The following is a 144,179-nucleotide window of genomic DNA, read 5'->3' as shown; positions in this document are numbered from 1 at the left end:
GCCCTCTTGAGTGGGGAAAATGAGAGGATTTGTCCTATCAGCTGCCCTCTTGAGTGGTGAAAATGAGAGGATGTGCCCTATAGAGTGCCGAAGTCACGCCCCTTCCGGTAGATCTTATGGAACCTTAGATCGGAAAAAATATGAATGGCAGTGAATGGGGAGAGAAATATTATCTTTTGTTCCCGTTTGAGTTGCAACATGAAATCTAAATATGTTGTTAATGAATTTACAACATAAATTTTAAGGTCAAGAAAGTCATACTTTGTGGTAAAACTGTTGAGATATAAGCTTTTTAATTAGAAAGACTCAAGAGTACACAGGAGGAAGCGTATGTGACGTCTTAGCCTTCGCTCACTTCCTGCAGCTTGGCCTCCCCGCTGAAATTCCACTGTTTTATGAGTAATCGATTTATGATTGAAGACGTCTGTGTGTTTTGTGCCAGGGTGCAGTCACTCCAAGCTGCAGGAAGCGAGCGAAAGCTATGACGTCACACACGACCGCCTCCTGTGTAGTTTTTCTAATTACGTTTTTTTCAAAAGCTTATATCTCACCAGTTTTACCACAGAGTATGACTTTCCTGACCTTAAAATGTATGTTTTAAATTCATTAACGACATATTTGGATTTCATGTCACAACTCAAACGGGACCAAAAGATAATATTTCTCTCCTCATTCACTGCCATTCATATTTTTTCCGATCTAAGGTCTCATGAGCTTCAGCAGAAGGGGCGTGACTTCGGCACTCTATCAGCTGCCCTCTTGGGTGATCAAAACAAGACGATGTGCCCTATTGGATGAAAACGAGCAGATGTGCCCTTTTGGCTGCCCTCTTGTCCCCATGTCATGCAGTAGGTACCCTTTTTTCCTTTTCGCCCCTGCCCTTCAAACATCCTGAGTCCGTCACTGCTTGAAACTCAAAGTTTGGGACTTGCCTGTCTTAACTTGGAACTTAGTGCAAAGAGTTGACACTTGTGACCTGCATCACAATGACTTGGCCCCATCTCTGGTAAATGCAGTTAGTTTCCACCCCTGCCAAACACTAAACACATGAAATGCCCTTATTAGTGGTAACTAGATTCCTGCTGAGAAAACAGAATCATCCTGGAGGTGTAGTTAAGGCTCAGACCAAAACAAATGTTCACTATAAGTTTTCTTATTAAAATATATTACCCATGACTGATCCTAAACTAGTCTAAAGGTCATTAGTGAATTCCCTAACACAGCCATGTTGGTAATAACAACTAGCTCAGGGTCATAGGCAACAGGCACAACGTCACTGACTGATGGAGGAATTAGTTAAACATTAATGCGAGGACACATCACCCAGATCCCTGACTGGTCTGAGGGCAGGAGAAGAGCGCCATACCATCAGCTTGCATAATCGGGGGGAAAGTGAGTTTGGACTTGATTGTCTGGAGACCGGTGTTGGAGATGTGTGTCTGTGTGTGTGTGGAGGGGCAGTTGCTCCTGCTGGACAAGACTTTATTTAAGGTGAGAGTAAATGCCAAAGTGGGCCTAATTAAGGTGTTCGCTGGCTGTGAGGAGAGTTTAGTGGTCAAACCATTATATCTTCGCCTTTCACTTCATCTCCTCCTTGGCGAGGGCAGAGGGCCTGTAATCATTAAGGAAATGTTATGGATGAGACCTTGTTGAAATCCTCCTCTGTGTTCACACGAGCTTCAACCATCTATTGACTGAGTTGGTCTGAAGTCAGGAGGCTTCAGCATGTGAGAGAAACATCAGAAGTTTTGGGCCGAACTGGCTGCGCCCTGTCCTAACTTTATAACAAGCTGTCCGAAGGCTTTCTGTTTGAGGCTGTACCTGTCACTTTTGTCCCGCTATCAAACTGAACCAATGACAGTGAAAAGGCCTTATAATCCAAGAAAAAACTGACAATATTTGTTACAGCAGACCTACCTGTACAGCAACATGAAGGTAAAGTCATACTTAGCTGAATGACAGATGTCAAAAATATCTCCTCCTTGTCTGTCTCTCTCTAGCTCTCAGGGACGTGGATGTACAGCCAATTAGCATGAGCGTAGGTTGAGAAGGTCGATTCAGTCTCATAGTCTTTTTAAAATAATGGGTGTAGCCACCTTGATGTCACCCATTGGTTTGTGGACTCTCGTTTTGAAGCCTCAAGTTTGGCATTTTGTCATCCTGGAGCTGTGAAGTAGCGAGGGGTGGATCTGACTGAGAGCCAAGGACACTATCTGCAGACAGCCTGTCACTTAAAGCGGCCACCCCACAATTGTGCATAACTTGAAGCCTTAATAAAATGTAACGCATGAGTTTAATAAACATTCACCTACATTTAGTTGACATGAATGTGTAAATTAGCTTTAGAGACCAAAACTGTTTTTGTGCCAGCCTGTAGACATTTATATTTCTGCTGTAAAGTTGAGCATTTTAACATGGGGGTCTATGGAAATTGACCATTTTTTTGAGACAACTTAAGTGGCCATTCAAGAAAATTGAACACAACTTAGCTCACATCCCAGCTACATCAGCTGATCTCAAACAGCCCAGTCAACTGATGGAGCAGCGGACTGATGGAAGGGAGTCAGCTCATGTTGTGTTTGACTTATCAGTGTCATTTCTGTTGGTCACTGATGCTGCTCTGTTCTGTTCCCGTGGGGTCTTTGCTGCTAATCTCCCTGCATTAGGCTTTCAACGTAGGCGCATGGAAGGGCAGACAAGTGTGCTCTCTCTGTCTTATGCTTTCTACACAGACGCGTGGAAGAGGCGTTCTGCGTAGGCCTGCAGTCACGTCATTACTGACTTGAAATACAACATCGCATCAGCAGACTCATCACAAAGCAGCAAGCTAATTAGGAAGATGGAAACACTCACCTGAGGGGGAACGATGACGAGAACGCTGTTGCTGCAGGTAGTCATACTAAAACTCTTTCCACTGCGAAAAACCCGTCCTCAAACCTCCGGTCTGAAACACCTCGGCTACTACGACCGACAACACAACAACGTGAAGCTCTAGGAAATACATCACACCAAAGGTGAGCCCTCCTTGGCCACGGACATCGCCTGTAGCCTACAGTGGCTGAAACCAAAGCTGGATCCTAATCGTAGACAGCTGCAGGCTACAAAGAAGTAATGAAGCTTATGGACGGATATGTGGTGGATGAAATGTTGCTCCATTAATGACTCTCCATCTATCAGGTTAAGCCACGGGAAAATCCCCGTCACAGGCAACTGACCTCTAGGGGGAAAAAAAATCATTCACAAGTGATCTAGCCTTAGCTACACTTACCAGTGATTATTGACATAGAGGCACGCATCTGAATTTTGGGAAGATACATAATTACCAGTTTTATGGGGATGGAAAAGTAATATAACAAGTAGTGTAACGGATTACTGTTGGCAGGGAGTTATACGTAAAGTAATATTATTATTTTTAAATGGCTAATGAGTAATATATTCCATTTTAAGAGTAACGAGCCCAACACTGGCCACAAAAATTCCCTTTCTTTTGGTTCATTTTTTTGCATCCAGGTGCCTGTTCATGTGTTTTAGGTTCCAAGAAATTCATGGTAACATCAGTCAACATGTTACAAGAGTCACAGGACTCTGTTTACAGATGTTACTGCTGTGGACTTGTTCTCTGGCCGCAGTTCGCTGCTAAAAGTTAAACTATCCCCAACTTTCAGTTTGGCTGCACTTTTTGGCTGCAGAATCAAACTGCTGCAGCTTGGAGCCACAATGTTACAATGTCTTGATTACATTTCTCACTCAACGGGTTGTTGAAGACAAGAAAGAAGCGCCTGCCTACGTATTTACATCCTTATTTTACTTTATTGCATTTTTTAAGTGTATTTGTTTGTTCAGGAAATAAAACTTGCATAAGTTGATAAAATGTTACACATGGGGGTGTCTGTAAAATTACAGTTAATATTTTGCCAACTCTATGTGTTTCCAGCACATCAGATTTAAAGGTTCTCGCAGTAGATTTGGACATTTAAGGTGGAGTCTACGATTCTGGAGAAAGAATTAAACACCCTGTTGTTTCTTAGTGATGATGTGAAGGTGATGAAGAAGACTCCGATGACACCGTTGTGCTTGCATAAGAAAAGGTTTATTACAAGAAGTACAGCATCCCAAACACACACACCCCTTCTGTCAGTGGCCCTTTCAGAGGCTCCAATGACATCTCTGATGTTATTTACATTTCATTACTGTCATGGTGTAGCTCTGTTCCTCATGTGCAAGGATGGGGAAGACATAGAGTTACCAGCGCAGTGTTGTGCAGCTTGGTCTGAACCACATTGTTTGTTTCCCTTTTACAGAACCTGGATTGTGTAATAGCATATTTTTTCAGTACACACAGAACAAACAGTGAGCGGACCGTAAGGAGGTGTCCGCTGTCTTTGACAAAAAGAGCATTTGATTAGAATCACAGACTGCACCTTTAACTGATAAAATCCTCATATTTTTCCATATGATGTGGTTTCATGCAACAGGTTCTGGTTCTCACACCTTTAGAGTTGCTCCTGGCGAAGTGAATCATCACATCAAAGGAAATATAATAAGCTCTCCAAAAGTGATGGCAAGCAATTAATCCTCAGAAAACAAGAGCTGAATTCTGAATAAAAACAGTTCAAACCAAGAGACTGAACCTGTTTTCAAAATCAAACGAGGACCCACAGTGAGGAGGTGATATCTGAGGTCCAGCTGGCCTTAATGGATTAAAGAGAGATAGAGAGTGCATGCAATTGTTCAACTACTTTGCAGGTACATTGGATGCACAGAACTGCTTGGAAAATGTATATAACTCTAAATAATTATCATATAGTGTATGAAAGAGCAGTAAGCCACAGTATGTGCTTTTACAGTGAATTAAACTGCCCATTAAGAGCTTGATATGTTGTCAGGAGTTATTATCATGCTCTTTGCAGTCCAGATAGAATTTGTGAGCTTCATAAAATGAAAATGAACTTGATTATGTGATATTAAACATGTTCCGGTGTGATGAGGAGTTCTGCCACTGAGCAAATTCAGTTCCTGTTTATTCACTCAAGCCTGATCTAATTATTTCTGTAAACTGTTTAGCACAAACCAAGTCACTCATTAACGTGATCGCCACTGGCTTTGACTGTTCAGAACTCCTGATGATGGATTTGTTTTATGTAAAAATGTTCTTGTGTTTTTGAAGTTATGAAAGTAGCCTCTGTAACTATCTGGTAAATGACATTACCTTTCCAAAATTTAATTGCTTCTGGCAAATTATAAACTAGTGAAACAAAACTAAATGCAGTGTAGGTGTCTACAGTATCATATATAACTGATCTCTTTTTAATATAAATGTCAAATATTAATTAATCAGAGTGGGGTTTATATTAGGCTGGGCTCCAATTATCAGGACACCACACTGCTCAGCCTCCCTGGGAAAGTTTCGTCCAGGGTGCCGGGAGGGAGAGGACTGCAGATTCCGTCCTGTTCTGTGGACCAGTGGATCAGCTCTTTACGAGGGGCTGAAAGTGTCAAGCACAAACTGGAGATGGACTCACAAAGCAGACTCACAGACTCAGATAAAAGTTCAGGGTCTTTCATCAGGCTCAGGTTGGTACATGGGTGATCAATAACACTAATAAAGATATCTGATTCGACAGGCAAAAGGGTGGTCAAGAATCACTAGGAAAATGCTGGAACTCTCACTCAAAGGTAAAGACGATCTGGCAACAAAAGAAGTGAAGACAGGGTATGGAGATAGATTTGTTTCATAATTATGTGTGTGAACAGATCGACAATCTGTGTGTAAATGTGTAATCTCTAAACATAAAACACCTTCCACAAATACAAAAAAAGATTTGTAAACTCACAAAAATATTTTGCTAGTATAAAATGGATCTGCAAATACACAAAGACAGTCCACAAATAAAAAAAAATATCTGTGAATACATTAAATTAATTTACAAATAAATGAAAAGCATTTGTGAATATCTTCCTAACATTTACAACATTCGAACAGGCATCTCCTGCCTGTTTTCTGTCACACCTGTCTCGTTAGTCCTTCCCTGTTCCCAGAGTCTTCTCTTCTCCTCTTCTCCTCCTTCTTCCCATGCCCTCCTGCTCCAGCCGTGTCTCGTTCTTGTGATTATTTTTCTGTGTATATATACCCGTGTGTTTCCCTTTGTTCCTTGTCAGTTTGTTTGTGTTCATTCCTGTGTTGATCCCCGTGTTCTTAGTGTCGTCCCCTGCTCTGTTTCCTGCCTGGTGTCTTGGGTTCTGTTTGGATTATTTACCTGAATTTATCATATTATCCCAGTTGATGCAGGTTTCCTAACCTTATTTAGGGGACCAGGGGCCTGTATCACGAAGCAGGATTAATGTCTTAGCGAGGTAACTTCAGGGTTTACCTTGGGTTTTCGGTCTCACAAAGCCAGTTCAGTTCTTATCGGGGTAGATCACCATGGTAACTTACTCTGAACGGCTATCCTGCTCCGGTGCAGGGTAAGTTCAGGGTTGAATCTGATCCTATAAAAAGCACCACCCACTGGCCAATCAGCTGTTCGGAAAAAATGGCCTACCTGTTTGTCCCAAACCCCGTTGACAGGAGAGCGCAAATTGTGAGGAGAGCGCTACGGCGTGAAAGGATCTTCCTGGACCGGGCAGATCCCTTACAACACCCGGATCAGCACTTGACGCCAGTTGTCCATGTTAAACAGAGTGGGAATCTATGGGGTGCCGTTTGTAAAGTGGCTCACGCTGAAAATAACATCAACATTTTGCCACATTTAGCTTCAAACAATGTTTAAAAAAGTGTTGTGAATTTTTTAACGTCACCCTTTACCACATTTACAGCAATATTTGTTAACTTAGAAATATATTAAATAGTTAAATCTAAATATTAAATGTGGCACCTAAATGTTAAATCTAAATATTAAATCTAAATGCTAAATCTTAATATTAAATCTAAATCTAAATGCTAAATCTAAATCTAAATCTAAATGTTAAATCTAAATATTAAATATAATATAAATGTTAATTCTAAATGGAAATGAACACTTGAACATACATTAGCGTGATAATAACTACTTAAAATAACAAGAAACATGTTTGGAGAAATTTTATTTGACGTGTACTTTGAGTTGTTAGTGTCCCTTCGGAGGGACTAACAACCTAAGCTACGCTAACAACCGTTAGCTCTTTGCACTGTTAGCAGTGTCTGTAATGACTCATTAACTCTTAAACGGTCCGTGAAAAAAATATTTTTTTCCAGCGGATGTCTTAGTTACAACATGATTGAGCTAGCAAAGCAGTTTTGTGTTGCAATGTGTGGTATTTATTCAGTTTTGGGAAATCACGATGTCTAGAAAGCATCAGCAGCAAAGCTAACATCAGGAACGTCATCTGTTAAAAGCCTCCCGTTGTCTACTACTCTACTCCAGTTAGCTCAATCATGTTGTAATTAAGACATCCGCTGGAATTTTTTTTTTTTTCACGGACCGTTTAAGAGTTAATGAGTCATTACAGACACCGCTAACGGGGCTAACAGCTAACGGTTAGCCCCGCTAATCTACGAAAACCATGTTATTAATTTCAGAACGTGATAGTAATGTTTGTTCAATCATTGTGTTTATAGACTTTACAAACACCAGATTAGTCTAAACAGTGATATAGTGACGTGAAAAATGTGAGATATTCATATATATATGTAGCCAAACTCCGCTGGTTTTCTACCCGGAAGTACACTGCCTGGCCAAAAAAAAAGTCGCCACCTGGATTTAACTAAGCAAATAGGTACGAGCCTCCTATTGGATAATTACTGCATGGGCGATTATCTTTCAGCTGGCAACAAGTTATTTAACCCCAACTGGTGCAATGAGTTGCTTCTCATTTCCTAAACAACCATGTCGAAAGACACATCCCGTGGTCGTGGAAAAGATGTTAGTCTGTTTGAGAAGGTTCAAATCATTGGCATGCATCAAGCAGAGAAAACATCTAAGGAGATTGCAGAAACTACTAAAATTGGGTTAAGAACTGTCCAACGCATTATTAAAAACTGGAAGGATAGTGGGGACCCATCGTCTTCGAGGAAGAAATGTGGCCGGAAAAAAATCCTCAATGATCGTGATCGGCGATCACTTAAACGTTTGGTGAGATCAAATCGAAGAAAAACAACAGTAGAACTCAGGGCTATGTTTAATAGTGAAAGTAAGAGCATTTCCACACGCACAATGCGAAGGGAACTCAAGGGATTGGGACTGAACAGCTGTGTAGCCTTAAGAAAACCACTAATCAGTGAGGCTAACCGGAAAAAAAGGCTTCAATTTGCTAGGGAGCATAAAGATTGGACTCTGGAGCAATGGAAGAAGGTCATGTGGTCTGATGAGTCCAGATTTACCCTGTTCCAGAGTGATGGGCGCATCAGGGTAAGAAGAGAGGCAGATGAAGTGATGCACCCATCATGCCTAGTGCCTACTGTACAAGCCTGTGGGGGCAGTGTTATGATCTGGGGTTGCTGCAGTTGGTCAGGTCTAGGTTCAGCAACAGTATGTGCTCAAAGAATGAGGTCAGCTGACTACCTGAATATACTGAATGACCAGGTTATTCCATCAATGGATTTTTTCTTCCCTGATGGCACGGGCATATTCCAAGATGACAATGCCAGGATTCATCGGGCTCAAATTGTGAAAGACTGGTTCAGGGGGCGTGAGACATCATTTTCACACATGGATTGGCCACCACAGAGTCCAGACCTTAACCCCATTGAGAATCTTTGGGATGTGCTGGAGAAGGCTTTGCGCAGCGGTCAGACTCTACCATCATCAATGCAAGATCTTGGTGAAAAATTAATGCAACACTGGATGGAAATAAATCTTGTGACATTGCAGAAGCTTATCGAAACAATGCCACAGCGAATGCGTGCCGTAATCAAAGCTAAAGGCGGTCCAACGAAATATTAGAGTGTATGACCTTTTTTTTTGGTGGTGACTTTTTTTTTGGCCAGGCAGTGTATTTGTAAACAACAAGGTGATTCCCTCCGAAGGGACACTAACAACTCAAAGTACACATCAAATAAAATTTCTCCAAACACGTTTCTTGTTATTTTAGGTAGTTATTATCACGCTAATGTATGTTCAAGTGTCCATTTCCCCCGATAAATTGGTTTTAATTCGTTATTTGATTCTATAAACACAGTCTGACCATCTCGAGCTTTTATTTTGGTACTTCTGGTGACCGGCAGTGTGAATTTGCATATTAGCTAAATATTTAGTTTCACCCAGAACATTTAGATTTAACATTTATATTTATATTTAGCATTTAGATTTAACATTTATATTTATATTTATATTTCGCATTTAGATTTATATTTAGATTTAATATTTAGATTTAACATGTAGATTTAGATTTAGATTTAGTATTTAGATTTAGATTTAACATTTAGATTTAGATTTAGATTTAATATTTAGATTTAACATTTAACATTTAGGTGCCACATTTAATATTTAGATTTAACTATTTAATATATTTCTAAGTTAACAAATATTGCTGTAAATGTGGTAAAAGGTGACGTTAAAAAATTCACAACACTTTTTTAAACATTGTTTGAAGCTAAATGTGGCAAAATGTTGATGTTATTTTCAGCGTGAGCCACTTTACAAACGGCACCCCATAGGAATCACCATCACATGTCCATATCTAACATGTCTTATAACTCGTGTTCTTAATCTACAATTTGCAATTGCAACTGTATGTCATGGTACTTATTCATTGTATCATATTATTCATTGTATTTGTATCATTGCATTTTTATTGTATTCAGTAGGCTATATTCTTTTTTTGTATTCTAAAGCCTGACCAGGGACAAAGACTGCAAAGTTAGATGTCTTATATGCATCACATTTTCCCATTCTATGTGGCAATGTTGTATGTATTGTCCCTGTTAAATGTTAAAATTTAATATAAATAAATATACAGGGTATCAAATATACATTAATGCCGCAGTGACTGATGCTGTCGAACTGTTACCAAATCTCTCTGCAGATGACCTGCTGTGACCCCAACTGCATAATCACCAGCGTTGATGCTAGGTGGCCCGGGTCTGTACATGACTCTTGTGTGTTCAATGAGAGCACACTCTGCTGCAGACTGCAGCAAGGTATGGCAACTGTACATTGCATGCTATTGTGTGTTACAATATGTGCTTCAATCAGAATCGAGTTTATTGCCAATTACCTTTACACATACAAGGAATCTGACTTGGTCATTTTGGTGCTTATGTACAAGTTGAAAAAATTGGAACAAAAAGTACTGCAGATGTAATTTCATAAATAATAAGGTAAGATACAAACTGCAAATTGTAATACTGATCCTGCCAATTTTCCTCTCATCCACAGGAGACTTCAGTGTGGTGCTGCTTAGAGATAGGGGGTATGCTCTCCAGCCATTTTTAATGACCCCCTACCCTGAGCCTGACCCAGGACCACAGGCCCTGTACAACAGGGCCCACAATACCACAAGGGCCAGGACTGAGCAGACTTTTGGAGTCCTGAAGGCCCGCTTTGCCTGTCTGCGCTGGCTGAGAGTGGCCCCGGACAGGGCATGCAAGATAATTGCTGCCTGTTGTGTGCTGCACAACACTGTGACAATTAGGAGGGTAGTGACAACAACACTGCCCCCACGGTTCCCGGTGGTACTGCTCCGTTTGGCCCGTATCTGTAAGCTTTATGGAAACGTGCAGAAATACGGACGAAATGGACGCAGAGCACGGACAGAAGGCTCCATCCGTATCCGTATCCGATAGAGATAGAGGCTGTTTTTTGTTACCCCCTCAGACACATGTTGTCAGGGTTACAGTAGTGGTACTGGGGGTTGTAGTGAGCTAATGTACTTATCCCTGTGACTACTGACAATGTAGTTGTGATGTCTAGTTTGTTAACTAACATACACCCAACAGTGACCCCATGCACTGTGCATTTGAGAGCTGAACACAAAAGAAGTTTCACTTAATTATTTAAATTAATGTGACCTTTATTTAGCCAGTTACATTTATTTGAGGACCAACTCCCACATACAGTGCAATAAATGTCATTACTCACTTACCTTCCCTCTTTAACTTCTTGATTTTAAATTTCAAGTACTCAATCTGGAGCTCTGTTTTTTTGATTTTCAAGGCCTTGTACTTGATATCCTGCTCCAGACTCCTCTTGTAGAGGGCCCTCACAGCATCAGTTGTTCCCTGAAACAAGTAAAATATGGAGCACATGGATTTAAGCATGGAAAGTGTTTGAGCTAGGAAATCTGCTGATGCTAATGTGAAACGGCACATTATTTTATAATGTATATGAACTTCAGCCTGCAGAGCTCACATTAGGAGACTGAAACAGAAATGCAGCCCAGTCATTACAGGAAGTTTAATTATTTAACTAGTACAAGAAATTGAGGCATTTCACAATATTTTGGAGGCACTTAATAGCACCATCAATTAGTGCCGAAGGTCTGGAGGAAATTGTCCCTGTTAGAGATAATATGCCTGACTGACAGCTTTGCTGCTGGAAATGTTAAATATCATTTCTACATTTTTTAAATAAAGGGAGAGTATATTTTGCTCAGCTGTAGATTTCTAACACTCCTCAATGGCAGGATAATTTTATTCAGACTATTAACTTCGTATATTGATATGCAAGGTATGACATTGAAAAGGCCAACTTACCAGACGCAATGATGTTTTTGTGCTTATTCTTTATTTGCTCCCATGTCCGTTTGACCCCTGAGGGGTTGGATCTGGGGGAATTAGATGATAATTGTAGGACACGCAATTCATCTCTACAGAACATTGATTTCATGGGATTCACGGGTGTGATGGTGTCAGATCAGTAACTTACGCATTTATACAGTTGGCAATGCGTTGCCACGCATGCTGCCTCCTCTTCGCAGCCGCCACAGTGTTTCCTTTTTCCATTATATATTATTTTTCCTCTTCATATTTTGTGAGGATTAATCTTTGCTCCTCACAGGAGAAGTATGGCGCTCTGTCTGCAGCGGGGGTGTGTTTAGCACACATGATTACCATTGGTCAGCTGCCTTGGATCCTACCCCTTTATACGTGCACGTTCACGACTCTTGATAAGACAAACAGGTTGAGTTACTGTGTTGATAACCCGTGTCATGATACCGATTATCCTGATTGCCATTGTTAGAGTTAGTCAACCCTGGGTAGGTCTGAGTAACCCAGGAAAGGTTGATCCCGCTTCGTGATACAGGCCCCAGCATCATCACTGTTACTAATAACCACATGCTTTATGCTAGAGCACAATCATGGTAAATGGACTTACACTTATATAGCAGCTCTCTAGTCCTCCGACCACTCAAAGTGCTTTTACACTACATGTCACACTCACCCATTTCACGCACACACACTGGTGGGCGAGGCTATCATACAAGGTGCCACCTGCTACTCTTAACACACTCACACACTGATGTAACAGCCATCAGGAGTAATTTAGGATACTTCGACATGCAGACCAAAGGGGCCGGGGATTAAACTGCTGATCATCCAAGTAGTGGACGACCCGCTCTACCCACCTGATTTGGTGGTTGTAATGCTCAAGAAACCGAACATAAACAGTGGTCTCCTGTGTTAAAGTCTGGTGTCCGTCCACCCCAACCTCCCTCTGCTGTTGGCTTTGTAGCTCAGTAACACCACACTACTTCCTCCTTTGCGCTCCCAGTGGACAACAGTCATAATCACGATGGTAGCTGGAGGGCTTTGTCACTTCACTGTGAACATATGATGTTTCTGGGCTCTTGGTGAATGAACTGATTGAGCCATTTTTCTTAAGGGGACAGCCCACTTTGGTGTTCCTGTTTGGCCATGATGACACTATTTTAGTGGTGTCAGTTTCACTTTTTTTTTTCACCTTACGTCATCTTTATTTCTCTTATGAGGAGGAAAAAAAGGGAGGGGCTGGTATTTTTCTTTATCCTTTTGTCCTCTCCCTCTCTCACACTAAGCCTTGCTACTGCAGGCAGTTTCCATGTAAGTCCCTCCTCTCTAAAATAGAGCTACAGAGCCCTGGAGAGTGGATGCTGAAGTGACGGCATGTCACTGCTGTCTCATATCAGTGACTCACTGAGGCCTGTGTGCCCCGGCCTGTCAGTGGCCTGTCGCTCTCTCTTGCTGGGCCAGTTGGCGGCACGACGTCTCACCACCTTGGCGTTGTTAACACCAGCTCACAGAAAAATCCTCACCCTATAAAAAGTTTCACAAGAAGAAACACCTCTAAAATACCTGCCTCTCTCACCCAACCTTTAACTTCAGCATGAGACTAAAAGAGCAAATACACTGTGAAAGCATAACTCAAGGAAGTGTGTTCATGCTAGTCTTAGCGGCAGGCCTGAGTGATTTCGACGGCTGGTTAATTTGCTTTACAGCCACAGTCTTCCCCTGAGCCCTGAGGGGGGAGTAATTACAAATGTCTGAGAAATGGATTTCCCTAAACTGCCGGAAACACTAAGTTATATCACCAGAGGAGACGTACTTAGTGCCAGATTTGCGAGCTGTCGGGAGCATGGGGAATAAGTAGGGAAGTGATATGACTTGGAAATGTAACTTAAACTGCAACAGAAAAGCTTTATGTGGTATGGCAGGTGCTGCGGGGCATCCGGTCCCCAATACTGAGCAAAATATTTTAAATTTTAAATTGTGGGTTCATAAAAGCCACAAGTGAGGGTGTGGGTGGCTATTTTTCTTTGCTGCTGACATATAGTGAAGGAAATTTTCAAAACACAGAGGAATAATATTTTATAGAGCCTCAAGGCTTGTGTGACAAAAAAATGGAAAAGTGGAATTAGGTCTGCTGTATAGCTAAACTTTAAGACATTTATCTGCCATTTATCTGGTGGAATAATAGTTTTACTTTCCAAAATTTGTTTTTTAAGGTGCTTTTAGACCTAGAGTTGTCTTGCTTTGGACTGAATCAGGGACCAATTTTGTTACAAAGTTGCATAATTGCCTAGAGTTGGTTCATGTTCTCACGGCAGCATTTACAAGCAGACCAGATAAAATGCCTGCACGAGAAAGCTGCTTTTGATTGGTCACAATTCCCATGTGGGAAAAATCCAGGAAGTAAACAAATCGTTGGAAGAAGAGCTTTCTAATTTCACAATGGAGGGACAACTACGCAGGCTGATTTTAACGCTGGTCATCTTGTACTATATTGCTGTTACTGTTCATTTTAGGCACACCATACAGTTTGAAAACAAACTTGAGTTTGATTGAACCGAACCAAGCAGGGCAGGTGTGAAAGCACCCTTAGATAAAGGGGTTTCCTAAGGATTAACTTTGGTATTTTTTCAACCCGAAGCATATTTTCTATGTTTTTGTGTCGAGTTTAAGTGGAGCAACAATTTTTGAAATTGGTCATGTATTGAGTGAGAAACAGGCTGCAATGCCATCATTTGGGGCAATTATGCACCATAAATTTATGTCCTCTGAAAGTGCATTTTTGTCACTGACAGGCTCAGATTGCTATTATAAGTGTCCGACAACATTATGGAAAGCATTCTACAAAAGCCATACTTTTTGTTAAAGAGTAAGATCCTGTTTGTTTAACCAGAAACAGCCATGAAATCGCTATCGCCAAACCCACCAGACTCCATTTGAATAAACATTAATTTATCATCATAAAAAACCCTTCATTTAAAGCTGACAGAAAAAAATAATAAAACTCACACAAGTCATCTTGGTTCGTCTTTCCATTGTTCCAACAATTGCCAACTCTGGTTTGGCTGAAATAAACTCTTTATTCATCCAGTTAGATGTGAAACTGTGCTGGCTCTACACAAGCTAAAATTATTGTTATTTAAATGGAGTCTTGTGGGTTTGGCAATGGCGATTTTGGGGCTGCATACTTGCTCCAACATTGCAACCTTTTTTCTACCTCTGCTGGCTGCAGCAGTCTCACTCAATAAAGGACCAATTGAAAAAATGTTTGTTCCCATTAGTCACTCAGACACACACAAAAAAACAGGGAAATAGGGGCCAGGTTAAAAAATACCAAAGCTACCGTTTAAGTCTGGAGTCACTTATGTTTCTCATAAGCTGGCTGTATGAGAGGCTTTTCAGTGACTGTTGTCAAAGCTAAAACATAAAGTCAAAACAAAGACAGAAACACATTAGTGAGAGCTGACTCGTGATCGATTAAACCCCCGTAACAAATTAACATTTAGAAAAGATGCATGTGTGAACCCCTCAGTCTGCTACTGCAGGCTACCTTTATTTGACCTGAGATTCATTATACATGGGTCAGTTTTGAAGTGTCAAAGATCGGTGCCTGGAAGTGGGCCTGTAGGCTTCCGACCTTGAACCTCTTGTCTCTTATCGGGTGTCCTCAGATGTCGATTCGGTACCTTAGGCTCAGCTGGCAAATACTTAAAGAAACACTGGAAACAGGCAAAGTCCGATGCAATCAAGTTTAATGTGTCAACAGGCTTTAACACATACAACTTAGCGAGTCAGACTCCGGAGCGTGACTGAAAACCTGCTGTCAGAACCCTGGCTTATATGCTGGTGGAGATTCAACTGAGTCTCCACCTCTTTTTGCTAATCTTTCCCTCTTAAAACCAATTCTATTGGTGGAAAACCTTTCTTTGTGTCCAATTCTAATTGGGCCCATTTTTAATGGTGTAATGCAGCCTGGAATTTCCCAAGTTTTCTTCCCTTAGATCTGGTCTCACTTTCACTCTATTTTTAAAAAACATGTGTATTTTAGGGACTTTTCTATACAGTCCTCAGTGCTCTCCGTCTTATGCAAGGTGAACCTTTAGAGTGCAATCTGTGAATGTGTGTATGTATTACAACTTTTGAGTATGTGTTTCATCGTTTAACAAGACACAGTGTGTTCTTTCAGTAGGTGCATACAACATGATTACATAGTCTGGTGCTATGGTGCTATGAGTACTTTGACACATACAGCAATGTTTTATCATATTTAAATGTAGATCAAAGAGCTTTATAATGCCTTATACATGAAAACATGATTATATGAGTTTCTTAATCAATTTATACATCTTAACCTTACTGTTTGATCTGTTGGCACAAACTTTTACACTACATTCCCCCCTTTGGGGCTACAATAGTCCCATATAATACTTTAATCACAGAGGGAGAGAAAAATATATATTCCCCCCTTTGGGACTTTATAGTCCCATAACTACTGATTAAGACTAAGTATTACCATACTGGAATCATCTTCAGTGATTAGTAATAAGGTTAACACATAAATCAGATTTCATCAAGTATCATTTTGTCACACATCTCTGTATTAGTGAATAACACACGTCATATATCTCCTTATGAAAGAGCAAGCATAACCATCAGTACCTTTAGGTTTCATCATCAGTCATTATTACTTATTATCCAATCATCATGGCATTAACATGCATAAACTCCCTTTTGTCAATTCATCATGTCCATATCAGTCCTTGTGACTTAAGAAGTGTTGAACCGCCACTTTCCCTCTCAGCATAGAGACCTCCGCCATGAGGGTGTCTCGGGACTCAGTCATTTCTTTGAGCTGGGCCCGCAGTTTCAGCAGCTCCTTGGCGGTGTGCTGCTGCTGCTGTCGGCTCAGCACATGATTTTCACCCTTTCTGATTGCATAGGTGTCACGGCGAATCCTGCGCATTTTTTCACGCAGTACTGGGGGAAGACTGCGCATCAACATGCGATAAGGTCCTTGGCCAACTGCGTGAAACTGGTTACGCAGTACAGCCTCTATTTCACGATCTTGCTTAGTTTTGGCCTTCCCCTCAGGCAATAGCCACAGATTGGCCTCAACGAATTCTGGGACTATGTCATACTCATCCTGTAGCCTGTTGCGCATATAAGTGTGCAGTGGTTGTACTGGCGCGGGGCCTAGCAGTCTGCCCCGTGCACTCCTTTGTTGTTTAGCTGGCTCTGGGGGGGGTTCAGGAGTAGTAGGTGAGTAACTTAGTGACTCGGTATCCTCGTCCGTTACTGATGAGGTGTCATCCCACCCACGGTATTGGCAAGGAAGACATCCACTCTGACATGGCATTTGTGGGGAGGTGGGAGTTTGGACCTCTCTAGCACCTGCTCGTGAGGTGGAAGGCCCTTGGGCCCCCGCGACATTCTGCATGAACTCTAACTGGGAGTATGGCGGGTTTGGGTTCCCTGCAACGGGATCGACTGGGGCCTGGACCCCCCAGGTAGAGGATTCTGCTTCTGGATTGGCACCTTCTTGGGGATTGTCGGCATGACTGGGGACTATTGGTGACATCAGCAGCTGGCGAATGGTACATGCAGGTGCAGGGTCATCCAAGACTGCAGTGAAGACCTGTTGCGGCGTCATCATGTAGGGGTTGGAACTGCGTCGTCCGCCCGTCTGGACACCTTCACCGGGGTTGCAAAGGGGCACCAGGCGACTGCCCACGGGGTAGGGTGGCGGAGGTGGACGAGGAGGTCCCATCACGCCTGGCGCCTGCTGTTGATACTGGAATGCGGGCTGGTCCTCTGGGTTCTGCTGGTATGGATGTGGGGTTCTCCAAGGCTCAGCCATGGTTTATATCTATCTTAAAAGTTTGTAAAGGACATCTTTAATGTGCTATCCCTTCTTTGTTAGTACGGTGTCTGTCCCTACAGCATTTTGATATCGTGTACAAGCCATGCAAGCAAAATTACTGTGTCTAATGGTCAAGTATTAGTGGGGTTGGTGACAGCAAAACTCCTAGGTGTTCTTTACATTATCTCCTCGTACTCTCCCTCGACTGACCCCCATTTCTGATCATCAGGGCCTAGTATCTCGTCTGATGTCATCATTTCATATTGGTTTCCCTCATTCAATCCTGTGCTCTGGTGGAAATCGTTAAGCTCTTTCCCTTCAGGGCCACCCATGTCGTTATATAATTCTGTGATTGTCTTGGGATGGGAGCCTTGATCTATTATAATAAATTGTCCGGCAACACTTGCCATCGTTCTTCTGATGAGGAGTTGTACCAAGGGAAGAATACAACAGGCTAGTACAAAAAGGGCCAGTACTACAAATCCCAACAACATCCCCATCATGTGTAAAATCTTTCCAGGGGATAACTTTGATAGCCAGCCCCAAATTGAGGGGATTTTGGTGTTCCAATTTGAGTGCTGTACGTGTTGTTCTCGCAGGGTACGTATGCTATTTAGAGCTTTAGTTAAATTGCCATCCTCCCCGGTATGCATGGGGATGATGGTACAACAATGGTCTCCAACTACATCACAGATCCCTTGGTCTTGAGCAAGCATAGTCTCGATGATGAACCTGTTTTGCAGTGTCATTAGGGATGTAGCATGTAACTGCTCGCTCACCCCTTGTAAGGCTTCTATAGTCCAATTCACAAATCTTTGTTGGTTATACCATAAGTAATTTATCCAACGGCTATTACGAGCTATATACTGGGCATTAGCTATGGCTCCCCAGATCGGCCAGGAGCCTAACACTCTACCTGTCTCTATCCATTCATCTGATATAGCCTGTGTGTCCCTGGGAACCCCTTGTGGCACCTGATCCCACGTGATGTACACACTAGCATCCTCCTCCCAGGAGAGCATTTGAGTGCCAGTTGATCTACGAGTCCGTGAGTGATTATTGTTATCTTGCCTATTATTAGGCAAGATAACTCATGATTGTGATTTGTCCTGTTAACATTACTGGGGTACAGATTCCTGTCCAATTCTCTGGCAGCACAGTTTTCACCTGAAGATCATTTTCACACATCCAAAATATATCTGCCAGTGGCACTGTACCATTAGTTAGGTCAAGTGTCCAAATCCAGGTGGTATCGTTATAATTTCGTCCCATAACTACTGAATCGTTCCCACCATTGACCACCTGATGGCACTGAATTTTAGCCTCTTGAGTTGTGTTACATACTTTCTGTACCCCCGTGAGCTGCTTCGTTTCTTCTGCTGTAGTTACATTCCCTGTGACCACTTCATACCTACATTGGATCAATCTCTCTGCTTCCTGGGAAGAGTTAGTAGATGTGTCATTTTTTAACCAATGTTCTATATTATCTCCCCGTGCCACACAAAAGGGGAACACAAGATCTGGTGCCAAATGTACTACTGGGGGCACGTGAAACTCTTGCTGGAATTTGTCAGAGGCATTTTTAAGATTTCCCGGACAAATAGCAGTTGTGTTGGCCCACCTGTCTTGCCCTGCCGCCATCCACATGACACATGCAGCAAAACATGTACTATGCTCCCAGCACTTATCTATGTTTGGGAGAGGCTTAACTGTGGGTATGCCCCTCCTTCTATGGCATGCTACGCACGTGATGTTAGTTACCTGTTTTGCGGAGTATTCTAACCACTGGTAGAACATGTTAGACTTCCAAGTAGTTGTTCTGATTATCTCAACCTTTTGCATCACCACGTCTCTTGGCTTTCTTTGGGACCTTGAGTTCAATCTTAGCCATTTACGGGCCACTTTCACAGATAAGGTAAGCCCTGTTTCTATATTGGTACAACCTCTCATGTTACACCAAACTCTTGCCGTCATCATTCCCTCTGCAGTACAGTGTGGACTTATGGACTGACCATGCAACCTGATGTTTCCTGGACCCTCCACCAAGATGTCATCATAAGCATGTGATTTATAGTAGGTTAGTTGTATCATTTCCCTGTGTGGTATCTGTCCCTGTTTTGCAGCCATAGTTCCTAATGCCACTAAGCAGTCACTTGTCTGCATCTGATGTCGATTGCCCAGTTCTGCTCCTGCACTCTGCCTCACTTTCAGAATAAGTAAGAGGGTTAGTAGCACTGCGCCTATCACTCCCACCCTAGCTCCTCCTGGCCTGATTTTCAGACCCTCCTGCTTGCCGGGGGGCTGTTCCTTCTTCAGGGTCTGATTCTCTTGTGTCTGTGTCCCTCGAGTCTGAGTCTGAGCCTGAGTCTGAACCTGTGCCTGTGTCTGGTGCTGGGCCTGTGTCTGAGCCTGGTGCTGGGCCTGTGCCTGAGCCTGACGCTGGGCCTGTGCCTGAGCCTGACGCTGGGCCTGTGCTTGAGTCTGATGCTGAGCTCTCTTCTCCTTCTTCTCCCTCCGTCTCTGTTCCCTCTCTCTCCTGTCCTTCTGCCTCTGCAGCCACCTCTCTCTCTGCACTTGTCCTCTCATGATCTTCCCTATCTCTAGCAGATGATGACTCATGAGGTTGAGATTGGCTGCCAGTCCTGGAGGCTGAGGAGCTCCTCTCTGATGAGCTCCCTGCCACTGTTGATACCCTCTCTGGTAGCGACCCGCTGCTCTCACTCTGGGTTGAACTGCTGCCATCGCCCTGGGTTGCCTCTGCCCTGCGTCTCTGTGCAACGCGTGCTGACCTTCTTGTCCCCTGTTCCTGTGGGGAGGCGTCGCCATCCACTTCTGGTTGATCTGCCCTTGGGGCGGCCTCGCCGTCCCCTTGTGGATCTGGGGGAACTGCTCTCTGCCTGCGTCTGGGCCGGGGTATGGGTGGTCTCTCTGGGACTTGTGGGTTAGCTCTGCAGCAGTGGTTAAGGTGGAACCAAACGTCCTTACCTTCAACTTTCAAGGCAGTTGGTGTGGCAAGTATCACCTTGTATGGACCTTCCCTTCGTGGCTGGTCCCACTTTCTTTTGAACACCTTGACGTACACCAGCTCTCCTGGACGTATTCTTTGGAGGTCTCTTGGGATGTCGACCCCTCTGTTCTCAGTGGCACCCTTCACCTGCTGGAACACAGCCCTGTGGATACGAGTTAGACTTCGTAAGTATTCAAACATTTCGCCTTGTAGTTGTTCCAGGGACGGTCCCTCATGGGGACCTCTTAAGTATGGTAGCGGCATGGGCCGGCCCGTAAGCATTTCATGCGGTGTTAGATGCGTGACTCGGCTGGCTTGTGAACGCATAGACATTAGTGCAAGCGGTAAAGCATCCACCCAATTAAGCTTATTTCCACTGTCTGCTACTATTTTAGCTATTTTAGTTTTCAAAATACCATTCGCCCTTTCTACAGCTCCCTGTGATTGGGGATGGTATACGCAGCCAAATTTTTGTTTGATCCCTAATTGTTTCAGTGTCTCCTGTATGACGTTAGACACAAAATGGCTACCGTTGTCTGATGATATGGTATCTGGCATTCCAAATCTTGGGAATACTTCTTGACACAAAAATTTTGCAACTGTTCTGTGGTCTGATTTTGCTGTAGCTTTTGCCTCCACCCATCTACTGAATCTACATATGACCACCAAAACGTATCTCATTCCCCTAGCTCTTGACTGTGGTCCCATGTCTATGTAGTCTAACATGATGTGTCTAAAGGGACCGTCTGGGGGTGGTATGTGTGCCAATGGAGCTGAAAAAACTTTTCTGATGTTGTGTTGTGCACAGATGTCACATTCATTTAGTACCCTATCCACTGTAGCTGCCATAAATGGTGACCACCATACTGCTTGTAGTTTCCTTAGTATCTCCCCCCTTGCGCAATGGTCACTACCATGCGCCCAAATTATGGCATGTCGCAATAATAAGGTTGGTAGTACAAAGCGGCCATGGGCATCTAGCCAAACTCCGTGCAATGGCCCTGGTCTCATGTTTTTTACAGCACCCCTTTTTATCCATAAACGTTTTTCAGCCTCCTCCACTCTATCCTGAGCGGCTTTAAGCGAGGGCAAGGAAGTGAGGGATTCACAATCTTGTATGGTAAGTATAGGTGCCATTACTGCACCTATTGCTGCCTGTTTAGCCGCCTCATCTGCCAGATTATTACCTTTTGCTATCAATGTATCAGTTTTTTGGTGTGCTGGACATTTAATTACAGCTAGAGCTTTGGGAAGCAACATGGCTTCTAAAAGGTCAAGAATGGCAACTCCATGGGTTACAGGAGTGCCGTCTGCTCTACAAAACCCTCTTTGTTTCCAGATGTTAGCATGAACATGGCATACGCCATAGGCATATGCTGAGTCCGTGTAAACATTCAATGATTTCCCCTTTGCCAATTGACATGCCGCTGTTAAGGCTTTTATTTCTGCGAGTTGGGCCGAGCAAGGTTGAGCAAGGCTACAGGATTGCAGTGTGACAAAACTTTGATCAGTGTTATTGAGCTGAACAATACCATATCCTGCGTGGCTGCCAGTGCCATCTCGAAAACAAGAACCGTCAACAAACAGTGTGAGATCTGCAGGAATTGGTTGGTTATGTAAGTCTTCCCTGGCGCGCGTGAAATTGTCCGTCTCATGAATGCAATTATGTGGTGCACCTTCTGTTGGCAACATCAGTTTTGTGGCGGGATTAACGATGGTGCAACGCTGTATATTAAGTTCAGGGGCTGACAAAACAACTTCATAGCCCGTACGTCTGGCTTGCGTCAGAACGAAACGTGGACTTGTTAGCAACGCATGGATTTGATGAGAAGTGTACAGTGTCACAGGATGTCCCATGGTCAGCGATGATGCTTTCTGAAAGGCAAAAGCAGCTGCCGCCAATCCCTGGTAGCAGGGTGGCAAACCAGCCTCTATGTTATCAAGTTTGGTGCTGTAATAAGCTAGTGGTTGTTTACCTGTAGGTGTGTCTTGCATCAGGACAGCACACGCAAAACCAGATTTCTCTGCAACATAAAGGTGAAAAAGTTTAGCATAATTAGGAGTCCCTAACGCAGGGGCAGATTGCATGTCACTCTTTAAGGCTTGGAACGCCCCCTCCGCCTCATCTGTCCACTGCAACTGTGCTGCGTTGTTCGTTTGTCCTGCTGCCCTAATCAGAGCCCTGAGGGGAGCAGTTTTTATGGCATAGTCACAAATCCAAGGTCTGCTGTAACCTGTCATACCCAGAAAAGACAGCATCTGACCAACCGTTTGCGGTTGAGGAGCCTTGATTACTGCTTCCAATTGCGAGGGTGCAATAAACCTTTTATCTCCACACAATTGTCTCCCCAAATACTCTACTGACTGCTGGCAGAATTGCAGTTTGTTTTTACTGACTTTATGTCCTCCTTCTGCCAAGGCTGTAAGCACAGCAATGGAGTCTTTTTCACACTGTTCTTTGGTTGCACTACAGATAAGCAAATCATCCACATACTGTAACACAGTGCTTGGCACATTCAAACTTGCCAAGTCTTGTGTCAGCGCACTGTTGAAGAGCGAAGGTGACTCGGATAGGCCCTGCGGGAGGCGCTTATATGTAAATTGCCGACCTTCATACGTGAAGGCAAACAAATACTGAGAATCTGGGTGTAGTGGTACACTGAAAAAAGCTGAACACAGATCAATGACTGTGTACCACTGGGTGTCTGGTGGAATATTTGTGAGCAACGTATGTGGGTCTGGAACGTGTGGTATTTCCCCGTCTATTACTGCGTTTACAGCTCGTAAGTCGTGGACCAAACGGTAGTCTGTTGAATTTGGTTTTCTTATGGGGAAGATAGGTGTGTTACAGGGGCTTCTAGTCTCAACCAATACCCCTGCCTCTACCAACCCCTTAATTGTTGGTCTGATACCATCAATGGCATGTTGCTTGAGAGGATACTGTTTTTGATATGGTAAGTTAACATGTGGTTTTAGCTTAATGTGAACTGGCTGAGCTGATTGAATTAAACCCACGTCTGTTTTGTGAGCTGTCCACAGTTGCGATGGGACTTGATTTAACATCTCCTCATGTTCTGTTGCAATTGCCATTTGGGTGGATGTGGCTGCATCTACCACTACCTTGTCTGCTAGTGCCTCATCACCTACTTTAAGTGAGATTCTGATGAACTGTTTGTCTTTAGAAATATGAATGTATTTGCTTTGTGTAGGTATCCACTCTTGCACCTGCATGGCACGCTTGACCATGGGACCGAGATGATGAGACTCATAATGTTCTGCCACCAACAATGTGACATGTGGCGTGGAGTTAGGTACCTGAAACCACCCTGATAATTCATCTGGAAGGCGAACTGCAGCTGCTACACCCTCTGCTCCCAGAAATATGTCTTCACTTGTGATCAAACATGGTTTTTTGTTAACTATTGCATCCCAGCATTCTTGGTAATCTACGTGAGTCTGATCTTTGTCATACATGAGCGTGCAATGCAGTGGGAGAGTGGGGGTGTGTGCTGTGTCGTAGTGCATGCGAATCCACGCCCCCCATTCAGCCCATTTCTGTTGAAGATGTGACTCCTCAGGTGTCAACTGAAGCCAATAAACCAGGGCCTGCTGTTTGTCTGGTGTGGTTTGGGGAAGCTGGGACATCATGCCTTGTGGGGGATCATCAGGGAAATCCAAATACAACCCATCTTGGGTGCACATGATTTTAGCCTTCAAGGGACACAAAATGTCTCTGCCTAACAAATTTACTGGGGTGTAGGCTGAATATAGCAAAGGAGCACAAATGACTCTTCCTGCAATGAGCATTGGAACGGGCTCTGTCAATGGTATGACTTGTGATTTCCCAGAGAAGCCTATTGTTTTTATTGATGATGTAGAGAGGGGGAGCCTTGAGCCTTCTTTCCCAATGCATGAATATGTGGCTCCTGTGTCTACCATGAAAGGATACTCACGGTTCTGGATGACAACAGGTATGATGGGTTCGTCATGTGACTGGAGCGATATAGCTGGTAACATTGTTTCCCCCTCAGGCTCCTCTGGGCACCCCTACCAGGGGCGTGGCTGTTCTGTACAGGGCCAATTCTGTGCCGAACCTTCCCATGGATTGCTAGGGCACTGAGCTCGTATGTGACCTGGCTGTCCACACCCCCAACAGAGGTTATCAGGTGGAGCCTGATTGGTTCCTGGTTGTTGATTGAACTGCTCCTGATAACCCTGCTGGTTGCTTGGTGTGTAATTTCTGCCTCCTCTCCATCCCCGGTTTCCTCCTCGGCCCCTCCCTCTGGGGGGTCGTTGGCCGCCACCTCCTCTTGGTGTTTGTGACTGATAATAATGATGGTGATGTGTGGCATTGCCTGTAGTGTCTTTGCTTGCTGCGTTGGAATCAGCAAGAGCTGGCTGTGGAGGAGCTTGGGGTTGGCCGTCCTGTGGAACGGCTTGGGTGGCCATTACCATGGGGGCTTGAACCTTGGCTTTCTCTTTGTCTTTTTTCACCTGTTTGCTCAACTCACCCAGCTGTAGCTGAGTCAGTTTGCTGGCCAATTGTTTGTCATCTTCCTCCTTTTTCTTTTTGTCCTTCTTATAGAGTTCTACATGATGAACGATGTGCTCTGTAAACAGTGGCCATTCCATCTTCATCAATCCTACCACACCCTCTAGGCGTCGCTGTACCTCCTCAGGCATGGCCTTTTTTACCATCATCTTAAAAAGGCTCTGGGTAGTTTTGTTTGCGTTCCATGCCTCTCCCGTTTCTTCCTTCCATCTTTTCTGGAAATTGTGCAGGAATTTTGAGGGACACTCATCCTCCCCCATGGTTTCTCCTTCTAGTTTGGATGGGTCTCTTTTTGCTGGGTAATGTTTTCTTAGCTGTTCCCACACACGAGCGCGATGGCGCCCAAATTCCGCTCCGTCATTAATATTGGTCCCAAACGCTGCATTCAGTCCAGCGTCTGTAAATATCTCCTTGGTGGTCTGCTTTCCTGCCACATACATGAGGATGGCTTTGATGTCTCCTATCGCCAACCGTATGCCAGCTGTGGTCTCTTCTAGGGCCAATATCCACTTATCAGCGCCATCTGTGAGTGTTGGTAGACGTTCTGCCAGGCCTATCATGTCCATGAATGGCCAGGGTTCGTACTGTAATCTTCCACTGGTTTTTGTTATAATAGGGCACATGGGGGATTCCTCGCCGTCCTCACTCTCTTCTTCCGCCATTTTGAGTACTTTTAGGACTCTCCCATTTCTTAGTGTCATACCTGCTGGACTCAGACCGCTGCTGTGTGCTGCGCCGTTGTATGACGTCAACTCGTTGTCTGTATCCTGTATTTCCTCTGTTCGTGCCTTGTCAGTTTCCAGAGTGCCCTGAAGTCGTATAGTGACATGTTCTTTGGTGGATTTGGTGCTAGGTTCTTTGTGTCCTTGCCTGGGGCCTTGGGGCTGTCTAATTCCTTCCTCTAAGGCCTCTATTTCTTTGGACATGTGGTCCAGTTTTTCGTTAGTTTTGTCAATTAATCCTTGCATTTGTTGAACCATATCCCCATAGCCACTCTCCACATTGGGACTCTGGCTGCTCCTGTTGGCCTGCATGGTACTCACCCCGTTATTTAGGTCAGGTGGTGGGCTAAAGGCAGCCTGTCGCCTGCGCCACTCCTCTTCGAGGCGTGCCACCTCTTGTTCCATTAATATTTCTATTTCTGGGGTGCTCTGGTGTCTCAGCATCCGCTCCTGCTTTACTTTTTGTGGGTGTCTAATCTCTCCAGTAGGGAGATCATAGCAGCTTGAGTGGTGGGGCTTGGTGTCTCTCACCTTTGGTTGTCTGCGTCTCTGCTCTTCATGTCGTCTCATAGGTGGGACTTGTTCTTCACTGGGAGGAGCCTCCCCTTGACTGACAAGTCCTGTCAGTTCCATATCTGTGGTCCAGGCGCCATCACTGTTTCTCCTGTTGTGAGGTGCTTGTCGGCGCAGATCTGTCTCTGGGATCCCAGCCTCTTCATCCTCTTCATCAGCTATTGACCCATCAGTACTTTCTGTGTCTGAGAGGAGAGCTTTCTCCATTGGTAGCCGTTTTCTCGGAGCTAATGGTTTTCTCCGTTTGGGTTCTTTCTTAGCATTCTTGGTTAAAGTTACTGTAAAAGTCCCTTCCATTTGACCTCCCAGTTCTGTGGTTTCTAACAATGCATACTGTCCCATTGTTGGTTGCGTCGGCTCTTGTGGGTATGGGGGTGGTGGTGGTGTGGGTAGGGGCGGGGCTGTAGGCATTGTAGGGGTTGTGGGCGTCACCTGTCCTTTTGTCTGCTCTTTGTCTTTTTCTTCCAATTGCACCATCATTCTTGACCCTGTTTGTTTGAACCATCCCAAAACCTCTCTCCTTTGCACGCTTGTTTTTTAGTGTGTAACTTGCCTTAATGTCGCGAGCCTCAATGTGTCTTAATTCTGACTCCACCTCATCACAGCATGCCAGGTTGAAGGTACCCTCCATAGGCCAACGATGCCTGCCTGATGTTCTTTTGTGCCATTTGGCTACACACCGTCGGATTCTTTTAGCTCGAGTTGGATGTTGCCTTATTACTACCTCTATGGGGGTTAAAGCCCCTTTCTCCATTTTATCCTGTCTGGCTCCCATGAAGCCTTGTTTGGCTTCACTGTTTCTGGGGATCTCTGGTTGTTCGTCTGTTTCTGTGGTGCGTATCAGCACCACTATCTTGCCTACTGTTATAGCAGGTTTGTATCGTGTTCCCCCAACTGGGTTATATTCTAATTTATGCGACCCGTCCCCCTGTGGAACTTGTACTAGGCACCCAAATTTTCCTGTCTCCCACTCAACTTTTCTGGGCACTACAGTAATCTGCAGCCGTGGATGATATGTCTCTCCAGTTCTACTCTGTATTCTTATCTGTTGCAGAGGCAGTGAGGCTACTGGTGCACCTTCATAATTTTCACACAAGTATTGCAATAGTGTGTGTAATGAAAAAGGATTCCACAATTTGCGCAAAATCGCTTCCCACGGGGCACCTGGAAACAGTTCTTTTACTCTTTTCAAATTTACAAATTTAGTGATTTGCCAAAGCTTCTGCTTAATTTCTTGCTCGTCTTGCCAGTGCTCGACCCCCTCACTGTCGTAGTATGATCTCTCTATCCAAAAATGTGTTCGTATTCCCCTATATTCTATCGGGCCCTCGTTTAAACAGTGTTCTTCTCCCCAAATCTCGTCTTCAACAATTTCTCCCCCATCCATCTATTTTTAGCTGCTTAATGTTTTGTCCTTCAGAGCTCACCTCCCTACTGCAACAGGTTGATTTATCAGTTTAATTTCTTTTCTGTTGGCTCTACTCCATCCAGCTCTCAACAGCTTGATTTCAACCTCTCTTTTCTCTATTTACTTTATTTTGTCATAAACTAAGACTCTTTATCATCTATAATGCACAATTTTCTTATTTTAAACTATACTTGTCACTTATTTTTGTTTTTCTCACAATAACAAATATCTTTTCTCTAATCTCCCCTTAGCAGCCAACCAGTTTGTATGGAATTCACCCGAGCAACTGGTCCGATCAGTGAAACACGTTGACTTTTGTTGGCACCGTTAGGTTACCCTTATCTGGTTTTGTTTCACTGAGACACTGTTAATAACTACCTCATGTAACAAAGCTTTGATGAAACAAATCACATAAAACAAACACACATATACCCAAAATGTCTATTTTCCTTTGTGATGACTTTTTAGCCCAATAGAGGTCAGAATCAAAATATCAATTTTAACAAAGCTCTATTTGCGTAAGCCCTTTTTTGTTGGCTACATTCCTTACTCTATACTGGCTGTATTTCTCATCCCCTCCTTTTTGTGCTCTCTGTTTAGTCAGTCTCCCAATGATTTGCCAGTCTTTTTCCTTTTTTCCCGCTACATTTTATTTAACACTCTACTGTATTTACAACACTTTATACAATGCTTCATGCATTACCTTGAATAGATTTTATTGTGTTTACTCTAACTTACTGCTAAATATATGTACAGCAACTTTATAGCTTACAGTTAGATTTGTACAGTTTTTACACTTTTGATCGATCTGTTAACTGTTTTGACTTGTTTTTTGTCTTTTTTTTACTTTTCCTTTATCTCTTTGGTTGCAACTTTTTAAGCGTTCTGCCCGTGTCAGACCTGTTCTGTCTACGGTGACTCCCCTCCTTCTTGGCCGGGAGGTCACTTTCCTCAAAACAGCGGTATCCACAGAAGCTTTTTACTTTAGGCCTTTCCTTAATCTCTATTTTCTAAGCTCCCCGTCTATGCAGTCCCAGGGGTTGACTCACACACACCTGCCCCTACAGGCTTAAAGGTGTGCGTGGCAAGTCGCTAGCGGTATCCACGGGTTCGCTTTTGAGTACCCCTGACTCTCTTATTTTTGCATTCCGCCCGAGCAGCCTATTGGTTGGCTCAACGCCCCTGCCTTTACAGATTTAAAGGGTACGTTGGTCAAGTCGATAGCGGTAACCACGGATATGCTTTTACATCTCTTTACTCTTTTACCGGTTTTACTTCTTATTTTCTCAATACTTTAAATACTTTAACTATCTTTTCTACTTTTGTTACCTCTCACATTCACACACACATGCACTCTTCCCGCACCAAGATCACATATATTGCATCAAACTTAGCCGTCTCCCAGTGATGTTAGTTGTGACTCAGTAATATTCTTGATAATTCAACCAATTCAGTGACACTTTTAGCAATTCAACTAATTAAATCGTTATAACTAGGTTCTTTAGAGGAGGAACAATGTCAAATACCTTCGACCTGGGCGGCTCCAGCACTGCACCCCAGACACACCCGGTTTAGGCAGAAAAAGACTCTGCTTACCTTAGTTTGGTGGCCACCTGTGTGTCTGGCGTACAGCCCAGTGCTCCTGGTCTCCGGCCCCGACACGTCCTTCTCTCCTGGCTGGCAAATCGCCACTTGAAGTGTCAAAGATCGGTGCCTGGAAGTGGGCCTGTAGGCTCCCGACCTTGAACCTCTTGTCTCTTATCGGGTGTCCTCAGATGTCGATTCGGTACCTTAGGCTCAGCTGGCAAATACTTAAAGAAACACTGGAAACAGGCAAAGTCCGATGCAATCAAGTTTAATGTGTCAACAGGCTTTAACACATACAACTTAGCGAGTCAGACTCCGGAGCGTGACTGAAAACCTGCTCTCAGAACCCTGGCTTATATGCTGGTGGAGATTCAACTGAGTCTCCACCTCTTTTTGCTAATCTTTCCCTCTTAAAACCAATTCTATTGGTGGAAAACCTTTCTTTGTGTCCAATTCTAATTGGGCCCATTTTTAATGGTGTAATGCAGCCTGGAATTTCCCAAGTTTTCTTCCCTTAGATCTGGTCTCACTTTCACTCTATTTTTAAAAAACATGTGTATTTTAGGGACTTTTCTATACAGTCCTCAGTGCTCTCCGTCTTATGCAAGGTGAACCTTTAGAGTGCAATCTGTGAATGTGTGTATGTATTACAACTTTTGAGTATGTGTTTCATCGTTTAACAAGACACAGTGTGTTCTTTCAGTAGGTGCATACAACATGATTACATAGTCTGGTGCTATGGTGCTATGAGTACTTTGACACATACAGCAATGTTTTATCATATTTAAATGTAGATCAAAGAGCTTTATAATGCCTTATACATGAAAACATGATTATATGAGTTTCTTAATCAATTTATACATCTTAACCTTACTGTTTGATCTGTTGGCACAAACTTTTACACTACAGTTTCCATCACAACCACTCAGCGTTAAAGGTGAAACTCATTAATCTTTAGTGGGAACCTTCCCACCTTGTTGGAGACGGGTCTTGGACAGAACTGACAGCCTGGTTCTGTTAAGAAAAGAAACTTTCCAGCATTGTTAAAAGTTGAAATGGCTGTGCTTAATATTAACAGCAGATCTTATTTGTCAGATAATAATGGCAAAACTGATTTCAAGTTCATGAGATGTGCAAGACACCAATCATCCCTTAGCCCTCACTGTAGCTACACATGTTGAGCACATTGTAGCGTCAATCTTTTCAGTTTTTAAGATGTTAACAAGTCAAAAATTGAGGTGCTACTTTGATATTTTTTTTTTTTTTTTTTTTTTTTGATTTTTCACACATTTAAACATGTATTTTTGTCAGTAGGCTGTATGCATGCGAAAACAGCACAGTTTACTGGAAATGTCAAAGTTCACAAGAGAAAAAACAGGATGTGCGTTATTAAAAAAAAAAAAAAAAAGTTTTCCAAAGGCCAGAATGATTTTGAAGAATTGCTGTGTTGTTAAATCTCTTGAAGTCACCTTAAGATCTGAACCTGACACAAAAATTTTCAAGGAGCATTTTGTCATTGTGGCGAATGTTAGTCACTCATTGCTGTTCAAACTACAGACTACAGTAAATCTCACTCCACTCAGTGTGGATGATTCATCATCCCTTGGCATCATAAATGGTATTTATTACAGTTTTTTCCTCTTCGTGTCTTTTTGAAGATGTGAGCAGTGTGTCATCAGACTTTCCCAGGGTGGAGACATTTTTGTTATGACACAGCTTAAAGTGATATTTCATAAGTCTCAAACCATTTAATTTTGTAAAGTGTAACTTTAAAATGAGTTCACGCACCACCGTCCACAGTCAGTTAAGGCGCCCTGCAGCAAATGATGATTCAAGTACAAGCAGGGCTTTTTGTGCTGTATGTTTAACTGTTGTCATATTGGATTTCATAACATCAAAAGGTGTTTTGACAAAGAACTCCTTGACATTTTAGGCCAAGAATTTGCAACACATTCTCACTCCGACCTCGTCACATAACAACGTTTGGTCATGGACTTTTCACGTCCAGATACGATATGAAAGGTACCCTGGGTGTGTTGGTTGTTGACGTTCTGGGAAGCCATGTCAAGTTCTACCTGTTACATACACAACTGTCTCTTTTCGAAATACACTTCTGTTTTCACAGGAAATGTACAGTCAAAATTAACACACTATGTCTTTACAAGTCCGCGAATTGATGTTGTTTTGAAATCGCTGTATCAATGGATGAACTTTGACCGTCATGTCCTCGGTGTCATACGTCCCCATAGGATCTCAATGCTGATTGGTCGCTGAAGTTCAGATTTCACAACTCTCGCGAATAAGCGTATGATGCAAAATCGCGCTACTTGCTTCATTCAGGCAACTAAATTCGCGTCATTCACGTTGCATCCACTGCGTCCATGACACCACCCGGTAGGAATTCGCGTCCAAACATGTCTTTACATTGACTTTACATGTAATTCACTCTCGCAAACTGTTTTATTCATGCCCAGTGTGAACACAACATTATTATTTAAGGGGGCCCAGCCGCGTCATGCCAACGTGAAAGGATGGGTTTTTCCGTCTGTACCTGACACCTGAAATCACTGATTTTGATGCCTTTCAAGTGAGACTGGGTTGGAATTTGACATCAGAAGATTTTGACGACACTACGCCGTCAGTTTATTACCACAAATACAATAAATAAGACCATACCATTAAAGGTAAAGGCAAAAGTATGCTTACGGAAGCCCATTTCTGTTTATGTGATGAAAAATAAAAAAGTCATTATAATAAGAAACATTCTCAAAATAATGACTGAATATCCCAATATAATGACAGACAATACTAATTATTTTGAGAAAGTTTCTGAAAGTGTTTGAAATACTAAGTTGTTATTTTGAGATTTTAAGTAATTACTTTGGATGTCTATCATTATTTTGAGATATTAATTTTTTTTTAAGTTTCTTATTATTTTGAGATACTAAGTCATTACTTCTAATAATAATCGGATTTGGGCATGTCCCACTGGTAGGAGGCCCTGGGGCAGACCCAGAACACGCTGGAGGGATTACATATCTCGTCTGGCCTGGGAACGCCTTGGGGTCCCCAAGAAGCTGGAAAGCATCGCCAGGGAGAGACATCTGGGGTGCTTTGCTTGGCCTGCTGCCCCCATGTTTGATTGATGGATGGATGGATGGATGGATGGATGGGTCACTACTTAAGAAAGTGTGTCTATTTATTTATTTCGAGTTCCGCTTAAAAGTAACCTACAGGATCTTTTTCACATTGGCGTAAATGGGCTTCTGTACAATACTTTGTTCAAGTGAACTTTGCCTGAAATGACCAGAAAAGGACTTCCTGAAAAGCCCTCAGTGGTTTGTTTATTGTTCATACAATAGAATTTTTCACAATTTGCTTTAAAACCCTCTTTGAACAAATGAAATTCACAGAGCTCTACATTACTCCACTTTATCACTTCTCCTGCAGTCTGCTCAATATCAGAATACAAACCCAGAAAGTCTGAGTCAATACCCAACAAAGGTTATCCATCGGATTTTTTCCACAAAGCATCGATCCACACTGCTGTATGAGCAGCCTGTTTAAACAGTCGCCCTACTGCTGGCTTTGTTTACGCACGGATTTATTGAATTGAAGCTATTTTTATTACTCAAAAATGTATTCCCTCTGCTTTTGATACAAAGGCTGACTGTGATAGCTCCCCATGTGTTTGGAGGTTATAAAAGACATTTTTATATTCGTAGCATTTGTGAAAGTTATATTATCATATTTTTTTAACAACTAATGACACTCATACGTCATTCATTCCACCTCTGCTTCCCTGTGTCCATGTACCCCTTTAAGGTCAAGGTAAGGAAAAAATAGAGGTTGTTGTTGCAGTACTGCAGAGGTGGGAGTTTAGACAGGTGTAGACACACCACTGGGACTGTGATTGATGGAAACCCCTCTGAATAACTGGGTAGCTGGCTCTTACTAGCAGCAATCTGCCAGCACTGCAGCCTCATCAACCCTCATCCTACACTCATGGATTTACTCTCTTTCACATGCTCCTGTGCCTTGAGCCTCCAACAGATGGTGATATTTTATCAATCTTATAAGTTTAGTGCAGCTACACTGTGGGACATGGATCTAATTAACTTGGATAAGACATCAAGTTTGACGGATGCAGACTGACAGCACCTACTGAAATGTGGGCTACGATGTGCGATGTCACACAGTGAGATGGTCATCCCAAATTTCTGACACTATCAGAGTTTTATCCCAGGCTGTCTTTGATCACAAGATCATGACAACACCAATCCTTGAACTTCTCTCACTGTGCGATATAGGACCACTGTTTAGAGCCACAACCAAAGATATCGCCACGTTTGTTTCACGGTGGTCATCTGTCATCTGGGACAGCCCAAAATCACACAGTATATACTTGGCTTAAGTGATAGCCATTGCTTTGACTTCCTTCATGGCCGACAAGCTGACGCAATTTTTTTCCACTTGTGCTCTGTTTTAACCCTCAAGAAAGAATCAGGTGTGGCTTCGCCTGCTGTTTCCTCAGCTCCATGGCATTGCTGCATTTCAAGAAATAAACAGGGTCATTCACTAACCAGGTTTCCATCCACAATGTAGCACATTAACCAAATAGATAAGTGCATGATGAGATGACGTCAGGAAGAGCACAGGGCTTTGAAGCTGATTTTTGTTGTGGCCAAACAGTGGAATTACATCTGTCACATGATATCGCCATCGCCGCCTGGTCCATTAAGATTTTTCCCAAAGATTTACATGGTGGAGACGTCTGAGTGTCCCACCACTTGTTAAATGATTTGTGTCAGTATCAGAATTTAATCCATAAGGTCCGATACCATTTAGGAAGTCTAAATGAACGATTGATCATTCCCATTCAAGGTAGTGGAGCGCTAAACTGGAGGTAGCCTGCTCAGCTGGTGGAAGTCTCTACTTTGTTCGGCTCTATGCACCACTGACCAGCTTTCATAGGAGTGAACAAGGCCCCACTTCCAGCGCTGTATCCAGTTCTCTTTACACATCCATGGATGACTTAATTCAAAGAGTAGAAAACAATGTAGAAAAGGTGATGGATACAGTATTTATGTTTGTTTCATGTATTAATTTGAGTGATGTGTAAACCAGCTGGTTCAGCTGTTATCAGGCCATTAAATAGCTACTATCAGTACTTATAAGCATCATAGATGTGGGTTAGGAAGGGCCTGCCACACCTACTACTAGGTTCAGATGGCCATTTTCAGACCAAGGAAAACCACTAAGTTTATTGTTAGGTGTGGTTATAATAAAAGAGCAAAGGAGGAAGTCAATCAAACAAAGGACTTTCACCCAGGACAGCAGAGTCGTGTCCCCTGTGCAGTGGTGGATGATGTAAGAAAGCCACACTCAAGTAAAAGTACAGATATCTTACCAGAAAAAGACTTTGATAAAGTTACATATCATAACTTTAATTGAGTAAAAGTCTTAAAGTATCAGATATTTAATGCACTCAAGCATAAGAAGGAATTTCATGACATTAAATGTACTTAAATATTGAAAGTAAAAGTAAATGCTGTTAATAAAAAAGGAAGCAGTCAGAAGTTTTTTTCTTCATAAGATGTACACCACCTTAAAAATGGACCATACGTTACACCAGAAGAAAAACACAAATTAAAGGGTTTAAAGAACAAAATCCAGATTTTTCTTCCCTTCCGTTCCGTCATTCATCTGTCCATCCCTCCTCCCTCACTCCTTCGTCTCTCCCTTCCTTATATTGTAAGTAAGTAACTACGATGTTTAGGGGAAATGTTGGGGAGTAAAAGTGAAGTTTGACAGAAATATAAAAACTCAAGTAAAGTACAGATACCTCCTAAAAATACTAAAGTCCTACAGCAAAGTATTATTTTTTTGTTACACAACAACACTGCACCTGTGAAACCAAAAGTCTAGACAATCAGAGACGGTTATTAAACTGATGTACCATGATATCTTTTTTTAAACCTGAAGTTTTTGCACCTAAACATAATTAAAGTGAAAGTGAAACCTAATGAAAGTAGGAAACAACATTGGAGTTGCAAATGGCCATTCAGTGGCCTGATAACAGCAACTGTGTCACAACGTTTGATATGCAAACAGCTATTTAATGGGCTGACAACAACCTTTTGAACCTAATAGTGACAGGCCTCTTATCTACAGGCCATCCACAGATAACAGCCATTTAATGTCCTGATAACATCCAGACTGGGTGACCAAATCATTTTTAGTCTCGACATGTTTCGTGTATGTCATGATTAATTTGCTAAGTCTGTTTCCATTACGCTTTGTCGCACTTTGCTTTTATCAGTACACTAATGTTTCACCACCCCATTTACAAACACAAGGGGAAAGAATATTAGAAAGAGATTTGAATATAATTATTTGATCCTATTGTATTGTTTGTTGTGTTTTAGATGCATTATGTAAAGCAAGTAGAAATGCCTCAGTGCATAAATGTGCTGTACATGTAAACATTGCCTTGAAATATTCAAACACAAGACTGCATGTTTTTATTGCTGCACAGCAGCATAAAATGGAAATATTCTAAATGTCTTTTGCATCATGGTAAACCCAAAATTCAGCCTGACATGTTTGGTATTTTTAGAAAACTTTGGGGTCTCCACCAGAATTTAAAATCACGCTCTGTTTAACTGCACAGCACGAGTCTGTAGAATCATTGCACATTCAGTTCGATCAAATTATCAATTTAAATTGCACTTTAACTGTTTATTTTCTATAACCTTCTCTGAACTGTTGTGGATCATCCACTGACCTGCTCATTTAAAGTAAATCCTGCAAACACCATCAAAGGTACAAGGCTCTTTAAAGTGTTTGAGAGGAGAGAGACTGACTGTCATATAATTACCAGTGTCATACTGAGCTTTGTTTGGAACACCACTGACCTTTGCTCAGGAGCGACAGGGGGATTGGTATTCTCCAGCTGAACCTGCCTCTCTTGTTCCAGAAACCAGCGATAATTCACAAACCGAGCAGGCACAGAGCTTTAGCTGCACAAATTCTGTCCCTGAGTGTCACTACGGGACTGGGACAAATTAAAAAAATACACACTGTCAGAGATAAACAAGCAGTAGTTTTGCAACAACCTTTTGTTTTGCACAAGGACAAATCTTATATTCTATAAGTATAAAAGTGCATGCTTTATTGACCAGGTTCCTATACCTGTTTAGAATGACAACATTCATTTTTCAGTGTGAGAACTTATTCTGTTAGAAAAGCACAGTCACGCACGTCCAAAACTGTTTAAGGCAGGTGCTGGCCCAATAAAAGATTACAGTAAATTCACGAAGAATGGTTCACACACTGTAGGATTTAAAAACAAACAAACAAAAGATTTTTATGTATTTTCAAGTCTTCTGTAATAATTGTTCAATTTGTAAATTATGGTCCCATTTAGAGTACCTTGTAGAGTACTACCTTGTTATTGACAAGTTGCAGCTACAGTGGTGTCCTCTGGTTCTTAGTCAAAGCCACCCCTCACTCCTCTACAGCTCTACCCTCTCATCCAAATATGGTTACATCTGGCTGCAGAAATCCAAGATGGCTATGGGCAAAATGGCAACTTCTCACTACAGGAGCATTAGCTGCTCTGTTTCAACAATTTTCAACTAAAAAACATGCATGCAGACTGAAATTCAACCGAGCTGTACTGTTGGGAGATGCAGTGACTGAAAACCACCGGTTGGTAAGAAAAATAATAACGTTACATGTAATTTGTTGAGATTTGAGTAGAGGGAAAAGTCTGCTGGCCGCTAGGCTAATTTATGCAATGTCAACATGCTAAAGCTAATAATCGGTGACTAACAACAAAATAATTTAACATAGGTATCGAATTCAGCTCAGTAATAACTGTCAGGGTTCATAGAGACAGCAATTGTTTTTTGCTAATCTATGTTTAATGGCTGTTGGGAGAAATTTGCCTTCAGGGTTTTAAGCCAGATAGACCTGAAGTTTACTGAAAAGGATGATGGTTTGGGTTAAAATTAAAATATTTCTTATAAAAAGGGCTCTCTGACAGAAAACCCTGAAGGTTAACCTGGCCCATGTGCTGTATTATGTGTGTTAGTGGAGTCTGTTTAAAGTAAACTTAACTGCACTTAATATTTATGTTGTTTTTATCTTTGATGGCTAAAAGCAAAAAAGAAAGTGGTGGCAGCTTCTTCTATAACAGACTATGTTAAATGGGCGGATAATATCATCTCATACCGATCACAGGCCCCTGATTCGCATCAAATCAAAATCATATCGTGGCAGACTTTATAACGTATCATTGTCCAAAGAAATATGATATCGTATGTGATAAAACTGATGATTTACACCCCTATTCAAAATGGTTGTCCACAAACCAATGGGTGACATAACTGTGGCTATGTCCACTTCCTTTATACAGTCTATGTTCCTGAACTTAGACCTGGAGCAGAGCTATATTATTACCATGTTTCTCTGCAGTTTACTCTCCAGTGTGTTTCCCACCATTGGCCTGCTCAAAGACTTCAACCCCATCCAAGTTGGACCACCAGCAAGTTCTCGAACACATAATTGGGAAAGCCATTTCTTTATTGACCCGGCTTTATGCACAGGAGCTCTATCAGGACAGAGCCCTCCAAAAAATACACTGTTATCTAAAAAATCACAGTATGTTATATAAATAAGATTAAATTAAAGAGCCTAGTTCACAGCATGAAAAACATCCTCTGATCAAAAGTTAACAGGGACACACTTTTGGTTATTTTCTCAACACTGATACTTTAAATCAGTGGAGGAAATCACATGTCTAAAAACATACTGTATATCCTTAACCAGCCCCTTTCCTCCTGTTAAAGTAGCCTACCTTTTTACTGTTTTAACAACATCATTATATTGTTGCTGACACACTCGTGCCGATCACACATGAATATCATTTTATCATGTGGTTTTTATCACTCAAATGCCATTTCACAAAGGGATTCCTGGCTACAGTCTGTATCAAACAGCAGCCTTTGGCATTTTAGTCATTTGCATAGATTAATTTCCTCCCACAGAATTAAAAACTTCCACGTGTTTTGTTTACTCCTCTCTCACAGTGGAGTACCCTGCGGCAACTGTGATGCAACATGACCCGGCGCTGACAGAAATAATATTTAACAAAAGCATCCTTAGCAAAATAATGAGGCGTCTCGTATGCAAAGTGAGCAGAAAGTGGTATTCATTAAGGAGTAGTAGGGTTTTTCCTTTTTAAAGTTGCCCATTCACAAATTTACCTTTCTAGTACTTGCCACTGTGAGTCTACTCCTGTGTTGAGTTGGACGTTTATAAATCCATAAACGGATAAAAAATAGCAAGCACAGTTAGGACAGATGGGAAAAGAGAGCTGTCATGAATCCTTCTGTTTAACAAAGCCAAAAGATTTGTAAATCTGGTGCAGAGTGATTTCCTGCCTGCTGCCATCCACCTGTCAGCCATTTTGACACCTAAGCTACTAACATCCTTCAATTTATCTCCTTCAGTGACTATTTTGGATCGGCTGCTCATGTTTGGATGTTCAAACAGTCCTTTTTTCTTTCTCCCTGACACCTTTTCATTGACTCGCTGACACATGCCGCTTGCTGACAGACAGATCTTTACATGAGAGACATGAGGTATCCTGTGAATGAATATGGATGGAGCCGTCCATCTGTCCATCTGCCATTAGGCCTCACTGACACTGAATGCTGACAGGACGCCGCAAGAACGCTGAAAAGAATCTGAAAATGAGCTTGAGCTAATATTTTCCAGGAAGCCCAGGGGAGAAGCAGTCAAGGAATAGTTTCAGTCGCATTTATACTCCTCGTGAAGCCGAGCGCAGAGGTGCGACATTTGAAATATTAGCTTTGAGCTTTCTGTCAATGTGCGTAAAATGACTGTGAGAATTAACAGATATAGAGAATGAGGCTGAGATGAGAAGGAAGACATGTTCAACAGGGATACAGAAGTAAGCATATTAAGCTGGAGTCTTTCCCAGCATGCACTGGGCAGACAGCAGTATAATACGCTGGACAGCAGGTTGCTAGATACAAAATGTACTCACATTCAGACCAGTGGGCAATTAGGAGTCTCCATTTCACCTGACATGCATGTCTTTGGTTGTGTGGCGGGAGGGGAGCAGCATGAAGTCAAGCCCCACACAGTGACAGTGAGGACTAATTAACGTAAATCCAATTAAAACCAAGGATGTAAATACAACATAACAATACAGGACCTGTTATCCTGTGGAATAAAGTGACACAAATCAAACTACTTAACAAGATGTGTGTGTCTTTACGGTTCTGTCTAACACAGTGTTTGTGTGTTTCACTGTTTCTCAGCTGGTTGATTTGTTAGCTCGTTAGCTTTTGGCTGTCAGTGGCTTGCAGCAGAACGTCCGATTTGTCATTAGCACTGTTGTTCTGGCTCTCTCCCGTGGTCGCCTTCGGTCAGTTAGCAAAACATTCTTTAGACATGTAGCTTTGTGTAGAGGCTGCCACCTTAAAGGGAAACTAAGGTATTTTTCAACGTGGACCCAATTCTTCCCACGTTTTTGTGTTGAAGTGACTAATGGACACAACAGCTTTTGAAACTGATCTATTTATGAGAGAAACTGCTGCAGCTGTAGCAGCGAAACAGGTTGCAAAGTAATCCCTAGGGGCAACTGTGCACTATCAATTTATGTCCATTAAGAGTGTTTGTTTTAGCCACTGACAGGCACAGATTGTTATTCTTAGTGTATAAAACCATTACGGAAAAGACTTTACAGAGAAATGAAAAGTTTTGATCTGATCACTGATCCGATCTAAATGTTTAATGAGCTAAATATTCAGTCATGACATTGAAAATCTTGAAGATATCACTAAGTTATGCTTATCATATTCCAACAACACAATGTCTTTCCGGCAGTCATCTTTCCAACTCTTACTAATGTTTCCACAGATGTTTTTTCAGCAACAAGTCATCTCTCGCAAGATTGCAGAATAAATCTTCTCTTTGATCAAGACTTGGTCACAAAAACAAACAATCCAGCGAAAGGTAAAGAAAAACATCTCATTTCTTTGTAGGGTCTTTTCCGTAGTGTTGTCAGACACTAAGAATAACAATCTGAGCCCATCAGTGGTAGAAACTGGCACTTTTATTGGATGTAAATTGGCAGAACACAATTGCCTGTAGGATTATATTGCAGCCTGTTTTGTCGCTGTAGCTGCAGCGGTCTCTCTTCATTACTGACTATCTTTGTCTTGTAAACATTAATGTGCATATTATCACTACAAATGCGAAAGTATTAGCAGACAGTTTGGATGTGTCTTTTGATACGGCCAGTAAATATGGAGCAACATTATTTTTCATTATTTTTCATTATAAGTCATGTTTCACCTGACATATGTCTAATACTCAGTCTCTCTTTTGCTCCGTTTTGGTCTCTACCAACTCTGTAGCAGCTCAGTGCTCAAAAATGTTCACCACCTAGTTGCTAACTGTGTCTGTCTGCTGTTTGGTGCTGGAGAGGGAGCATACAGTGGGCTTATTCAAACTATGTCAGAGCTGAGGTGAACTGTAACAATGTGTACATACTACTGTGCAGGTGTCCCAATGAAAGCCACCTGGATAGTTAATGGAGTACCAGGTAAATCCACAGATATCTTGCCCAAGGCTGATCATTTTGTGCTGTTTAAATAAACAACCTGGAGTTCACTATGTTGTCTGTATTATGAAATGTAACCAAATTACATCAGTGCCCCACCTTTAAATTCCATATAAACAAATGAAATCCAGAATGCACACTTATCTTGTCCAGGCTTTGAAAAAGTCTCTCGGAGCCATACCCTAAACCCAACAGGAAGTCAGCCATTTTGGGTTTACTGTGCAATTTTTGTGTATTTTTTGCCATTAACAGGAGTTGTACTTTAATAAACTCCTTCTACAGATTTAAACCGATTGACTTAAAATTTTGTCTGTACAATGTAAAGACCTTTTAAATGAAAAGTTAATAAATATTTGATTTTCATCGAACGGTGTGGCAAGGTGTCCAATTTCCATGGTTTGCTATGAAACAGGAAGGGTTTCTAACTCCACTCTACGTGGTCATATCTGCCCTGAACTTCACGTTTGATAAGAGCCCCGCCCTTAAGACATCGATATGCCAATCTTTAGTTATACTTATAGCACCACCTACAGGACCCTGGAAATTACTCTACAATAAGTTGACCAGATACACCTCTAATTTAGGCAGAAAAGCCTAAAGACCTTGATGATACAAATTTCTCATGCTTAATCAGAGTCCCAGCCTCATGACCTCTAGATCCCAAAATTGAGTTATAGTCATAGTGCCACCTACTGGCAACAGGAAATTACATGTTTTATATTTGGATGTACTCCTCCTAGCAGGTTGACCAGATCCACCTCAAATGTGGTGTAGTAATGGTGTTGCTGTTAACCATATTAAGACAGCAATGCATTGCCAGAGACATACCAATGAGATTCAATAAACACAATTTAACCTCTTCACCCCTCGCTTTTGACTTTACACTTCTTTGCTATGGTCATGTTTGCTACCTGGCAGGAATTGTCTTCTATTAGGTAACCGCTGGTTTACTTGCTCGTCCACAAACTGTATGATAGTCATGTCATCAATAGGCAAACGGAAAAAATGCAAAGTAAACTTCCTCAATTAACCAACAATGTGTGGTTGACCACATATAGTACAATGTGAAAGACAAGCCATGGGCCATTTAAAATTGCTCTGTGGACCACAATTGGCACCCAGGCTGGGTTTAAGACATGCCTGTCCTACATCATCAATCATCTGTGTCTTCCAAATGTTACAATAAAATAATGTTTCATCATCTGACAATGCTATGGTTAAGGTGTGGTTACACTTAGGTGCACAAACAACTTGGTAAGGTTTAGTGAAAGATCATGGTTTACTTTGCTATGTCTCCGTCGCCATGGTGACAAATAGGTTTGGGTAAGGTTGGAAAGGGGAAATGAACTTTGTTACTCCTTAACAACGTTAGCAGCAACACATAAGAAGATGTACTAATGCAAAAGAGGAGCCTTGTATTTATCATTTGGAAAACATTTAGAAGCTCTTTCTGACTTGAATTTGATTCTACTTTATAAAAAAATAAACCTTCATATAATTATACTTTGATTCAAGTGATTTGTTTTTTTTTTCACTTTACTACCCATTCACTTTGATGGTACCACTGGCGATGTTCCCATTGTGTTACAGGAACATTCAGATAATGTTGCTTTTCAGCACTGATTTCTGTTCAGGATAAAAGTGTGACATCTGTGAGCTACAGTGTGTTCTTGTAAAATTATGAGCTCGACAGCGTGTCTCAATTTAGCTCTGAAACGTGCTCATCTCTCCCTCTCCTCTCTTCATATGTATATTTAATGACAGCCAGATATATCTTCTCCCTTGGGTGACTTTGAAACATTTCATAAAGTACATGGCACTACGTTAAATCAGATTATGTTACCAGAGTCTACATCCTCATGAATACATTCAAGATATTCTGCAAATCATTTGCTTTCATTCCTCTCATCTCAAATTTGGAGGTATATGAATCCTTTGAGGAGATTAAATTATCATGTGAATGGGTATCAGAAAGGAATTCAAAGCTCACTACAGTGCCGGTTTAAGGAATTGTGTCTCATATTAAATAATATTAATATTATATTCTGCAGATGAATAATGATGTCCAAGTCAGAGAGCAAAATGTTTGTCTGTGATAAACTAAATAACAATAAGAAAGTGAAGAGATTATAATTGCTTTTAATTGCTGCTTCTTTTGCTGCACTGTCTACCTTACAGAAGGGAAAAATAAGACATAAGTGAGCTAGAAATATCCTCTGGTGGTGTTTCTTTTGACCACAAAACTCATTAGAAATGTAAGAACATACTAGAGCTGCTACCCTAAACATCAGAGTTGGTGGTAATAAATTTATACCTAGGGAATCATTTCTCCGTCTGCATACTCAACTCCAGCTTTCACATTCTCTCTGATGGTGCTGACTGACGAGAGTGCTAAGTGTTCGTTCATTGTAGTTGTTGCAGAGCTGCATGCGTGTCTAGCAAAGGCAGCACAGAGGACAGGGCCGAGGGATCGAGACAGACGAGGAGAAGCAGCACCTCTCAGGAAATAATTATCCCTCTCATCCCCCCGCAGCCTCCTGTGGGAGATCTAGCCGTGATGGCTGCCAGTTTGCGGCACGGCTGTCTCCAAACCTAAGGCTTTGTTTTTCCCTCTGTGAGCGGAGTTGTTGACAAAGCTTCTGACTATTTACAGCAACATTTTCTCCAACAACTCTCATACCCAGGATTAGATGGGAAATATGTCTGGCAGTTTACCATTGGTGATATGGGATATTCTCTTGTGATGACTGACACACTGGAGGGATGGCACACAATCATTCATTATTATTACATTTAAGCACAACGAGTGAGTGTCTGATCTGATCAAAGTAACCTCTAAAGATATGAAACATTCTTTCTCTGTCATCTCTGATTCACATCTACCACTTACTACTCAACTAGAAAATAAGAACTAGTCATGGAATTTAAAGGGACACTCCACCAATTTTGCATGTCAAGGTGAATTTACTAGTCCACTACTCAGCCTATGATGGAAAGTAAGTAAATTTACTCAAGAACATAAATACACCCTAAAGTATATAAAAAAGACTTGGCTATGATTTATAGGTCTGGCTATGCAAGACTAGCTCTATAGGTTGACCAGTTAAAGAGCAGAGGCCATCAAGATGGCTAGCGTTAGCATAGGAATAAACATTGAAAAGATTCAGCCATACATGTTTGAGCCTCAGTCCGACCCAGACTCAGATGAGGAGTGTGTTCACCAAAATCAGCAACTAGCAGACATATCAGAATGTTAACTGTAGGAAGCATCTTCTATTGGTTTATTTTGTTTGGTAGTTTGTTAGCTTGTAGTCTAACTGACAGTGGCTGACATGGAGTTAGTGGCTGTGAAACATAAAATGAGGTTTTTGATAGATAGTGGACAGAAGCTCCCCAATGTTTATTTCAGTGCTCAGACTAGCCATCTCTATGGCCTCTGCTCTTTAACCGGTTAACCTAGCACTAGTCTTGCATCGCCGGACCTGTCTCCTCACTTCATTTTAGGGTTGTATCAGTGCTGGAGAAAGCAAAAGTGAAAACTACCGAATTGTTAGATGAAGGCCAGATCCATAATTTCTCAGTAAAGTAGATCTGCTCCTGGCCCCTTTTTTATGTGCGAAGACCATGTTAAACAACATATAAATCTAGGATCTGGTTATTTTCCAAATACTGCACACCACAAGGTTACTCAACATGCTTTGCCTGAGGGCCACTTCTGCAAAATAATGGCCAGGGTCGAGTTAAAAACAAACATTAAAAAGAGGTTTTCAAGATTTCCACGTTTGCTGTCCTCAATAATCTCTGCCAGGAGGGAAATCCAGTCGCAGCAGCAGGTCCACATAAGTCAGGTGTAGATGGACTTTTCTAGGAATTGAAGACATTCAAGGCTTAGTCCAGATCTCTGTTGGGGGATCCTCCCCTGGCTCTTTTCAAACATTTCTGTTTTTATGCTTTTTTAATGCACTCTAGCACCTTATTTATTCAGAATACAGAAAAATTCCCAGTGTGAATCCATTCATTTGGGCCACCTGGACCACTGTAGCAGGCCACACTTGGCCTGCAGACCTTATGTTGACTATTACTACTCTACCATGTTTGCTGTCAAACATTTATGATGCTATTGCAAACTCTGCTCTCTGTACTGACAAGCCCATTCTGCTCTATGCTGGTGGTTTCAGGTTTCTTTGCAGGTGTGGTATCAAAGTCTGTTGCACAGTTGATTTTTGTTAACCATATTAGACAGCGACTGGCTGTTATATTAGTGATGTACTAACTATCTTGCCTGGTGTATGTTTGAATTTCAGATTTTAGGGAAGTGCAATAGAAGAATGTGAAAGTACTTCTCTAGTAAGCACGAGGTAAGTCAGTATCACCAAGGCCAGTCATTTTAAGGGACATAAACATGAGAAAAACACTTTTCTGAGTGAATAAGGGCTTAAAGCAAAAATTTGTAGTCTGTAATACATTGTTTTATATTTCTACTACATAACTTTTCTGAGAGAAAATCTGTTGTAATCTATTACTACATTTATTTGACAAAGAGCGTTTCCTGTTCCAACAAAGAGACAATTCTCCTCTAAATTTCTCAGATGACTTTATTTTTTTAGATAATGTTACATCTTTGGTTGTCAAACTGTTATTTAAATAAAGTCCTGAATACAAATTTGTGTAGCAGAATTTTGAGTCTTCTTTTCCCATTAGTCATCTAGTCGTCTCAACCCAGTCAGATTTATATATTATTTATCCACTACTTATAATAATTGATTTCATTGGTTGTGCCAATTACAGGCCATCTGCCAGTAAGATCAATGAGGTTGACTTTATAATGTTCTTGGTGGTCATCATTTGAGGCTGGGAAAAATCCTACTGCGCATTAGGTGAAACTGTTGAAGGAAATCTGGCGTATCAACACTCCTTGTCCTCCATCTTCTCCCCACAAAGCCAGCAGCAATCAGCGCTCAGCTGACTGACATCTGGCAATTTGAGGTGAAGCTCCTGCTCCTGGTGTACAACCTCATTTAGCAGAGGAGGAAGGGGGGGGCTGGAGGAGGAGGGGATGACTAGGTCTTTACTGCGGTGCTTCATCTTGAGTTTGACAGGACACTCTCCATCCGCTGGCGCCTGGAAGAGAGATGATGATCACGGTGACATCACTCGGCAGTACGTTGTAGGCTTTTAGGGACTGATTGCGTCGTCAGAGATGATGGCTATTGTTCAAAGAACAAAGAGTAATGAGAAGGGGGAGGAAAATGACAGATATTTGGGACAGTGGTTGTGTGATTGGGTAGAGTTCAGGTAGGTTCTGTTATGATCTAATTCCATCTTTTTGTACTTTGTCTCAATGAATGTCTCAGAAATACTCATGAAGAATTAAAACATCCATTCAGACTTCTTTATATGAACACTGTCAGAACTAAGTCTCTAATCTTAGCAGAGGTGTAACAATAGTTGAACAATGAGCTGGACGAATGATAAATAAGGTTTGAAAGAGCAGAAAGAGAAAAAAACGTCACTGAAAAGTCACTGGAAAAAAAATGCATCATGCATGTAACTTTGTGTGCGTCATTTGCCTCTTCAGTTGATATATAGCACGTTTCATAAAGGAACTCTTTCTGAGAGAATTTCAAGGATAAGTGACGAGAATTATTTGATTTTTCTTCGGTTTCCGTGGGAACACAGACAATAACCAGAAATCCATGGCGACCTGGTTGGCACTGTAGAGTACCTCCTCACCTCCTCCACACAAAAGACATTTCATCATGACATTTGACTCTTATCTGTTATGTTGTTTCACACTTGTTAGTATTAACCTTTGACCAGTTGTATGTGTATTTTGCACCTCCTTATGTTGAGGCTTTGAAAGGGTGAAAGAAGGATATGTCCTTCATTGTACAGAATGACAACACAGCAACTGTATGGGGTGATGAATTGCTTAGATAACAAACCACAGCGTGTATATCAGTACACAAGTCAGTTAAATTATTTACGTCATTATTTGTTGAACACATTTACCCCACATACCCCACTAAGATTTCATACTTTAATTTGTATGAAGCATTCTGGCAGATTGTACTCCACATCCTACCCTTATCCACTAGTTTTCAATGTCTGGCCCTGATAAGGACCTCACTCCGCAGTTGTCGAAATCTGGCGCTTGGGCAGTGACTTGTAGCGCCAGAAGGCAACGAATAAAGGCGTCCTTTAAGGTCAGCATGATACGCGGACAGTTGCTGTTATAGTTTTACGGCCCCCAGCGGTGTCAGGGGGAAACATGGCGGAGCAAGAACGAAAGTTAAGGTAGCGAAAGTCAGAGTAGGGCGGGGGGAGTGGTGGTGGATGGATCCAAAAAAACACAACTTTCACCCGAGAAAGCGGTGTTTGTGTCCCATGAGCCTAAAGCCAAACCCTGTTCCTTTTTCCTAAACCTAACCGCATGCTTTTGTTGTGTGTTAGTTGTTGAAGGAAAAAAAAATGTCAATTTGCGGTGTTGTACCAATGTCGTGTGTTTATTCTGAAAGAGATTGTATGTAAACATTAAATTTTCTGTGAAAACCAAAAATGTATCTTGAAAGAAGAGAACTTGACACGGCGTCCCAGAACATCATCAACCAACGCAACCAGTGTACCTTGCACATCGTATGTGGACGTGGAAAGTCTGCGATCAAAACGTCAATATATGACGAGGTCGGAGTGAGAATGTGTTACATGTAAGTACATTACATTTCAGCCTTGCTATATTTTAAGCTGGACTCATACTTGTGCCTCAGCTCTATGCAGAGCCTACACCGTAGCCTACACATGTGACCTATGCCGTTGTGAGCATTTGTACTTGTGCGGTGGTGTCTGTATCACTCTGCAGTTACACCTCAAAACCACTAGTAGGGGGCGGAGGGTTCTGTGAAGTGCTGTAAAGTTTAGCTGATTCAAAACACAGATTAAACACACATTAAACATGGCTTAATAGCTTGTCTTTATCTGGACACATTTCCCCCACAAATAAAAACGCAGATCAGGATAAATAGATGTATAGACTAGTGTATTGGTGTGTGTGTGTGTGTGTGTGAGACAGAGAGCATGACAAGCTAATGTGTAAATGATCCTGCTGGAGTCACACTCCGGCTTCATTAGCTGTTATATGTACTGTGCTGCAGTAGCCATAGCTCATTCTCCTCTGCTTTAAAGACAGCCCTGCTCGTCCACACGACACCACCACGCCAGCTCTCCTCTCTCTGGAGACCACAGACTCATTAGAGCGGCCCCGCCCAATAGGAAAAGGTAGGTTAATGGCTATGCTGTCGGTTAGGAGTGTGACACAGGGAAGGGTGCGTCTTTCAGTGGAAACAAGGAACACTAATGCACATATTATGCAAGCGCAGACCAGGGCGTCCTTGACAGCATACAGCAGTGTGTTGTTCAAAAACTTAAAAGAAAAGTTCTGTTAAAGGACAGCTGCAAGCAAATTCATTCAATATGAAACTGTTTCTTTCATTAGAATTGGGAAACATTTTGAAATTCAGTTCAAAACAACATGAAATGAGTAAAAATAGAAACACTTTGATCATCCTTAAGACACATATTGTGCCAAAGATTACTCAAAAGCAAAAAAAAAAACAACTCGAGTGTTTATCTAAATGTTGCAAGTTAAAAACATAGCTGCATAAAAATGCACTTTCATCTCTCCACATGCATCATCAGCCCTGTGATTCACTTAAAAATGTACCTAGACCCCCCAAAGAGAAATCAAAGGTTCCACATGCATGAGAAGTACAGATCAAAAGGAACTGGTATAGAAGTATTCTGGCGTTGAATCTTTATTGAAAGCACAGTGAAATACCGATGTGGCTCAAAGGTCAGTCATTAGTCCGCAGTGGTGGGACAGTGATGGGGAGGAGACGATTCTTTAGGTGAGCTACACACTGGTGCCACTGTGGGTTTTTGTGTGCGGTCGTCTGCGGTCTCGTCTTTAGGGACGCCTGCTCCATCTTCTGCAGGCGTCAAAGTGAAATAGCTCGTGTGCTGAAATTTGAGCACTTCGTTGCCCCAGCTGGTCCATCCAGGCTGAAGACTTCGGGCAAACAGCTCCAAGCACTTGGCTTCTGCTCCGATGAAGGGCTTCAACACCTCTACAGAGAGAAAGAAATGAGGAGGAGGAATGATCGTGGCTGGCTTAACCCACTCCGGGGCAAAAATGAGGCCCTTATTGACCCCCTGTTGCTCTCGCTCTCTGTGTATTGTGTGTGTGTGCCCTGTTGCCTCCAGACTACAAACTACACATGATAACAGTATATCAAATTCACCTTACACCCAATAAACAACCACCTCTGCCTTAGGTTTGCTGGTTCAAGCAGTGTTTTGCTGCCCTCTCTGGTTAAAGGCTTTAAATTCGTAACACCTGTATTAACACCTGTGACAGGGATGTCACCATGCACTGACACACCCTGGAGTACACTTCTACATCACAGTAGCATGGTAAAAATGTAAACCACTGAATGTCAGCAAAAAACATAGATTTAAAGGAATACTTCACTACCTAAATAATCATTTGTATATAAGTTACCCACACATTCTGATCCCAAGTCGTCACAAATTGCTGCTTTATCAGTGAAATTTCATGTCTACATACTACACGCAAGGTATCCTCCTGTTGATGTTCCAGGACGCCGCAACCAACACAGAGATGTCGACAAAAGCACATGGGTAGATTTAGAAAAGAAACATCATGTTTTGGTTTGGTTTTTATATGGGAAACAAACACCGGGTTCCTTGGTGAAAGTCGCAGGTTTGTTGGACTCATCCACCAGACCTCCTGCTCGCCCTGTAGGGACTTTCCAGCTCATTTTATAACGTCATTACCGGCAGGGTTTCAACCTGACTCCATCCAGTGGTGCATTATACTGCCACAACAGGTGCTGTTCCATCCAGCCATATTACAAACTGACGCCACCTGGTGGTGTATCATACAAAAAAAGGTGGATTTTGGCATCTGTGTCTGAAGGCAAAATCATTGACAAAGCTGTGGTATTTGACGACTTTGAAATGAGAACAGGCTGCAATTACAGATCCAATGTTACGCTGAATTTCGGAAGGAAACGTGTACTTGCATGCCTTCACAGTGAATGAAGAATCCAAAAAAAGATTTGATATTTGATTTTTCCATATTGCCCCGCCGTAATTTGGAGAATTAAAAAGTGTATCCACAAGGTGGAGAACAAGGGCTGAATAAAGCCCAGCAGCCAACACCCGAATATCTTCACAGAGAACTTCATGAAAGATAATGACTATGTTGTCAATATTAAGATCACTGTGGACAGATCTCTATTGGTTTGTCTTTGTCTTTGCATTTTGCGATCAGTACCTCTGAGTACATGCATCAACCGATAATATGAAGGAAAGCAGGCAAAGCAGGGTGGGGCTCATGTGAACACTTAAAGCTAAGGCACTTAACGATTCAGTTGATATCGTCCTTCAGTGGTAGCCTTCACACTGTGCTACAAAATTTGGAAAACACATTAGTAATTCATTTATTTACTTCACATGAATTGACGAAGTATAAATACAGAGGCTTCCCTGGTCCCTGGGGACCGCACTGCATCCACTCCTTATGGGGGCACTTGTTACTCTGTAATAGGCAGAGGACAGCACTGGCAACCGCCCAGCTCCTTCATGCCACTGCACAGATTTTTCAGTGTGGAGGCTGCCTGTGACCTTGAGTCTATAAGAGATGATATTCTAGGAGCTGCACACCTGACAGATACGTTTCACTTCCTCTGCCCTGGTGCTACTCTGCCTGCTCTTGTGCATGCTCAAACCATCCCGACACTCGCCTCAGCCAACACTCTGGGAGTTAATGAGCTCAAAAGCCTGATCCCCAAACCGATCCAACCTGCACTATGTGGTGCCCTGCCTCCGGTTTTCTCTTCCTCTGCACGTCACAGAGACAGAGTCACAGAGAGGAAAGGCCAAACACGCAGCTCTCAGACTAATTCAACCTCAACTGGTGACTCAGCTCTCAAAGTTGAACAGAGAATTAAAGGTCCAATTATCATCTTAACTCTGAAATGGGACAATGTATGAAACTTCTGCCAGGAGAGGCCTGAGACAGAGGAAGGTGTTACTTAACTACTCTCTGGACGAGTAACATATTCAGTCAGTTAAATATTCTGCTGTACAGGCTCCTTATATTCTCTCTGGATTTGATTCGGGATTAACAAAGTCAGAGCAAACTAATTATGTTGTACAGGACGGCCCCACTACAGAACACTGAAAGTGGGAAAGCTGACAAAGAAAGCTAAATATTGTAGCTGCCAATGAAACACACTGGTGCATAGATCACTGTCAGATCCATTCCCCACTCAACAGTAATGCAACCGACACAATTGGCAGTGAAACTCTAATATTAGGAGCAGCCCTTTAACTACTAATTATAATATCGACTTGTGGAGGGACTTTCTCAATTTTTCACAATTTCTGAATTTGCAGGGGGCCCTAATTAATAAAGACCACGCGTCTTGTCGTTCAGAGGAGTGCAAACACTTTTTTTTCCCCGCAGCTTGACCATCTGGCAAAGGATGTGTTGTATCCGTAATGGTGTCCCTTATCTCTCCATAGCAACCGAAAATGTCACCGATAGGAGCCCCATCTGAGAGAGGGGGGGGCGGAGGGAAGTGGGTCAGGGTTTCTTAACGCAGCAGGCTTGAGGGTTGTGGCTTCACACCGTCGAGGCTGCCCACTGGCTCTAGCAGTCCTGATATGCTCGACAAAGTACAGCAGAATTGCAGGACTCAAGATGAAAGCTCAGGTTGATTAATGCCAAAGGTCTTGGGAGTCTTTCGAGAAAAAAAACTACTGCAAGACTGCATGAACAAAAGAAAAATCCCTCAAGACCTAATGTGTAAAACTATCATGTCAAACAGTTAAATAATTAAACTCTTTTGTTTTATTGGCAGCTCTGTGAGAGTCGGGTCAAGCCCTTTTAATATTTCATGACACGCTGCAATTTACAATTATTACACAGATTTGAGCCACACCCACTACCAACAGAGCTCTCTCACCTCTCGCAGAAAAATAAAAAGCAGCATAGTAATGGCACATATTTGAAATTTCGAGCAGTTGCATAATCTATTGCAGGAGTGAACAAAAGAAAAGCCCTTCAAGGCCTGAGGTGTTAAACTGTCATGTCAAATAGTTAAATAAATAAACTGTTCTGCGTTTATTGGTAGCTCTGCAAGAGTTGGGTCGAGCCCCTCTAATATTTCATCACACGCTGCAATTTAGTTTTATTACGCTCACAGATTTGAGCCACACCCACGACCGACAGGGGTTTATCACCTCTTGCAGAAAAACAAAAAGCAGCATAGTAGCTGGTGCTGAAACAGATGCACCGCAGTTACACATGCTACTCATTCTGGCCACTTAGTAGGACATCTTGCAAAGAAAAAGCACAAATAAAGCCTTTTTTCTACTTTTATATCATTAATTATTAGTGCTAAATCTAAATAAATATCTGCATTACAAACCACAGCAAACAAAGCAACTGGACTAAACAAAACAGTTCTGATTAAACCTGCTGAGAGACCTTGAACACAATCTGTATCACAGCCCCACAATGGCACCATTATGATTTAAAATCAGTGTGTTTTAACAATATCCAGCCACCTCCATGAGGTGGAGGCTTTTCTGTGCTTCTGAAAGGACGCCGGCAAACACTGGCTGTGTTTTGTTCTCCATACTGCACAATAAATCGCGCTCCCCTGGGAGGGAGGGACATGACGTCAAGCCTCTCTTATTCATAGTCCCTGCATATTCATTGTCAAGGTTTTACATCGATTCTAAGTAGCGGACTCCATGTTGGAGTCAAGTCTTTACACACCACAGCCAGTGCAGATGGGACAATTGTGATCAAATTTAAGCAGCAGAAGCCCCCCACTCTGAGAAGTCCTCCTGTTATTATGAAAACAACAGCATGTTGTGTTTGAACAGTTTTCTCTCCTTCAACATAAATATCTAGAGAAAATGCAAACTTTCTGTGGTGGAAAAGCAAGTTACACATTCAATGAGTGTGATAGTTCTGCTTATATTGTATCACAAATAAATTATTACTTAATTGTGCTCATTACTCACATAACAACACACTGCAGTCAATATTCTGCATGTAGCAACTGTTGTCGTCCTCTAACATGGAATAAAATTTGAAGTTTCAGCCATGCAAACATAAATAACTGACGCAGACTTTGCGTCTGTGTGTGTTAGAGCAGACTGTAGTAGAAACAGAGCTGATGATTGAAACCGTACAGCGAGGTAACAATCTCTGATGTTGCAGCATTGCCCTCTGGTGGCACAGTAAAACATAACAGTAGTGTACTGACTGAAAATACAGAGCATTCAGAAAAACTGTCGGACATATTTACCTGAGAGTGAGGGCTTCTGGGAGTGGAGGGCTGATGGGACGCTGACAATCAAACGGTGATCCTCCACAGGAACTTCTGTTGTCTCTGGAGGACTGAAAGCGGTTCAAAAACAATGTATTTTATTTTTATAGCATAAGCAGTATAGAAAGTGACACACAGAGAGGTCAAACATTTCACACCATGTGGAGTTATCTGCAGAGGAACGATATCGGCCCAGCACCAGCACTTCGTAAGGCTTCTTGTGATGTGAATCCAGAGGAAACACAAACTCTGCAGATGTGGTCACCTGAGGGAAAAAGAGCAAACCCTCAAAACATCTGGAGTCACACCAATAGGTCACATGCTCATGATTGAAAGTTGTGTCTATTCAAAGTTTCTGTACCTTGACCCAGAACCATTCAGCCACAACTTCCACCCCCCAGTGAGGATACAGCTCATCCCGGACGTAACGGAGGTGGCTGGGCCGGTTTGTGACCCAGGTGACCACTAAACAGTTCGGGGAGGCCAGTTGAGGAATAGGAAGCTGTTTCAGCTGGGATGAGGGCAAACAACTGTACCTTCATAGAGAAAATAGATTTAAAAAGCCACAACATGTAAATGCAATACCTTTATTTCAGTTTTAATCTTAAAGAGACAGTTCACCCTGAGTCAAAAATACATTTTCTTCCTCTCATCTGTAGTGCTCTTTAGAAATCTAGGTGTTTTGGTGTGAGTTGTCGAATGATGGCAGTATTAGTCGTAGAGATGTCTAACCTCTCTTGAAAATTATGAAACTAGATGGCGGTCAGCTTGTGGTGCTCAAAGCACCAAAAAAAAATACATGAGAAAAACAATGCAATGTCTCTTTCCAGAAACTATTTTGTTGCTAGCAAACTACACCCACCAACTGTATCACTGTGCAGAAGGAAGCATGCATCTACTCATGGACCTGAGGCTCGTGCTCATGACAGCATGAGATGTAACCATTAATGGCGTCCTCCTCAGCTGAGCTGTAACGTTAGCTAGCTCAGTGGTGCTAGGTGAGCTAGCAGTAGATGCACGTTTCCTTCTGCGCGGTGATATGGTTGGCAGGTGTAGTTCAGCAGACAGAAAATAGTTCCTACATGAAACTGCTCACAACAAGGTCTGTGGATTATCTTGAGTAACCAGGTCATGATTTCTGGAAAGAGACATTGCTGTTGAGGTTTTCAAATGTCTTTTTTGGCACTTTGATCACCACAAGCCGAGTACCATCTAGTTCCATGATTTTCAAGAGAAGGCATCTCTACAGCTGATATCTCCAACACTTGGCAACTCACACCAAAACAATCTAGACTGATAAATCACACTACAGGAAAGAGGAAACATATGTACTTTTGATTTTGGGGTGAACTTTTCCTTTAAAAAGGTCTCTACACTGCTTAAGCACTAATAAACGCATTACTGACCGACTAGGCTTATTATTTTTACATGCATGCGTTATGGTCTAATGCTTCCCAAAATAAATCTAAGGACTCACAAGATGACTTAAAAGATTAACTTTTGTTTAATTTAAATAAACCCAAATTGATATGCTGGTCTTTGGCTCATGTCCACATCAGGGCCATAACCTATATAAAGAGTCTCAGGCTGACATTGCTTCATTTAAAAGGGTAAAATGCCAAAAAGGTTGGGAGCTGCTGGTTAAAGGAATTCTAATATATAATGTATGATATAGCTGTTAAATTTAACGTGTTATCTTATTTTAAACTGTTTATTTTAACCCAGTTTCTTGTGCTGTTTTAACATGTAAATTTCATCGCTGGACGTAAACAATAATAATAAATCATCTTATCTTACTTTGTGTTTCACAGTGTCTAAAATGCTTGATTGACAAATTACCTGCGACTCCTTTTCACAGACTTGTTTTCCCACGGTGGATCCATAACTATTAAGTCATACCTTCTTCCATCTGTGTGAGACACAAGCAGCTTTAGTAAACAATGCCAGGCTGGGAGATAAATAGTGTGCTCTCACATGAGAACCACACTGAGCCATGCTAGGATTATTTACAATAATAAATTCATTTATGCCACAGTGACTTTAGAGCTTTCTTTTATCTTCATCAAAACAAAGTTGCCGCAACTGAACAGTGGCTGCAATTTGTTTGCATAATCCGTTTCAGATGGGCTAACAAATATTTACATCTTTCAGTTCCCAAAATTGCACTCACAGTGGACAAGGGGTTGTGTTCTTGTGAAATCAGAGAGGAGGAAGGCTGTGTGTGGGGGTACTACATATTCCTCTCCCATCAGAGTGACCACTGCAGCCCAGTCCGCCTTGTTCTCTGTAACCCGAGAGAACAAGTCCACATGAGACGTTCGGCCATCCTCAGCAACAAGTGGCTGAACGCGCTCCTGCTCCTCATCGGCCACTAGAGGGAGCTCTTTCGCCATTTCACACAGAGCGGCGAGGCTGCACTCCTGAGAGGGGAGAGGCTCTTTCACTGGTTCTGAAGCTCCTTTCAGGTATCCGAGGGATTGGGCGGAATCCACCAAAGACTTGGTTCCCTCCAGGATGACAGACCTGATCTGCATTAGCACAAATATATTATTATACACTGTTATTAAGAAGGATCTGAATTTTACCTGTGTGAAACATGTATTTCAATCATTCAGTTCAATCTGCACAGGCACAAATCTCTTTCCAAAGATGATACATGCAGCTAAGACTTCAAATTAGAGAATGAGAGTCAACCCACCTTCTCGTGGAAGGCCTGTGAGTCAACTTCCCCCTGGTTGAGTTCACTGTGTTTTCGTTTCCTCTTCTGAAAGGCAAATTGATTTTGAATTATCAATGTTAAGTACAGCCTCTCAGCATTTGGCTGCAGCTTGTCAGATTTGAGAATAAGCTGCTTTTCTTTGTCATACATGACAGTAAAGCGAATGTCTTCAGGTTTGTGACTGATTGTTGACTAAAACAAGGAATAAGAAGAGGCCACCTGGGGCTTTGGGGAATTATAATGGTGCTTTTTCCCCCCTTTTTCCCCCCTTTTTATATTCAATGGACCAAATGACGAATTAACACAATTAACATTTAATAACTGAAGGAATCAACAATGACAAATAATAATTATAGTAGTTGCGGCCCTCCTTTGTATTTTTGTGTTCATACATGGTCATTTCTATGGCTAAACAATATTTTATTATATATGTATATGTCTCCTTTGTCATTATACCTCAAAGTTAACATCAAATTTACAAATTGTTATCCTATTCAAATAACAGTAATAGATGTTGCTGAACGTAGGAGGCACAAAAACAGAGGGACTGAAGCATCTGACACTTGTTAGGTCTTTCCAGCACCCACACTTGATGTAGAAAACAGCATGTCACTCCTGTGTGCAGTGTCTGACTTTGACAGAGAAGGACAGCCAGCATCCTGCCAGCAACCCCGAGTTGCGCAGAGGTGCAAGTGCTCGTTCATCGCTGCTTGAAGCTTTAATTTTAAAATGTGTTTCTTCAGAGGAAATGACTGAGGAGATGGACCAACAAAGCAAAGCTGGAGTTACAGGTGTTTTTCAATCTGCTACTTCAAACCTGGATGAACTGGCTAACACTGTAACATCGTACACCAGTTTTTCTAAGGACATGTGAGTGCCAACTAAAAGCTCAGGCTCAGACTCAAGCAGCTTCATCAGGCCGAGGGGGAGGCCTTCAGAAGTGGGCACAAACAAGGCCAGGAGGGAACACACTGATGAAGCAGATCAGGGAAGCAAAGAGCAGGTACTCTGAATACTTAAATGACCAATGACCAGCCAATGACTCTATGTTATTGTGGAGTGGCATTCCCTAACTACAGGAAATCCTCCACTCACACTGGGGAGACCCGTCAACTGGCTGATGACCTAAATTTGTTTTACTATGGGTTTGATAAGCCCACTTTCACACCCCTTACCCACTCTGACTCAGACATCACATAACCAACTGCACCCCCTGCTGCCACCCTTACACAGATCTTGAACAGATCGCTGGAGCTGTGCTGTCCCCAAGAAACCCTCCATCAAAGGATTAAAGGACTACAGGCCTGTTGCTCTGATGTCTCTGATAATAAATTCCTTCAAGAGGCTGGTTTTGGCCCACCTGGAGGACATCACAGGCTTCCTAATGGACCCCCCTCTGTTCGCCTACCATGCAAACATGTCAGTGGACCTGAATGCATGGGACTGCATTACAGTCCTGCAGCATCTCGACTCCCCAGGGACGTATGCAAGGATCCTGTTTGTGGACATCAGCTCGGCAATCAACATCATCATCCCAGACATCCTTCACTCACCCAGCTCACAGAGCTCCAACCTGCCTCTGAATCACAAGCTTCCTTACGAACCAGAGGCAGCAGGTGGTGTTACATCCAGCACCCAGACCATTAGCACTGGCGCACCTCAGGGATATGTGCTCTCCCCACTGATCTTCTTCCTCTACACTACACTCCATCTAACATCAACACCATCAAGATAAAAGACACAGAAGATAATCCTGCGCCAGCTCAGGAAGTTCAACCTGCCTCAGGAGCTGCTGATGAAATTCCATGCAGCAATAATCCAGTCTGTCCTCTGGACATCCATCACTGTGTGGACCAGCCACCAAACAAAACTGGCTATTTATAAAACAAAACACACAATATAATTACTCATTCTTATTTCATTTATAATGCTACAACCATTTCATTGTATATTGTATATATTTCAGATTGTCTACTTTACTATTTTATTATTTATTTTATTGTCTACTTTAATATTTTATTTTATTTTAATGTCTACTTTAATATTTTATTTTATTTATTTCATTGTCTATTTTAGTATCTTATTTATATCTTCATCTTTATCTCTTGTTTCCATTCATGTTGTATTTCTATTTCTACTTTGCACGGAGCATTGGAACAAAAAACAATTTCCCCCCGGGGATTAATGAAGTATTCTGAATCTGAATCTGAATCTGAATCTGAACAGACTACAACAGTCAGAACTGCACTCACTGGTGACATCCTGCCCTCCATCCCGGACACATACACCTCCACAGTTAGGATATGGGCAGGCAACATCACTGCAAACAATCACACCCTAAACAGAACCTGTTCCAACTTCTCCACTCTGGTAGACACTACAGAACACTGTATGCCAAAACAACCACTTAGGAACAGTTTCTTCCCACAGGCTGCCACTATGATGAGCACCAGTCCCCAGTATCAGACACAGTCCCTCTGGAACAATGTAAACACCAACCATCCACTTCACCTGTATATTATATTGTATGTTTAAAGTTCAAATTAGGGCTGCCACGATTAGTCGACTAATCGATGACTAATCGACTATTAAAATAATCGGTGACTATTTTAGTAGTTGACTAATCAGTTTGAGTCATTTTTCATAGAAAAGTACTATAAAAGTAGCCCAAAATACTCTTGCTGCAGCTTCTTACATTCAGATATTGGCAGCTTTACACACTCTCCCATGACGGTGAACTAAAACCCTTTGGCGTGAGTACAAAACAAGACATCAGATGACGTAATTTTGGGGTTTGGGCGAGACAGACCGACATTTTTCAACATTTTAACACATTTTTCGATGAAATGATTAGTCGACTAATCGAAGAAGTAATCGACAGATTAGTCGACAATGAAAATAATTGTTAGTGGCAGCCCTAGTTCAAATACACACTGTAAACATTTAAATGTCTGTAAAACATAATCCAAGCATGCTGTAAACACTGTACTGTCATATCCACCTGACTGATCTATATAAGCAACCGATTAAATTCATTATTCTATATTTATTCTAGCACCTCTTGCGCTCTGGACCACTGCACTATTGTCCGACTGTTTACACATTTTATTGTGTTTAGAAAAATATATACAATTACATATACAGGGTGTCTACAGATATAACCAAGTTAAATTTAAGACCAAACCTGCAATGGAAAATACATATTATATATACGTGTGCGTGTGTGTGACACACATGTGTAAGTACTCTTTTGAAGTAAACACACTGATGTCAATTCAAAATGAACAGTAAGGGAAAATGACAACAATTGGGTGAGTTTAAGCTTAATGTGTTTAATGTAAAAAGAAAAGAAAATCTCATTGTTGTCATTTTGCTATGTATTATTGCAATTCTTCAGTCTGTCCAATGATTGTTAAACAGTCTTTGGGTTTGTCAGGCTGGAGAAATTTTCATGGTAATGTGACCATTGAATCTGAATTTAAGACAATTTAAGACTTTCTAAGGCCTTATATTAACAAAACTTAATTTACAGCAATTATATACTTTTGAAGGCCTTATATTAAGAATACTTAGTTTAAGATATTTTCAGACTTTTAGGGCCTTATATTAAGAAAATGTTAAGACTTTTTCGTAGACTTTTTAAGGCCTTATATGAGGAAAACTTATTTTAAGACATTTAAAGGCCTGGGCCCATATTCACAAAGAATCCTAAGACTAAAAGTAGCTCTTAGTGACGTCATTCTAAGAAAAATCTTATTCACAAAGCATCTTAGGCCTTAAGAGAGCTCCTAAGGTGACAAGCTGTTAAGAGGAGGGAGGAGGACTTTTAAGAAGCCTAAGAGTGTCTTAAACAGAGAAGATGGCGGAAAGACAGAGAGGACGGAGAGATATTCTCCGTATGAACGACAGTGATTTAATAAGACGCTGTCGGCTTGATCGTGCAGGGATAATGTTTGTGGTTGACCTCATCAGGGATGAGCTTACTTTTCCCACCCAGCGTAGTAACGCAATAATGCCCGCTTTGGATTGCAGCACATACCAGCGCTGCTCACACTCATCGCTTGTGCGTAAAAGGAGAGGGAACGACGCATTGATGTGTCGGGCAATGTGCTCCTAAGTCTACCTCTTCCCTTGTGCCGTGATCCCGGGACCGAATTTCCCTCTTAAAACTCCTTTGTTCTCCTCTATGAGCTGTGCCAACAGCAGGCACTGCTCTTCTGTCCAGTTCGGCTTTCTCGTTCTTTTTACAAGGAGGCCAGCAATCACAGTAATTGCTGACAGCTGAGTCTGCGTCCACCATTAATATCAAATAGATTAAGTAGTAAAATAACCAGCATGGTGAGTAAACATAACAATAAGCAAATCAATATAATAATCGGCATGTGAATGAGGTACGTTCAAACACTTTGAAGCTGTGTAACAATCAGTTTTAATTTTGCTGAGTTTCATCATCATGACATAAAATTATTTTCACGATTACACATTTCTTAATACAGTCTAAGTTTTATGATGGTTGATTTCACTGTCCATTCATTACTAGGAGCGCATTTGTTGTTATTTTTTTTCTTTTTGTAACAACCAATCACAGCTTTTAGAAGATGCGTCATACCTAGCAACGGGGTCAACCACACCTCCTCACTAAGATTAAAGTTTCTGTCCCCTCCTTGCTCAGAGTTGCTCTCAGAAACTTCCTGAATCTTAGCTTAAGTTAGGAGCTCTCTGAGAGGACTGTGAGAATCTTTGTGAATACGGGCCCTGATATTAAGAAAACTTAATATAGGATTTAAGACTTTTTAAGGCCTTTTATTAGGAAAACTTAATTCAAGACATTTTTAGACTTTTTAAGGCCTAATATGAGGAAAACTTATTTTAAGACATTTAAAGGCCTTATACTAAGAAAACTTAATATAATACATTTTAAGACTTTTTAAGGCCTTTTATCAGGAAAACTTAATTTAAGACAATTTAAGGTCTTATATTAAGAAAACTTAATTTAAGACATTTTCGGACTTTTTAGGGCCTTATATGAGTAAAACTAATTTAAGACTTTTTGAGGCATTATATTGAGAAAACCTAATTTAAGACTTTTTGAGGCATTATAGTAAGAAAACTAAATTCAAGACATTTTAAGACTTTTAAGGCCTTATATGAGGAAAACTTATTTTAAGACTTTTTGAGGCATTATATTAAGAAAACTAAATTCAAGACATTTTAAGACTTTTTAAGGACCTGCAGACATCCTGATGAAACCAAATTAACCAAAAAGTGGTCTCTGATTTTTATTATTGTAGTTTTATAGATGGTAAATACAACTCTGATTTCTGAAGACACCTATACACTCCAGCTGCCAGTTTATAATGCATTCTCAATCACTTTACTACAGTCCTGCATTAAATCCTTATTTATTAAGGTCATGATGTTCACTTTTTGTTGCAAGTGCTCTATAAAGATGTTGGTTCACCTTTTCAATTCTGGAGGTTGTAGAGTGTAGTGCTGTTGAACTGGATGTGTCATGCTGAAATGTTCTTTTTTTTAACACATCAAATTAAAATCTTTGGATATCATTGCAGATGTTTTAGTAGTTTTAGCTCAGACAGTGAAAAGGTAATTGGTGTTGCATTAAGAAGTGTACTTCACGTGTCATTACACAGCCAGCAGCAGCTATAGGAGAATGAGTACAGCCCTGGTACCAGCAGGTGTCGCTGTAAAGTCATTTGTAGGAGCCCTCTGTTTACCTTTGATGGTCTGTCTGCTCTCTGCAACGTGTCGGTGTTTCCTCCATCCACAGCAGCACTGGCTCTCTCACTGTAGTGGCTTGTTAAAATATGAAAACACTGCCTTTTAAAACGACACTTCACGTGTGTCTTGTGATTATTATCTGTCAGTCGGATGCAACGTGAATAGCCCTGATCAATGAGAGAGCGTGCATCCACAACCCAGCCCCGCGTGCACACAGCTACCACAGACATAGTCAAACCGGTTGGTTTAAACTAGCTGGCATTAAAGCGATTCAGTACTCATTGTCGGTGGCTGGGGCTCCGGTGCAGCAGCCATGTCCTGCCCTGACGACAACAACCTGTCCAAACAACCGCATTCACGGTGAAAAGATACCGAAAGTGAGGCGCGTTTAAAACTCAGCCGTGAGCTGCTTTCTTCAGTGGGCGGAAGTAGTCGGTCTGTCCCTTACCAGTTTCCATACCAGAGAAACGAAAGCGCCTGAATAACACGAAGGAAGTCGGCTGCCAACTTTAGTGGACGCGTAGCTGAGCTAGCGGAGTGACTAAGGAATGCATTAAAGTTGAACAAAATGTCTAACCGAGGGGCCCAGCGTCTCCCCGCAGCCTCCATGGAGAGAGGAAGAGTCCGCAGGAGGATACATGTTTTCGACCGCCGCTCAAAGAGGAAGGAGCAGGCTATACTTGATGCCAGTGGTCTGGATTACAATGACTTCCTTCAGCTTGTGCGAGAGGTAATGTTAGCCAACTTTTACTCGCTGCTTGGGTGGTTAAAACGTGTTGGCATCTTTAATTTTACACACTGTCAACTTGTGCTTAAATTTAAATGTATGGTCTTAATTTCATTTATAAAATTGGCTCATATTTTAAGTTTAACTCACATAAATCAGACACAGGGCTCCCACGGTCAGGGAAAACCTGGAGAAGTCATCCAACAGTCTTGTTTACCAGGCCTGGAACAGTTATTAGTAAAATTCCTTCAAAAAGTTTTTGGAAAAGTCATGAATTTTGTTGTGTGTACTGAAGTTGTTATGGTAATCTGTGGATAACCTTCCACGTTAAGGGACTGTTCGTTACTTCTGAGGGGGTGATACAAGATGGGAGATACAATGTTGTGGAGTAACCACACTGCTCAATAATAATTAAGGGCTTGCTAAAATATACCCAGACAGGAGCCCACCCGCTGGCTATGCACACATATTCCTGTCACGCCCTTGACTATGAGTTTTGGGCCGCTAAATATTTTGCATCACTACAGCAGCAGAGGGAGTGCAAACAGGAAGCATCAACAGAAAACAATACAAAGCAATATGCCAAAAACAAAGAGCAATATAATAAGGAAGCACCTATAAGAAGCAAAATATAATAAAGAGACCGACTGAATGGCTGATTTCACATTATTGACTGTTTGAAGTGTAGATATTGCGTAGTTAATCAATACTGGTATTGTACCGGAGTGATTGTATGCAATCCCGACAACGTCTGGACATGCTCCTGATAAGTCTGCGGATGGTGTCCAGGAGGATCTCCTCCCACACCTGGATCAGGGCATCAGTGAGCTCCTGGACAGTCTGTGGTGGTACTTGGTGGCATCGGATGCACCGATACATAACGTCCCATAGGTGCTCAAATGGATTTAGGTCAGAGGAACGAGTGGGCCAGTCAATGGCATCAATGCCTTTGTCATCCAGGCACTGTCTAACACTCCAGCCACATGAGGTCGGGCACTGTCCAGCACCAGGAGGAACCCAGAGCCCACTGCACCAGCATAAGCTCTGACAGTCGCTCTGAGGGTTTCATCCCAGTACCTAACAGCAGTCAGAGTACCGTTGGCTATGACATGGAGGTCTGTGCGACCCTCCAAGGATATGCCTCCCCAGACCATCACTGACCCACCACCAAATCGGTCATGCTGGAGGATGTTGCAGGCAGCATAACGTTCACCACGGTGTCTTCAGACTCTTTCACATCTGTCACATATGCTCAGTGTTAACCTGCTCATATCTGTGACGAGGACGGGGCGCCAGTGGCGGACCTGTCAATTTTGGTTTTCTCTGGCAAATGCCAAAGGCCCTCATGCCACACTCATGCCACACTCATGCCATGAGGGTGGCATGAGGGCCGGACGTTCTCTAGTCATGGAGTCGGTTTCTGACAGTTTGGTCAGAGACATGCACACCAGTAGCCTGCTGGAGGTCATTTTGTAGGCCTCTGGCAGTGTTCCTCCTTTTCCTCCTCACACAGAGGCTGTTGGGTTGATATCCTTCTGCGGCCCTGTCCAGCTCCCTTCATGTAAAGGCCAGTGGCCACCACATGCAAAACCATCTCCTCTTTGGAGGTTGTCTTGCTTTTGCCTCTCCATTGCACCTGTTGTCACTTGCATTTACAACAAAGCAGGTGAAACTGATTCACAATCACTTGTGCTTCCTAAATGGACAGATTAATATCCCTGAAGTTTAACTGACTTGGTGTTATACTGTGACTATTAAGTGTTCCCATAATTTTTTGAATAGTGTAGTTGGAAGTATCAAAGTTACGTAATTAAATTACAAAATAAATGTAGTTGCAATCAATTATTGGTTAAAAAAAAAAATGAAATTCAACCAGAGTTTATAATCAAAATGTTGGTGATTACAAAGAGGTTATATCAGAATATTTTCAATGTGGTAAAAGCTTATATGTAGAGCATTAATTCTAATGCTCTGTATGTTGTTGCAGTGCAGGAATGACTTTTTTGGCATATTTTTGGATGATGTGGCTCAGCAAAGCCCTTGGAGCGCAACATTAATGCACTTATGTTTTTAGGACCTTTCAGCTTTATTGCCCAGTTCAACACTTTTTACACTTCTGCTGGTGATAGCTGTAGCAGGAGGCATTATATTTTCGGGTTGTCTGTCTGTCCGTCCATCCCATTCTTTTGAACACAATATCTCAAGGACGCCTTGAGGGAATTTCTTCAGTTTTGGCACAAACATCCCCTTGAACTTGTGATAAACTGATTAGATTTTGGTGGTCAAAAGTCAAGGTCAGTGTGACCTTGCATCTGTCTCAATCTTGTAAACTCAATATTTATTACTTAAAAAATAATGATCCAATAATATAATAGTACATCACCGACAGTAGCTGCTCAGCATTATGAGTAGGTTTACTTCTGATACTTAAAGTACATTTTGTCGCTCATACTAATGTACTTTTATGGAAGTTAAATTTTAAATGCAGAACTTTTAATTTTAATGGAGTATTTTAATACTGTGATGTTGTTTATTTTACTTAAGTTAATAATTTGAATACTTGTTCCACCTCTGAAGACAGGCTAGGATACACAGTCATCATAAAGCAAGAAATTACTCAAGAAAATGTGAAAAATATTGTCAGTAATCTTGCTTAACAAATTGAAGCAGAGTGTTCAAGAACAGCTGTTTATAGCTAGCTGCAGTATGTGAGACTTTTAAGTTTGTCCCTCTCAATAGCTCATGGCCCCAGTGGCTCCAAAATTCAAGAAAACAAAACTGTTGAAGTTTGGTGGATCAGTACTCATACAGGATTGTTGAGGCTGACTTTAGCTGCTACTGTGCCAGTGCTCAGTGGCATGAATGCCCCTCCCTTGAGTGAGTTTGCATGTCATCATGCAGGTTGTTGTTGCACACCACTCCCTACAGAGATGGCATGTTATGACATTTCTATTTAAAATAACATGATGACTGTTTTATCAACAGGAAAAACAGTTTGTATTTGCTCCACAGACAGAACAGCAGGGCCCCAGGTGCAGTGAGAATGCTACAGCCACACATAGATTTTAATTCTTTGGGAAACACTTTAAAGGCATTGCTATCTTAAATATATAGTAAAATGTCTTTAGTTAATGCTTTTAAATAGTAGAGGGACACAGGGAACATCTGACAAGATTGTTGCTATTGTCCATTTTTGTGTCAGAAAATAGTAAAGAATTTTGATCACAGCTTCCATGATGTCATCAGATGTTTTGCTTTGTCCAACCAACAGTCTGAACCCCAAAAGAAATAAATTACAGTGACAAAAGCAGCAAATCCAAACATTGGAGAAGCTGAGAATGGCTGGAATTTTTGCTTGACAAATGACTGAAATAATAAATCAATAATCAAAATATTTGTCAGATAATTGTCTTTTGATTGACTAATAAAAGTTGTTTTAGCTCTAATAAAGACAGACACAAAATATTAATGATTGACATTTTGTCACAGAAATTTGGAATCCGTCCACATGAAACATTTGTGCTGGCCACGACGGACAGAACAGTCCTGGATTTTGACAAATTTGGTGAGTAAATCAGTCCTTGTTAATTCAAAAGTAAACATTATGCCACTGTAAATTATAGACGAGAAAAATGAGTAAATATATTTTAAACTGTGGTTCATTTGTACTGTCAATAGCGTCACCTGTAACCAAAAGTTTTTCTGACTTTGTTTTGAATTTGCTGTGTTTCTGTCTCTTGACTTGAAACCTGGGTGTTGTGGATCAGTTTACACAAGACAGCTAAAATAGTTGATTTTTTTTTATTGTAGAGGAGTTTCAGGATGGCAGCACCCTCCTCTTGTTGGAACACGAGGACCAGGCTCTGGTAGCGGCTACAGAGGAGCGCATCAAATTTGAACCTCATTATGATACATTGACTGGGAGTGGCACGTATGAGTACTATGCTAGTCAGGGCCAGAATCCATTGTGTAAGTGCTCATATAATCAGTATAGTCTGCTTGAGATGGACAGAGAAATTAAGCTGCATATCATCACTCAGAACTACTTTGTGTTTTTTGTTCCAGCGTACGCACTTGCTGAGCTGATTGACAACTCTCTTTCGGCCACAGCTAAAAACACAGGAGTGAGGACGATAGAGATACGGATGGTTGGTTCTGCAGTTGCATATGATTGTCTAACCAAATATTTCACGTTCAACCTTTGCATATGATGTTAATGAAAGGTCCACAGAGAGTTTAAACAATCTGTGCCTTTGTCTATCTAAATCTGCAATAGCAACAGACCTTTTTTGTCTGTTTTCAAGATGTTTGATGAAAGTCTCGGGAAACATGCAGTGATAGTACTAGATAACGGATGCGGGATGACCTCGAAACAGCTCAACAACTGGGCAGTGTACAGACTCTCTAAATTTTCAAGGAAAAATGGGTCACTTGGAAGGTTGGTGTGCTTTACATTTTTAAGTTTCTAGCATCAAATAAGCCTTAATTGTCCAAGGTGTGCTTACAGCCTTGTTTCTTTTTAGTTTTAAATGCCCAAAATGAAAATTTTGTCTGGTTTTTCTCTGTTACCTTCACTACAGTAATCAGGAGGATTATGTTCGGCCTGATCCTGTCCCTCGTAGTCTCAACAGTGATATATCCTACTTTGGTGTTGGAGGAAAACAGGCCACTTTCTATATCGGAACCTCAACCAGGGTATGTCCTCTGTGAAAATAGTTGAAAGGCCCCTTTTATGTTTTTTCTTTATGTATATAATGTTATGATATTTGATGTCCATATTAAAAGTGACCAAAGTTTCAAATAATGAGTTAAACAAATGTAAAAGTAATCCCTTTAAGCCAGAACCTCAGCTTCAGACCATTGTTGATACTCTAACTGTTCTTTTCTGGTTTAAGACAAGCTGACGTCAGCTCATGATAGATTTCTTTATCTGCTCTAGGCAAGCTACTGCAAGTCTTTACATTACGTACACTGTACGGGGATCAGGGAAATATGTAATATTGGTTGCAGATGTTAATTTCTCCCTGATTTCAGATCAATTCCTTGCCATAACATGAAGCTCTATTAGGAGTTTTTCATGGTAGATATTATGGTAACTATGGTAAACTTCCCTCCATCTTGCCGGTGCCCAGATCTCCCTGCTCAGTTACCAGGGAATATCAGAGGACTACTTTCAAATTTTTGTATGCACGACGCTAGAGGTGGGAATCTCCAGGCATCTCACAATTCGATTCGATTATGATTCAGAGGGCAACGATTCAATGACAAAACTATTAACGATGCACATTAGGCATTCTTTTTATTTCTATGCATGATTTATTTTTCTTACTGTGTGACTACTTGTTATTTTTAAAACATGGCTAACTGTATATGGAGAGATCCATAATTAAATAAACAGATTAGTTTACTGCAGGTCCCCTTTTCCTTTAACCTTATGGCCAAAATGCTTCCATATCATAGCTTTTAAACCAGTTGCGTGGATATTTGTGGGATATTTTTTGCCGGCATAGTGTCCAGTGTTTGCATACTGTAATATTTCACTTGATATACAGTACCAGTCAAATGTTTGGACACACTTTTTCATTGAAGTTAATGGGAAAGTGTGTCCAAACTTTTGACTGGTACTGTAGTTTGAAATTCACATACTCTTGAATAATAAATGGTTCGCAGCCTTTTTATTTTAAAAGTTAACTGCATTAATTAATGAATTAATTCATATGAAAGCATGTTACAGTGTCCTGCCTGTATGATAATAACAAAATCATGTGGAGGTGAAATGCTCTGCTGTGTTGTTTTAATGTCTCCAGCAGTAGAGAGAGGGTTATGTGCTGTGTTTTTAAGACTGACTCAGACTGAGCGTAGAGTTGTTGTTTTTTTTTGGCTGCAGAGTGGGTTGGTCAGTTGATCTTTTTTGTTTACATTACTGCTAATCGCTGCTCCACTCTGGTAACATTAGTCTCTAGATGATGGCGTAAAAAGTATTCACAATAATTCATTATTTAACTCTTTCGTGCCTGCACTGTAGACCGTCTGGGTGCTGCTCTGCTCTCGCGTTTGAGTTCCACCTCTTTAGTTCTGTCAATATCATGTTAATAATAAACAATTAAATAATTGACTATTGACATTTAGGAATCAATGCCAAATCACCCACATCTGCATCGTCATGCATCTGCATCCCTACACAACACAAAGAGTACAGAGGCGGATTGAGAGAGTGAGAGCCACCCCTCTGATCAAACAGTAAAACTAGGCAGTGCTGATCAAATATAAACCAAGTTTCTGTTACAGCATTGTCTGATTCTCACCTAAAATGTTTTTAGAAACATATTTTATTGCACTGTTCAGCTGTATTAGGAGAGTTTGTGAAGAGGCAGTGGACGCCATACTGTTTCCTGTATTGCAAAAAAACAAAGGCTGAAAAACTTGGATCAAAAGGTAAAACTAAGGCAGTGCTGAGCGGCTGTGGCTCAAAAGGTAGAGGTGCCTCCAGTCTGCATGTTTCTTTGTTGTTGTTTTTTGTTGGGACCTTTTGCACATGAGTCGCAGACTGACTACATTCGAATGAACAAGTAAAAAATAACCATCGACTGGTTTTCTTTGTTTATTAGATGATCACTAAACCAGCAGGCTCCCCAGATGTCCATGAGCTGGTTCTGTCAAAGGCGGACTTTGAGAGAAAAGAGAAGAACAAAGAGGAGATTTACAGTGAGACCATAAGGCATAGGAAGGCAAGTGTGCGCTTGTAACTTCAAAAACAAGGTCATCATGTTTTGCATTTTGGAGCTCTTTGTGTTAACATCTCTTCTGTCTATCCTCTGTGGGATGTGTCGTCGTCCTCCTGCAGCCTGGGGACTCTTCACATGTGAATAAACCTGATGAGCGCTTTCTTCATCCCCTTATCACTGAGGAACTTGAGAAGGAAAGCTTCACAGCTGTGGTCATTACGGAAATCTTGCCTGACCATATCAGATTTCTGAAGCAGAATTTTGACGTGTGGACGAGACAGCTTGCGTGAGTTTATTCACCCACACCATCCGATATGTACTCAAAAGTCTGAACAGGTCCCAAGTTGTCTGCTGCAAAAAATATGTCCATATTTCAGCAACGTGTATCACTATTACATTCATGGAGTCAATGGAAGGGACATGAGGAGCAGCTCTACAAACTCAGATCATCTCTCTAAAATTGACATTCAGGTGAGGCTGCTGCTTTAATTGTTAATGTGAGTAACGTCTGTTTTTCTGCAGACTGGTTTTGCTTTAATGCAGTCTGTCTCCGCTGATATTATTATATGACTCTTTTCATCAGATCACTTTGCGCGAGAAGCCTCCCAGAATTCCCCGTGTGATGAATATTAGGGAAGTTGACAACGACATGCAGACTCTCTACATAAATTCTGCTGCAGACAGTTTTGAGTTTAAGGCCGAACAAGACGGTGGCACTGTCGACGGAGTCATTCGGTATCATCCTTTCCTCTATGACAAGGAAACATATCCTGAAGTCCCTGATGCCATGCAAGGTATTCAAACCCTAAATTACTGAATATACTTTATGACATATGACAGTTTTGGATTAAAATTGTGGATCTACATTTTGATCTTTGTTCATCAGCCACTCCTGATGATGATGATGATACCGATAATGAGTCTGGAGTCCTGCATCAGGCAAGAGGGAAAAGGCCGATATTTAACTGTTACTGGAACGGACGGCTCATACCTTACACAACAGTGGATGAGTAAATGCTTTTTTTTTTTGTTACATAATTAGTCTCAGGTTTGACGTTTTTCTGTGGGCCGACACGGAAGTTAGCATTACACTGGTTTCCTCATCAAAGAGCCTATGAGATTTTTCCATTGGATCTTGGATTATTACCGAAAATAAGCTCTGTGGCAAACAACCGTTCATAGTACTTTATGATACGACGTTTTGTTCTGCAAGATAATCTTCACAAATCAACACCACTTTCATGATGAAGGCTTACTGCAATCGCCAGAGGTAAAAAGCTAACTTTAGGCTTTTAACAATCTACACCATGTCGCATGACCTAACGTCACCACCATAAGAAGACTGAAAAGCCGCGTTCGGCACGACTTTGTGTGAAGACGCTCTGTAGTCCCATTTAGCCTCTTGTTAGCAGCTGCCTTTTTAAGACTGCTTCAAAGTTCATGAGTGGGGTATTTACTGGCATATTTTATGTCATAGAAAAAAATGTGAAAGTCTCTTAAGCTTGTGTTAACTGCAGACCTTATTTCAGGCATCTTAACAACAACCCATTCAAAAACACTCTGAGATGAGGGAACCGTGAGTGGTAAAGTGCTAACTCATTTCTTAGGGCTCATTCCTGGAGCACTCTACAGGAGGGAACTTAATTCCTTAGACTTACAAGTTGATATGATCTGCTATTTCTGTCAGAGAGAGAAAATTTAAAGAAACCACTGTCATGTCTGTATGCCAAATATTACACTAGAGTCACCAAGTGGTTAGCTTAGCATAGCACAAGGACTGGAGACAAGGGGAAACAGATAATTGCCACAGTGGATCAACTTGCAGTGACCCCAGGACAGGGATCATCGACCAGATTTGTTCAGGCATTGAGGCCTAAGCAGACACTCTGGGTGCCGGACTTTCAATATATATTTATATGTTATATGAATGATTGGCTCTAATTAGCCTGTCATTGTTTGATTGTTTCATTATCCCATTTATAAAAGATGGGAGTTTGTTTCAGCTTCACTTATCCAATCTACACTGCTCAACCAGCAAAATGTTACGCCCAGTTTTCTGTCACACGTTCCTTTTGTAAATGAGGGCCAGTGTGAATGCAAATCCAGTTGAGAGAGAGACAAACGATGCCTGTCCTGCCAAACTAGGAAATGATGCCCACCAAGCACTGGGCAAGAGAAGCTAGTGCTGAACCATGGAAAGTAGAAAATTTGACTTTGGCAGGTTTAGGGTGTGTCTGTTTTGCTGGATGGATCTCACCTCAGGCTGATGTTGTGGTAGGACTCAAGCAGTCAAGCAAGTTATTGCCAGTCTTACTGAGCTCTTTCCCAGACTGTAATGACATCTGTTGAAGCATGTGACATACAGTGGTGGAAAAAAGTTTTTGGACACCCTTAAAATTTTACACAATCTCAAATATTATCATGAAATATTTGTGGAAAAATCTTTTTTGTGTTTCAAAAGGTGTGGCTGCATTAGACAGATACAAACAAATACAAATTATATATTTTTGTTTATTGTTTACAAGAAAAACTAACAAAACTAAATTCTTGACAGTTTCAATATGTCAGTTCTCAACATTGTCGGTATCAAAGTCAACAAATAACAGAGAATGTGTTCAAAACTGAACAAAAAATAAATAAACCATCACATCATCAAATTAATAGTCCTGCCATTGGCACGTAGTAGAGCTCTAATCCTGGCTGGCATGTTCCCCACGAGCCTTTCACACTGTTGAGGGGTAATCTTGTCCCATTCTTCTTGAATTACTGCTTTTAATTCTTCTAAATTCTTTGGTTTATGCTTTGAAACAGACCTTTTGATAATCCACCACAGATTTTCAATGGGGCTCATGTCCGGGGATTGAGCTGGCCACTCTAAGACCTGGATACTGTGCTCCTGCAGCCAAGTTCTACTGGCCTTGGATGTGTGGCAAGGGGCATTATTTTGTTGAAACATCCAGTTTTTACCTCGACAGAACAGTGCACGCACAGAAGGGAGCATGTGGGTTTCGAGAATGGTACAATACTTGGTAGAGTTCAATGTGCCATCACAGACAGTGAGATGACCAACACCAGCAGCACTCATGCATCCCCAAACCATGATACTGCCTCCACCATGCTACTGTACATGCTGGAGATAATGCTTCGCCTGGCCTTCTGCGTACCCTCACATTAGTAGGAGGAAGATAAAGCTGGAAACTGGACTCATCTGACTACAAAATCTTCTTCCAATTCCTGGCTGTCCAGTTCTTGTGTGCCTGGGCCCAACGACGCCGGGCTAACCTCTGTCTCTCATTGATCAGGGGCTTCTTGATAGCCTTGTAGGACCTTAAGCCATGATCTAAAAGTCGGCCACGTACAGTGCGGGTGGAACACTGGACACCAGTTTGGTTTGACCACTGCTGCTGAAGCTCCTGTGATGTCATTCAGAGGTTTTGCCTGCACATGTGGATCAGGATGCGGTCATTTCTTGCTGAAGAAACCCTTGGACGCCCAGATCTTGGTTTGTCTTCCAAGCTGTTGGTTCATCTGTATTTCTGCAGAGTGTATCCAACTGCTCAAGGACTGCATCTGCACTTCCTGGCTATCTGGCGGCAGCTGTACCCTTCCTGGCTGAGAATCTTTATCTTCAGGCGTGTTTCCTGCGTTAGGTTCCTTGTTTTAGCCATTTTTGTGTCTGAAGAACTTTCAAATGTGCTGGCTTTATGTAGACACGAAGCTTGGCAACAAAAATTGTGTCTTTTAATAAAAAGAACGACCTTCATCACTGGTACCAAATGACCCAATACTCAAAATTTCTTATGTATTTTTATGGAACCAATCAATTTTAAATTTTAAATGGCTTTTTTTTAGGATTTATTTAGTATTTTGGCTGTGACTGTACTAAAAGAAATTGCACTTGAAGATCTAAGAGTGATTCTTAATGCAATATTTCACAAATGCATGGGGTGTCCGAAAACTTTTTTCCACCACTGTATATAGCAATGAGCTAATTAAAACTAATATTTGCTGATGATTAATGTTGGACATCTGAATGTGTATTTGTATCTGACACAACCATGGTGATCTGGCACACATCTGGCTTAGTCAGAACACCTTGCACCACCGAGGGAGCCAAACGATGTCTCAGCAAGGTCATGAACACCTGGTTGCCATTAAGGAAGGGCGTATATGAAGAAACAGGGTGATTATGAGATTATTATCCAACAAGGTTGTCTTTGTTATCGATTAAACAAATTCAACGGCCTAGCCTGTCTAGGGAGCAGCCAAGAATGTGTGCTGTTGCCTCAATTTCTGTATAAGCCTGAGAACCCTGTCTTTCTTGGGTTAGCTGCTTCCTGGGACAGCTCTTTATTTCTTTTGACATTCATTTGTGGCAAATAAACCTGCACTGAGTGAACTCAGATTCATCTTTGGGTTCTCATCAGTTTACTTCTTTTGCAGTAGGTCCTGTGATGCCTACCATAGTCAGAACAAATTTAGTCAGCTACAGTTAGCGAGCCTGAAGGCTCACACACACCAAACCAACTTCAAAGAGCCAGCAGAGATGAAGGCACCCTCCTGTGTCGCCTGATGTTGCCATGCCAAAAAAGTTGCACAGGAACACACTGCCAGGATGTGGTAAACCAGCACTTTCATTCTGTGCCTGCATGAGTGGAGAAAAACTCTTCACACCAGCAGACAATAGTAGTCTGTCCTCATTCAAAAAGGAAAACTGTAAGATGCTAGTTAGCCAGTTAGCACACTAACAACACAAAAATGTTGAAGAAACAAAGCATGTTTACTGTGTGCTAGTGAACAGTAACACAAACTATCACAAAACATTTCTGCTGAAGAGCTAAATGGCAGAAAAGAACAGACTACTTACCTTGTGTATCAACTTTGTCTTGGTCACATTCCCTCTGACTTTAGCTTTTTGTTTACTTTCCTCACTTCCATTTCTATTCTCATGCACTGAGCTGAGCTACCAATCAGAGTGATTTCATTCACCAGCAGGCTTTGCTGACATTGATGTTGATTAAATATGCAGAATTTGCAGAAAAAAAGAAGTCAGGGGCCGCTGAGGGGTAATGGTGCAGGACACACCGCACTGACGAGGGTGGACAAGGCCCAACTTTGATCAATGGCTGACTGTTGGCTTGGTGTGTTAGGGCCTTAAGTCAACAAAAAAACACCACCATAGTTCCAATGTTATCTGTGGACTTTGGTGATCCCCCAACTTTTCCTCTACGGAAACCATGATGTTCACATTTGTGGTTTTGATTAAAATATCTTGACAACTCTTTAAGCAGATTGCTATGACAATCAGTACAGATTGCTATGACAATCAGTACAGACAGCCATGGTTCCCAGAGGATGAAATGTAATAACTTGAGTAATCCCTTCACTTTTCATTATCAAGTCCAAACTAAATTTGACCAGTACTTTACTAAGGACAATCCCATGCAATTCACTAGCTCTATATTTTGTATAGATATTTTCTCATCTGACCCTTGGCAAGGCTTTAAGGCAACTTCAACTTAATTTATTGAAGAATTAGCACAGTTGTTGGTCTTCTAACACTTTTACTGTCCATCTGGCACAGGTTTGATTGGTGCGCACCCAATAAAGACTCAAAGGAGATTGCAGAGTGTTACAGTCGGATTTCAGGGGTGCTTTTCACTGATGACAGATTCAAGGTCAGCACGAATAAGCTCACCTTCATGGAGCTGGAGCAGAGACTAAGGAGCAAGGACGCTATCTTCACACGCCTTGTTAACGGACAGGTGGGCATATACAAATGGACTTTTTTTGATTATTAGAACAGATAGCAGTGTCATCTTCAAGAGTGTACTTCTGTAGCATGTGTGTTAGATGTGGATATATTTCTAAGATTGATTAGTGCATAAAAAGTTGAATGCTGATTCTTATTTTGCTGTTAATGTTGTTGATATTTATTATTGAAAGTGTTTACCTGAAAAGAACAGTTCTGCAGTTACCTCCCTATATGCAGTGAACTGAAGTAAATCAGTTAATGCCGCAGAGCTTAACGCCGGTGACTATTAGACTATGACCATGACTGCAATACGGCGCTCATGTGGCCCTGTTTGTTGGATATGTAACTACTCAGTCAATTGCTGACAAAGAAGCCCCATAAATTTGATAAGCCAACAGTAGAACCCCAGTTTTGGTGTCTTTCAGGTTCCTAGTGGTCAAAAATCTTAATTTTCATGTAGCCTTAGCCCATTTTAATTTAAGAACTTAAAGAACCACCAGATGTGTTATTGAAATGTTTTATTTCCATGTTCACAGAGACAAAGAGGTAACATGCTGAAGGAGTTTACACAGTGGCTAAAAAACTGTCACGAGAAGTGGGACAAGCAAATTCAGTTCCTCGGCTTTCAGGGGACCATAACACGAACAGATGTGCCTGTTAAGAAAATGCAGGAGCCCTGGGCGACTTTCTCCTCCATTGAATGGGATGGCAAAATTTACAAAAAAGGCCAACTCGTAAGAATTCTTTTTATGAGTGTATATTCTAATTATTTTGTTTTGTATATTGATGCTTATATACTTATTTAAACAGGTGAAGTCTCGGAAAACGCAGCCCATTCTGTATGGTAGTGTGGTTCGTTTTCTGCTGTATGGAAAACACGACGGAAACGTCTTTGCCACAGGGGGACAGGTTGAATTGGTTCTGGTAAGAAAGGAATAATGGTGTTTGTGTTTGCTAAAGTGATAAAAGTGTGAGATTTTCTTGCATGTTAATCCTCTCCGCCAGTTTACCTTGCTGTCTTTATAGTTCACACCATTTTTGCTTCAATAAAGAAAAAACTTTTAAATGATCATTAAAAAAATAGAAATGTATTAACTTAATACGCAGAAATCTTCGTCTTTTAGCTAGGACTGGGCAATATGGAGAAAATCCAATTTCACAGTATTTTCCAACTGGATATCTCAGTATTGATGTTGTAGGGTTGACTATTGGTGCTTTTACAAAATATTGAGAGATGAGATTTTTGATAAATAGTCATCAGTAATGTAGAGATATTGACGAAGTAGGTAAAGGCCTTATACTGAACAGCTAGAACAGTCTGGTAAGTTCAGAACATTACATCACTTCAGTATAATGCAGTGGTTCCCAACTGGTCCGGCCACTGGGTCCACATTTCTTCTTAGTCATTAGTTCAAGGTCCACACAGTTTAATGTATTCAGCATCATACTTACGTTAAGTTTGCCTTTTCTGTTAAGTAGCTGTCCACTAGTCACTCACTCTACAGCAGGAAACATCACTTCAACATAAAGGCTTCCTGCAGGAAATTCACTCAGTGTCAAAGTAAAGTGTGTTTTTACAAACTTCACATGCGTGCGAGTCACTTGCGGTCCATTGAGAATGAACCTGTGACCCACTTTTGGACTGCGACCCACCAGTTGGGAACTCTGCTATAATGCAACCTTTAAAACCAGCAAAAGACATCACTTAACAATTTTACGATATCCAGAGTCCAAAACGATATCTAGTCTCATATCACAATATCAGTGAATTTATTGCCCAGCCCTAACTTGAGCATGGCATCAGGAAACTGCTTACTCCAAAGATCCCAATAAGGTCCAGGTGGCCCCTCATGCCAGGTTTAAAGTGACAGAAAACCTAATCTGTAATGACTTCTTTTCCACATCTATATGTGGGAATACATGTGTGAAATCATGTAATGTTAGTAAAAACATCTAAGAACTTTTTTGAGTTTACTTGTTTTTACATGGTATTGATAACCAAATCTGTTTTCTAGGAACCCAAAGCATTTCATGACAAAAACAAGACAATACCCATTTCCAAGATTGACAAGACCGCCACTGATAAAGCCATCAAGACATACATCGACAATGACTCTGCCAGGTATGCACACACTTACGAGAGATGCTTTTGTGCTGCTAGTATCTAATCTGGGCTTTACAGTGCATTTATAACATAAAGCAAGACCACCGTTGACCCCTTGAACGCAGCACAATCATCTCCAGTATCCCAAGTTCTATGCCTCCGCACTGGTGATAGCCATGGTCTGTGGCATTATGTTTTTGGGTTGTCCGTTTGTCTTTCTGATTCTCGTGAAGGCAACATCTCAAGAATGCCTCGAGAGAATTTCTTCAAATTTGGGACAAATGCCCACCTGGACTCAGCAATGAGCTGATTAGATTTTCGTAGTCAAGGTCACTGTTACCTCGACTGTCTCATTCTCATAAGTGCAGTATTTCAAGAACACCTTCAGCTTTTTTCAACTTTGGCACAAACGTCCACTCGGACTCGAGGATGAACTGATTAGATTTTGGTGGTCAAAGGTCGAGGTCACTGTGACCTTGTCCGTCTCATTCTCATGAACAAGATATCTCGAGAACATCTTGAGCAAATTTTTTTCGAACCTGGCACATATGTTCATTTGGACTCCAGGATGAGCGAATAAGAATTTGGTGGTTGAAGGTCAAAGGTCAAGGTCACAAAACCTGTTTTTAGTCATAACACAAGAAGTCATATGCTAATTATGACAGAATTTCACAAAACCGTCTAAGAGGATAAAATGATGAAGTAATCCAAAAGGTCAAAGGTCAGCTTCACCGTGACATCATAATGTTCTTTAAAAACACTTTTCTGGCCATTACTTAACGTCATAACTCAGGAACAGAAGGGGAGACATTTGGTCAGATAATGAAAACAATATAATGGTGTCCACCTTGAAACTGTGCTGAGTGTTGAGATCTTCTGTGCTGCCGGGTGTGTGTGTGTGTGTGTGTGTGTGTGTGTGTGTGTGTGAAGCATCCATGTTTTCACAAACACGAATATAAACTGTGACTGCAACTTGACTCGTTTGCAAAAACATACAACCGTAAGGCAGTAATTCTACTTTAGATGTGATTCAGTAAAATGTTTGGAGTAATATGTGATACTATGTTTTACCTCCCTCCACCTTATCTCCTTGTTCTGATGAAATGCAATAGCTTCAGCCTGATGAGACTTTATCAGCTCATGTAAATAATATTTTTTCTCCCAGGCTTCCAGATATTCTGACAGTGGACTGGCCATCTAAGAACCCCTGGCCACAGAATGCTGTACGTCCAGCCGGGAGTGTCATAGGTAAACGTAGTGGTCATTGGTGTGCCTCGAAACATGATAATGTTGAAACATGTCCTTTTTCATGGAGCCCAAAAGTCATGTCATTGTGTTTTTTTACTTTCACATCATTTTAGGTGAACTGCAAATTCAAATTCTGAACAAGAAGGGAGATTCTTTATCCAAGATGCCATCAGTGGGTCAGGGGACAGGGAAAAGACTGAGTATTGAGCGCAGAATCATCCATCACAGTAAGACAAAAAAAAAACACGCAACCCTAAACCTCTGAAAAGTGGTTTGCACTGTATGAAAACACATGATATAGAATTACCTTAATAGCTTTAAAAGCTGGTATTAGGTTTGTAACATATTGACAAGGGGTGTAACAATAAATCGATCTGGATGATTATCTTTTCAATGACCTCCGATTGACTCCTATTAGACAATGAGGATTTTTACTAAAATCGTCTCATATCGATCGCAGGCCCCTAAATCAAATTGAAATGATTTTGTATTGTGGCAGACTTTGTAATATCAGCAAATATTGTATTGTTGTCCAAAGAATTGATATAATATTCAACCATTATGAAACCAGAACTATCGCACATTCACATATGTAGTTTTTTCTTGAGCCGCGAGCGTCATGTAGGTTTACATTACCAAAGGTTTATGACAAAATCACTTGACGACACCAACTTCCCCGTGCTCGCTGTGAGAGAGGAGTGGGAGAGACGCTGTGCTGCTGCCAGAGGAGCTGCTGAATGAGTTCCTTCTGAGCAGCAACTCGCTAAAAGAGTCTGGAAGTTGTTCATAAAACATTCAGGATGCCAGTTTATTCTACACTGCTGAAGCGGCTCGTCTTTTTGGAACCACCACAGAGTCTGACATAATTTCTTCAATATATCAACAAGTCGAAATATTGCTAGTATCACGATAAGAATTTTTGAGATGATATTAAAAATGTTACTGCTATGACTAATATTGATTAAAGGCGCTGTATGTAAGAATGTGGCCAAAACGGTTACTGCACTCAAATTCAAAATACTGCTGCGAGTCGTGTCCGCCCCCCCTCCCTTACAGATTCGAGGTTGCGGGACAGCGGCACACTGGAGACTGATTTGTTTGCCCACGGGCAGCTGCCGTGGCAGGGCCGCGTCGCCGCGTCCTTGATCTTCGGTTTTCCAGCGGACCGTTCGAGCAAGTCCAGCTTCTCTGCTGCTAACGCTGCTGCCGGGATACAGCTAAGGAGGAGCCGGCTGCTAATGCTATGTACTGGGACACTGCTAATGCTGCTTGCCGTGCTGCTGTAGCTCAGTCGTAACTTTAACTGATGCTGAGACTCTACTGACTGCGTAACTGGTAGACGGTGGTGGGTGGCGCAACAGGCCAAAACACAAATTCAAAACATAAACATGATTTGCGGACCGTAAATTTTTTTTTAAATGCGAATATTCTGGCTGTACTATTGCTGTCGGTGAGATCAGTATGTCATATGAACATTATTCCTTAGTCTCTGTGACATATTAGGATGATTTTACGACTATTTGCTTTATATTTCTTACATATAGCTCCTTTAAATTAACTATTTAATTTAATTAACTAACTAAATTAACTGCCTGTCAAATATTGAAAAATGCTTTTTACAATTTCTCAGTTTTTGGAGCACAAAAAAACCCTCACATTTGAAATGTTGGGACTAGAGAATTTATGTTTGTTAAATTACTTTAAAAAGTTATTGCCACTTCATTTTTTTCAGCCTTTTTTGTGGCTCTACTTTGTTCCCGCTCTTCTCTCTAATTCTTTGTTGTTCAGCTTCTGGTATACCAATTGTAACAGAGTTTTTTTTGCCTCTGGATGTTGTAGTAAACTCGACTTTTCTTGTATATGTAGGTCCCAAAGGAGCTCAAGAGATTTCCCTTTGTGTTGCCCAGCATTCAGCCCAGTGGGGTTTCTGGTTCAAAGAAAGTGGTACATCTCTTTTTATTTGTCAACCTTTTCATTATCGAATACTTTTTGCATGCCCTGTTTTTTTTGTATCAGAACAAGTATCAGTTTTGCAAACATCCCATCTTTGGCAGAGAAACTGACCATCCTGGGAAAGTATACTCTGTTGCTGGTCACTATATTAAAGGAAAGTAATGCTACCTCCTTCGGAGGCAGAGAGCTTCCAAGCTTCAAACTCAACTTCACCATCACTGGTAAGGAAAACAACAGAACATATTTATCATCCTTTCTGGATGCCCCAGTTATACACTTCCACTGTTTTTGTCCTTCTCAGAGGGCAGTGCTGAGAAATTCCTGATCGGTGCAGTGAACTCCACTCTTCATGTGGGAGTGCCATTCAACATTCCTCTGCTGATAAAAGACGGTTATGACCACTCAGCGACCCCTCCTCCTGATCTCAAACCTGTACTCAAATGCAGGTGGGTCACTCCATTTTAACTCCAACTGTCAGAAAACATTTAACCCCAGTTTTGTTGTCTTTTCTTTGTTTTCACTGGACATCTCATTAAGCAGTCCCGTCTTTGCTTATTGTTTGAAAAGGGTTTTGACATGTGGTTGTTATCTAACAACAACAAGTTTATGTAACTTGTTTGATTGATCATTTGTATGCTTCTGTCATGTATCTTCAGTTTTTCGTAACTGTCATTACTTGTTTAGTTTGCCAAATGTGGGAGTCAGCTCTGGCTCCAATAACATTATCATTATCATTCAGTGGCCTGGACCTGAGTTACGAGACAGCGGACAGCAATGGCACCACGTTCACCATCAGAGGTGTCAAAGCATTAGGAAGAGTCCTGAATTACCAGCAGTCGAAGGTGAGAAAAATGATGCTCTCATCTCAGACATTAGCTTGCTTGCTCACTAGAAAGGTTGACGCAAAATGTATAATAATATATAAATAGGAATAAGAGTGTATACAAAAAGCATGTTTCAGTCAGTATTGCGCAAGGACCTGGATTTCAGTAATGCAGTAAAATCAACAGTGCAGTCATGAACAGAAGTTTCACATGTCAGCCCTGTAGACAAGAGTACAACATTTGACACAAACGGCAACTGCTTGACACCCGAGACACAACAATTGTTATCCTCTGTTAGGCTCTGGTTTTTAATTATTGCTTGAAACTTAGTTTTACAGCAATGTTTTTTTGTAATGCCTGATTTGTAACATTTGTGTTTGCCTTTCTACGCACTGTTTTCCTAGCTCTCATTATTGTTCTTATCGTTGTAACTATATTTTTATTGTTTTATTATCAAGTGTTTTGTGAAGCACTTCAACCTTGTTTAGATAAGTGCAATACAAATAAAGTTATTATTATTATTATTATTATTATTATTTATTTCCATTCTGTATTTTATTTTGCAGACATATGACCTGAAAGTAACCCTGCCTGGCCTGAAGAAAGACACACAGACTATCAAGATCAGTCTTCTTCCTGGTAAGATCCCGTTTATTTATCCATCTAGAGCAATAAATAATATTGATTGGTTAAAGGTATAATCCACAGGATTGTCGGTTACTTTTTGTAAACAGTCTCACAAGCAAAAGTTGAAGTTAAAGCTAACACCCAATTCACTCTCATTTTGCGTTTTGCCTCTTTATATTTGCATTTTTTTTTTGGTGCTGTGTTTCTTGGATCTTGATGCTTATGGTCTGGCACCTGGCCACCACGTTTATATAAAGCCTCGACCTCACCTGAGTGCTGTGGGGGTACATGCCCATACACATCACAAACACAGAATATAAGAACACTAGGACTTAAGAATGAACTGATTACATTTTGATGTTCAAAGGTCAAGGTCACTTTAAACCCCATCCCTCTTATTCTCATAAATACAAACGTCTTGAGGCAATGGGTGCATGTTGGGAACATTCCCTTGGACCCAGTGATGAACTGATAAGATTTTGGTGATCAAGGGTCACTGTGATCTTGTTCATCTTACTCTTGTGAACGTGGTATCTCAAGAGCACCTTGTGGGAACTTCTTCTAATTTGGCTCAAATGTTCACTGGGACTCTGATGATCTCATTAGTTTTTGGTGGGCAAGGGTCAGGGTTGCTGTGGCCTTGTCTGTGTCATTCTTGTGAACACAATATCTCAAGAACGTTTTGAGGGAATTTCTTCAAATTTCACACAAATGTCCACTTGGACTTGAGATGAACTGATTAGAAATTGGTGGTTAAAGGCCAAGGTCACTGTGACCTTGTGTCCGTCTCACTTTTGTGAATGTGATATCTCAAGAAGGCCTTGAGGGAATTTCCTCAAATTTGGCACAAATGTCCATTTGGACTCAGCAATGAACTGATTTGATTTAGGCAGTCAAAGGTCACTTTGACCTCACAAAACATGTTTTTGGCCATAACTTAAGAATTCATACACAAATTATAACAAAAATTCAAATAAACAAAAAATAGGATAAAATAATGAAGTGATGATGTTTTATAGTCAAAAGGTCAAAGGTCAACTTCAATGTGACATCATAATGTTCTGCAAAAAAGGTTTTCTGGCCATTGTTCAGCACCATAAGTCAGAAACAGATGGGGAGATATTTGGTCAGATAGCGATTTGGTGACTCTAATTTTAGGTGTCCTCCTTGGCATTGTGTTTAGATCTTCTGTGCTGCCGGGTTGAAGACGTGTGTGAAGCATCCATGTGCTAGAATTTGTGGCTTCTTTACAGCAACATCCATATTTAAAGCATTGTCTGCTGTCATGGCTACATATGAGTCTGGACAGACATGGATGTAAACTGTAACTGCAACTTGACAGTGAACAGTATGCCCGTTGACAGTTGACACTCAATAGTCTCTCAGCTGCATGACAATGTTTTTCAGGTAATCCACATTCCCTCCATGTGAAGCCAGAAGAGAACCCAATCAGGGTACAGAATGGAGACCCTGTTACGTTTAATGTTGAAATTCATGATGTGGCTGGAAACATCACTGCTCACCCCAAACAGAACGTTCGCTGCCAGGTACAGTTGTGAGAAATAATTCGGTGCCTGTGTTAAAATTTATAAAACTCAAGAGTCTTCTCTGCTTTTGATTGCCAATTCATGATGTTTTCATTTTAACTAAAATATGCTTTAAGGTAATGTTTTCATCTTTCACGCCCCACTCTTGTAACTCTGCGTTGGTTAACTCATACGTATCCTTTTATTTTTGAAACAGATTGAAGGGTTTCCAGCAGTGACAACTGACTGTAGCACCACAGGAGCTGGACAGCTTGTGACAAAGCCCATAAACCTGAAAATAATCAAGGGAGAACCACAATACCTCAAAGCTCATTTTGACATGCCTGTAAGTAAAAAACAAAACAAAAAACAACAGAAAATAAAGCTTCCTGCTTCGTAGAACATTCCCTGATTAAAAATTTGTTCATGTCTCCATCCCCCTCTTTGTTCTACCACCAGAGTCAGAAGAAGATTGCATTGGTCATGAGGGAGCTGGAGGTGGTGCCCGGCACAAGAGTTGCCAGGATGGAGCTCTGCAGTGAGGATGATGAGAACTTGGTGCTTAGAAACGATGAAAAGATAGAATGGCTGGCCGGAGCCTTGCTGGAGAACCTGTTCTATAAACTGTATGATGAGGCGGATAGAGAGGTCCCTCACACTGCTGAAATAGCCTCCAGGATCAAGGTTTGTTTAGTATCATATACCATCCTGTTTTGCAGGTGTTGATTTTGGTTGGCAGATTTTTGAGAGTGTTTTTCTTTTAGCTGTGGTTTTTGCTGTGTTGTGATGAATAAAATAAACCATATTTCAATAAATCAGACATTTAGAGTCACTGTATTTGAGCGTCTCTCAGCTTATTGCTAACTTTTCATTGTGTACTCTGACTGTGTCTTAGGTTAACTGGACAGGAGATGTAAATATGGAAGATTTGGTCCAGGGGAAGCTGCCCGATGTGCAGGTGCCCACGCAGGTGGGGGCAGAGCGCTTCTACCAGGTGTCCTACCAAGACCACAGTGTCTCTGTCTCCTTCAGCATTGCGTAAGACACTTACCTGACTCAAAGCTGTCATTTAGTGGTTGTAAGCTTAAAGGAATTGGTTAATTTTAAGGAAATATGCTCATTTGCTTTCTTACCAAGAGTTAGATGAGAGGATGGATACTCACATGTCTATAGGTTTAATATACAACCCCAATTCCAAAAACACTGGGACGCTGTGTGAAACATAAAAAACAGAGTGCAATGATTGACTATGACAATGATGTCCCTTAAAAAGACTTCGTCTGGATGGCAGCATATGTTGAACAAAAACCTGTATGTACCTTTCAGCATTCATGGTGCCTTCACAGATGTCCAAGTTACCCATGATTCCATGGACACTAACACTCTTTTAACTTTGCACTGGCAACAATCTGGATGGTTCTTTTCCTCTTTAACCTGGAGGACATGACGTGCAAAAACAATCGGATATGTAGACTCCTTAGACCACAGCACACTTTTCCACTTTGTCTCAGTCCATCTCAGATGAGCTTGGCCCAGAGAGGTCGTCTGCATATCTGGATGTTGTTGAAAGATGGCGTTCACTTTGCATGACTAAGTCTTAATTTGCATTTGTAGATGCAGCGATGACAGCAGCTGTGGTTTTAGACGCACACGAGATCCCAGCAAGGCTGGACGTATTTGCATGCACACCCCTGCCTGAGAGTTACTGCGGGAGTGTGTGTTTTTGAATGGAGATGAGTCAGGACATTTAATACTCAGTAAATATATACTTAGTGAGTTGTTATGTTTTGTAGGAAACTGGTAATTCATAATGCATGGTGCAAAGTGCCACACACTTCAGCAGCATTTAAAATACAATTTGGTTGTGGACTTGTGCTCAATTTAGATTTTTTTTGTTTGTTTGTTAGAATGCTTTCTTATTTTTAGATTGGTCGACTACTCAGGGATATTGTTTTTTAGGAACATCCCAAGTGGCACTAGTGTAGCCAATTTTAACACCCCATCACGTTTAACAGAGGGTTTAACCTGTACAAGTTAGGGCTGGGCAATATGTCCTGAATATTGTATTACAATGTTTTTACTTTATTAATGCTAGGACTGGGAGACAAAATCGAACATAACAATGATTTTTTTTTTCTTTGCTTTTTTTTTGTCAGAAAATATTAACACAATAATGACTAAGTGGTTAAGGCAAGCATTAAAACAAATAAAAGTTTGGTGAGTTGATTAATTTACATCACTGTAATGTAATGCAGCCTTTAAATCGAGGGGAAAATACCATTTATGCCATATTACGATACAACGATATCCAAAATCTAAGACGATATATAGTCTTATATCTTGATAACGATATAATATCTTCATATTGCCCAGCCCTAGGACAACTCCTCCCTCAGAGTGTCAGCCACTCTGAGTCAATAGACTTCATTCACCTGCTGCATTTATAATTTATAATTATCTTTTTCCACACTTAAAGCCTCAGCACAGTGATGATATATAATATGTTTAATATTTTTAATATCTTAAGTACTGGTGTTAAACACTGCAGCATAATGCACATTTTATTTTTATTTTAATGCACATTTTCATTTCTATTTTATTTTATTGCTTTATATTTACATATTTCTGTTTTATTCTCTTATTCTTACCGTTTATAATTCTCTATTCTTTACATCAGAGTGATTCACAGTTTCCCCTCAGGGATCAGTAAAGTATTTCTGATTCTGATTCTAACCCTGACAGTACAACAATGATAGCATTTCACATCCATACAGGGTTATTAGTATGCAGCTGTTTTGTTTTTTTAAAGTAGTGGTATTGCAGCTGATTGGCTGAGCTCACCAACTAAAACACGTCCTTTGATTTTGGTATGTACAAAAACTGTAACACACAACACACTGTGGTTCAGACAGAGCCAATCTAGAAGAGTAGCATTGATTTTTTTCTCACCTAACTCTCAGCAAGAAAGCAAAACATTCCTAAAATGTTGAACTTCCCTTTAATATTCAGTACGGTACCTTTTAAAGTCTACATCCCCGCTTGTTTGTTGTGTAGGCCTCGTCCAGATGAACCAACACAGCTGAAAGCAACTCTTCTCCAAACCACAGTGAAACTGGGTGAAATCCTACCTGGAAACATCGGTGAGTATGAACCTAATCACCCCAAATCTTATTTTTGAGGTCATGGTTGCACATGAGATGACACACCTCTTTCTCTGTATGCAGACTTGGAGCTTGTGGACCAATATGGTAATCCAACCAAGACGCTCACATCCACCTGTAAGAACCACATGACTGTGGAAGCGGAGGATCTGGACAAATCGTCCATCGTCTTTACATGGCAGGTGGGAAAAAGACACAAACTTAAAGGAAAATTTCACTGAGACTGTAGAAATAAATGTGTTGTTCAGCACAGAAGTACAATATAGTTGTTCACTAATGCTGTCTTTACTCTGTCTCAGCTTTCTCCAAACTTTATGAGGTTGCCTTTATTTTATTTTAGTATTATTATAATTTTTTAATCTAATTTTTTTGTAAATATTCTGAATATTTAGTAGCCAGTTGTGGGTCCAAATATCCTATGTATTTTCTGATGTAGCGATGAGTGACATGAGGCTATTACCATCTTTTTAACTGCAAACTGTGACAGCCCAGGTGAGGAGATCACCTCTATCTCACCCTTTTCTACGACCATAAAAAATTCAAAAAGGCTTTCTCTTCTCTGCTTGGGTGGCATCAGAAGCGTTCCTGACTGAGGGAAGTGGCTTTGTTGCTCTAAGAGCTGGATATAATTGATTCATTCCCTGGAAATTTGTAGGGCCGCCTCCTAAAGGTCAGAGATTCAGATCATCAATCAGAGACCCCTCAGTCAACTGAGATTGCTTCAAGTTAAGCAGTCCTTTTTTGTGCTGGTCAGAGTGCAGTTAAATTCTAGGGACATTTTGGTCCCCAGATTTTGCATCATAGTAAGCGGTGCTTGCTTTCACACTGCTCTCTGGTACAGGCAGCTGCAGACACAGAGAAAGGAGGAGGAGAGGATGTGCTTGGTGAGGCTCCAAAACAGCATTATCCTCTGCCTTCTGCTTGGAAGTGGTGAATTTACAGCTCATAGCAACATAATACAACACAGTCACTTGCTTTTGCTTGATATTTAGTGTCAGCAAAAAATGTTTCACATTTCCAAGCGTAGTTAGCTTGTTGACTATGTTGTGTGAATGTCACTGTCACACTGAACGTCCCACTAAACCCTGTTCAAACTCTCAGTATGATATGCTCAAATACTCTGTATGGGAAAAAGGAACAAATAGTTGAATATACGCATTGAACAGCCAAATGTGAGTCAACTGACATAATTCTGAGTTTGGTACAGCTCCAGAAATTTACATCCCTTGAATATACAGGTAGTGTGAGGGCTTTGCTGTAGATTATCAGAAGCTGGTTATGCACTCCTTAGATGGCAGTGTTTTCCTCCGCAGGATATACAGCAGCAAATCTGATGATTATGCTGCTCAATTTATTGTAATTTTTTGTTTAGCAGCCATAACTGAGTTGCAACTTTTGGTGTAGTGAATTTAGGTTACCATTTAATTTGAATTTTAAAAACCTATATAGAATATTTGGGCTGCAACTAACAATTATTTCAATCATTTGCTCCATACTTTAATTTTAAGTACATCTTGCTGCTGATATGTCTATCATTTTCCTTCACACTGTGTTCATTAAAGCACCTGAATAGTTCTTCCATAACTGTGTATCTGTATTGATAATTACTGATATATTGATCCTCACTGTGTTTGTTAAAATCAGGAGAGCAGCAAGTCTGTCCTGGTAACGGGGGTGCGTTTCCAGTCTGGAGCTCCTGGCAGCAAAGTGATGTGCTTCACCTACAGGAGCTTTGTGGAGCGCGTCATGGTCAAAGTGACTGCTGGCGTCCCTGCACAGCTTAAACTAGTCAGTGGGCCAAAGCAGGTAAGAAAAGATTTTTACTGGGGAGTCCTGGTAGGCTAGGGGATTAAGAAACTGGCCATGTAATCACAACCTCCCTAGTGTGAGTCCGCCAGGGGACCTTTGCATGTCATCTCCCCTCATTTCCTGTCTCTTGATTGATGCTTTTAGTTTAGTGATCATTTCGCCAGGTGTTTAGAGACGTTTGATTAAGAATCAGTGCGGAAAATGTGGTGGCAGGACACAGCCACGACACGACAGAAGAATGGGGGGCACAGAATCATTTCATAACTCTGATAGCTCATGTTCAACAGGTCAAATAGTAATATTCACATGGATTATGATGAAGAGGAGGAGGAAATGGACCGCACACAGAGGGAGGAAAGCTCCTCCCCTTCATGGAGCTGCGGTGCCAAATGAAAGACAGTGAGGGAGTGATGACAGCCAGATATGTAACTCCATTGGAGACAGATAAAGGAGGGAATGTGTCTTTTCATTTTGGCATGTATTGCGAATTTTCGCAACGAATAGAACAATAAAATGCATCAGAATCAGTGTGTAAGATTTCTGTGTGTAATGATTTTTTATGGATGATGGGAAAAAAGTTGTTGACAAACATATTTAGTCATAATTTTTCTTAACCAAACCAACACTGGTTATGTTATGTGTTTTGTTTGGTATCTGTTAGCCTTTGCAGGTGTTGAATGACCAAGGCATCGGCACACCATTTATCGTCCAACTGTGTGACGAGTGGGGAAACCCCTGCATAGACCAGAGGGTTGTGGTACATTTGAAGTCCTCACCTCCAACACTGAAGGTTAGCTTCACAAGAAATGCAAACATACTCTATTTACCCTGTTCCGTCCATACTTTTCAGAAAGTCAGTAATGGTCAGGAATGTCTGATTTATATGAAATGAGAGCTTCTTGTTGTTTTAGGTGACGGCAGATGTTACCTCACGACCTGTGAACAAAGAAGGCAAAGCCTCTTTCACTGTTAACAGTATGAGTGGACCAAAGTGAGTGTCACTTTAAAATATAATATGAAAAGGGAGCATTTTTTTCCATCATAATGACATAAAAGCAGTGTCCCTTATCATTTGTATCCTCAGTCGTCCACATTTCCAATACTCTGCATGACAGTATTTCCCACCAGCTACTCATAGGAGTGTTATTGCCCTCTTGTTCCACTAGGGGGTACTATCAGCTGGTGTTTAGAGGCTCACTCAACCAGAAACCCATCCCAGGTCCATCAGTGAATCTCACTATCATCCCTGATCCCACCAAACCTGTCAGCCTGTCAGTGGAGTATAACACCAATGCCAAGTTTCCTGCTGGAGGTGTCTTTCCAGGTTTGTTTCTCTATTGTATCTCTGTGTTTTCTCTGACTGTGAAGCTCTTGTTCCACTATAGCCCCGTTTCCATCGAGCAGTGCAGTGCGGCCCACTTCACTTCGATCCCCATTTTTTCCGTTTCCATTGTGAAAAGTTGTGGATGGTACCAATGAACCGTTCCGTCCCCATTTTTGGCCCCCTTCTGTTGGGGTACCTAGCACACAGATCTGGTACTAAAAGGTGGAGCTGTGAACACTGCAGTCAGTTGATTACAGCTTTGACCATTACTTCATTTTTTTTCTCTTGGATGGCACAGACTTTAATTAAGTGGATATTCAAACGTTTAAAAATATGAACTTCGTACTACAACTACATATATCCCAATTCTCACTAGAAAAAAAGCATTGTGGATTGTCGTTCCTGTGGGCTCCAGCCAGCTGCACTTGCCTGAGAAGCACTAAATGCACAAACCCGCTATTTTTTTACTCGTTCTGTGGATAGTAAACAAGGTGCATACGTTCCATCTATGAGGAAATACAATGAGTGCTGGATGTAGCAGTGAGTGACAACAAGCCCGCCACATTAAAGGGTACTGTTTGTGGTGGAAACGCTAAACAGACATAGGGTCTAAGTACCATGTCTGAAGGATTACTTTTTGGTCCAAAGGTACCATAACAAAAGTGTTTGGTGGAAACGAGGCTAAAATGCAACTGCTTTAGCATCTCTTAACAAACTAAAGGCAGCTGTGTGTGTCTGTTCAGTCTTCTCTGTCATCGTGGTGTCTGATGAAGGAAGCCCGATTACGACATTAAACCCTGCTGCTGCCTCCATGTTGCTGTGGAAGGGAGCGCAAGCAGAAAACACGCCTCCACAAACGGTAAGAGTCAAACAAACAGAAGGACTGTCCCTGATATTTATTTGCCTTTCTTTTAAACTAAATTCTTATTTATTAAGTGATATTCTTCTCCTTCTTTTGTCTAGGCCACTGAGATGAAGTGTAGCAAACCCAAGGAGAACGAGTCGAAAGACCGTTTTTACTTCAGGTAAAATGTTTTTGCATCCCGGGGCGTCGGTGGCTTGGTGGTGGAGCAGGCGCCCCATGTGCAAGGCTGTTGCCGCAGCGGCCCGGGTTTGAGTCCAGCCTGTGGCCCTTTGCTGCGTGTCATCCCCTCTCTCTCTCCCTGTTTCACGCTTGACTGTCCTGTCCATTAAAGGCAAAAAATGCCCAAAAAAAATATCTTTAAAATGTTTTTACATCCTGTCTGTTTTTGTTCTGACTGAGTTGCAGAACATTTGATACCATTGTTATCTATCTCTGTACATAAAATATGAAATTACTGCAAGCACGGTTAGCTTAGCAATACTAGAAACGGGGAAAACTGATGGCTTGGCTCTGTTTAACGGTAATTATTTCTTTCAGAAACATAAATGTTGCTTTTCTTCTCTTTGCTGCAGAGACAAAGAGATCCCAGAGCAGGTTGGAAAGCACATCATCCAGTTTTCTCTACGAATAGACAAAACAAAAGTCCTACTCAGTAAACAGGTTGGTTGAATATAACATCTGGAAACATCACAGCTCCTTAATGAGTTATTTCCACACACCCAACACAACTTCAAATCACGTGGAGATGGTATTCACATTGTTGACTCTTAATTGTTTTACAGAAAAGTTGTTCACTGAATCGTTGCAGGGGTTGTAGGTCGTTAAACTCGACTCACTGAGAGGAATGACTAAACCTAGCACTGTTTCCTGTCTCCTAGATTCCTATAAATGTGGTGGCCAATCAACCTGTCAAACTGGGTCCTGACTCTCAGCCACAAGCCCCAGTTGTTTCCCACAGTAAGGTCCTTGCCCACAGAACCTTGGTGGACAATCTGACTCTGAGGATAATGGTGAGCTTATATCCTCAGAGGGATTAATGTTTACCTCATGTAGAAGAGCAGAAACAGCTTTCAGATGTTCATCAGCTGATAATCAGCCTGATTGAGTTGCTTTGACTGATTCCAGGATTCATATGGAAACCCAGCGGGGCAGGACCTGGAGGGGAATGTGGTCATTTCTATAAAAAACTCAAATGGAGACGGCAACAAAAGCCTCCCTTTGTTCGAAGGCAAAAACACAAGCTTGAAAATCAGCCTGGTAGAAGGAAAGGCCCACATCCCCGTGAGTTACCGTTTTGTCACAGGACACATCACAGCCTCTATTATGGAGTGACGCTGTGATGCACATCACACGTATGATAACTGTGTCATTTCTGTGCGCAGAGGCTGGCTATCATGGAGAACAGCCCTGGTGAGGATGGAAGTACATACATCCTCCTCTTCAACTCTGAAGTGTCAATGCTTCCTACGGCCCTGGCTCCTTTTGAGCTCCCCTTCCATTTCTACAATGGTATGATTTAAAACGTGGTGCATGAAAATGACTCATATTTGACAAGTGATTACATGGTCAGCAGTTTTAAGTGAATATGTAGAACCTACGTTTGTGAAAATAAGATTTTGGTAGTTAAAACAACAAAAAGAGTGTTAATTTACTCACTCACCATTAGTGGTATCTGACCATGCAGAGTTTTGGTTTTATTTGCTCCATGTCACTATGGCGAAACAATGGAGGTGAATCAAATTTGATTTATGGTATTTACAGCATTAAAAAGCAGCATTTCATGAGGAACTCTATATTCTTTTTAGCCCTAAAAGGCCTGTGATGGTACAGACTTTTTCTGTCGCTGAGGTTTGGTGGTTAACAGTCTTAGTTTTTTGCCATTTGCACTACGCAGTGCCCATGTTGGTAGCACGTGGGAGAGGTAAACCTTCACAACTTTCTCCCAGAAATCCTTTTTTGAAAGAAATCTTTTTATTTTAACCTAAACCATGATCTGTTTCCCTAAAACAAAAAAACAAAATTTGGTTACTCATCAAAGACAGATATCTGAAAGAAAAACACTAGGCAAATAAAATCAGAACTATCTACAATGGTTTCATTTCTAATTTTCTTAAACGAAACATTAACTCAAAGTTTTTCCATTTGTGTGTTTTTTGTTTTAGATGTAGAGAACCAACGTAAAGTGTCTGAGCTGTCCAGGAAGAAAGAAGAGCTCAGTACTACTGTTGCTATGTATAAAGAAACCTTTTCTACATATGGTGAACTCCTTCAAATGCTGACAAGTAAGATTTTATCTCCACTTTCTTTCTCAAATGAGCTAAAATGCTGAGTGGCACCAGACAAAATGTGTGGAGCAAGGTATAGTTTGAAATTTATGTCGTATCAGAGCCAATCAATAAGTGAGTTTAACACAACAACACAGTATTTTTTTTTTAAACTCGTTACATTAAAGAATGTGCTCACCATTTACAGAGAAGCCAAAATTCTTAAATGCTTATTGTCTAATTGTTCTTTAAACACAAGCAATTGTCCAATTAAAATCAGAAAGTGTAATTTGTATAAGGAACTATCCGATCCAAGAATAAGTAAACAAGACTGAATCAAACCAGACATTTGATACCTGCTATTACAAGCCCCTTTTGCACTGTCTATTCAAGGCAGGAATGTCACGCCATTAGTTCGCCTCATCATACTTAATAAAAGGTACGGTCACAGAATGAGTGCACATAGTTGTCTATCCTTTAAGCCGGCAGCAGAGGTAGTAATGGTGCTAAACAGTCAGCAGGATGGGACAAGTGTGACGTTTTGACCATGTGTGATGTGTCCGACCCAACGCTGACAGATGTTAAAAGCAGTTAGCAGCTAACTCAAGAAGACCAGCAGTTGAAAAAGTCTGCAAATTGAGTAGACTGTGAGGTACGGAAGCTCCTTACCCTCAGAACAGAGGGAGAGATCAGCAGCCAGACAACTGGTTCAGTAAATGATTGTTACTGCCATGTTATGCTATTGTTATTGTTTAGAAAGCACTGCCGGCGCATATGTTGTAAGTCTAACTAGAGGCCAACGCTGTTGCGTCACACCGGTCCCGCCTCATTTGCTTCTGGAACACATGCATCTATCTAAAATCACACACTGGGGTGGCATGATGTCGCCGTTATTTGGTTCTATGTAAAAATGCAAAGGTGGCATAAAGAAGGGACTTTGTGCGACCCTGTAGTGCAATTGTTGTGTAAAAAGGGCTACAGACGCACTTTGACTTGTACCAAGAACCCAGCCCCACTTTTGTCTGTGATGTATTTTCCATGTCCACCTATATGTGTTTAAAATGTTCTCTTCCTTCATCACAGATCATCAGCTGGGTGCAAATAGAAAAGAGGCTGAGCTTAGACAAGAGCTGTCCAGGAGGAATATGCCAACTGCCCAAACTGTGAGTATAAGATGTTAATTCTTTACACACTTTACTTCTGTGTGTGTATAAATTCCGATCTTATCTATATATATTTATCGGAAGATGACAAACACATATTTTTTTATTTCTTTGTAGATCGCGGGTATTGACAAACTTTTAAATGAGAAGAAAACTGAAATCGACAGGATTCTGAGAATGCCCAGAAGAGTTTGCTCCATCAGTGATCCCTTCAAGGGGCAGCAGGATGTTTTGGGAAAGGTGATGTCATAGGAAAGAAGGATTTTTCTGTTGGATAGATGCCCAAAAAACCCACTGTGTAATTTCAGGAAAACGATGACCTCCATGCAGCTATGTCCAGTCACTGTTTGTGGTAATGTGTGCAGGGTACTGGCAGATCCTTAAAAAAAATCTTGAAACGCATTAAGCTCATTAATCTAATAATGACATTAATTGGTATTAAGTAGGGCTGCCCCCGACTAAGAATTTTCCCAGTTGACCGATAGTCATCATTGAGGGCCATTAGTCAACTAGTTGCCCGCATGTTCACGATATTAATTTAATTATTAAATTAAATATGTTGGGCGGGGCAACACAATGGTTTGAGTTGAAGGTATGAGAAAGAATAGTATCAGTAACATTGTTAACACTGTGCTACATTACAGAGAAATACAAAACCGTACTAATGAACCTTCATTAATATAGGCCTATATTTTATCTACAAGGGCACGTCACACACTGAGCAAGCTGCCTGTTAATGACGCTGTCGGCAAAGCAGTAATGATTGTGCTAAGTGGCTAATGGGCATGTAGCTACTTCCATGTTTCAGATGATATGTCATGTTTGTAGTCGACCAGTGAAGATGAGTTTACATATCACCTTGGGTTCGTCCTTCACCTTCTCAAAATGATCCCACACTTTGGATTTCCTGCCCAACATGTTATTGACTAGCCTGTGGAATAACCGTACGTACCAGCCCTGGAAATTAGGAGCCGTACAAGTGCTGCGTCTTTGACCGCCTTGAAATGCTAGGTCGGGTGCTGGGTACTATTGTGCCAACTTTGAAGATCGCGGCAGTAGGTTGCGTCTGAGGTTGCTAAGCAACCTTAACAAGCATCTTATAGCCTATTTACCTGAAATCCTGAGTGCAGAGCTGATTGTCTTTCAGGCGCTGTTTTTAAGTGTGTATTGTCCATGGGACAGATGTAAAGTTCTGGGTAGCCCTGCACTAACATGATCTACTTTTCCGTATTTATCAGACTGAATATTTACAGAAGGGAAAGGTATCTGTTGGCTGTGGTTGGTTTGTAACTGCTGAGTGTGGCCACTTCCTGTGTCTGTCCTTTCAACTTGTAAAATTGGTCTTGAATTTAATTCAGAGTGACATTAAGAAGTATTTAAAAAGTCCTAAATCTAACTTGTCTTAACTGTAGGAACCCAATGTAGCTTTGCCAGACTGAGGAAAGTATTTTCATAGATTGCACTTCGCAATCGCAAGGTTTGTTTTCCAGAGCTGTGTCTGTGTTTCACCCTTTACATTTTGAATGCAGGTTGGCCAGCTGGCCTTCGTGCAGGACGACGATGCTGCGAGGGTTATCTCCTGGCATATCAGGGGTGACATGGACTGCGTCATCACCAGAACGAGCGCAGCAGCAGAGAGGATCTTTAAGGACACCGGAGGCAGGCAGCAGGTCATGCCCCTCGACACTGTTTATGTGCCACCAGGCGAAAGGTACACCATCTGTGTCAATGGTAGATTCCTTTAGAATAAACCTCTTTCAAAGTATTTTATGACACTAAAAAGTTCAGTTGTATTCTTGCACTTTTAAGGTGCTTACTGTACCTCCAAACACTGATGTTCATTTCAGTGTTGCTGTTGGTGCCTGAGATGCTTTCCTGATGAGAATGCTGTGTCTTTGATTATAGTCTTTCATTTTTAAGCCTACTCCTACCTTCAGCCTTCCAACAACAATAATTTAAAGATCTTGTGGCACCTCCTTTTTTCACAGACTGTCTAACAAGAAAGCAACGGGGCCCAATATCAGTCTGTGCAGCATGCAACACTCTCTGTCCTTAGAGGGGAGCGATCCCTCTCCAAGGATGGACAGACATGCAATAAATATGGTGTGTACAGAATAGTACATGTAAAATTACAAAATGGACAGTCAGGATGACAAAGTCCTGTTTTTAATCATCAGATTAGATACATCTCAATTTAAAGGAAATTATCGTGCAAATTAATGCATGCTTTGAAACAAGGGCAGTAAAAAGCAGGATGTACATCCTCCTCTATGAGGATCTCAACTCTTTAAATGTAAATATAAGAATTTATGTTCTAAGACTTCCTAATGTTCTGCATTTTGGTTTGAAGCACGGATGATGGTGACTTTAATTATTCTCATATATAAGAAGGAGAGCTTCCTTCCTGCTGGTCTTTGGTTGTGGTTGTGTGTTGATGACAGTTACTTAAAGGGCCATACCAGTGTGACAAATGACATACTTTACATCACAGCTAAATATTGAGCACACCACGCTGCAGTTTGAGATTTTACAAAGTGTTTTTCCTGCTGTTAACACAGTTCTTACCGTCAATTATGATACAGTAGTTGAGTGGTAATGCAGTTTAAAGGAATACTTCACCCCTCAAATGATTATTTGCATATCATTTACTCACCCCGTGAGATGTTGAATTTGGCGGTGGTAGATCATTAGCTCCTGTTAAGCAAGGTTAAATTGCCGTTTTTGTCAGTGGAGTCTGGCTCTAGGTAAGTTTCACTTTCCGTTCAAGCCCTTGTCGGAAAGTGCTGTTTGGGAAGTACTGAGCATACGACTGGATAAATGAGACTTGGATTACACTGTACAAGTTGCATGAGAGTTTGGGGCATTGCTTCTTCCATTGCTCATTGCCTTCCTCCCATGTTTTTGAAAGAAACCAAGCCAGTTTGCTCAGGTTTCAAAGGGTTAATCCATTACGTTTTGCCTAACAGTGTCACACTTTCCAAAAGACCAATGTGGTGACTCAATATGTCTCGGTTTTCCTCACCAAGATTCCCACACCCAAAAATATTCAACAAATGATCACAAGAGAGAAGAGCAGCATCACGAGTGAGAAGCTGGAACCAGAGAAATCATACTGTACATAATTTTGTGCTAAGGAGCTAAATCTGTCACACAAAAAACACTGGTATTGTCCTTTAAAACACTTCACAGTCCATCTCTGCAGTCCTTCTGCTAACATCTGAATTGCTTACAGACCACTGCCGCACATTAGAGGTGGCAGCATGCTCTTTCATCCCCCTGGGAACCCGGTCCTCGCCAGAGACCTCCTGATTTACCCTGAGGACCAGGAGAGCTGTCGCACGGGTGAGCTGCTTCAAATGGATTTCCCCCGCTCAGTGTAACATCGGCTCCATGTTGTTTTTTCATTGCAGATTTATATTAAGAGTTTGGGGTTTTTTAGAGACTTACCAGCTCTCTTTGTGTTTGCTGTTGTTGGGGTATTTCCTTCATGCCCCCACCACTCCTGTTGAATTTTGGGTAAATGGTTCCACCTGGGATTCGACCATACAGGGGGCCCTGTCACTGGAGCATAAATTTGGCCTGTTTTGCCATGTTAAAATTACTTTTAATTGAAGTATTTTTTTTGTAGTTTTGGAGGTTGTAATTTTATTCAGATCTTATATTTATTGTTTAATGCAGTAGAATTAGATATGTCTGCCTTGTAAAGCTTGTTTACATTGACAGGAGCCATCTTGAATAAGCTTTCATTCTCATTTAATCTCTATGGTTATGAATGATTTTCATTAGTTTCAGCTGTTCTAAATGTTAAGATTTTTCTCACAGCTCTTACCGTTTCCTTCCTTTGCAGCTTTTAAAATCATCCTCGCAGACACTATTCTGATTGATGACCTCAGCTCTGCAAATAACTACAGAAAAGCGGTGAGTGACGCTCGCTGGCTCGAGCCGTGCCATGCATTTACTGGGAAGTGGATATTTTTCCTCTAAATATCCCCTTAATCGCAGGTGGCGCAGAATAAGATGCACTGTCCCACCATCCTGACCAGGCAGGGGGACAGGGTCAGCTCCAAGGGAAAGTTCGGAGGCACACAGAACAGAGCCCCACGGATGAACACACCAGACATGTTTGGAGCCCCCCTCCCGCCAAATTACTACACTGTTCATGAACATATAGGTGACGCCTCTTATACTCACCTTTTGAAGGTCTATTTTGTGATCCTCTTCAGTCAGATTTAATTGTTCTTATTTTGTTTGACAGACCTGCTCAACCAGCATCGGGCAGCTCTGGAGAAGAAGGATAAGGCAACAAAGGATCGTGATGATCACTACAGCCAAATGAAGTCTCCTGAGATGATGAGAAAGCAACAGGAGATGGAGGAGAAGAAGAAACAGCTGGAGGAGATAGAAAGGCAACTGGGTATGTTTGTTGTCGCAAGGGTGGAAAATACATTTCAAGTGTAATAGTGTTTTTTTCTAATCAGCTTGTATTCTTCTTCTTCTAGTGTCCTCCCCAGTAAGACCAGTGAAACGGGGTCTCGTGGGTGTTGGTGAGCCGTCCGGCATCACCCCAAAGAGAGCAAAGCAGTGATCCTCATGAGTCCAGCATGATAGTTTGAGCTCAAACACATCTGACAATTTTATTATTATTATTATTATTATTATTTTATTTACGGGTTATTTGAGCTGTTATTGATTTGTATTTGTACAGATTTATTTTGTATCTTTTAACAGTTTTGTAATCAGCAAAACTGATGGCAAAATGATGCATGGTGCATGGTATAAAGATCTACTAAATATGTTATATACTAAGATACCTCTGTGCCTGTGTCATTATTTCTACACAATAATATTCATTTCCATAACCGCTTGTCCAAACGAACCAAACTATCCATGGAAGTGGACCAGGGTTCGTTTAAAGCGGACCAAATTTGCACTAGTGTGAATGCGTCCTTAGAGTCACTAGTTAATCTAACCTGCATGAATTTGGACTGTGGGAGGAAACCAGAGCACCCAGAGAAAACCCACACTGATATAGGGAGAACATAAATTCTGTGGCTCCCTACAAACCCCCACCCTGGATTCAAACCAGGAACCGTCTTGTTGGGCGGCAACAATGCTAAACACTGTACCACCATACCGCCTTAAAATCACGTAAAATCTTAAGAGATCTGGGCAAACAGAGGCTGACAGGCGCGCGCATTTTACGCACGGGGTAATTATGGTGCCTGTTCGAAACAAAGACAATCATTATCCAAATTTAGGCCTCCGGAAATTATGTAGCAGTATGACATTGTTTTTGGAAAGAGAGTTGGATGCGGGCTCTAGTGTGTGTGTGTGTGTGTGTGTGTGTGTGTGTGTATGAGAGAGAGAGAGAGTGTGCGTGTGATCCGAGAGAAGGAAAAAGGCATCTGTCAGTATTGGAGGGGGTCCCAACACGTCACATCCAAGGAAGCTGGAAGGAGCTTGCTGAGAGCAGCGCACCACAGAGAGGGAACAACCCGCGGTGCCTTCACAGATCACTGGACTACAGAGCTGATTACAACAAACTACAAACAGGAAGATTTTAAAAAACTTTTTAACCATGAAGTGCGGACTTGTACACTTTCTAATAACTCTTCCTCTCATCAGTGGATCACCTTTCCAGTACAGCATGTTTCAGGGCGAAGCGTATTCTGGCGCTGACACACGACAGAGGAACAAGTGAGTAGTTGATGCTTATTGATAGATTAAACTTATTGTGTCCTCTTCTGTGCGTAAAGTTATTAAGTCGCTTATGGGAAAAGTAGTCCATGCATGTAAACGCATTTCTACTGCAGGAATGGTTTGACCCGTGATTTTTTTTATTGGCCTGTAGAAACTGGTGCGCCTACGTTGTGCACAAGAACGTGAGTTGTGCCGTCGTTGGAGGCACGGAGAGTTTTGTGCAGCCGGAGGTTTTGCCGTGTCCACCAGAGCTGCCAAACTGTGCGCAACAAGTGATGTAAGTTCCCAGAAGTCCAGACACTGGGTGGTGGGCGGATATTCTTTGCTTTTGTTGGTATTTTTAACAATATGAGGCAGTACTTTTTTTTCTATTATCATACAGTGTAGATTCATTAAAAAAAAAAACTAGTGCTGTGATGTCAATGAGTTTAACCTGGGCTGGGTTAGTTGCGCATCTGAGGTGGAGAGTTTAGGACGCAGCTGTTGTCCATTTAATTTTATTTTTAGAGTAAGTTCCCCAAACATTCACCCTCTGTTCTAATACATGTTACTTACAGCCGTGTTTTCATACTTTACTTATAATTATTTTGTATTATAGATTTTTCTGTCAGTATTAAAACCCCTAAAACATTGTCATGTTTGTGTTAGTGAATCTGCATCATTATTTCATAATTACAGCAGCAATAAAAGAAGTACTCAGATGTTTGACTTGAGTAAATGTAGTAATACCACAGTGTAAAAATACCATTACAAAAAAAGTCCTGCATCTGAAATCTTACTTAAGTAAACGTGTTTTAAATAGATAAATGAATATTATTATTATTATTTTATTTTTTTTCTGACAATTTCTGACTATTTTGTGATCAATCTTTTGGTTTTGTTTGTTAATTTGTTTGTTTTTTAATTTTTGTTTTGTAGTTTTCCTGTTTTTTTTTTTTACTTCTTTTTGTTGTTGTATTTTGTTTCTTTCTGCCATGGACTTTAATTATATATTTGTTTTACTCTATGAAGTAATGTTTAGTTGTGTGGACCCCAGGAAGAGTAGTTGCTATCTTGGTGATGACTAATGGGGATCCAAATAAATAAAAAATACACAAGTATTGGCGTCAAACTTTAGGTACAACAAATAAAAGTAGTCATCATGTAAAATGGCTCATTTCAAATATACATACATTATATTACTGGGTTATAATTATGGGTGCATTAGCTGCTAAAGTTTGAGCTAATTTCAGCTACTTGCATACTTTCATTAACTTTCTATGAAAAAACAAACAAAAAAAACCACCATGATTCACTAGTTGATTTATATTCAGTATTAATATTCTAAATCTGCAAAGTAAGTAAAGGCATCAAATGTTTTTGAGTAAAAATGACAATATATACCTCTGTATTGTCGTAAAATAGAAGTATAAAGTAACATAAAATGGAAATCTCAAGCACCTGATAAATGTATTTAAGGACAGTATTTGAGAAAATCAAGATCAAGATTAAATTTATTGTCCCACAGAATGGGGAATTTGTCTTTGGCCCTACACCCATACTGCAGCCATAGAAACACAACATGCAACATAGCATAGAGACAAATCAACATTATACCCAACGTAGCAACAAGAAACACAAAAAGATGAATGAATAAATAACATCATATGCTTAAAATACCTCTACATAAATGCAAATCAGCAAATCGTCATAATCCAATGCCAGTCCTGGCTTTATCTGCCATTACAGACAGAGGTACGAATGAATATTTAAATGTACTTAGTTACATTGCACTACTGGATTAGAGTGCATGTATTTGCTTTGCCTTTGGTTTTTCTTTCTTTAAATGAATGTCTCTCTAATATAATTTATATTAATGCTTAGAAGAATTTTAAAGGGACAGTTCACCTCAAAATCAAAAATACATATTTTCCCTCTTACCTGATGTACTGTTTATCAGTTTAGATTATTTAGGTGTGAGTTACAGTGTCCTTGTCTAACCTGTAACGTAAGCTAGCTCAGTAGTGCTAGGTGAGCTAGCAGTAGATGCAGGCTTCCTTTTGCGCAGTGATACAGTTGGTGAGTGTAGTTTGGTGGAAAGAAAAGAGTTACTACGGGAAACAGCTCACAATAAGTCTGGATTATCTTGAGTAACTGGGTCATGATTTCCGGAAAGAGACATTGCTGCGGTTTTTCAACTTTTGATGCTTTGAGCACGACAAGCCGAGTGACATATAGTTCTGTTAAATTGGAGAGAAAGCAGACATCTCTACGGCAGATATCCAACACTCTGCAACTCCCACAAAAACAATTTAGATTGACTAACACCACCACAGTTGAGTTAAAATATATGTATTTTTGATGTTGGGATTAAATGTTCCTTTAAAAACCCAACTTAAAAAGCAAAGACATCATCCAGGCATCTGTGTTGAATCTTCATGAATGGCAAATACAGACATTCCTCTGGGTTTGTTTTGCTTCAGTGTTCATTGAGCAACAAACACACTTGTGAGATGCAGTCAATCATCAGCTGGCAGGGCCATGTGGGTCAGCAGTATCCTCATGAGTGGAAGTGGTGGAAAGTCTTAGCGGCTCCCTGCCAACTGTGTGATTAATTAAATGCAAATGTGACCAGTGTTTATCTCGTTTTCATCTTCAACAAACACATTTTATTGTCTTGTGACGTTTACATTGTATTCCTGAGAGGGAGAGTTGCGCAAAGCCTTATACTCTGCTTCCAGTAAGCAGTATAATTACTTATACTATAATACATACCATTGTACAGCATCTGTGGTTTTTTAATATGTGTTCATGTCATTGTGTATGAACTGCTTCCAGATATCGGACACACTTTAGGCCCATGTATAAGATTGCATACAAGACTGTCACAGAGCTGGAGTGGAGGTGCTGCCCGGGGTATCAGGGCCACGACTGTCTGGAGGTGAAAGACCTAAAGCTGCTGCAAGTAGAGCATATGCCTCATGCTCCCTCCGCCTCTGGACATATTCCAGTCCCACAAGGTGAAAGACATGATTATAATAAGGAAATCAAGCATGAAAATATGTGAAATAAAATCAAACAAACACCTTGAAAAATGTCAGAAAAACAGCATTCATATTCCCAACTCTCCCTCTGTTATTTCTCGCTGTAGCTCCAGAGCAGCGAACAGAGAACCAGAGGAGCCATCCCTGGGGAGGGGAGGGGCAGTTTGGAGGTCAGACAGGCCACAGGCCACTGGGGGGTCATGGAGGATCTCAAAGTTCACAACACCTGGAGGAGGAGGTGCAGCGGCTATCCCAGATGGTCTTCGACATGCAGGCAAGAATGACGGACATGTCCTCCAATCTGAGGCTGGATTTCCAAGAGGACGCCAGTAAAATGCTGGTCACGCTGCTGAATAACTACGCACAGCCCGCCAGTGCGAGAGGCGCGGAGGCCCACACCATTCAGGTGCAGGACTTCTCTTTTAGGCATGAGACAGCGCAGATGGACGATGTCATGAACAAGATCAACCAGGTCACAGACGAGCTGGAGTCCAAGAGCAACACCCTGGAGGACCTGCTCGGCCGTGTCAGCCATCATGATGGACAAATTAATCTGTTAATGGAGGCTGTCCAGAACCAGCTGTCCACACCCCCTCCCGCCCCCAAAGCCAGTCATACAGACCTGCGTGCCTACCTGGACGAGAAGATCCGCGCTCTGAGAGAGGAGTTAATGCAGGGCATGGACATCAAAATAGCAGACATGAAGAACTCGTGCGATTATAAAATCACGTCAGTTCTGGAGCAGTGTGAGGGACAACAAGACAACTACCTCAGCCTGGCCGAGCTTATGGACTCAAAGGAAACTGACCTCCGCGATGAAATCCAGGACCTGAAGACCAAGCTGGTTGATCAAGGAAAGGAACACACCCGCCTTGTGGAGAACTTTGAAACCTGTCTGAACTCATCTGGGAACAGTGTAGCAGCCCAGTGCCTCTTTGTGGAGGAGAAGCTAAAGAAAGAACAGGCAGAGTCCATCAAAGACCTGAGGGAGACTCTGGAGGACAAGCTGGCCTCCATTGAAAACAGACTTTCCAACCTGTTGGTAGATACAAGCACAAACTCCTCATCTGGTAGTGGTGCTGCAGAAAACATTCAAAAAGACCAGTGCTGCAGAGCTGCTGTAGATGATGTAGAGACTCGTGTAAACGCCCAGATAAATGACTTAGGAAACATAAAGGAGCAGCTCTTCAACTACAGCTCCACTATTGAGAATGTACATGGTGAGTTGAGCTTCCTGAAAGGGCGTGTGGGCAGGTTGGAGGACTCACTATCAGATGTAGTCCACCAGCAGTCTCAGGTGTATCCGATTCTCAATGACACCTGGGGTCACGTTAAAACAGGGGCTGAGCAGGAGGCCAAGGACCCTCAGGGGCTCCACAGGACTCAGCATCAAGAGCTGAGGAACCGTCTGGATGAACTGGGCAGGGAGGTAAAAGCTGAGGTCGACCGCTGCAGGGAACAAACAGAAGATGTCGGGAAGGAGATTGCACACATGGACAGCCGCGTCGTTAGTGTGGAGAGTTTATGCAGCAAGCTGGATCCTGTCTCTGATAGCCTCCAGAGGATCCAAGACGGTCTGAATAAACACGTCACTGGGTTGTGGACTTTTGTCAACCAGCTGAACGGCACTGTTGGAGCTCATTCCAGAGATATTGGAGAACTGAAGGGAACTTGTCAGAGCCTCCAGATCCGCGTCTCTAATGTGGCCAGAGACCTCCAGGTGCTGACGAACGGCAATCTTGGGAAGACAGGTGAGCTGCTGTGCACACATAAACTGACACATTTTATCGCCTTGAGGTGTGAATACTTACTTTGCCCCTGTGAAGCAGCAATTTAAAGCAACACTTAACATTCCTCGAATACCTTCTTAGACACTTGCCAAGCTGCTGACCAAACCTGTGTTGTGTTTTCAGCGGCTTTTTAGGTACCAAACCTGTTTTTTTGTGACTTGTGGCTATTTTTCCAGCAGTGATAGTGTCACAAAAAGCAAATGTTTTTAACAGAGACATTGCTTTTTCTTTTTTTTTTAGTTGAGATTGTGCCCCAGAACTGGGTATTTTAAGCCAAAACATGAACCACAACCAGGATTGGATTATAAGACAATGCCCCTCCCAACCTCTCCTACATCAGAGCAAGACACGCAGACTTTACAATTGTTTAATCTCTTTTTGTGTCATCGTTTTGTGTCTGTTTGTAATCACTGTGCATTATTTTGTGGATTTGCATCTCGTCATAGTCGTTTTGCTTCTTTTTGAGGTAATTTAGTGTCTTTTTTGGTCATTTTGTCTCTTTGTGGGTGTTTTGCCCCTTATTGTGGTTATTTCCGTCTCTTTGCGGTTCCTTTGCATCTCTTTGTAGGCCCGTTCAGAAATCAACACCCAAGTTACTCATAGTACATTCTCGGAACCCATCGGCTGTATTCGGCGTCTGACTTCTGGCAGATGGCGATACAGCCTCTGGGGGCAGACCCCCGATTTTTTGGCATTCCGGTTTGATTTGGGCGGAGGAGGCGAATTTCCGTTTCCGACTTCCGTTTATATTTAAGTAAATATGCTTAACCATTGCGATGGATTCAGAGTTTGCAGTGACGCCAATTATGTTCCGCCTCATTAGTTCACCACACGGACCGTTTAACCTGGCAACAACTGCAGCCGACTCAAACATGATTGGTCAATATCACGCGGACTACAAACAGCCTACAACTGGAAACCAGGGCTCTTCCACTCTTCTTCCGGAGGCAAGATCTCCGGGGTTTGCCTACAGACTCTACATTCACTGAATGTAGAGTCTGTTTATAAAGACTACTCATAGTATTGTTGAACATAAAGTTTTAACATATCCCCAACATGATTCAGTTCAGAACTGAAGAAGCTTCTTGGATGAGAGGCGAAACGTCTTCAAGAAATGCAAGCAAGTCCAGTTGCCTACGATACAGCACTTATGATTACCATGACCTGGATGACTGAATATCTTCACTGATATCCAGTTACATAGTCTCGCTTTAAGGGTCCAGTGTTTGGATTAAGGGAGATATACTGGCACAAATGGAATATGATATTCACAACTATGTGTTCTTTAGTTTATAATCACCTGAAAATAAGAACTGGTGTGTTCCTATTCCCTTAGTATGAGCCTACATAACATACAGGTCCCCATCCAGGAGTCTGTCATGTTGTTTCTACAGTAGTCCAAAATGAACAAACTGAACATCGGCTCTAGATAGGACCATTTGAGTTTTCGCGTCGGCCACTGTAGTTCTCCTACACCCTTGGCACATGGGAGAGGTTTCAGTTGGTTGCAATCTGCAACCTCACCTCTAGATGCCACTAAATCCTTCAAGCTAGACCCTTAAAGAAATACAATGCAGGCTAACCTACTGAATAATCCCTCTCAGTCATCACTCGTGACTCACTGTTTATGTCCTCTGCCTGTATTTTCTTCTTACTTTGTTGTCTTCCTCGGCACAGCGTACAGGTGGGGTCGGACTTTTTAAAAACAAGCCAACAGGTGCCAGACACCAAGCAGCATGCATCCAAGAGGAAGTTACAGAAATGGAGGACACAGTACTGAAAAGATTAAAAAACACCAAATCGAAACACGGCCATACTGTTTACAGTAGCACACAATTCCTGCATAGCATACCTTTAAACCTTTTTTTCCAGGTTTATTTCAGGCTAAGTCTGATTTATCACCCACAGATCTTGAGATGAGTCAGATAGCTGTAATAGTCCCCAGCCTTTTATATCACTGCTTGGATCGGAGTCCATTTGTGTCATCCATTTTTTGGAGAGGCTGCGATATTGGATTGTGTTTTAGTGTGTGAGTGAAAGGAAGTTGGATTTTCATTTAACCATGTTCTCAGTTAAAGGAAGCTGGGCTGATTGGAGACACATGCTAGATTTAATAGACCCCACTTGTGTTGAGCAATGCCTTGGCATAAAGAAATATTGCTTGCGTGGCTTTTTTGTTCATCCAAGTGTGCGTTTATGCATGACCATAAACTGTGTACATGTATGTATCGTTTTTTTAGGGGTGTAAAATATGAGATCATCAGGGTGATCTCGTTCACATCGTTTAATATTGAATGGATCTTTAGCTATGTGTTAATCATTAATGCTGGATGTTACTGTAAGACTTGTAGCTGAAAGTATATTTGGGAATACAGATTTCAGTGCATATGTTGCATATTTGTCATATGAGTCTGCTCATTAATGGGGCCTATGAGACCAAGCTGGACGTTTTGGACTTTTGCAGTTGTAAATGTGAAGTAGAAGCACACCCATAATGTTTACAAGCCAAGTGTCTTCCTGTGGGAGCAGCCAGTTTTCAGTCGCTGGTTTATGGGGCAGGTGATGCTGCATATGATCCAGTCCAGAGTCTCTTGGGAGGTGTGCTGGAATTAAATAGTCTTGTTCTGGTTCCAGTCCAAATCAGACCAGAGGATTAGCATCGAGGCATGTTTTGCATCTCTGTAGCGCTGAGATGCCAGTTTTCTCATGTTTGCCAGTCTGTGATGAGTGTGACATGTTGCCACTCCACCCCGCGGTTGTTGTCATAATATGGCATTTAATTTATCATTCTGTCATTGGGAAGTTTTGCACAATGATTTCCACTCATGCTCAGCAATATAACAGGGAGCATTTTGACCACTGGATCTGTAAGAAACATTGGCTCCTTGTTTGTTTTTGTCCCGTCAGCCGCTTTATCCTATTGTCCCCGTCCCTGCTTATCAGAAGGGAGTGGAAGGTAGTGGAAAATGCTGCCTGGAGGAGTCCATCACAGAGAGATCTCCACACAGCTTATCACAGGGAGCACTCATGAGTGTCTTTATATCAGAGCCAAGAGCATCAGTGTGTTCAGTGCTACTGGATCGATATTTATATCACTTCTTTTCTTCACAGCTTCTTCGGTGCTTTGTTTTATACTCCCATCTCTTCCATCTGCAGTTTTCTCACATTTTTTAAAATGTGCATGGCTGAGTTCCTTTTCTGTTGAAATAAACAGTGTGCACACTCAAAGCTGCACCAGGGGTCCCAAGGGCCATTCGTCAATGTTTTCACATGATGTCATACCGGTTGTTAACCCAAAATGAGAGGGGCAGGAGAGGGATGAAGACAGATGCAATATGTCATTTGTAAAAATTATTTTGTTGCTTTCAGAGCTAATCATGACATTCAGGCTTTAATTCATGATAGCTTGTTGAGACATCATGACAGGAACATACAAGCCACTGAGGTTTTCCTTGAAACCCCATTTCTTCCGTAAACAATGGGCCTCCAGGGAATGTGCGTTACAGCTACAGCTGCTCAGAGTTAACAAAAACTGAATTTTAAATGAATGAAGTAACTGAAATGAGCATATTAGTCAATTCTTTGCCTTGGAAATAGTTTGAAGTAGAAACTGGTACAACTGTCTAACAAGGCACCATCTTAAAGAAGTACTAAGTTATTATGAAACTTTTAATTACTTTTAAACTTGGTGCTACATAACCAGAGAAAACAGGGCCGTGGCATTTACTTTTGCTGAAGTGGTAGATAACCTTTAACCACCAGAAAGCACTATGCTGCACCCAGTCTATGGTTGCACCAGACCAATAAATGCTATGGCTAGTGGGTGACATAATGTGGGTATGTTCAGTGTGACACAGGAAACAATATGGTGGCTGGCTGGTGACAAACAATCTTGAATTACAGTTAAACAGTAAGTTAAAATATATTTTTGAAAATGTTTGAGGTAAGAAACAGGCAACACAGTAACAGAATCTTGGTTCATATTTTAACATAATTTATATTTGTGCGGCAGACGCCTACACACGTAGCCTACACACGTGGCCTACGCCGTTGTGAGCATTTATACGTGGTGTGTCTGTGTCACTCTGCAGTTACACCTCCAAAACACTAGTCGGCGGTGGAGGTTTCTGTGAAGTGCTGTAAAGTTTAGTTGATTCAAAACACACCCAAAACACACATTAAACATGGCTTAATAGAGACAATTTCAAACACAAGTTCACAAATCAGCTTCACTATAACTCGCAGCATTCACAGACAACAAACACTTGTCTTTATCTGGACACATTTTCCCCACAAATACAACATGCTAATGTAATTAGCACAAGCCTATGGCATTTTACATTGTTTAAATTAGCATAGCGGCTAGCAGACTTCTCTCTACTCATATGAAGCCAGGAACAACAGCAACATTTAACAAAGGTAACAGTACATAATTTTGCTCTGTTACAATTCACAGGGTTCACCAACAAAACAACTGTCTTATACTAAACACGTTTTGCAAACAAATATAAGATGCTAATGTTATTAGCCTCCATTTTTACAATACAGGAAACAGTATGGTGCCCACTTCCTGTTCACAAATTGATGTATTACAGCCAAACAGTGCACTGAAATACGTTTCTGAAGACATTTTAAGTGAGAAATAGGCAATAGAGTATCAGAATGTTGGTTTATATTCGATCAACACTGCTGAGTTTTACTGTTTGATCTGAGTTTGAGAGAGCCGTGGTGTCAGGCCTATGAAAATGCAGAGGTACAATCTGTAGTTTGAACAACCCTAGAGCTAGGAGAAGAGCGGTGAGATCTTGGTGCTGGTAATATGGTATGGTATATATGGTATATGATAATATACCACCCACATAGTCAGGATAAAAAGCTGGTTAAAAATTAGCGAAGTATCCCTGTAATCAACCATTTAATCATGTTTTACAAATCAGTTATAATCCTCAATAAGGGCAACTTTTGGGTTGCTAGTGTTTATTCTTTTTGTTCAGAAATGTTGTTATAAATGTAGGTAACCAATCATAAATGCTTATGTTTTTCATATTTTTTTCAATAAGCCATCAAGTCTAGAGTTATAGCTCGTAAGAAGTTGTTAATAAATAGATTTTGGTCTAGATACTCTGAATTTTTTTTTCCAAAAGGTACAGTGCCCTCCAAAAGTATTGGAACAGTGAGGCCAATTCCTTTATTTTTGTTGTAGACTGAAAATATTTGGGTTTGACATCAAAAGATGAATATGGGACAAGAGAGCAACATTTCAGCTTTCATTTCCAGGTATTTACATCTGGATCTGATACACAACTTAGAAGATAGCACCTTTTGTTTGAACCCACCCATTTTTCATGAGAGCAAAAGTATTGGAACATGTGACTGACAGGTGTGTTTTGTTGCCCAGGTGTCTCCCAATTACATTGATTATTCAAACAATAAATAGCACTGAATGTCTGAGCTCAGTTTCAGATTGTGTACGATAGGTTTTGCCTGTGCAGACTGCATTTAGAGGTGGAACCAACATGAAAACCAGAGAGCTGTCTATGGGTGAAAAAGAAGCAATTGTGAATCTGAGAGAAGATGGACAATCAATCAGAGCCATTGCACAAACATTGCCCATAGCCAGTACAACCATTTGGAATGTCCTGAAGAAGAAAGAAACCACTGGTGTACTAAGCAACAGACGTCGAACAGGTAGACCAAGGAAAACATCAGCAGTTGATGACAGAAACATTGTGAGAGCTGTAAAGAAAGACCCTAAAACAACTGTTAGTGACATCAGCAACAACCTCCAGAGGGCAGGAGTGAAGGTATCACAATCTACTGTTTGCAGAAGACTTCATGAACAAAAGTACAGAGGCTACACCAGAAGATGCAAACCACTCATTAGCAAGGCCAGGCTGGAATTTGTCAAAAGGTACAGAGATGAGCCTCAAAAATTCTGGGAAAAAGTTTTATGGACTGATGAGACAAAGATTAACTTTTTCCAAAGTGATGGAAAGGCGAAAGTTTGGAGAAAGAAAGGATCTGCTCATGATCCCAAACATACAAGTTCATCTGTGAAACACGGTGGAGGGAATGTCATGGCTTGGGCTTGCATGGCTTCTTCTGGGACGGGCTCTTGCATCTTCATTGATGATGTAACACATGATGGCAGCAGCAAAATGAACTCACAAGTCTACAGAAACATTTTGTCTGCTAATTTAAAGAAAGATGCAACCAAACTGATTGGGAGATCCTTCATCATGCAGCAAGATAACGACCCAAAACACACTGCCAAAACAACAAAGGAGTTCATCAGGGGCAAGAAGTGGAAGGTTTTAGACTGGCCAAGTCAGTCTCCAGACTTAAACCCAATAGAGCATGCATTTTACCTGCTGAAGAGGAGACTGAAGGGAGTAACCCCCCAAAACAAACAACAACTGAAAGAGACTGCGGTGAAAGCCTGGAAAAGCATCACAAAAGAAGAATGCAAAAGTTTGGTGATGTCAATGGGTCACAGGCTTGATGCAGTTATTGAAAGCAAAGGATTTGCAACTAAATATTAAGTCTCATTCACTTTAATCTATTTTAAGTTTATATGTTCCAATACTTTTGCTCACCTAAAAATTTTGTGTTCCATTACAAATAATGCTATCTTCTAAGTTGTGTATCAGATCCAGATGTAAATACCTGGAAATAAAAGCTGAAATGTTGATCTCTTGTCTCATATTCATCTTTTGATGTCAAACCCAAATGTTTTCAGTCTACAACAAAAGTAAACAAATTGGACTCACTGTTCCAATACTTTTGGAGGGCACTGTAAGTGGTCCATTAGAGTGTCATCCTGATGAGCTAAGTAACTATCTAAAAATAAAATCAAGTTTCTTGCTGGAGGATAAACACCATATGGATAAGAGATTTTTCACAACCTGGCAACCGAAACTTTGTTTTAATGGCTTATAACTGACGTATAAAGCAATATTAGTAAATGAATTAGTAACTGTGAATAGAGCATAAGTTAGATATGTTTATACCCTTTATAAAGAGTGACTTATTAGGAAGATGTACCAAAAAATATGTGGAGCACTACACTACAGGGCGCCACCTCTTCAGTTTGCCAGTGTGCATGTAAGATGTATACATTTCCTAACCCTTTACTTGTGTTAAAGCACATCCTTCTCATTGTGTTTGACAAGGTGGCCTCAACTCAACTTAAACAGCATCCTGGCGCTCTATTACGGGACGCTCTGAGATAAGAAAGCATGCTTTCCTGCTTCCCACAGCACTCATTGGAGAGATAAGGCAGCTTGTAGGGTGACACGTTCTGGTCAGCGGTCACACATGATAACCCCATGAAACAAAAACAAGATGGGACCTGACAGAAAGCCCTCAAGAACAATACAGCCTGCAGCGGTTGGTGGCTGCTCGTTTTATACTGACGGAGTACGTTATACATTGACATAAGAAATGTAGCAGTCTCCCTTTGATCCTCCGAGTTCTGAGGCTGGATTAATTAATTCTTAAATCAAAGTCTTCAGAGTGCAGACAGCTTGTTTTTGGCTAACAGTGACTCATAAAGTCAACACGCACCAGATTACTGTGCAGTCATTATCATGTATGTGTTCGTAATGCGGGAAGGTTTCCATTCTTGTGACACAAGGGGCTGTTTGTATCCTGTAATGGGGTGGGAGGTTAAGTGACTAACAACAAAGCGAGGGTTTCCCATGCTGCACTGCAGGTCTGTGGCCGACAGCAGACCCAGCTGCATTTGTTTACAGCTCACCTCTTTCATCGTGACAAACACTCTCACATATGTTCATACATCCCGTGTTGCCTCTTTTACCCTTGTGGCACTTGGTCTGAAATCAGTTTTGAATCCGTCCCATCAAAGACTACTTACATACCTCACTTTATATAAGCAGCGACACATGCACATGTGCATAGACGCAGACCCACCCCCCATGCTGTTTTATAGTCAAACACCGGTCCCTCTCCACATGTCGTGTTTAACAGGCAGACTTTTATACTAAACAACCCTCCTCCCCGGGGTGAGGGGACAAGCTGGTGATTGAACATGTGGCCGTGCCGTGGTATGCTGCTGGTATGCCTTTTATGTGCTGCTTTTTCCTCTTGGAGCAGCAGAGTTGGGGCCTGTTGTCTCCTTGTTGTGCCCCTCAGCAAGCAGGGTTGATTTGTTGATAAACTCCAGGGTCCGTCCCAGCTGTGGTTTTCGGGAATGCAGCGGTGCATTATATTCAGTTCAACGCTGATCACCATATGATGGGAGATGAGGCAGTGGTCTGTCATTTTCTCTGTTTATGTCCATAATAACAGGCTCAGGTAATGACTGTTTAATGAGAGTCGACAGTAGCCCCACCATAAACATAAACGCAACGGCATGTTTTTTAAAAAGTGAGAATTAAAATGTAAAAGTGGAAATACAGCATGGAATATAATGACATTTTATTCCCTTGAGGTTTGTCAATATTTGTTGGGGAACCAAGTCGTTTCAATGTTTGAAACACGTTGAGTGAAGACTCCAGTTTAAGATGTCATCAAAAAAAACTTTGGAGCTGCTTCATGTGAAGATGCAGGGAGTACCTAACAGTGTCTCTCAAAATGAAGTAAGAGAAGCCCTCCAGTAAATACTACTATGATGAAACCTCGTCTTGTTGTGAGGGTAGAATGGAGCATGAGATGGATCGGCAGTTTGGTGCGGCTCCTGCAGTGATGCGGGCACTGTGCCAGAACGTCATGATGAAGAAGGAGCTGAGCTGGAAGGCAAAGCTTTTCAATTTACTGGTTCTTCTACGTCCCAACCCTCACCTATGGTCATGAGCTCTGGGTAGTGACTGAAAGAATGAGATTGCAGATACAAGCAGCCGAAATGAGTTTCCTCCGTAGGGTGGCTGGGCTCTGCCTTTTAGAGATAGTGTAAGGAGCTCGGATACCAGAGGGAGCTCAGAGTAGAGCCGCTGCTCCTTCATGTCGAAAAGGGTCAGTTGAGGTGGTCTGGGCATCTGATTAGGATGCCTCCTGGGTGCCTCCCATTAGAGGTGTTCCAGGCAAACCAGTAGGAGGCCCCAGGGCAGACCCAGAACACACTGGAGAGATTACATATCTCATCTGGCCTGGGAACACCACGGGGTCCCCCAGGAGGAGCTGGAAAGCGTTGCTGGGGAGAGGGACATCTGGAATATTTTGCTCAGCCTGCTGCCCCCGTGACCCGGCTTTGAATAAGCGGTTGAAAATGGATGGATGTATGGCTCGTTGCAGAGAGGCTGCTCACAACGGTGGCTGACCTGAAAGCACAGCTAATGTTTGGTTTGTCCATTCTGTGCTCCTGTAGAAACATGGCAGTGCAGCATGAGGATGAGGACCCACTCCTTAAAGGATAACTTCAGTATTTTTCAACCTGGGCCCTATTTCTCCATGTGTATGTGTGCGTATGATTCATAGGTACAACTCGTTTTAAAACTGGTTCAGTATTGAGGGAGGTGGATGCAGCTGGCAGGTGCGAAACGAGCTAAAACGGTAGATATGGGGGCAAATGCGTCCCGTGTAAGTTTGCCCATTAAAAGTGCTTTTTTCGCCACTGACCGGTTCAGATCGCCAGTGCTATCTCTGTAAATAGCATACTAAGCGTTTCCCTTACCCTTCACTTCCTCTGGGTCTCTGACGTCATCTCGCAAGAGCTTTGCTTGCAGTAAATGTGCGTCTCGGAGACAATTCTAGGTATCAGTATTACATGCATAAAGACATATTAGTTATACTTACTTGACGGATAGTTGACCATTTGGCCCCTGAGGTTTTGGCCGCCTCCTCCAATTTATTTTGGGCACATGAAAAAAGGTATCCAGCACTGCCCTGTTGACCAGAGGGGGGAAATCCTCTAACGTAGTTACACAGCATTTGGCAGTTTCTGTATCATCCCAGGACACATCGAGACCATGAATATTGGGCAACAGGTCCCTCTCGTTGCAACACAGACATTCTTCCTCTGTGGGCATGGAGTCACAGCAACCACAGGAGCACCACCAGTCCGTGTCCGTGCAGCCGCTGCTTCACCCTCGTCTGCTCGTTGGCCCTCTCTCTCTAGCCTCGTCGGCTCTTCAATTTGTAGGAGCTCCTCGTCCGTATACTCTGGCTCAAATAAGTACGGGCGGCCATCGTAATAAAAGAGCTCATCCTCATTCTCGAAATCGGGTAAATATGCAGCCATGGTACCGATGCAGTAAAACTCTCAACTGTACTCCGGGACAACCAGCGCCACTCTGTGCGGCGTTCAGCATGGCTCCTCTGTTTTCTTCCAGCAACAAGCAAAGCTCTCGCGAGATGACGTCACACACAGCCCAGAGGAAGTGAAGGGTAAGAGAAACGCTTAGTATGCTATTTACAGAGATAGCACTGGCGATCTGAACTGGTCAGTGGCGAAGAAAAGCACTTTTAATGCGCAAACTTAAACGGGACGCATTTGCCCCCCTTACTGTTTTAGCTTGTTTCGTGGCTGCCGGCTGCATCCACCTCCCTCAATACTGAACCAGTTTTAAAACGAGTTGTACCCATGAATCATACGCACACATACACATGGGGAAATAGGGCCCAGGTTGAAAAATACCGAAGTTATCCTTTAAGTAGACAGAAACAGCTCTATTAAAGGTAACAAAAACACACTAATTTTCAAGTGATAATACACTATGTGAATGTGCAACTTAATAATACAAGATAATTGCGAGTTTTTAGAAGCAAAACACAAATCTCTGCCATTAGATTAATATTAAGTCAAGAGCAAAATGCACTCTGCCATATTTTGGATATTCTCTTCCTTGTGTTACCTCTCTCTGCTTGACAGCCTACCAGCTCTGAACCATAGTTGGGAACACGCTGGCTTATTAATGTCAATTTTAGCTTGGCTCGTCATTAGCTGGTAACTGGCTTCTAGCAGTAAGAACCACTTTACAGAAGGAAGGATGGTGAGGCATTCAGATGTCGTTCACCAACAATGGCTTTATTGCAGTCTTCTCCACAAAACAACAACCATGGCCTTCTCATTGGGTTTAACAGTAGCCCTGAGCTTATCTAGGCACTTAATTCTGCTGACTATCATCACTCTTTGCCACCATGACACTCCGAGAGAGCTGCTTCCCTCCATACACACACAATGAAGCACACGTCACATCCTCACAGGTTACCCACAAGGCCACCGTCCTTAAAGGGGAAAAATGTGAGCCGGTAACACTTGTCAGAAATCTGTTCATCCTGTCAGTTGGTTTGAATTCAGTCTTGCAAACCTGAATCGTCCTTCATGAATATGATATGAGCTTGAGCTGTTCTCTGCATTTTTCCCCCTGGACATGTGCGACCTCCTCCAATGACCCCGCCCTCAGTTAGAGAACTTATAACACTTGACTGTTGTCTAACTATATTTATGTAACTGCAGTTGGCCCAAAGGTCAAGCCATATCTTTGCTACGCCTCCAGACTTAAAAGAAAAACTGAAAGGTTTCTGAAATGTCTCTCTCTGACCTGCAGCCTCGGCCCCATTGCTCACTCTGAATCTGTCTTTTTCAGATGTTCAGGTTGTTGTAGAAAATCCAGGGCGTCCCCAGGGTCCAAGTACGACCCTCACAGGGCCGGTTGGTCCCCCGGACGTCCTCCTCTTGCAACCACCTGTGATGGAGACTGGAGAGGCGGGACCCCCGGGCAAGATGATCCCGTCCAAGTTACCCAGGGGGACAGATGGCAGCATGATGCCCGTCCAGGGTTTTGCTGGAGCTCCAGGTGAGACACGCCCACATGTATACATGTACATGCATTCTGCTCTGCACGTTTCCCAGGATTACTTCATGTTTCTTATTTTTTGGTTTTATTTTATAGCATCTCCAGCCAAATCCACTGATTCGCTGAAGATTATCATGCCGGTAGTTTCAGGTAAATCACCATTTCACTTTTATTTGCATTACAACTGAGCCCCTCAAGAGCAGATTCAAGTATTTTTCCTCTGATCACCAGATGTGAACATGCCCCCCAGACTATCACCACAGCAACCTGTCTCACCATCAGGTCAGAATTTAATCATTACACAAGTTCCTGTCTCTCTTAATATGATTAGTGTCTGATGTTTCCTCTCCTGTGTTCAGGTGAGGTGTCGTTCTCAGCTGGTCTGACTCTTCAGCCGCTCCAGGGAGAGACTGGAGTCATTCGATTCAACAAGGTGCTGGTCAATGATGGAGGACACTATGACGCTCAAACAGGTAACTGTTACTAAAGTCTTACTGGGCCAAACAGCGAAGCGTAAACCTTCATTTTACTCCACTGTGCAGGTGATGGCAGGAAACATCAGACTGATAGTCAATACGCAGATACACAGCACACAAGTAGGCTGAATTTTACTTGCATATCTGCTTATTGACTATCAAATTGTCCGAAGCATTGTCAATTCATTTTTTGTCAGCTGAATTACTGATTAATAAATTATTGCTGCAGCATGCAGTTAATTTTTAAAAAGTCACTACACCATTTGCTGCGGACTATTTTCTCGTTCTATAGGCTACATTAGTGGTTTCAACCCCCAGGGGGTGTTGAGGGAGTTCCAAAGGGTCCCCAGAAAATGGCCAATAGTTTATATTCAGTATTAAATTCACAACAGAAGTGAACGCAATGTGCGTTAAAGTCATAAGTCATATTCTGATCGTAGGTTTCACCACCTTAATCATATCTAATGACCAAAATCTTTTCAGATGGAGTCCCCTTAAGTGAAATCTTATCAAATGTGGGTGTGTGATCTAATGTGTATCAGTTCAGGGGCCTTAACTTGAAAAGGCGTAGAAGCCACAGGGCTAAATGCTCATAAGACAGGTCAGCTTATTGATGCTAGCAGCTCTATGAGGCTGTACGTAGGCCAGCAGTGCTTTGAGCTAAAATGCTAACTGCGTCATCCTAACATGCAGATATTGTGCAGGTTAAAAGACTGCATGATAAATTTAGTTTTTTTCATCATTGTCACAATGTCATCGCATGAAATACATCGCGAAAGACTGCAATATTGCAGTCAGGGATTTTTTGAGTTAGTCGAAAGAGAGTATCAGTAAAACCTGCACTTTAAAATGTAACTAGTATTCTAGTAGTAGTATTTTTTTTTATTAGTGCTTTTTATGTCTAGTTCAGTGTTCAATGAAAGAATGGTGAAAATAATCACTTCTAAAATTCTTTTTTATATTCAACAAGCAATTTGTGATCAGTTTAGGAAGTATTTATTAGTCACAAAGCTTGGGACAAATTACATTTTTAAGTGATTTCAGTCAAACTTGAGGACATATTTGTGTTCCAGATTTCATGGGACTCTGTAGAATAGTTGGTAGACATCTTACTGAAAACACAAAGATGTCAACCTCATGGTCGCACTATCAGAGAAGTCAGAAGATCACTACAATCAGCAGGATTTTTCCTCTGGGGAACATGAATGTTTGTACAAAATTTCATGAGAATCCATCACAGGTGTTAAAATATTTTAATGCGGACATAGAAGTCATTTTATGTCAGACTTTGGTAAGAACGTTTGTACTGAGAGCATCTCGCTGTGTTCTCAGGCATCTTCACAGCTCCCACAGACGGACGCTACCTTGTGACTGCTGTGCTCACAGCCCAGCGAGGTGAGAGGGTCGAGGCTGTCCTGTCTGTGTCCAATCGCAGTATCCAGAAGTTGGACTCCACGGGCTTCTTATCAGGAGCAGCGGCAGCGGCACCGTTGTCGCATAATCAGTGTTACTGCAGCAGTTCAACCTCACTGAGCCTGGTTCTGTCGCTGAAGAGAGGAGACCGCGTGGGACTGGTCATGAGTGCTGGAAAGCTCGCCACCTCAGCCTCCTCTGAGATCCTGTCATCTTTCAGTGCCATGCTTCTTTACCCCAGCCCATCAAAACGGTAGCCTTGCCCTTTTTAAAGACACCTTTATATAAGCCATGAGTGGAGTATGATGCGGACATTACTGAGGACACATTAAAGCTAATGGTGATATCACATTATCAGAGGAGGGACAGACAATCTCTAAACCAGCAGACAAAAAGACAAAAAGAGGAAAAATGTTCTCCAGATAATAATTGAGAGTATTTCTATCATTAGTACTAATATATGATGTGTTTACATTGCAATTATTTTATGTTTATGTTTATTGTAAAGTTTGATCTAAATCTTACAAAAACATGTTTTGCTTCAACAGATAACCGCCGTCCACTGCAGTAGTTTCTTCCTTAATATTTAAAAACACTGCATCTTGTACTGACACCGCCCAGTAGACTCATGTTCAGGAATTGTTAGTAAGAAAATTTAGATTCCAGTTGATCCAATTTGCTCATTACTTACTTAAAGGGACAGTTCACCCTAAAATTAAGAAAATACATATTTTTCCTCTTGCCTGTATTGTTATTTATCCATCTAGATTGTTTTGGTGTGAGTTGCCGAGTGTTGGAGATATCAGCTGTAGAGATGTCTGCCTTGTCTCCAGTGTAATGGAACTAGATGGCACTCAGCTTGTGGTGCTTAAATCACCAAAAACAATACCCTTGAAAAACTCAACAGCAATGTCTCTTTCAAGAAATCATGACCTGATTACACAGACCTTGCTGTGAGTAGTTTCATCTAGGAACTATTTTCTTTCTACTGAACTACACTCGCCAACTGTGTCCCTGCACAGAAGGAAGCGTGCATCTACTCATGTTTCAGAGGCTCATGCTCATGACAGCATGAGATGTAAACATTAATGGCATCCTCTTGTAAATTTGCATTTCCCAGAGTGAAGGCATGACCCGCTCTGTTCTGCCTCAGAATGACTTATCCTAACATTTTTAGCCTAACCCTAACCAGTCTCACTCCTCTTGCCTCAGGGCCCTGACACACCAAGCCAACGGTCGGTCGTCGGTCAATGCTGGGCAGTCAATGAGCATACGTCTCCCTAGTTTTTTCCACTGTGTCCACACAGCTGGCATTAGTGGGCTTGTTGCCTATTTTTGGGCTGATTGAGCATGTTGAAACGGCATCAGATCACTCACTTGGTGAATGAAATCACTCTGGCAGCCCATGAGGAAAGTAAACAAATGACCAAATTCAAGAGGGTTCGAGATCGAAACAAGCATTCTATATGAGGTAATATTATTTGTTTTAGCCATTGAGCTGTGTAGAAGAAACAATTCATAACTGTGTTTTTCTTCTCTCACGGTAAATATCCTTAGTTCTTTCAGCATCAGGTTGTGTTGTTAATGTGCTAACTGGCTAACAAGCATCTTCAATCCGTCCTGTCAGTCTTTCAGTTTCCCTTTTTAAATAACAAATGCAGACTACTGTCGCCTGTGGTTATGGAGTTAGTTCCTCTCACAGAGGCACAGGATGTACGTGCTGATTGGCGACTGTTAAGGTGCGACTTTTTGGCCAAGACACAGGTGATGCGAGGCAACACAACAGTCGGCCTTTGTCGCTGCTAGTTCTTTGATGTTGGTTTGGCATGTCTGGGACATAAACCAAACCAACAAAGGCAACAAGTACTAGCCAGTCAGAGGGACTGGTCATGCCTTCAGTAGATCAAGCAGTAGATGCACGCTTCCTTCTTTGTGGCAGGTGTAGTCGGCAGTCAGTTCAGTGTTTGTTTTGTTTTCTCTTAGAAACAGCATCCTACAGTTCACACTAGTTGTCATTATTGCAGATGTCTGACATCAGTGTTATTGTTGATGGTGATGTAATCACGCACACATGCACGCACGCATGCACACACGCACGCACACACACATTTCTTATTGATGAAAAATCCTCAATAATGTGCAAAATAAGCTTTAATTGTTCTTTCAAATACAGTTTGTGCTTTTATAAAAGCATCATCCAACATTTGATTTAACAGTTCATTAATACAATAACACAGTAAATATAATATGTACAGAGTTTATACTTAAACTATAAAATGACTTTAAATAATTCACGTTTTCTCACCTCACACTATCTAACAAATAGAAAGCAGATCAAACAGTTGAATGCATTCATAAAACAGTCGTCCAAAACATACTTTGTGCTTATATTGTTACATCATCATGTAACCTGGATTATCAGGAGGTAATCACAACAATCTACTGAAAACTCATGAAGCAGCAGCAAAGTATCTTCACTGAAAAGTGAAATATGACTCCACAAAACCAGGAAATAACAAAAGTTAATCACTTTCATAGAAAGAATTCACAATTTTCTTTACTTACAGCAGCTGCTGGGTGTGAAAATGATCATAACAAAAAACGAGGCATAACATTAATATACTGTACAATGGCAAAGTCTGACAAAAACATCCCGCAAAGATCAGTTCATCAAAAATAGTTGTCTGCTATCAGTCTAACTAACTAAATCTTCATCTGGAAAAATACTTAATACCAAACAGCAGCAGTGTCTAAAGTACAGAAAGGACTTTTTTTTTTTATAATTGCAGTGATGCAATTATTACCTATGAGCCAAATATTTCACATTCTTTTCTTTATAGCACAACAGTGCAAAATCACTAAGCTACGAAGACTATTAAAGAGTGAATAAGGCCTTAAATGGAAGAAAACAACTGCTATATATATTACCTTGTACTTTTATGACAGCTCACGAGTCAGAGAGCGAGAGCAGTACAGTCAGTATTTTTGTTTCACAGCGAACAGTGGCCAGTTAAAGCACCTCCGCCGCCTGAGTAAGTGCTGAGGGAATATATTCTCATAAAGCTTTGTAACAGGAAAACTATGCAAATGGTAAGAACAATAACTGATAAGTCATACTTTGGCTGTGGTGCGTGCCAGAAGCTGACAGAGTCTTCAAATACACCTCCTGACTGTAGCTCAAGCACAAGAGCACAAGACCATGAAGGGAGTAAGCTCAGAGTGAGAAGATGATGTGCATTAAAAGATAAGGAATACATAAATATCCCAAACTTTTTCCCCTAAAGTGGAATGTGTCTAAGACAATATCGAACTATTCCAGTAGCCTAAAAACTGACAATTACAAAACTATCAATAATATAAGCCAGTGCGTACAGACGTAACTGTTCAGTTAACCTGATTTCAAGTATTTCACTGAAACATTCACATCAGTTTAAGTTACAGCAGCTCCTCAAAACACACCTCAGCGATCGGCTGCCTCCAGTAACAGAAGGAGCTGAACTCTGGGCAGCTGAAGGTGGCGTTGTGTTGTGAACTTCGTAAAGGGAAAACGTGCTCCACCAGCTCACTGAGCCGGCTGTATCTGTGAAGCAAAAAAGCAGCGATGGGAACAATAAACATCTGTGTGAGAGAAACAGCTGACCGGAGCAAACAATGACTTCATCGATGCTTCCATACTTACGATGTTTTATTGCCTTTGGCCTGCTCCAGGATCAACTCCCCTTTGGGGTTCACTGTGAATATTCGACACACGGGCACGCCCACTTGCTTGTAGGCAAACACGTCCTTAAACACAGGAGGGAAAGAGTATAAGGATCGTTGTCAGAGAAATGGTATCTAACGGAACAAAACATTACACCTCTTTTTCATTAAAATATAATCTGCTGTGATGAAGAAAAGTGTGTGATGGTGAGGAAAAGATCCAAACTTAAAATGACACAGTAACAACAAGTTAACACTTACGTTTTCTCTGTTCCCAAAGGCTGCATAGAAGGGATGTGTGTTTGGGAAAAACAAGTTCTTGATGTCTGTGAGGCATTCGATCTTGAACTTCTCTGGCTTTTTTTCGATGATCTCTCTAACAAGAGAAATACAAAAGGATTGCAGACTTTAACCTTTGACCTTTCACTGCTGCTGCAGCTGCCTAGTTTAAATTTAGACCATTTCAATCACATATGACCATTTAGAGTCAAATAATGTCCAAAATGCACAGAGAGAAACAGGTTAGTGGAGATTTTGGTTTTCCAATACTGTTCAAGTCTGTCTTTAGATGCTGAACAGTGCAGGATGATGTGATAACTAGTGTGACCCACACTGAAACATTTACAGTCCAGCAAACAGAAGACAAAGCAGATTTGCTGTTATTGTATTGGGATGAATTAATATCTCAATTTTACGACCTTTATACTTATACCAAGTCTCAGAGGCAAATATTGTACTAGGGTGCTTTCACACCTGCACTGTTTGGTTCGGTTCAATCTAACTCAAGTTCGTTTGCCCCCTAAGAGTGGTTCGTTTGGGCAGGTGCGAACTCAGCAATCATACTTGGGGGCGCACCAAAACAACTGGACCAAGACCACCTCTTCAAGAAGGTAGTTGTGTGTATGTGAGTATATGAATTCTACATCCTGTGTCCAAAATATGTAAAGCCACTGCCCTCTACTGTTTGAAACATGCTAATGCAGTTGAATTTTGCTGTTGGATCTTCTGGTGGCAGGTTATGTGTATGGTGGTAGCTTTTGTCACCAACCAAACCTCCGTCCTTCACTTCACAGCAAGAACGTGTGAATAGTCGTGCCTTAGTCCCTGCCTCTCAGCTGTCTATGTTGATACTTCTTCACGTTATAGACAAATTTCCAAAATAGAGACACTTAAGCCATAACTCTGAGATTTAGTTTCTCTTGGCGCTAAATAAACTCTAAAACCATCACCACCAATGTCAGAGATCTGTTAATGCTGCATCATCCTTGGTCAATCAAAAGAGGCTGATAAACATTTAGCACTTAAATCCTGTAATGAATTTAACTTGTGCCTTGCCTTTTCCAAATAATGCTACTGACTGAAAAAATAACTTAGAGTAAATGTTCAGGTAAAGGATTTGTTACCTGTGGAAGGCAGAGAAGAGGCTGCTGGGAGAGAGCATGAGGGGTCCTTGAGGGAGGAGAGTCCCTCTGTCGTTCACCCAGTGCAGATATCCTCGGGTCATGTCAGCCATGCCGATTGCTCGGGCCGAACAGTACAGGAACTTGTAACCATTCCTGTAGCAGTCAGATGTTAATTGATGGATTAAAAATTTTACTTTAACTAGAGCAACTTCACTGTTGGTCATCTTTAACACTGAGAGAATAGTGATCAATCTGGATCTTACTCATGCACTGAGTGGTAAAGCTTGGCGATGCCTTGATGAGTCCAGTCTTTTCCGAGCTGAGGCAGAATCTGACCAAACACATCTGATCTGTGAGGGGATAATTAGGGTACTCAATAAAAAAAATAATTTCACATTTTTTCTAAATTAGATTGAAGGATTTTAAAGGAATACTTTACCTCACAAGTGACCATTTGTATATCAGTTACTCACCCTGTCTTCTGTTTAATTCATGAAGAAAACTTTGTTTTTACCACATGGCTCTGGTGAACGACGAATCCAAAAAGTTCTTGATGAATTTAAGTCATTAGGGTCCACGTTTAACCACAGAAAAACTCTATCAAAACATGTGTTTACAAACTCTCACACAACTTGTGCAGTATAATCCAAGTCCCATTTTTACAGTCATATATGCTCAGTACTTCCCAAACAGGACAGCCCTTTGTGACAGGAAAATGAACTGAAAGTGATACTTATCTATACTCTTTACAAAGCCAGACTCCATTTATAAATCATTTTACTCAGTCATTTTTACCTCACTGAGCACAGTAGCTGCTGATTTACCACTGCCTTGATCAGTTAGTACATCTGTGTTATTAAGTGACTTTGTTGAATCTGAACTAACCCTTTAAAACACCAAAGTCACACAATAACACAAACTAAGGAACTGATTTTAACGGTGTTAGACCAGCAGCTCCTGTGTTCAGTGAAGTAAAATGACTGTTTTTGTCAATGGGGTCTGGCTCTGAAGAAAGCATACATATGTCTCACTTTCAGATCAGTTCTCTGTCGTAAAGGGCTGTGTGTTTGGGAAGTACTGAGCATTTGACTGGATAAATGAGACTTGGATTAAACTGCACAAGGTGCATGAAAGCTTGTAAACAGATGTTTTGATATAGTTTTGCTGTTGTTAAACGTGGCCCCCTATGACCTCAATTCACCAAGCATTTTCTGAGTTTTTGGAATCTTTGCTCACAGAGGAGGCATTAGAGAAAAACTAGGTTTTCTTCCTTTATTTAACATAACACAGAATGAGTAACTGATACACAAATGGTCATTTTGGAGGTGAAGTATTCCTTTAAATCTGCCTGACCTGCCTCAGAACAGTTATTTATTATCGCTACCTAAGAATAAACGTAATATAATTATGAAGAGGTGCATATTTAGACTTCTTCTTACTTGGTGATGGTGCCATCGATGTCAGAGATTATGACCTTGTCGTCCCAGTTCCACAGGTAGATGGTGCCCTCGCAGCGACATGTCCCCTGATACTGAGTGGTTATGCTGAAAGTGACATCATTAGGCCCCTCCCTCAGCTTCAGGCTGGCCTGTAAGAGACAGAAGATGAATGGAGTTTAAAAGAGTATGCAGATTAAGCACTTTATCATCCTTTTAAGACTGTACAACTATTGGAAGAAGAAATACAGTCACTTTTTAAGGCAACAGGGAGTCAATAATGGTATCTTACTGTTACATACACAAAAAATAAACAAAATAAATGAAAGCTCTGCTCTTCCCTTTTAGTTCGACTTTTTTCACCGGGCTTCATTTGACATTTTCAAATAAACAGCAGACTGTCTCTGACTAATTTTTTCAGTGATCACTTGTCTTACTATCTGCTCAGATGACAGACGGAGGGACTTCTTGTAGGAGTGACAGGGCGCTGGTGCTGGGCCCTGTGTCTGCACGTGCTCAGTAGGCGGCAGAGCAGGTGCCACAGCGTTCAGCTCTTTAGTCTCATCGTCGCTCGACCACTCTGCTGTTTTTTGCCTGCAGGAGAGAATACAGTCTGAAGAGAGACCAGCAAACAATTGCAACTGAATTCAGACAAATGTACATCAAAATAAGCTCACTAACAAGACAACACACTGACATAAAGCCATATTTACAAATGTGTGATTCAGGGTCAACAAGACAACCCTGCAGAATCATTTACAGACACTAGAGGGCAGCAGACCTCATCATCTGCCTGTTACTCTGCTTTGTTAAAAATTAAATGTGCAGAATCTTTTTGACTTCTTATTCTACATAAAACCTACATGTATCTTTAGTGATGTCTAGACCAAACTACAAACTCCCAGCTGCCTGGCTCAGGCAATATTTAAAGTTGTTCTCCTGAATTTTCTGTGATGAGTTTATGAGTCATAAAATGACAGCACTGCTCTCTGACTAACATGCTAATCCAGCCTGTGTGGGACATGTTTACCCAACACTGCTTGTGTTGGTGTGTGACTGTAGTGTTGTGAGGAAGCCACAGCTTTTGTTGCTGACTCACTGTGTTTCTGGGGCCTGGTGAAGGGCAGGGCTCTCTCTGGATTCCTGTCTCTCCAACTTGGTCTCTGATGATAACTGAAGAGAGGAGGAGACACCATCAGCCACGTTGTCATAGAAATGCAAAACAGGGATGTTATGGTTACTGATGCATTCTGACAGCCTGTTCCTCATTTGACTAGAATCATTTACAATGCAAAGTCAGACTGACGTCCATGTTACTGTAAACACACAGATGGCTGAGTCACGTAATCAGTACCTGCTTAACGCTGCTCTTTCTCCAGAACCACCAGCGTCCAGACTTTTTTGGCATTTTCTCCTTTACCCAGGCCTCCTCTGTAGCCTGCCATCCAGATAAATTATTCATGTTTAAATAGATATGTATGAGCACATACTATATAAGATCCAAGAGTACACTATATACACATTAGATTGAGAGGATACCTTTGGCAAGTTCTTCTGAAAAGCCTGCATACTTAGTATCAACGGTGCGGCCAGTGTCCAGTTATAATACCTGGAAAAAAAGGTTTATTTAGCTGTAATGTGCATGTTATGTCATTATTAATAAAGATATACTGTGCAGGATTTTCCTACAAAAACAAACAAAAAAAACATCATGGTTTTGCTTAAAATTCACACAGGAACCAGCAGGCTCCCAGGTGAAAGTCCAAAGTTTGTTGGACCCATCCACCTTCTGTCCCACCTGCCTATATGGACTTTGTCACTCTTTATGTTGTGATAGTTGCTGGAGGCATTTCAAAGTGCCACTAACCTGGGCATATTATACCGACGTAACGGGTGTCTGTCTTCATCCGTGTCTTACGCTAACATCCACTGACAAAGGGGCGGTATTTGACGACTTGGGTTGTCACCCGATGCCTCTAAAACTGATGCACCCGGTGCTAATCATATCATCATGAAAGGTGCCTCTTTGCATTGGTCTTTGATGCTGAAATCACTGACAAAGCAGTTTTATGTGACGAGTTCAGAGTGAGAGTGGGCTGAATATCGCAACAACACCAAAACCAGAGTAAATCTGGGGCTGGCTTTAACTTTGGTTTCAGCTGGAGAGTGTGTTTACAAACAGTTAGCAACAATCCTGCATAGTATATCTTAAATGAATCATATTAATTAAACTGTGAGTCCAGTGACTGTGAATTAAGGAGGAAGACTCACCTGTTTGCAATTTTCACCACCAAATTGGGATTGTCAATGATTGCTGGATTCTCTGCAAATTCATTGTAGGTGATGATGTGCTCCATGAACTTTTCTGGAATAAATGGAACATAAAAGCCTGATTGTAGATTATGAAAATTGCTCATAATATTAATAACATCATCAGGATGCAGCAGCTGAGAAGCAGGGCAGTCAAAACATGTTATGCATCCTGCTTATTTAATCCTTATTAACAGTCATTCAAAGGTTTATTTGTCACATAACTTAGTAATATGATTGGTGAAATGCAATGTGGTGCTCTAATGTGCTAAAAACTAATGATTGGAGAAAAGAAATATGTATGCTATTCAAGAAAGAAATTTATAATATAGGTCAAATAGTAAAATGTGTGTATGACACAAGTGCAACTACGCAATGATTTATCAGGCAAACAGACAATAAATCTCTTTTTCCATTTGCAAGATAACTATTAGAATCCTGCAGTATAGTGTAGTCAGCTGCTGCTTTCAAAATCTACTTTCCAACCTGTATTCTTTTTTTTTTTAAAAAAAAGAACTAAAAACTACATTTTCCAAATGTAGCATCTTCTGATTGAGACATGTTGCATATGCAGATATCACGGGCATTCTTTGGACATGTGTACAGCATTCAAAAGGTGCGTCTCAGCTGGGGTTTTTACTGCAGTTTGTGACACAGGGCCTCTTGCCTTATAATAGTCACCTCGCACACACCACCGAGGCAAAAGTTTGCAAGACTGCAGCAAAGATAAACGTCCAAAAGAAAGGCCCACACCCACTGTTAAACATTATGAAAGACTTGGATATCAACAGGTTGACTGTAAAAATTATGGACATAGCTACCATGACGTCACCCACTGGTTTGTGAACTCCCATTTTGAAACCTCTGATTTGGCATTCCAGTCGTCGCCATCTTGGTTTTTTTGAGCTAAAACTGGTCATATTTGGACGAGAGATTAGAGCTGTGGAGAAGCAAGGGGTGGATCTAACTGACAGAGGACACTGCCTGGCCACACATTTAATTTTGCTTAACTTTAAGTCATATAAATATTCACTCCTTATACAGTTGTCATGAATGTTGAAATTAGTTTGTACTTTTCTGTTTGTATCAGGCTGTAAATATGTAAATTTCTGCTGTTAAGTTGGGCACTTTAACATGGGGGTCTATGAGGATCAAGCCAGCCTCAAGTGGCCGTTCAAAGAACTGCAGTTTTTGGCAATTCCACGTTGACTTCATTTTTCAGCCCTGGAGGGTGCTGCTTGGTTTAAGGAATAAAAGAGGGGGGCTGTGTTCGCACAGTTGAACGAGACATGTGAAGAGCTTAGTAGAAATATTGTCTTTTTCAGTTAAGGGCAAAAACTGAATATCTTGTGCATGTAACATAGTCACTGTTACTGCAGTTGGTAATTGCTGCTAATATTACCTTTAGGGATCTCTGAGTTCTCAGCAACGCCTCCACACAGCGACAGGGTGACGTCAGGCAGGTCACCAGCAGAGTCAGACAGACACTCGGTGCCGCTGTCTGCTGCTGCGCTGCCTACAGACTGGGGGGACTGGGATCCAGAGCGCCTCCCCATCTCAACCCAGTGTTTAGGAACCTGCTCAGACTCACTGAAAACACACACAGACAATCTGATTTCACTCAGCAGCAACCACTGAGTTGCATTAACAGTTGCAACCATACAAGTAGGGCTGGGTATCATACATCAGTATTTTTAGCACAAACCCAACTGTGGGTGCACAGAACAAGTACTGAAAACTGTTAAGTACCAGAAGTTGGAATTGAATGTTTTGTCATACATATTATATTCATACTGTACATAATTAAATACCTGGATTCCCAGGTTTGTACCTTTTTGGGAAGTACCGGGCAACAACGTCAGGTTCAAGTGCATTCAGGTCATCCAGGTAAATATCTTCAGGCCCCTGATGTTGGCTCCTCTTCCTCACACCTTTTATAAAAGCAGGAAAAGAGACGCCTTCTCAGAAATCGCTGACTTCATTTTTTTCCTTTCCACTTCCTTTTCTTTGCATGTGAATGCAGCGCAGCCCCAGACACAGAATATAGACTCAGAAACCACATCCTTCCTGTTGACATTCACTTACAACATTCACACAGAGTGTATGTAGAGTACACTCACAAAATCTGACGTTTTACTGAAGACTTTCCCCACGTCATTTCAGATGCTACATAAGAATTACTGAACCATTAGAATTATAATAAGCCTCTATATAAACTGTAAACATGTCAAAGGCTGATAGAATTAAAGGTTTATAGCCTATTTTAAATACATTTATTTGTTTGATTCCCCCCATTCATTGTACTCAGTGACTGATAATTGCTTTTTTCTCAAAAACAGGAAGCAGCTGCATTCTTTATTTTTTGGTAGCCTACAATCTTCCTATTCTTGCCATAATTATATTATCTTGAGATATTAGGGAGAGGGCAGTATCAAAAGATTTCCAGTCAAACAATACCTGCATTTAATAGCTATCGCACTGAGCTGTCAGATCCCCGACCATCCCAAACCCCCAAGGGAACTTTCTGTTGCTGCCGTCTCCAGAGCCAATCAGTTCAACATCCCTGTTAGCACGCGCTAGCATGTAACACCCAGACCTTTAATGGTCCCAAGAATCTCACACAGACACTGACACAACTCAACTCTGTCGATGAACTCATAAATAACCGTAGAGCTCACACACCTGCAGCAGCTACTACCCATACAGTCTGCGGTGGGGTGATGTTGAGCACGGTGTATTTGACGGAGTTAATAGTTGGACATGCCAAGATGCCACCAAAACACCCTGCCCTAAGAGCATAATTTCCATTCCAATAATTTTCATACAGCCCCTAAGACGATCCTTTTTTTATAGAGAAACAGAACCAACAACTTCTGTATTTTCAGAAACCTAGTTATAAAGGACGTTGTGTTACCTCTCCTCTTGGCAGGGGAGTCGGTGGCTTTAGAGGAGGCGCCTGATTCAGGACAAGCTGCTGCCGAGTCTCCAGCCATGTTACTGCCTCCACTGGCAGCAGAGCCGCTGCTCCTGCGGCTGGGTGGCGAAGACGTCCACCTGGTCTTGCGTGTGTTTTTTAGGCTGAGGTCAGAGTTCGTGGAAATGGCCTCAGAGGTAAAACTGCTTGACATTAAATCTGAAATATCCTGCTTGTGCTTGGTAATGTTTGTATTGCACGATGAAGCTTCAGGGGGCTGTGGTTTGCAGCTGCGCTCATCAGCTTTGATGGTCCGAGGCTCTGGCTTTACAATACTGCAAATGGGATCAGTGGCTCTCTCTTCGTCCCTCTCCTCCATGGCTTCTGTGCTCAAGATAACCCTGAAATGTGTGTTCTCAGAGGGAGTGATGGTCAGCGTCTTTGGCTCTGATTTGTCCTTTTTGTTGACCTGAATGCAAGAAAGGCAAGCAGGGAAAGCTTAAACATACGTGCATGCATTTCCGAAAAATTTCACCAAGCCTCTACATATTGAATAAATGAGGATATGAACTTGCAGTTCAACCCTACCAATCTCCCCTCATCTCAAAGTTTAGGCCAGACCCTACAAGTCTAGACCTGAGCCTTACCCTGGTGGATTCTGGAAACTCTCCCCAGGTCCACTGAATGTGGGACTCGGCCCTGAGCATGCTCTCTCCCGGCTTCACCATCAGTTCAGAGTCACTCTTGGGCGACATGGGCTCCGACATCTCCCTGCTGTAAGCAAACACCACATTTCTACTGAGTCAGCGGTCATGAAGTCACGGGAGCGATTTGTTTTACTCAGCCCTGCCTATTTTGATAAAGTGGACTGTCTCATTGTTTCCCTGTGCTTGTATGAACAATGTAAATATATGATAGGACAGAATGAGTGGGTGGCGTACGCAGTGCAGGGGGACCAGTCTCCATCAGAGAAAGGGTAGCTGTCCCACTCGAGGGCAGTAAGGGGGGAATGTTGCCTGTGGTCCATATTGTCCTTCATCACGGAGAGTGTAGATCCCCTGAAGACAGGAAACAATGAAATTAATAAAAGGCTTATGATGAATAAGAGATAAAAAAACAGCTTTTTCTACTTACCGTCCATTGTGCGTGTTGTGCTCCTCATCTGAACTGAGCTCACACAGCTCCAGCTCCCCGCCTGCAGGTGTGCTTTGCTCCTCTTTGCGTGGCTCAGCCTTGTGCTTCCTCCTGCGTCTCCTCTTCTTTTTCCCGGCTGTGCTGAAGCAGGGTGGGAGGTTTCCAGAAGCAGAGTCTTCTGGACTCAGAGGCTGAGTGTTCTCTGCTGCTGATCCACCACATCTGGGGTCCCTGCTCCAGAGCAGGGCCTCTTCTGTAGGGATGGGCGAGGTCACCAGGTGGGCTGGGACAATCTCCTGTGTTGAGATAAGAAAAACCTTTATACACCGGCCTTTAGACACCAGGGGTGTTTTATGGGGGTTTTTTCACACGATTAATTTGCACGCCAGTGAGCTTGTCTACACCTGGTATTAACATGTATCTTGGGTGAACTGATCACAAGTGGACAGTGCTAAATGGAAATGTAAACGACCACAAAGATGCATTTTGATCTGACCACTCAAACCCCTTGCTGATGTGGTCTGAGATGCATTTGATCACATATGTTTTGTGGAGTACAAGCCAGTGTGTCTGTGACAATGACTCTGTCATCAACACAGGACATGGTGGTTCTTTTTCACTCTATAACTTGCCCATTTTGTGACTAGTTGGAGAAAGTGTTGCATGGCCATCCATCGCTTTGCCCTCTGGAAGGAAACCGACCAGCTGTACCGACAAAACCGCTAATGTGACTAGCAAGCATGCTAGTGAGCAGCTAGTGGAATTGTGGCTGTAACAATTGTGCATTGGGCCCTTTTGAACTTCTAGCGTCGATGCATGGTGCTCGGATCATCAAAACGCATATTAATACCAGGTGTGAACAGGCTCAATATATGGTTTCTGCTGCACAAGTATAAATCCTGCTTTAAGGGTCTACAGCTGCTGCATGCTGCTGTGAGGCTGTTGCTAGCCACAGTTATGCTTTCAGCTAAATGCTAACATCAGCATGCTAACATTCTGATGTTGCACAGGTATTTGTTTACCATGTTCACCATCTTAGCTTAGCATGTTAGCATAAAGAAGTGTTTCATGTTGTCATCACAGTGATTTATTTCTACTAGTAAACATCACTTTAGCGGAAATTCAATATAAAAATCTTTCATTTATCATTATAAACTGTTGAAAACTCACATTGTGCTTCTCCGTCTCCTGCACAAAAAAGGCCTCTCCATTGTCTCCAAGCTTCATGTGCAGCTCCACAGGCTCCCCATTGATTTCTATGTCAATCTGCAGAGTCAAACAACACAACTCTGTACAAAGCTTTGCCGTGTACTTCACCACATTCTCCTCAGTTGGCTTCAGGTTTTAGCAGACGTTAATGAGGTCTGCTTATAGCAGTAAAGCCCCATATGCATGTACAACAAAGCTTATGGACAAAAAAAAAACTGTGCCACAGATTTACCTTAAGATTTAGAGCTAAGCCACAGAAAAAAAACAGGGAACAGCTTGTACAAAAGCTTGCTATTTTCAGCAAATGCCACCAGTTTCTGTGCATGTGTTAAACAGACAAGGTTTGACTCAGACCTGGGCTGCCTGGATGGAATTAGGTTTTTATAAAAAGGTCAATATGATACAAGTAAACACAGTATGTAGGCTGTATGCACAGCAATGCTTTTTTATCTTTAAATAATCAGAAAGGTTAAGGAAATTACCTAAATATACTGAAGGTGTCTGCAAGATGCTGACATTTTACAAGCGCTCGAGATTAGTCTGTTTTTTCCTGCTTGGTTCCTTAACAATGACAAACATCCTTTGATGTCTCCTCTGCCACGAACAGATGACTTCCTGCACCGTCTGACTCTCCTGAGAGCTTTTTTTGAATGGGTTGAGAATAAGAGGTTGAGAATAAGAGGCTAAATTGAGCTTAAGTCTGTCTATCCCACCTTAGTCCTCAGCTGACAACTACACAGTGTCTATAAATAGAGAGAAAGGGCAGTCTGCTCTGAGAGAAGCAGAGTGTGGATTGGATGGAAGTGTTCAGAGAGCTTCAGAGGGAAGGAGAGGCGCTGAGGGCCACTAGAGAGCTGGAAAAAGTATTGTGCAGCTATCCCACAATTTACTGCATGTTACTGCAGAGTTTTGATTGCAGGATGAGTGAAATATGACAATGCACTGCCACTGCAATAAAGGTAGGGGGGATTTTTTTTAAGGTTTTGAGGTGGAAAATCACTTCAGTTGCACAATTAATCAGGCATTACTTTTCATGTTCTTTTAAAGAATTAACAATGTGTGTGTAAATCATTGCCTCAGAACTTTTAGCTAGTAGACTCAAAACTAAGCATCCAAAATTCAGTCATTATGATCATTTTTTGGGGCACTCACTACTTTCTCCCTGGAGCGAAGCACCCCCAGTTTTCCAAAGCGGACGTGGAAAGGGGAGCACTGGAACGTCCCATCAGGCTGTCGGACCACAATCACGTCGATGCAGCCCGACAGAGTGGCCTGATTGAGCCCCTTATACAGCTCCTTTACTGTCACCAGCACCTGGCCCGCCAGCTGCCCCACGTAGTTCATGGTGTCCACCTGTCAATAAAAACACACTTTATTAAATGGGGCATTCAAATTTTAAAATGCGTCAAACATTTATGACAAATGGCATTAAGGGATAGTTTGGATTTCTTGAAGTGGGGTTGTATGAGGCACTTATCCATAGTCAGTGTATTATATACAGTAGATGTCAGTTGGCATGCTCCCAGTTTGGAGAAGCAGGCAAAAGTTCCAACACTGAGGCAAAGCAATGCACTGCTGTGGATGGGTCAGCAGCAAAAAGTACTTCACATCAATATCAGTGTAAGTGTATGATTTATTCAAAATATATTCACAGCTTTACCTCAATGTCAGACAGCAATTTCTGATGGGAAATGAAACTTTTTATATCACTCTCTTGAAAGCCAGACTCTGTTGAGAAAAACAGTAATGTAAACTCGCTGAACACAGGAGCTGCTCGTCTTCTGCTGCCTGGATTCATTCTTTTGTTTGTGTTATTGTTTGGCTTTAGTGTTTTAAAGAGTTAGTTCTGATTCACCAAAGTCAATCATAACACAAACTATTTAACTGATCGAGGAAGCTGTAGACCAGCAGCTCCCGTGTTCAGCGAGTTTAAATTACTGTTTTTCTCAGTGGAGTCTGGCGGCTTTTGTGCTGTCTGACAGAAAGGTACAACGGTGATAGTGTTCTCAATATAGCATACACTTCAACCAATACTGATCTTTATAAGGTGGGCCCTTTTTTTAAGCTGCTAAAATACATTTTGTTGTTACCCCAGTCCACAGCAGTGCATTGCTAAGCTTCCATGGTGGTACTTCTGTCTGCTTCTCCAAACTGTTGGCACGCCTACCACCATTTCCTGTAGATAATACACTAATTTACAAAGCACCTTACACAAGCCCGCAACAAAAAAAAAATCCTAACTGTCCCTTTAAATATAAATTAAGGTCTTCTTTATAAAAAGTAGGAGGTAATCAACATCCGCAAGAATTTTAAGCCATAAAGTTATAAAATACTAAAAATAATATGAGTGTTTGTTAGGAGGAATAACAGTTGTTTTTTCTTTAATATTTTCATCATTTACTGTGTGTACCTGAAATCCCATTCCACCCAGTTAGTTTGTAGTTTCTCGCCTACCGAAAAGAAAAAAAGACTACAATCCTGCGGAGACTATTTTCAGGAAGTGACATCAATTTCTGGGGGAACTTAAAGGAGTCAAGTTGGGTGAGCATAAACCTTCACTCATCTTTTTTCTCATGTTTCATGATTGTCACACTCTTAAAGTTTCACCCTGTCAGGTTAAATTCTGAATTGTGTTCTCTGTTAGGTTTATGGACCAATACAAATATACTATACTCTGAGTGCCTGAGATTAGCCAATATGTTTTCCTAACAGTTAAATGCATCACTATCTTTTTTATAACAAAAAAAAACCATGAGAAATAGCCTACATCTTTTTTATCATGAAGTTATGAGGCCAGAATTAAGCTGCATAACATAAATGACCCAGTGAGCCTGTATTTAAAGACAGTATTCTGCATTTATTAGCTCCTATAACAAGTTAAAACACACCTGAATCTCTAGCAGAGTGAAACCACACACTACTTTCTTTCTGCGTCTTACTAGGTCAGTGTCCCGGCAGTAAGGCTCCTGTTGATCAGAATAGTCTGCAAAGGAAATGCATGCCGGTCCCTAAACACAGTGGCTCTGTCCCATTTTCCTCAAAAGAGTCCTGAGCTGACGAAGACTTAATCTGGCCCTCGACTGCACCAACAAGGCTGCTGCAGACCAGCGCAGAGCGGACAGTGTGTGTTTCTGTCTACACATAAACCCACCCCAAAAATCACAATTTGGGCCAATATAATCAGCCACTTTAACTCTTTTTAAACTCACATGTCACTATTTTCACTATTTTAGCACATCACTTCACTGCTGAGTGTTCCACCAGTTTTTTAATGCACCTGGATTCTCTTGATCCTCCCTGTACGTCGGTGTTTGTCATATGAGTGTCATTATGTGCTCTCAGCTGGGCTCAGCATCTGTAATTACTGTGGAGGGCAAAACACCATTTTCAATGTGAGCTCAAATATTTTTCAGATAAATGTTTGAATAACTGACCTATGGACAAGGACTTTTCGTGTGTGCGTGTGTGTGTGTGTATATGCAGCCTGAACAATGACACCACAACAGTGTGTTTCAGTATTTAGGACAATGGTTCACACTGACTAAATCAGAGCTGCATACCAGCTGGATGGACTTTGAAACCATTCAGGCTCAGTCTAGTATAGCCATGATAATTAACTCACCATCAGGTGACGACAGTGTGTCACCTAAATGCTGCTGATTTTCATGTGATAACAATATCATAATATAAAGAAGATATGTGGAGATAAATACTGGGAGATTTGTCTGCAGATACACTAAAGTTTAAACATTTATGTTATTATCTATTAAAGGGTAACTAAGGTACTTTTTCAACCTGGATCCTGTTTTCACATGTTTTTGTGTGACTAATGAGAACAATTTTTGAAATTGGTCCAGTATTGAGGGCTGTCCTTAATTCACCCAGTTCAGTGTGAAAATATCAGGAGAGAAGCGAGAGGGAGGTTGGACATCAGAGAAGTGGCAGGGGCAAACAGGGTGTATAGAGCCACCATATTTTCACATCTAACTGGGTAAATTGAGGGTTTCTTTCAACCAAACCAGAGTTAGTGATCGTTGGAGCAGTGAAAAGACAAACCAAGATGGTTTTTGTGAGTTTTATTTTGTTTCTGTGGACTTTGAATAAAGTGTGTTTTATGAGGTTAAAATGAGTGAGTTTGGCGATAGTGATTTCAGGGCACAGACTGTATAAAATAATGGCCATAACCTCTGTGACATCACCCATTGTTTCGTGGACTTCTGTTTTAAAACTTCAAGTTTGGCATTTTGGCTGTCATCTTGTTTATTGGAGCCAGACATGACCACATAAGGATGAGAGGGTGGAGCTATGAAGGAGTGAGGGGTGGATCGCACTGCGAGCCCAAGGACACTATCCATAGGCAGCTTGTCACTCAAGGCGACCAAGTTCTTAATTATGCATAATTGCAAGTCTTAATAAAATGTAAACAGGTGAGTTACATGAGACTTCACCCCCTGTACAGTTGTCATGAATGTTGAAATCAGCTTTGGAGACGAAAACCATTTTTTGTTCCAGGCTGTAAAGCTCTAATTTCTGCTGTAAAGTTGGGCGTTTTAACATGGAGGTCTGTGGGGAAGGACTCACTTGTGGAGCCAGCCTCAAGTGGCCATTAGAGGAAATGCAGTTTTTTGCACTTCCGCACCGAATTCATTTTTCAGCACTGGAGGTTGACGCTCGGTCGAAGAAATAAAAGAAGGATGCTGTGTTCGCACAGTTGATCAAGACATGCAAACAGCTCAGTAGGAATATTGTCCTTTTCAGATATGGGCAAAAACTAAATAATTGCTCCATGTAAACACAGTCACTGCTACAGCAACTGGTAATTGCTGCTTCATTTTTTCAGTGCTGGAGGTTGCTGCTTTTTTCAGGGCTGTTTCTAGTTACCAAAAAGGATCTTACTCTTTTACAAAAAGGTCTATCTCTGTAGGGATCCTTTCTATAATTTGCCGGACAGTAAGAATAACACTCTGAGCCTGTCAGAGGCAAAAACAAACACTTTTCGTGCTTAAATTGCAGCTTGTATCACACCTGTCGGCTGCAGCCCTCTTATTCAATACCGGACCACTTTCAAAATATGTTGTTCCCATTAGTTACTTAGACACAAACACATGGGAATGTAGGATCCAGGTTTGAAATTACAGAGTAACCCTTTAAGGTTTAATATGTCTGGTTGGTGAATGTTACAAATCAATGAGCAGGATAGCTTTATGTTAAGATTTGATTAACAGGACTGTTGCATCAGTGTAATCAAAGTATCTTGATTTGTAAGACGTGATAAACTGGATTACAATAGAAAACAGAATTCCCATCTGGTCATTTCATCAATTTTTGAGAAAATTCAAAGTATTAGATAATGTCACAAAATAAAATTATTTTTACTGTGATTTGTCCATCCATTTATACATTATTGGCCACCTCCAATAGAAAGGTCATCAACAGGTGTTTGATTTGGATTAGAAATCAGGTCAATTAAATGCTGTCTTGGCTACAACAGGCCTCAGTTAAGCATAACTCACTCTGCATATTCAAATCGAGACCTCACCAGCACCCCAACTCACCAGAGTCCAAGGGGACTTCAGGTGCAGCCGTAGGTCCTGCTGCTCTACAGGTGACCTCTCTGAGAGCTCCATGTCACCCCAACAGGAGCCTCCTCTCCTCCCCTGTCCACCTCAGCCAACCTGCTCCTGCTCTGTGCAATGCAGCACAAATCCTAGGACCTATTGTACCCCTGTGACTGAGCACAAACTCTAAAGGGAAATTTCCCCCAGCCTTTAGCCCTAAAACACTTACATAACCTCTTTGTAACGGCCCTGTCACCGCCAACTTGAGTCTGAAAAGTCTCTACAGAGACCTTGAAACAGCCTGAGGGAACATTTTAATCTGCTTCTTTAAATAATTCATAAGTCATTTACTCTATAATGCAAAAACAATGACAAAGGCCCATTGAAAGCTCCATTTAGCGTGTGATGTAAAGCCAACCATACTGAGCGTATTTAAGCATGCTATAGTTGTTTTGCATTAGTTTCTACGCCGAGGTGAAGGTAAAGCTGATAGAGATGCAGCTGTTAGAGGTCATGAACTAAATTTGACCAGTTAATACTCAAAAAGTCACCCAGATTCCACAACACTTCACTTAAAACTGCAGATGGCACAGAGGAAAAGTCAGGGGATCACCAAGGTTAGGATAAAACATCTGGGATCATGAATATATGAGCAAAATGACAATCCACCCAAAAGATGTTGTGATATTTCAGTCTTGACTAGGGCTGCACGACATGAAGGAAATATATGATAACGACATTGAATATTGCCATAAAGATATTACTTGTGATAAATAAACAGATATTAAAGTGTGCTTAATTCTGCCTTTCCTTTGCTTTCAATAAATTGCTAAAATTTAAATAAAATACAAATCCAAAAAGTGCTTGTTGAGTTAAAGGTCCAGCGTATATAATTTAGGGGCATCTTTTGGCAGCCAGAGAACATAATAATCATAACTTTGTTTTCTTTAATCACCGGAAAGTAAGAATCGCTGTGTTTCCATTACCTTCGAATGAGCCGTTTATATCTACATAGGGAGCAGGTCCTAGTTTGAGTCCATTATGTTGTACTACCATGTTTCTACAGTAGCCCAGAATGGACAAACCAAACACTGGCTCTGGATAGGACCATTCACATTTTGCCTTTTTTTGTCAGCTGCTGTAGTTCTCCTACATGCTTGGCACACTGAAGAAGTTTCAGTTGGTTGCAATGTTGCAGCCTCACCACTAGATGCCACTAAATCCTACACACTAGACCTTTAAAACAATGAAAGACATTATTCTAACATTCCTTTATCAAACAAACTGAACACTGAACTTAAGACAAAAGGCATCAATAGAAAAATAAGGGTAGTTACATTTTTAAGTCCAGTTTTCTGTTAATACTGTCTTTAAACTAACTAAAAAAATCCTTGAGTGCACTCTTTCGAGATGTGCTTATTGCCTTAGCAGCCAAAGTAGTAGACCAACTGAACAACATTTCCATCCCTACAGCCACGCTGCTAGCATGTCTAAAAATGGCTGTTTAGTGATGATAAAGTCGCAGCTGTAACTCAGTTATAAGTAATGCGACAAAAGGTACTGCAGGCATTCACTGTGTTCTGCCACCAGTTGATAATAGTTTCCCACTGTGTTCCTGTAATGTGCAGTGGCTTTCCCCTCCAGTGAACCACAGCACATTGTAGAGTGAAAGTGCGATGTTCATGTAATGGACAAAGCAGAAGAGTCTAGATGAGAGTCATCAGTCGTGATAACAACGCTGCACAACCACAGCTCTCCAGTGAGCTGACTGCACTCTGTCTGTTTGATCTACACATCACGCCAAATTTAGTAAAAGCCTCGACTCCCACAGCACTTCATATAAACCCCTCTGCTACAGCACACAGACGAAGAGAGAGAAAGAAAGAAAGAAAGAAAGAGACTTTTGGAGCTGAAGGTGTTGTATTTCCTCATTCACAGGAAGCAAACTGTAATAACTTCATAGTTTTAAACTCTGTAGCTTGTCTTTTAGGTCCTTCTCTGTGCTACATTACTAAATGCCCAGTACTTAATGATTACACATCCAGCACAACCAGATCTCACGACACTCTGAGGGGGCCTTAAGAGGTGTTAATCCTGTTTACAAGATTAGGACAAATCTAGCTTTCCCTGTCTCGGCACGTTTGTCCCGCTTACTTTACGTCCAGTGTCCAACGTGATTCTGCGTCACTCACTGTTGTTCTGACCAACATTGTGTCACTGCAGCTTTTTACTTCAGCCACCTGACAAATCTAACATCACAAGGGTTTTCATTCAGCTAACTGTACGCTGATAATGAACCTAGGGCTGCACCTTGCAGGTATTTACTTTATTCAGTTAATAATTTAGTCCATAAAGTGTCAGCCTAACAGTCCCAAACATCACAATATTGAATATATAATTTTATAAAACAGAGAAATGCAATAAATCATCACATTTAAGAGCAGCAACCAGAGCATGTATGGCAAACTAATCATTTCAGCATTAAATGCAGCCTATTATGTATGGGTGATATGGTCTCTGGGAAAAATATTAATTTGGATATCTCCACATTCACTGGTTTATCAGCTGTATTGGTGACTGTAAGAAGGAAAAGACAGCAGTTACAATTTGAGGTGTGTTTGAGGGGGTTGGGGAGTATCGTGATATTTTGCATGGCAGTATTGTGTCTTTACACGGATGCCACAAATTGACTTGCTCAAAAAGTCACCCAGATTCCACAACACTTCACTTAAAACTGCAGATGGCACAGAGGAAAAGTCAGGGGATCACCAAGGTTAGGATAAATCCTCTGGGGATCATGAATATATGAGCAAAATGACAATCCACCCAAAAGATGTTGTGATATTTCAGTTTTGACTAGGGCTGCACAACATGAAGGAAATATATGATAACGACATTGAATATTGCCATAAAGCTATTACTTGCGATAAATAAACAGATATTAAAGTGTGCTTAGTTCTGCCTTTCCACTGTTTTCAGTAAACTGCTAAAATTTAAATAAAATAATCTGAGGTGCGTTTGAGGGGGTTGGGGAGTATTGTGATATTTTGCGTGGCAGTATTGTGTCTTTACATGGACGCCACAAATTGACTTTTTTACTTTATTAGGGTTGTAGGAATTGACACACTTAAGTATCTCTCAAACACTGTATCCACCCTGCTGTCATTTTTATTTTATTTTTTAATACTAAAGGCAACTGTTGGTTCCTTTGGTCCGACTGGACGAAAAGAACACATAAAAAGTAAACTTTTTTATGCATATAGGTGTGTGTTCTTTACTTTTACTATGACAGTTTTCCTAAATTTATATCTTTAAAAAAAGGCAAAATATCACCTTGCACACAGTATCGCACTAATTCGCAATATATTGAACTCCTTCATCGTTATTGTATCATATCACCAAATTCTTGTCGGCTACTTAACTCAGACCTGTTGTCCCCGTTCATGGACACTTTTTTATGCCATCTAGTGGCAGTAAGAGCACCATACACTAATCCATGTAAAAACAAGTTGGCAGCCATCTCTGCCAAGTCAGTCTGCAGCCGATCCCAACACAAAAGTGAACAAGATCCAAAACCTGATCACATTTTATGGTTGAAACTTGTTCATTTATGATTAATAATGTTTATAGTTTGATATGGAAAAAAATTTGACCGATTTTAGCAACAGTAACAAGCTGAGACACTGTTAATAAGGAAGTGCTCGTTTGAGGACATTGGGACTTTATTATCATTGACAATGTTAAGTATTTTATACTTATTGGGTCCTACTGATCACAAATAGCTAAGAGAAATGAAAATATATACCAAACAAAAGTTCTGGTCTCAGGAGGATATTGCAAATACAAATTTGACTTCTGGTAGCCGACTAGAATTATAAAATCAGTTGCTTTTACAGTCCAGGTACATTACAGATGACTGACGTGAGATGAACAGACTGAAAACTTTTATGTAATTAGATAAAATATATGTTAACAAAGTTTGGGGACATAATATACAATTGGAAAAAGTTATAAATCACAGTATATCACAACATATGTTATCGTAATAGCATATCGCAAAGCGTTTAAAATTGTAATAATATTGTATGGTGACTTAGGTATCCGGTTATTACAACAGCCTTAAGTAAATACTGTAAATACTGACTATTGTATCACAGCTGAGATATGATACAGAACACTGATCACAAATCAGGGTCCTTATCTCTGTTTGACAGTTTGCTGTTTAACACAATCAGATGATAAATCCTATATACTATCAGCCACTGAGTGTGAAAACTATAATGCTCATTATGATAATAAAGATGTAGTCAAGTCTGTATAATAGCACCATTCCTATTTATGTTATGCAACACCTGTAGATGATGTTAAATCTTCAGGTGAAGCAAAGTAGGCTATTATAAAATCTATGAGGCGTTCAGGGACACAGCTGGAGGGTTGAATTTGACAAGACAGACATTTATGAGACAGACTGGAATTTTATAAATAGCAATAATATGTCGTACAGTAGTAAATGTCCGGTTTGTCTTCATGAGAAGACACAGAGTGTCTGCTAGTCCGTGTTTTATCGCTGATATCCGCTGTCACAACACTTCACACGCGACACTCAGTATCAAACAGGACTCGCGAGTTACACACCAGCCGCTAATGACTCCTGTAAAGACTGCGCTGACACATTAACCAGCATTAATACACTTCCTGTCTGTTTTTATTCATTCAGAGCTGTTAAATGAGGAGGAGGGCTGATTATATCATCCTACCTGCTGGAGTAGAGGCTCAGCCGCAGGGAGTCACACCTTCCGTCAGCTCTTCCTCCACCGGTCTGTGTGTGTGAGCTTCTGCTGCTGCTGTGATGAAGCCGACACAACCACGTGACTCTGCAGCGCTCAGTGTGCACGTGATTACAGCATGAGGACGTAAGATCAGGTTCATTATTGGGGCTCATTATTAGGGGTATGTGAGGAAAGTTGTATGTTTGTTCTCCTGCACTGTCAACCTTTGAAATGTGGAAGTCCCCTCAGAACATTTTTTTAATGAGAAATTTACATTTCTAAAAATAAAAATTGTCTCTCAAAACAAACTTGAAAACATTAAAAACGATCATTAAAAAAAATATTTTAACATCGCTTCAGTAGTCGCAGCTCTCTGTATCTGTAAGGCACAGTGACACAACCAAGAGGGGGCCACGGGGGGGCCATGGCCACCCTAATACAATTGCTGGCCCCTCCAACGAAAATTATTGGAGATTGACATTACTGTTTTTGAGAGGCTATAGTGCACTCATTTTTTATGCTAGCACAAAAGTAGTAGTATATTGTGAAACTAGACAACCTAAGGCATCCATTGGTACCAACTGTGTCAGTGTACATGTCAGTGGGTCCTATGGGTACCCATGTGTCTCTCCTAAACTTGAAAGGGTTTGTTCCCAGTAAATGTTTGTTCCCTAAAATCAATGTACTCCTTTAAATTAAAGCTGTATATTTGTATTTCTAAGGAGAAGGACAACCAGCCTATTTGAAGAACAACAAATTGCCCATCAGCTACACAACACATTAAAACAGAATTGTTGTGGAACTCAGAATGTTAACTGTAGGCTACCAGTGTTGGTCCATGCACATCGGATAATTAGTAATATTAACTGCAAAAAATCAGTTTGTGATTCCCTAAGTCTCCATGTTGACATAGTTTTTAACTTGCCTATATACATTTTTCCGAAATTCAGTTACGTAGCTTTTTTTTTTAGTGTGCCAGCCCAAGATTTTCAATGACCCCATCTGGCCACATCTATGAAGATTATCTGGGGGCACCACTTGTAAGGCAATGTACTCATGTCAGTTTCAGCCAGTTTCCTTCTTTCTGTTTCATTCTTACAATTCCTTTGATCTAAATTGTGTTTATGGTATCCTGTGTTTATTACTGATTTGTTTTCACTTCAAATTTATTGTCCAAAGTTTCACAATTGCTTCCAGTAAAAACCTCAAAGGCCAGCTGTAGTCTTCAGCCTTTATTAGAAGCACACTGAGCTGGCTGTATGACTGTGAAGCTGTGACACGAAATCTGCTCTCCAAATCTACCTCTGACAAATGTAGGCTATCACCATTAATCTACTGATGAAACTATTTTAATTAATGGGCACATTTGACTCCACAAAGCACTGGGTAAAAATATGATCTCCATGTTGTAGCAGATTATTAGTTAAAATACTTTTAAGAAATAATTGTTGAATTTATAGGTATTTATGTATCAAGTCCAGGGGCGTAAATATAGACAGTGCAGGCAGTGCAGTTGCACTGGGGCCCATGAAGTGGGGGGGCCCAGAGAGAGAATGGGCCCTCCAACAATGTGC

General features: G+C 41.4%; 4 protein-coding genes across 6 annotated transcripts; 2 read left to right on the top strand and 2 right to left on the bottom strand.

Moving 5' to 3' along the window:
* Nucleotides 1-48,847: 48,847 nt before the first annotated feature.
* mettl4 (methyltransferase 4, N6-adenosine) lies at nucleotides 48,848-62,303 on the bottom strand. Its single transcript, XM_033638742.2, has 8 exons — nucleotides 61,937-62,303; nucleotides 56,181-56,246; nucleotides 55,653-56,010; nucleotides 55,322-55,391; nucleotides 53,844-54,018; nucleotides 53,641-53,747; nucleotides 53,462-53,553; nucleotides 48,848-49,177 (listed from the first exon to the last, which is right to left on the bottom strand). Exons 1-8 carry the CDS (start codon nucleotides 62,168-62,170, stop codon nucleotides 48,912-48,914), a joined length of 1,368 nt encoding a protein of 455 aa, XP_033494633.2. The 5' UTR covers nucleotides 62,171-62,303; the 3' UTR covers nucleotides 48,848-48,911.
* Nucleotides 62,304-62,508: 205 nt separating this feature from the next.
* smchd1 (structural maintenance of chromosomes flexible hinge domain containing 1) lies at nucleotides 62,509-98,823 on the top strand. 2 transcript variants are annotated; one of them, XR_013488255.1, is made up of 48 exons: nucleotides 62,509-62,670; nucleotides 66,157-66,232; nucleotides 66,478-66,636; nucleotides 66,733-66,815; nucleotides 66,972-67,105; nucleotides 67,248-67,362; nucleotides 69,276-69,395; nucleotides 69,512-69,678; nucleotides 69,770-69,863; nucleotides 69,976-70,186; nucleotides 70,279-70,402; nucleotides 74,977-75,157; nucleotides 75,684-75,881; nucleotides 75,958-76,071; nucleotides 77,163-77,269; nucleotides 78,417-78,499; nucleotides 78,613-78,726; nucleotides 80,366-80,443; nucleotides 80,554-80,673; nucleotides 80,754-80,898; nucleotides 81,192-81,294; nucleotides 81,843-81,915; nucleotides 83,311-83,450; nucleotides 83,647-83,775; nucleotides 83,889-84,113; nucleotides 84,325-84,467; nucleotides 86,484-86,569; nucleotides 86,654-86,772; nucleotides 88,235-88,396; nucleotides 89,061-89,189; nucleotides 89,311-89,390; nucleotides 89,566-89,723; nucleotides 90,467-90,582; nucleotides 90,687-90,748; nucleotides 91,161-91,248; nucleotides 91,467-91,598; nucleotides 91,714-91,869; nucleotides 91,971-92,097; nucleotides 92,751-92,870; nucleotides 93,936-94,015; nucleotides 94,133-94,255; nucleotides 95,545-95,726; nucleotides 96,004-96,118; nucleotides 97,248-97,357; nucleotides 97,863-97,933; nucleotides 98,018-98,186; nucleotides 98,271-98,429; nucleotides 98,515-98,823. XR_013488255.1 is itself a non-coding variant. In XM_033638740.2 (47 exons), the coding sequence occupies exons 1-47, from the start codon at nucleotides 62,509-62,511 to the stop codon at nucleotides 98,598-98,600; spliced, it is 5,913 nt and encodes a 1,970-aa protein (XP_033494631.2). In that variant the 3' UTR covers nucleotides 98,601-98,823. The 2 variants fall into 2 exon arrangements, 1 of the variants encoding a protein (XP_033494631.2); XM_033638740.2 differs by lacking the exon at nucleotides 96,004-96,118.
* A 127-nt stretch (nucleotides 98,824-98,950) lies between these two features.
* Nucleotides 98,951-118,915, top strand: emilin2b (elastin microfibril interfacer 2b). Its single transcript, XM_033638741.2, has 9 exons — nucleotides 98,951-99,712; nucleotides 99,867-99,992; nucleotides 102,533-102,714; nucleotides 102,846-104,489; nucleotides 116,075-116,284; nucleotides 116,381-116,434; nucleotides 116,516-116,566; nucleotides 116,644-116,757; nucleotides 118,093-118,915. Exons 1-9 carry the CDS (start codon nucleotides 99,594-99,596, stop codon nucleotides 118,428-118,430), a joined length of 2,838 nt encoding a protein of 945 aa, XP_033494632.2. The 5' UTR covers nucleotides 98,951-99,593; the 3' UTR covers nucleotides 118,431-118,915.
* Nucleotides 118,916-120,309: 1,394 nt separating this feature from the next.
* LOC117264279 (phosphatidate phosphatase LPIN2-like) lies at nucleotides 120,310-142,692 on the bottom strand. Of its 2 annotated transcripts, XM_078162716.1 has the most exons (21): nucleotides 142,594-142,655; nucleotides 135,556-135,642; nucleotides 133,431-133,631; nucleotides 132,240-132,335; nucleotides 131,070-131,365; nucleotides 130,877-130,993; nucleotides 130,583-130,709; nucleotides 129,936-130,404; nucleotides 128,853-128,952; nucleotides 128,424-128,611; nucleotides 126,983-127,076; nucleotides 126,251-126,320; nucleotides 126,066-126,149; nucleotides 125,811-125,884; nucleotides 125,149-125,305; nucleotides 124,715-124,863; nucleotides 123,539-123,625; nucleotides 123,276-123,428; nucleotides 122,134-122,248; nucleotides 121,853-121,956; nucleotides 120,310-121,753 (listed from the first exon to the last, which is right to left on the bottom strand). In XM_078162716.1, exons 3-21 carry the CDS (start codon nucleotides 133,620-133,622, stop codon nucleotides 121,609-121,611), a joined length of 2,817 nt encoding a protein of 938 aa, XP_078018842.1. In that variant the 5' UTR covers nucleotides 133,623-133,631; nucleotides 135,556-135,642; nucleotides 142,594-142,655; the 3' UTR covers nucleotides 120,310-121,608. The 2 variants fall into 2 exon arrangements, with proteins under 2 accessions (XP_078018842.1, XP_033494025.2); XM_033638134.2 differs by lacking the exon at nucleotides 135,556-135,642 and having other exon boundaries at nucleotides 142,594-142,692.
* Between the last annotated feature and the right edge of the window lie 1,487 nt (nucleotides 142,693-144,179).

Source organism: Epinephelus lanceolatus, chromosome 20 (genome assembly GCF_041903045.1).
Source record: "Epinephelus lanceolatus isolate andai-2023 chromosome 20, ASM4190304v1, whole genome shotgun sequence".
In the NCBI taxonomy this organism is placed as follows: domain Eukaryota; kingdom Metazoa; phylum Chordata; class Actinopteri; order Perciformes; family Serranidae; genus Epinephelus; species Epinephelus lanceolatus.
The sequence above is the reverse complement of the archived record's forward strand: the minus strand, read 5'-3'. Positions and strand labels throughout refer to the sequence as shown.

Coding starts and splice junctions, on each gene's coding strand:
- smchd1 (XM_033638740.2), top strand. CDS start 62,509: ATGTCTAACCGAGGGGCCCAGCGTCTCCCCGCAGCCTCCATGGAGAGA. Junction 67,106..67,247: donor AAAAATGGGTCACTTGGAAG/GTTGGTGTGCTT, acceptor CCTTCACTACAG/TAATCAGGAGGATTATGTTC. Junction 89,724..90,466: donor TGCTGGAGGTGTCTTTCCAG/GTTTGTTTCTCT, acceptor GTGTCTGTTCAG/TCTTCTCTGTCATCGTGGTG.
- LOC117264279 (XM_033638134.2), bottom strand. CDS start 133,622: ATGAACTACGTGGGGCAGCTGGCGGGCCAGGTGCTGGTGACAGTAAAG. Junction 128,953..129,935: donor CTCCCCTGCCAAGAGGAGAG/GTAACACAACGT, acceptor CTTTTATAAAAG/GTGTGAGGAAGAGGAGCCAA. Junction 123,429..123,538: donor CTTTACCACTCAGTGCATGA/GTAAGATCCAGA, acceptor TGACTGCTACAG/GAATGGTTACAAGTTCCTGT.
- mettl4 (XM_033638742.2), bottom strand. CDS start 62,170: ATGTCTGTGGTAGCTGTGTGCACGCGGGGCTGGGTTGTGGATGCACGC. Junction 56,011..56,180: donor CACAGGCCTTCCACGAGAAG/GTGGGTTGACTC, acceptor GTGCTAATGCAG/ATCAGGTCTGTCATCCTGGA. Junction 49,178..53,461: donor CCAGAAGCCCTCACTCTCAG/GTAAATATGTCC, acceptor TTCTCTCTGTAG/AGGTGTTGAAGCCCTTCATC.
- emilin2b (XM_033638741.2), top strand. CDS start 99,594: ATGAAGTGCGGACTTGTACACTTTCTAATAACTCTTCCTCTCATCAGT. Junction 102,715..102,845: donor ACATATTCCAGTCCCACAAG/GTGAAAGACATG, acceptor TTCTCGCTGTAG/CTCCAGAGCAGCGAACAGAG. Junction 116,285..116,380: donor GGGTTTTGCTGGAGCTCCAG/GTGAGACACGCC, acceptor TTTATTTTATAG/CATCTCCAGCCAAATCCACT.